At 36.1% G+C, this 131,711-nt stretch overlaps 3 protein-coding genes across 3 annotated transcripts; all 3 read left to right on the top strand.

Annotated features, from left to right (window-relative positions):
• The first annotated feature begins 297 nt into the window (after positions 1 to 297).
• LOC122751961 (UPF0688 protein C1orf174-like) lies at positions 298 to 2,149 on the top strand. The gene has a single exon (XM_043999214.1). The coding sequence runs from the start codon at positions 333 to 335 to the stop codon at positions 1,074 to 1,076; it is 744 nt and encodes a 247-aa protein (XP_043855149.1). The 5' UTR covers positions 298 to 332; the 3' UTR covers positions 1,077 to 2,149.
• Positions 2,150 to 3,634: 1,485 nt separating this feature from the next.
• FOLH1B (folate hydrolase 1B) lies at positions 3,635 to 100,782 on the top strand. The gene is given in 23 exon segments (XM_043997862.1): positions 3,635 to 4,056; positions 25,235 to 25,343; positions 34,508 to 34,694; positions 41,881 to 41,982; positions 46,736 to 46,861; positions 48,188 to 48,374; positions 51,379 to 51,472; positions 55,726 to 55,824; positions 61,865 to 61,950; positions 64,898 to 65,017; positions 73,057 to 73,139; positions 82,160 to 82,223; positions 83,511 to 83,578; positions 85,668 to 85,759; positions 90,882 to 90,918; positions 90,920 to 90,952; positions 90,954 to 90,974; positions 93,218 to 93,361; positions 93,363 to 93,461; positions 93,463 to 93,484; positions 94,072 to 94,156; positions 95,411 to 95,503; positions 97,417 to 100,782. Coding segments are annotated over 23 exon segments (2,256 nt in total). The 5' UTR covers positions 3,635 to 3,941; the 3' UTR covers positions 97,607 to 100,782.
• Positions 100,783 to 121,279: 20,497 nt separating this feature from the next.
• Positions 121,280 to 128,929, top strand: LOC122746294 (E3 ubiquitin-protein ligase TRIM11-like). Its single transcript, XM_043991788.1, has 5 exons — positions 121,280 to 121,699; positions 123,483 to 123,578; positions 125,853 to 125,875; positions 126,010 to 126,107; positions 128,371 to 128,929. The coding sequence occupies exons 1-5, from the start codon at positions 121,280 to 121,282 to the stop codon at positions 128,901 to 128,903; spliced, it is 1,170 nt and encodes a 389-aa protein (XP_043847723.1). The 3' UTR covers positions 128,904 to 128,929.
• Positions 128,930 to 131,711: the final 2,782 nt, after the last annotated feature.

Consider the following 131,711-nt stretch of genomic DNA (forward strand, 5'->3'; position numbering starts at 1 on the left):
TGGACAAACCACAAGGAAATAGTTAGGAGACCAATGTTTGATTCCCAGATCTGACAATAAGTAGCTATATGACCCTGGGCAAGTGTCTTCACTTCTTAGAGACTCAGTTTACTTATCTGCAAAATAGAGATGACATTTACTAAACAGAGTTATTGTGGAATTGTAAAAAAAAGTGCTTCACAATCCTTAAAGCAGTATGTAAATTCAGGTACTTTCCGGGGAATTTAATCATCTTATTAACAGGCCTGCAGATTATTAATAATAAGATGGTAGCAAGGGAGCGTTAGCCCTGGGAGCTGAGGACGCCGCGGTGGCGGCGGCGCCTCAGACTCATGAGGAGCCGGAAGCTTGCAGACGGGGTGCGCTCTTCAGCACGCCTAAGGAGCAAAAACTACCCAGCCACCAGAGCTGCCTCGGCCCAGGAAGTTGATGTTTCCAAATCTACAAAAACAGTGTGTTTGGCTTCATCACACAAAGCAACTGAGAGACGTACTTCCAAGACACTCAAGTATGAAAAAGATGGTTTCATCAAGTCAGAATTACAAGAACTAACAACCAAAAAGGAAAAAACTTCTTTGCCAAAAACATCTGAAACCTCCCATGAGAATGAGCCTTTGGAGTGTGCTGAGCACAAAGCATTGCCTCCAAGTAATGAAGCTAATACTTCCAGAATTTGTGAGCAGCAAATAGAGAGGAATGAGAATGGTCTTTCTCATCACAGTCACTCCAGAGACGTGGCTAACAGTTGCTTAACAAAGACTGAAAATGACTTGGCCCTCCCCAAATATAAAGAAAATCTGATAGAGGAAGATGTATGTAAGCGTAGTGCCGTGCTGCTCGGGGAGGCCGGCTCAGAGGCAGCAGATCCTGAGAGGACACCATCCCACATAGACAGTAGCATCTTTTTAGACGAAGATAGCAATCAGCCAATGCCAGTGAATCGATTCTTTGGAAATGTCGAGCTCATGCAAGACCTTCCGCCAGTTTCTCCACCTTGTCCTTCGATGAGCAGACGGGAATTCAGAAAAATGCACTTCAGAGCCAAAGATGATGATGACGATGATGCAGAGATGTAGATATTTAATAAAACATTATAAAATTAGATCTCTATTTTTTATACATTAAAGACAGTTACCAGTGTCATGCTATTATTACAAATGATTCTAGTTGCCACATGTCAGTATCGATAGAAAATCTATCCCCATGGGAACTTTCTAGCTTGAAAAGTAAGCTAGGGTAATTTTGCTACTCCTGGTTGATAAGTTTCTAAAGCCAATGTGGAAACTCATTGAGCCGAACTTGCAGATTGTAAAGCTCCTGATTTTTCTTTTGCGGGATGATTGGAAAGGAAAATTTGCATTGCTTTGTTCTTAACTATGGCAGCTCCAACTCCCTAAGACGACTATACCTTCTAGCAAAGTGGGTATGTTATTTTTTATAATAAATTATGCTTTGAGTAAGCCCAGGTGGGGCTAAGAAAGGCTGGCACATTTATAAATATAAAAATGGCATTTAAAATTTGTTTTTACAACAGATAAACAAGTTTCTGTTCTGCCAGTCTGGGTTATTCAGTGATTCCTACAGGTGATCTGATAAATTCACCTGAGTGAATTTTGTACTCGTTTCCATATGCATGTGAAACTAGTGGTTGCTATAGACGTTTTAAGTTTGCAAAGGAAGTCTTTGACGCTAGATTTTTTTTTTTACAATTACATTTTAAGAAGCTTTAATTTTGTCCCTAAGTGGACAGTATTATTTCTTCCAGAATTATTTGACCCACTAATGGAGAGAGAGAGAGAGCAATTACTTGAGTAAAGATCAAGTGCTTAATTCTCAACTCCTAAGGGTTTGACTAGTGTTAAGGCTCCCACACCCATGAAACAACCTGAAACAAGGTGATTGGAATAAAAGTAGATCTCCACTTAAAAAGAAACAGCCCCATTTACTTTTCAACAGGGAGGGGACTTTTTTTTATCCAATTATCTTTGTGTAAGTTGTTACAAGTAAAAACAAAAAGTAAATAATGTTGAATATACTTTAATTACTTCCCAAACTTCATATGTAGAGTAGTTAGGTAGCAAATTAAAATGAAGAGAAATTTTTCAACTTCATCTCATACACAGTTCAAATTATTTGCCCTAGTTGACTTATTTTTCCCCCAGCAGCCAGTTTCATTTCAATATGATCATTTTCCCATTAGGAGAAGTGACCTTCACTTACTCCAAATAATTCTATGATTTATTGGTCAGTGAACTACAATACATTTAATAACTCGCACATGTTGCTTATAATCCATTCATGTTATGATAGCTTGGGAGAATAATTTACAGTTTGAGATTACTGCATGAACTTGACTATTAATCATAACACATCTCACTGGTGGTAATTGAGTTGCCGCAAAATTTTAGAATTTTGTGTTTGCTGTTAGTTTGTGTACTTTTTTAAAAAATTAAATCAGAATGTTACCTACCAGTACTGCTCATTGTTATTGCTGTGTTCCAATAAAAAAGTTATATTGAAAAAAATAATAATAAGATGGTAAATGGTTATCTCCTTCAGACCAAAGACCTCCTAATGGCTTATATACCTTCTAATTGTAGGAGGTCCATCACATAGCAATCAAATCTAATTATTAGGTTGATATGATTAGAGGTGGGTTATATTTAAATGAAGTCTGGATATGCTGATTTAGGTCACTCCAATCTTGGTAAAAAAGACACAAGAGAAAAAATGGAGACCAAACCCAATCTGATGGGAGAACATTTTTTTTCCATCTAGGTGTGGTTTGGTGCAGGCTAAATCTCCTCTATAAAGCCCTTCAGTTATCTAGATAAATGATATGTCTTCAGCCAAGATTCTTTTTAGATTTGGGCTGGGCTTGACCCAGATGAAGAATCTTACTTTCAAGAAGAACAACAAAGCAGTAGGGGATGAAAAGACTAAGAAAGAAGGGGAGAACCCCCCAAGATACCAATAAAACTTTTTTTTTTCTCACAGTAGTTTCCTAGGCCATCCTCTACTTCAATGAAGATATATATCAACAACGATCAATCAGCCATCCTTTATTAAGGATCTACATTCTGTGCTATGCTCTGAAGGAAAAAAAAACCAATAATGAAACATTCCCTGCTCTCAAATAGCTAAATTTCCAGTGAGTAGAGATGCTGTATTTGCATCCATAAGCACGTATAAAATAAATTCAAGGTACTTTACGGAAGAATGGCCCTAGAAGCTACAAGGAAAATCAGGAAAGCTTCAATTGGAGCGATGCTTGACCTGAGTTTCGAAGACTAGGTATTCCAAGAGGTGCTGCTGTTGAGTGAGAGCATTCCAGGCACTGGAGATAGCCAGTGCAAAGGCCTGGAGATGGGAGCCAGAGGGTTGGGTGAAAAAAACAAGAAGCAAACAAGTGCAAAGGCTCCCACCCTGATAAGAGAGTGGAAATCAAGATGATTTTCAACTACATCAGTTTTTAAAAGCGAGTTCTGTGCATCGTCACGGATTGGTTGCTTTACCACTTGTTAGAATGCTTGGATTCCTCCTTAAGAAGAAACAGTCGGATCACTCCGCCTTTTTAAGAGGCGGGTTGCATCCAGTCCTCTAGTCGGTCTGTGATGGGCTAAAGGATGGAAAGACCAGGAAAGGTTGTGTCTTTTTTTAAGCACTGAGACTCCGCCCAGACTGACCCCCGTTAGCACCAGGAGAGGCGCGCGCACAGCGCACAGGCCAGCTGGCTTGGGAGCCCAGGCGCTTCTCCAAGGAATTTGGCCCTTCTAAGAAGAGGGGGCAGGGTAGGCGAGGGGACGATCAAAGTGCAGGAGAGCGGGAGAAACGCGCGGGCAGGCCCTTGGCATCAGCAGCGGCTGCGGCTGCCCCACCCCCCAGAGAACCTGGAGGAAGATTGGAGGAGAAGGAGAAGGAGAAGGAGGAGAAGGAGGACAATGTGGACCCCGCTCCAGAATTCCGTGGAGGTGGCGTTGCGCAGGACCCCTCACCGCCTGTGTGCGGGCACTCTGGGGGTGGCGGCCAGCCTATTCCTGCTTGGCTTTCTTTTCGGTAGGCTCCCGCAGGCACAACGCCCCCCGGGCTGGGCTGCAGGTCCCGTTTCCCCCATCATCCCCTGGGACTGCCCTCTTAGCCCACCCTCTTTTTCAATTCCTAGGAAGCGAAGTAGGGGAGAGGGCTAAGGATGTGAAAGGGAGAGTCAGCCCGAAGCGTACATTGGGGCAGGCTTGCATCTTCCCTCCCCTCTTTGCCCCCCCCCCAAAGGGAATTCTTGCATCCTTAAACTCTTCCGAGCTACTAGTGTCAAAGAATTAGTAATTACACACGAGTGTACAGCGCTTCTTCTGGGAGGCAGGATCATGTAGTGGGAGAGAGTCAGTGTCTCGATTTCAATCCTGGCTCCGATAACCACCTGTGTGATTTGGGGCATGCCACTCAGCATTCTGGGTCTTGGCTACGCATCGCTGGGGCCGACCCCTTCTTTCACTGAGTCCGCGATGCCCTCACCCCTGCAATCCGCGGGGAGATCCCTCGGTTCGAGCACCTTGCATGCGAGGCCCAGCCTGCTTTTCAGTAATACCCAGGGCAGATGCCATACCGGGGAGCACAAGCACCGAGGGGCCCTTTTTGCATTCACTGATGACACTTGTTAGCAGCAATACTCTGTCGTTAGGAAAACGGGTATTTGGCAGCTTGCTTACAGGTACCATGTACTCCTTCAGGTCCTTGATGACTTCTGTCATAATCTCTTTCAACCAATGTTTTTTTTTCTTATTGGGAGTAAAGGGAGCTCATATGGAACTGCAGGAATTTTTTTCTGAACTTAAGGAGACTTTAATGCTTCTATTCTTCTTTTTTGAAGGTGCTTACCATTAATTAAAAAATACCCAAATTCCAAAGTACCTCTTTTTATTCTGGAATATTTTACAGACTGTGACTCAAAATTACAGACTTTCAGAGCCATAGAATGTTAGCTCTGGAAGGGCCCTTGCCCTTTAGTCACAGAAAGATCTAAGTTCATATTCCACCACCTACAGTTACTAGCTTTGTGGCCACAGTCAAGTTGCTTGTCTTCTCTAAGCCTTAGCTTCTTTATCTGTAAAATAAGATTAATACTACGCTTAATACCCATTCCACAGGACTGTATGAAGCTTAGGTAAGAAAGTATTTGCAAAGAGAAGTATCATATAAATATCACATTATCATTAACTAGTATAGTACCCTCATATACATCTTAAATCTGGGATTGGCCGGTGTGATGGTTTGATTTACAGTGTCTTGCATACAGCAGGTGCCATATTAATGGTTGTTGAACAGAATTGGACAGAATTGGACAGAATTGACTTAAATTTAGAGTGAACCAGGCTAAACTTAAGGGAAAACAATTTCTGAAGCATGAGCTCCATTCCTTCAGCCCTCCACCTACCCTAGTGCAACAGTGAGGTTTACAGTTAATTTCTAATGTCATAATCTCTTGGTTCCCCAATTACAGATAAATTTTGTTTTGTTTTGTTTTTGGGGGGCAATGAAGGTTAAGTGACTTGCCCAGAGTCACACAGCTAGTGTCAAGTGTCTGAGTTCAAACTCAGATTCTCCTGAATCCAGGCCCAGTGTTTTATCCACTGCACCACCTATCTGCCCCCAGGTAAGGTTTTGTTCATTTTTTCGGGGCATTGAGGGGTAAGTGACTTGCCCAGGGTCACATAGGTAGTGTCAAGTGTCTGAAGCTGGATTTGAACTCAGGTCCTCCTGAATCCAGGGCCAATGCTTTATCCATTGCCTAGCTGCCCCTCGGGTAAGGTTTTAAATACAAATTTTTGCCAGGAAAACAAATGCAAATTCTTGGCAGGATGTGAGAGATACCTCCCCTGCCCTCACTCCAGTGATCATTATTTGAAAGAAAGTTGAAAGTTTAGCTAAATTGGTTTAGGATAGAGAAACAGTTCAGAAAATGACAGGCTGCTCATCTCTTTAGTGGAAATCAATCACAATCAATAAGCATTGATTTATGTGCCTACAATGTGCTTCAAGCACTGTGCTAAGCATTGGTGATACAAACACAACACATGGAATAGAACATTGGATCTCCAATTTATACCTTATTTTGTGTCCTGATTCTTCTAATAAATATCTGTAATCAGTCATTGGTGACTATAAAGTCATCCATTTCTGCCTTTTGGAGATACTCAGTTTCCCTATCCATAAAATGAGAATGTTAGACAACATGATCTTTAAATTCCAAATTCTTTTAGCCCTAAATCCTAAGATTTAATGTCAGCTCAGTTCATGATGAATAATATCCCTATATAAACTAGAAGAAATTTAGTTTAAGATTGAACTCTACTTCTATTCCCCTTTCTATAATTCTTGTGTGCTAAAATTAGGCACTTATCAGAATTCTTGTAGCTGTGTGGTTTGATTAGAGACTAACTGGTGCTGTACAAATGCATTACATAGCTCCAGGCTGAAGGAACAGCATACTCATCATATCTATCTAAGTGCTGATTGACATTGAATAGAACTTTGAATAGCAGATCAGTTGTACAATCTTAGCTATATTTCATAGCCAGTTGTTTACAGAATGCAAAGTTCTTTCTTTGAGGGGAATTATTAAAAGTTTCAGTAAAGCAATTGAAATTCCCTAGATAATCTAGTGATGAACTAAGGTGATTTATTTTCATATATTTTAATTAAAAGTAAAAAATAGATGCATTGTAAATATCATACAATGTTTGGGGAAAATTAGAGAATGGAATTATGAAGAAAAATTAATTAATTTTATTGAGTAAGTTAGCCAAGGGCAAAATTGTGAAAAAAAAAGAACTTCTCTCTCTTCTTTCCTTACCCTTTTCCCCCTTTCCTTTTTGTGCTTCTCTGTTTCTCTCCCGACTTTGGCATCCAGTACTCTTATGCTGCCCTGGGCCTAAAACATGGGTACCCCAAACAGACTTCCCAGTTCTTGGGAATTTTACTGCCTAAGAGCCACATGCCTCCAATCCCCTGCCAGAGCCTATCTCCCTTTATCGTATCAATTCAAGGGTTTAATCCTTTGGAATTGGCTAATCTGATAACTTAATCTGTGCAGATGGGTTAATATATTAATTTACCTTTTTTGAACCTCACTTGAAAAATGGGGATGATAATACTGATATGTCTTACCTCATAGTATCATGAAGAAATGACTTGCTAAACCATAGAACAATATCAAAGTATATATTTATTATAGCTATTCTCTTTTTAGGTCCTGTATGGGAAAAACTGCCATTGAGCTAGGCTTTTCTCAAGAAATAAATAATGTCTCCTTAAGAGTTACTATTAGAACCCTTACGTCATTAACATCAATAGAATTCAGTAACTACTTAGGGATGAGATGACATATAAATTGCTGCCCCAACCTTATCCCACAGGAGATGGCTGGCAAATGGTGTGATAGTCAACACACTATTATTTTGTTTCACCAACATTATAAATGGAACTTTGAGAGTATACTGAAAAAGCCTATTGCTTTAGCTTTAATTTGCCTGAGAGGCATGGTGGCCTAGTGAATAAATAGCTGCCTACAGAGCTAGAAAGACTTATGATCAGGTCCAGCCTCTGAATCATATTGGATATAAGTGATCCTAACCTCATCAGGGCATTTCCATGTCTAGGAATTCCCTGCATTAACAGAACCATGGGTACAGTCCCTATCCCCTACTTTGCCTATTCAGCAAAAAAGGGTTAATAGAAAAACCTAAGATCCAAGCTCTAATTCAGATATTAGCTCCAAAAGGGAGTTAGATCCCAGTTAATGGATAACTTACAAGTCAAAATGCTAGGTTCTCATACCTACAGTGATCAGCCTTCATAACAGACCAAAATGGTTCATGCCAAAATAACAATAAAGGAAAAGAAAAGGCTATAGAAATTCTAAAGAAAAATGATTATATTTTGAAACTAGCCATGGGAATTGGAAAGAGACATGCACAGCAAAGGCCAAATTTGTCCTCAGATTCATCTTATGACATGTAAACCCCCAAAACACACCTCCACTGAAAAAGGTACCCGCCTCTGGGGTTGACTTAGGACATCAGGAACTCCAAATTAGGATAAGCCCTCCCTTGTAACACCCCTAGGTGGAGAATATTATAATTAGAAGGACAGGCCCTCCCCTGTACCTCCCCAAGGTGGAGATTATTATAATGAGACTGATAATTAATTTATCTATACTATAAATATAACTGTCTTTCTTTTCCTTATTAGAGAGATACCTTTCCCCTTTTCTGGTTCTCTCCCTGTGATCACTCACAGTATTGCAATAAAATTTGGGAAACTGAGTCTTGTAATTCTTTTGGGACCACTCACGATCAATTTGACCCCAAATTTCCTGCCCACATCATTATTTGGCTTTTTCCATCCCACATCAGGGGGAGAGAAGGTAAGAAATTACATTTTGGATATGCTATGCCCACAGTACATAAAGTTGGAGCTGTCCATAGCTAGCAGTGTGGGACTGGAAACTAGGGCTGTATATATAGATCTGAGAATAATTTACATAGAGAAAATAATTAAACTCATGGAAGAGATGAGATGACCAAGAAAGAGAAAAGACCATCATTCCATTCTCCTATTTTCCTTCCATTATCCCTATCCCTCAGCTCCCTCCCTTCTCTTCCTCCCCTCCCCTAAGGTAAATCAGGTCTCCCACCCAAGCTGTATGACCCCAGGCAAGTCATTTAAATTTTATTTTCCTCTGTTTCCTCTATTGTAAAATGGCTGTTTGAATAGCACCTGTCTCCCAGGGTTGTGAAGATCAAAAGAGATTATATTTGTAACATGCTTAGCACTGTGCATAAAGCATAGTAAGTGCTTAATAAAGGCATGTTTCCTCCCTTCATGCTTTTTTGTATCACTGTTCATTGTTTCTTATGCCACATTAATATTCTATTTTATATGAATATAATATAATTTGTTTTGCTATTTCCAAATTATTATCTACTTTGTTTCCAGTTCTTTACTACTACTAAAAGTGCTGTTGTAAATATTTTTGTGTATTTTAGTATATATTGAAGACTTTTTGTGAATAACTTCTTTAAGGAATATGCATTGAAGTAGTATCTCTGCTGCAGTGTATAGACATTTTAATCACTTTCTTTTTATAATTCCAAATTGCTTTCCAGAATGATTGGATAAACTCTTAGCTTGAAAATCAATGCATTTGTCTTTCTACAATTCCTCCAAAATTGACCATTGTTGGATGTGAGGTAAAACCTCAGAGGTGATTTGATTTATATTTCTTTTTTTTTTTGTGACTTGGAACATTCTTTCATATAGTTGTTAATAGTTTGTGATTCTTTTAAGAACAATTTGTTTGTATCTTTTGACACATTTTTGAGTTAGTCTCTTCATATTTTATAGTCCCATTAATTGTGTCTGCATATGACATGGATATTAGATAGATAGATAGATAAATGGATAGATAGCTTCATGCATATATACACATATTTATGTATGATGTATATGCTCATAGGAGATATATACACACATAGGAGTTATACATATATAGGATATAGATATCCTATGGAAAAACATACACATATCATATGCAGACACAATTAACAGGACTATAAGAAACTATAAACATGCATAGACATACATATACATAGATACACATATGTGGGTATACATTTGTGTATAGATATATCTACATTCACAACATTTATAATAAAACTCTTGGAGGTATTTGATATGTTTTTTCAGTGAACTACTTACTCTTTTCTTTAATCCCAAGTATTAATTTTGTTTCTGCAAGAGCTTTTCCATTTTATGAAATTGTAACCTTATATTCTTTTCATTTTAAATTCTATCTATCCCTTGTTTGATGAAGAGTTGATACCCTACCCATAGCTTTATGTCTGTATCATCTGTTTCTCTTTGAATTTTTTTCAGTGGTATAGTATTTAATATTCATGGGAGCTAGGTGACACAGAGGATAGAGTGCTGAGCCAGGAGTTAAGAAGACCACTTACTTGCTTGAGTGACCCTGGAAAAAAATCATTTAATCCTTTTTGCCTCAGTTCCTCATCTGTAGCATGAGCTGGAGAAGGAAATGGCAAACCACTTCAGTATCTTAGCCAAGAAGCCCCAAAAGGGGTTAAAAAGAGTTGGATACAACTGAAAACTAAATAACAACAACTTTAATATTCAAGTCAATATTCATTTTTAATTTATTGTGGAATATGGTAGAAGATGTCAGTCTATGTTTAGTCTTTTCTATTTATCTACTTTTCTCTATTTTTAACCAATACCAAATGGTTTTGATGATTATTGCTTTTATATATAGCTTGAGGTCTAGAAGTTCTATTTCCCCTTTATTTTTATCTTTTCCCCTATTATTTCTGTTGATATCTTAGATCTGTTCCTGCAAATAAATTTTGCTATTATTTTATCTAGCTCTGTAAAGTACCTTCTTAATAGTTTAATTGGCATAGAATTAAATCTGTAAATTATCTTGGTAACATAATTTTTATTATATTATCAGGGTACAGCCATAAGCACTGACTATTCTTCCAGATTATTTAATTTTCTCTATTTTGTATTTATTCTATACTAGTACTGTGTGTGCTTTGATAGATTAGCTGCCAAATACTTTATGCTCTTTATAATTATTTGGAATAGGATTTTCCTTTTTATTATTGTGTCCTGGATTTTGTTGTTATTGTGTAAAAATACCATTGGATAGTGTGTTTATTTTGTAGTCTTAGCCCAGTGCCTGGTGCATAACAGGTGCTTAATAAATATTGATTAAGTGTTTGATTCAGCTTTGCTGAAGTTATTCTTTGCTGATTCTCTAGGGTTTTCTATGTCATCATATCATCCACAAATAAACAGTTTTGTCATATCTTTCCTATCTTTATTAACCAATAAACCTTTATTAAGCACTTACTATGTGGTAGACACTATGCTAAGTGTTGAAGGTACAAAAAGAGGCAAAAGAGAGTTTCTACCTTCAAAGAACTTACCTTTTAAAGAATTATGTTAATTCATTAATTTTTTTAAATTACCCTTGATTTTTTTATTATTTATTTTGAAAATTAATATTTTTATTTAAAGCTTTGAGTTCCAAATTCTATCCCTCCTTCCCTTCTCTCCTCCTAACTGAGGAAGTAAGCAATCAGATATAGGTTATATATGTTCAATTGTGTAAAACATTTCCATATTAGTCATTTTGTAGAAGACTGGAATAAAAAGGAAAAAATGAAATAAAGAAAATGAAATAAAAATGAAACAAAGAAATGAAATAAAGAAAAAATGAGATAAAAATAGCATGCTTTAGTCTCTGTTCAATCAATATCAGTTCTTTCTCTGATGTTGAATAGTATGCTTTATCATCAGTCCTTTGGGATTGTCTTGGATCATTATATTGCTGAGAATAGCCAAGTCATTCGCAATTCTTCATGGCACAATGTTGCTGTTACTGTGTACAATATTCTCCTGTTTCTGTTCACTTCACTATACATCAGCTAGTGTAAGTCTTTCTGTGTTTTTCTGAAATAATCCTGCTTGTCATTTCTCATAGGACAATAATATTCCACTACAATCATATACCACAGCTTGTTTAGCTTCCCAATTGATGGCCATTGCCTTGATTTCCAGTTCTTAGCCTCCACAAAAAGAGCTCCTATAAAACATTTTTGTACAAATAGGTCCTTTTATCTTTTTTTTTTGGATGTCTTTGGGATATAAATCTAGCAGTGGTATTGCTGGGTCAAAGGGAATGCACAGTTTTTATAACCCTTTGGGCATAGTTCCAAATTGGTTTCCAGAATGGTTGAGTTAGTTCACAACTCCACCAACAGTAGATGTGTCCCAGTTTTCCCATATCCCTTCCAATATCCATTGTAACATTAGCCAATCTGATAGGTGTGAGGAGGTACCTCAAAATTGTTTTAATTTGTGTTTCCCTGATCAATAATGATTTAGAACAGTTTTTCATATGACTAGATATCTTTAATTTCATTGTCTGAAAATTGGCCATATCCTTTGAGTATCAACTGGGGAATGATTTATATGTTTATAAATTTGACTCAGTTCTCTATATATTTGAGAAACAAGGCATTAATCAGAGATACTTGTTCCAAAAACTCCCAATTTTCTGCTTTCCTTACAATTTTTGTTGTACTGGTTTTGTTTGTGGGAAAGTGTTTTAATTTTATATTATCAAAATTATCTATTTTACATTTTGTAATTCTCGATATATCTATTTTGGCCCTAATTCCGTCCCCTGTCCATAAATCTGACAGATAAACTATTACATGTTCTCTTGACTTGTTTATGTTATCATCCCTTATGTATAAATCATGTATTCATTTTGATCTCATTTTGGTATACAATGTGAGAAGTTGGTCTACATTTAGTTTCTGCATTAGTTTTCCAGTTTTCCCAGAAGTTTTTGTCAAATAATGAGTTTTATTCCAAAAGCTCAGGTCTTTGGCTTTATCACATACTAGATTAAAATAGCCATTTACTGTAGTCTAATTTGAGTCTATTCTATTTCACTAATTCGCCACTCTATTTCTTAGCCAGTACCAGAATTTTTTTCCAGATGGTTTTGATTATTCTCACTTTATAATACAGTTTGAGATCTGGTACAGCTAGACCACCCGCTTTTGCAATTTTTCTTCCATTGATTCCTTTGATATCCTTGACCTTTTATTCTTCCAGATGGATTTTGTTATTATTTTGCTAGATCTATAAAGGAATTTTTGATGGTTTGATTGGTATAGCACTAAATAAATATTTTGGTAGGATTGCCATTTTTATTATTTTGGCTTGGTCTACCCATGAGCAGTTAATATTTTAACAATTGTTTGATCTGACTTTCTTTGTGTGAGAAGTGTTTTATATTTCTCTTCATATAGTTCCTGGGTTTGTCTTGGAAGGTACATTCCCAAGTATTTTATATTGTCTACAGGTATTTTAAATGGAATTTAACTTTCTAACTGTTCCTGATAGGTTTTGTTGGTAATATATAGAAATGCTGATGAGTTATGTGGGTTTGTTTTGGACCCTGCAACTTGGCTAAAGTTTTTTTTTTTTCAGTTGATTCTCTAGGATTTTCTAAGTATAACATTATATCATTTGCAAAGTGTTGTAGTTTTTTATCCTCTTTGCTTGTTCTACTTCCTTTAATTTCTTTTCTTTTATTGCTATAGCTTAGATTTCTAGCACAATATCATAATAGAGGTGATAATGGGCATCCTTGCTTCACCTCTGATCTTATTGGGAAGGCTTCAAGCTATATCCCTATTACAGATAATGCTTGCTGATGGTTTTATATAAATATTGCTCATCATTTGAAGGTAAGCTCCATTTATTCCTATGTGCTCTAGTTTTTTTTATATTCATGTTTGCTGTATTTTTAAAGCCTTTTTGTGTATCCATTGAGATCATCATATGATTTCTGTTGTTTTTGTAATGGATATGGCCAATTATGCTACTGGTTTTCCTAATATTAAACCAGACTTGTATTCCTTGTATAAATGCCACCTGCATGATCCTTGTGATATATTCCTGTAATCTTTTTGTTAGTATATTCTTTAAAATTTTGTGTCAATATTCATTAGGGAAATTGTTCTATAATTTCATTTCTCTGTTTTGGCTCTTCCTGGTTTGGGTATCAGCACTACATTTGTGTCATTAAAGGAATTTGGTTGGACTCCTTCGTCACCTATTTTCCCAAACATTTTACATAGTATTGGAAAGAATTGTTCTTCAAATGTTTAGTATACTTCACTGGAGATTTATTTTTTAGGAAGTTCATTGATAGCTTGTTCAATTTCCCTTTCTAAAATTGGGTTATCTAAGTATTTTATTTCTTCTGTGGGTGTGTGTGTGTGTGTGTGTGTGTGTAATTGTAAGTATTCATCCATTACATTTAGATTGTCAAATTTATTGGCATATAATTGGGCAAAATAGTTCCTAACAATTGTCATAATTCCCTCTTTATTCTTGGTAAGTTCAACCTCTTTCATTTTTAAAAAAAAATTTTTTTTGGTGAGACAATTGGGGTTAAGTGACTTGCCCAGGGTCACATAGCTAGTAAGTGTCAAGTGTCTGAGGCCAGACCTGAACTCAGGTCCTCCTGAATTCAGGGACTGTGCTCTATCCATTGCTCCACCTAGCTGCCTCAACCTCTTTCATTTTTAATATTAGTAATTTGGTTTTCTTATTTCCTTTTTTAAAAATCAAATTAATTGATGGTTTAATACATTTTATTGTTGTATTTTTTTTATAAAACCAGCTTCTAGTTTTATTTATTAATTCAGTGGTTTTCTTACTTTCAATTTTATTAATCTTTCTTTTGATTTTCAGGATTTCCAATTTGTTGTTTAATTATGAATTTTTAGTTTATTCATTTTCCAGGTTTTTTTAGCTGTCTCCCAAATTCATTGATATGCTTTTTCTTTATTTTATTGATGTCAGCAGTTAGTGATATATATTTACCTTTAAGTACCAATTTGGCCACATCCCATTAATGTTGATATGTTTTCTCATTGTCATTTTCTTTAATGAAATTATCAGTTGTTACTCTGATTTGATCTTTGACCCACTTTTTTAAGGATCATATTAATTAGCTATTTAGTTATTTTGATTTATTTAATTTCAATTAATTTTAATATCTCTTTTCATTGTCCATTATTGAATATAATTTTATTGCTGTATGGTCTGAAAAGGATGTGTTTACTATTTCTGATTTTCTGCATTTTGTTATGAGATTTTTATTTCCTAATACATGGTCAGTTTTTCCTTAAGTGCCTTGTACTACTAAGAAAAATGTACATTCCTTTTTTATTCCCATTCAGATTCCTATTCTAGATTTTCCATAATTTTTATTCACTTCCTTTTCTTTCTTGTTTACTTTTTTGCTTAGATCTATCCATTTTTGAGAGGGGAATCAAGGTCCCCCACTATAATAGTTTTATTATCTATTTCTTCCTATAAATCATTCAACTTCTTCAAAACTTTGTTATGCCATTTGGTACATATATGTTAAATATTGAATTGACTTCATTTTCTATGGTACCTTTCAACAAGATAAAGTTTCCTTTTCTTTAATCTCTTTTAATTAGGTCTACTTTTGATTTTGCTTTATCTGAAAGCATGATTGCTACTCCAGCTTTCTTTGCTTCAGCTGAAGCGTAATAGATTCTGTTCCAGTCCCTTACCTTTACCCTTTGTGTATTTTTCTGCTTCAGATGTGAATCTTGGAAACTACATATTGTAGGATTTAATCCATTTTACTATCTGCTTCCATTTTATGGGTGTGTTCATCCAATTCACATCTGTAGTTATGATAACTATGTATTTCCCTCCATCCTATATTTTTTTGCTTGTTTATCCCCCCCATCACCCACCCTTTCTCGCCTCAGAAATATTTTACTTCTGATCACTGCTTTCCCCAATATATCCTCCCTTTTATCAGTCCTCCTTGTATTATTCCTGTCCCTTTTTTTTACTTCCTTATAGGGTAATATAGATTTCTCTATCTAACTGAGTATATATGTTATTCCCTGTTTGAGTAAATTTTGATGTAAGGTTTAAGCTTTTCCCACCCCACCCCATCTTCACCTATATTATAAGAGCTCTTTTATGCCTCTTTTATGTAGCATAATTTACCCCATTCATTTCCTCCATCCTTCTTAACATTCATTTTTTGGGGTGTGGGGCAATGAGGGTTAAGTGACTTGCCCCGGGTAACACAGCTAGTAAGTGTCAAGTGTCTGAGCCCAGATTTTAACTCAGGTCCTCCTGAATCCAGAGCCAGTGCTTTATCCACTGCACCACCTAGCTGCCCCACATTCATTTTTTTATTTGTTTGTTTGTTTTCTTTTGCTTTGTTGTTGTTGTTTTCAGGGCAATGGGGGTCAAGTGACTTGCCCATGGTCACACAGCTAGTAAGTATCAAGTGTCTGAGGCCGGATTTGAACTCAGGTACTCCTGAATCCAGGTCTGGTGCTTTATCCACTGTGCCACCTAGCTGCCCATACTCATTTTTTTTTAATTTTGATTTATAAAGGCTTTCCTTTCCTTTGACTGCTCCCCACCCATTGAGAAGGCAAGCATTATGATATCAGTTATACAAGTGAAGTCATGAAAAACATATTAAGGAGCTTACCTTTAATTTCATTGAGAGAAGAATTATTTTGTCTTTTTATGACTTGGTGGCTCCATGGTGTAATGAAAAGGCAGCAGATTAACTCAGAAAAAACTGCATTTTAGTTCTAACTCACCTTTAACTGTTTTATCTTGGGTAAGCTCCTTAACTTTGTGTGTGTGTGTGTGTGTGTGTTTGTGTGTGTGTGTGTGTGTGTGTGTGTGTGTGAGAGAGAGAGAGAGAGAGAGAGAGAGAGAGAGAGAGAAAGAGAGAGAGAGAGAGAGGATTTCTTCATTCCTAAAAGGCATGTGTGCTATGTTATTTCATTTGTTCATTCAATAAATATTTAATATACACCTCCTCTGTGCCAGGTAACATTTTACCATTGGCTTGTAGTAAAAGAATGTATTTGAAAATGTTTGTAAGTGCAAAGTTCCTTAAAAATGTGAGTTATAATGGTTGCACATGTTGTCTTTTCCTATGTGAGTACTGGGCCCTTTTAATAAATGACAGTTAAAATATCTCTGCATCATCATCACTATCAGAAATGCCACCACCACCATCAGTTTGCTAAACTATTAAAAAAAAACTCCATCTGAAAGGGCTGTGGTTGACATCTTGCTCAATTTCTACCCTAAACTTTGCCTGAAACACAGAGATCTTGTCTTTGTGGCCTTCTTATTCAGCTCTACCCTCAAAATAACTTTGTTTCCTCAGATTTTAAATAATTGTGTCTATAGATAATTAATATAGGCTTTGAAATGAGCTCAGAATGCTTAATGGAGAGTTGTTGTATTGATCATACAATGTACCTCCCTGGGAACTAGGTACTCAAAACATACTTCTTCTGAGCCTTCCTTTTCAAATATCTAAATAACTACATTTCTACACCAAATAAAAAAGAAGTGTAAGGGAAGAGAGGCAAAATGCTTTCAGTATAAGCTTCTGTGGCTCTCTTTAATAATAACATATGTTTCTTTTCTCTATTTTTAAGAAAAGGAAGGATATGATTCCTTATATTTAATGAGCAAATATTTATGTCATATGAACAACTTTGAGAAAGTGACATTTTGAGAAATAGTTGAAATTTTCTTTTCTAAATTTTACCTACATTAACTGTCACTTCTTATGGTACCATTACACACACACACACACACACACACATATATATATATATATATATATGTATGTATATATGTATATATACATATATATATACACACAGACACATATACATAGAAACACACACATATATATAAATATATGTATGTATGTATTTTAAAATTCTGAACTTAAGAAATAAAACATGCTTTTCCATAATGTAATATAATAGAAAAAAAGATGATTGTACTCGAAACTGAAAATCTATTATGTATAACTTGCTATTCCTTTTAAATATATTATAAAGTTATCATGTATCTTTCTTCCCCTGCCCCTTTTTTCTTCCTCCCCATCCCGTCCTAGAGATGGCTATCATTAGACAGAAATGTATGTGCAAATGCACACACATAAATTATACCATTCTATACAAACCTCTATCAGTTCTTTCTGTGGATGAAGATAGTGTCTTCCTTCTTATGTCTTTTGTAGTTAATTTACATATTTACAATAGTCAAAATGCCTTTCAGAGTTGTTACTTTTTATTTTCTAATCTTAAAAGTATTTTTCCTGTTACATGTAAAAGATAGCTTTCAACATTCATTTTAATAAGATTTTGTGTTCCAATTTTTTCTCCCTTCTTTCTTTCCTTCTCTCCCCCATCCATAAGAAAGCAAACAATTAGATATAGATTATATATGTACAATCATGTTAAAACATATTTGTACTCAAAGTTGTTGTTAAAACAATATTAAAATAATACCCCTTATCTGAGAAATACCACCACTAGGTCTGTTTCCCAAGATGATTAGGAAAAAAGCAAAAAAAAAAAAAAAGCCACATATTCTAAAACATTTCTAGCACCTCATTTTATGTTAGCAAAGAACTGGAAATTGCAGGAATTCCAGTCCATTGAGGAATGGCTGAACAAGTTGTGGTATATGATTTTGATGGAATATTAGTATGCTATAAGAAATGATTAGCTTGATGCTTTTAGAAAAATACATGAAATAGTGAAGTGTGAAATAAGCAGAACCAAGAGAACAGTATATATGGTAACAGCACTATTGTTTTATGCTACCACTTTTTACTTACTTTGTCTAACATTGGATTTGGAGCCTGAAGACAAGGGTGCTAGTCCCCCTTTATTCTTTAATTGTTGCACTGATGTTTGGCAAGTCACTCAAAACTCTAAGTCTGTTTTTTCATCTGTAAATTATTAATGGTCTTTGAAATTTTTTTTTAATCTTTCTTCTTAGTTCCTTCTACTGAACTTTGAGGATTATCTTTTTTTTTTTTCAGATTGTGCTTGACACTTTTTAGAAATACATTTTTCATGGTGGTGGGGGGTTATGGAGAACGTAAATCATGATCATATTTAGTTTTATGAATATTAAGTAACATCCTCTGTAAGGAATTAATTGTGATTTGGGGTTTTCATAACCCTATCTTTGCTTTATTATGGTCAGACTGAAAAAATGTAAGCTTAAAAGCCTGAGAAGATGGGTGTGTACTTTGAAAGATAATTGAACAAAGAAGAGAAACTCTGACCACAGGAAACATTGAAAATAAGTAACTAGCCTTCCTCTAATAGCTTTCCTGTGCCCACATGGGTCTGGCTAGATTATAATGGGGAAGCCCATGTGGGTTTGCTTAGCCAATCAGAGACTCAGCATGGCTAGGAACTGCCCCTCCCCTTCCTGTGGAAAAGTCAGTTAGATACAGTTGAGATTCGTTTAGGGGGAGTTAGAAGAAGTTGAAAAGGCAGTTAGAGAGGGTTCTGAGGAAAATGGGGAAGGAAGGCAGACATTTAGAGGAGGTGCTGGTGTTTGACTTTCTGACAAAAAAAAAGAAGAGACTGCACAGCTGATTTTCCTTAAGGCTACAGATTTCTGGTGTGGTGAGTTTGTTTTGTTTTTGAGGCAAAGCTGGGCTGGAGGCAGGTTCAGGTGCCTGGGACCTTTTGACCCCCAGAGATTTATACATTGTTTCTAGTTCTATTAATCTCACTCTGTGATTCAGATAGTGTTTTAAACTTGTTCCCATTAATAAACCTGGTTTTTTGTTTTGTTTTGTTTTGTTTTGTTTTTTGGTGAGGCAATTGGGGTTAAGTGACTTGCCCAGGCTCACACAGCTAGTAAGTGTCAAGGGTCTGAGGCCAGATTTGAACTTAGGTCCTCCTGAATCCAAGACCAGTGCTCTATTCACTGGACCACCTAGCAGCCCTGCACTGTGCCACCTAGCTACCCCAACCTGTTTTGTTTTTGAAAGAGGCTATTTCTTTTCTTACCCAATATTAAGGTGAGCCACCCAATTAACTCTCCCATACTACATTTGGCCCTTACACCTCAAAACAATTAATTGAATTGTATCATTATTTGCTATATTAGTCAGAGGGCAGTTGATGCTATGGCAATTACCTAAGTCCAAGTAATAAATCATACCAAGGAGGAATGAGAATCTGGTATTCAAAATAGGAGAGAGCCTACTTGATTTTGAGTTGGATGTATTTAATTCCAGCTTTTAAGTGAGACTTTAGAACCAAGTAACTAATTCTGCTGACTATAAAAGCAGAACTAGACTATTACCTTTTGTCCAAAAGTGCTACAAAAGGAGCTCATAGCTTGATGATGTATGGCAGTTTTTTATTCAGTGAATGTTTTGAAGCTTAGCTATTGTTATATAATTTTCTTTTGAGATGTAGGAGTATTTTTACAAACAACTTTCTAAAATAGCATAGGGAAATTGAAATGTACTTTGTTTTTAGCTATCTTAATCAATTTGTTATACAGGCTTTGTTCTCCATCCCCTTCCTCTTAAAAATTCAATTCTGCTTGTCAGAATCCTCAAGCCCATTTCTTCATCCCTTTATATTCTGAACATAGGTGATAAGAGACTGCACCTATAATTTCATTAGTATAAGGCTGTTTGAGGAAACTCCCTTTCCCAGTGCAGGACAACACCTTCTATACAACTCAGATTAGACAGTTGCCAGTAGGACAAATATCTAGATTCATCCTCATTTAATAATGAAGCATATACTTATGAAGCTTATTGGCCTAGGAGTTTTAGATTTAGAAAGCAGAAACAGACAATTCCGTTTTCTTTCTTTACTATGACTAGTGTCCCTTCCAAAAGCAATACCATCCCTTCTCTGGCTCTTTGTCAAGATTCTGAGGCCCCATAGGAACTCACATATCCTTTCACTGTTGCATGAGATGCTTCCCATAGATGCACAACATTCTCCCAAGAGAAGGCTTCCTTTCACTTAACAAACTTTTCCTAAACTAAACCAACCACAAATGTCCCATTGCCCACTGAACAAGACATACTTGCTTCTCCATGTAAATTAATTTCAGGAACATCCATTCTTCCAACCTAGAGGTGTACTACCCCAAATTCTAGTGCTACAGTCCTAGACCCTCTCCTCCACTGCCTATATCTCATTCTCTTTCTCCTTCCACTCCCAATAGCCAGTCAATAAAAATACCTACTATGTAGCAAGCACTCTGCTTAAGCAATGAATTAGATTATAGGAATCATCAAACATTTACCATTCATTTGTGATTTTAGTAAAGGGTATATTATTAAATTCTGTCTCCCTTCTCCTCTCCCCTCCCTCAGTCTACTTCCTACTCACTTATTTTTTATAAAAGGCATTGATGCACCTTCATGATTTATTTCCCCGCTCATAATTGAAAAATGCCCCTTTATTCTTCTCTCATTTTAGTGGCCATTCCTTTTATCTCCCAGACTGTGGGGTCCAAAGATAGAAATTAGTTCAAAGGGCCTAGTGTTCAATTCCAAGCAAAGGCAAATTGAAATAAAAATGCCTAGGCTTATGTCATAGTCTATCCCTTCATATATTACATTTCCCACCAAACTAGAGTCCTAGCTAATCTTTGAACCCCAACATCCTTCCCTCCATGCATTCCCTTCACAAAAGCTGTACCTTATGGTTATAATATACTCCCTCTTCATCTCTATCTCTCAGAATCTTTGTCTTTATCAAAGGCGCCACTCAGTGACCACCTTCTCTGTAAAGTCTTTTTTGAAACCTCCATTTATTATTGTTTTCCCCCACTTATTTTTTTTTGTGGGGCAGTAAGGGTTAGGTGACTTACCCAGGGTCTTATAGCTAGTAAGTTTCCCATCTACTCATTTTTCTTGTTCTGGACTTATTTGGGTACATGTTGTATTTCTCTTGACCATGTAAACTCTTTGCAGGTTGAAATTGTTTTGTTTTTGTCTAATTCCATGGTTTAGAACATATACATTAGTCAGTTACTTGTTTATTGAATTTAGATGAAATTTATCAGAGAAGGTTATATGTTATAATGAAAAAGTGTCAAAAAATACTATAATTGAGATGCACCTTGAAGAAGTCATGCAATCAGTTTGTTCCTGCAATGTCATCTGCACATGCTGTTGGGATGACCTGACTATGTTGGGCCTCATGTCAAGTTATTCATGGGCTCATTTTTTCTTTCACTTCTATACTCTAACTTGTGAGGCAATACTCCTTATGTCCTTCTGTCATTCTCTCTAAAGTTTTTCAAATTAGATTGTATTTTATCTTTGCCATACTTTAAGACAACTGTGACAGTAGTTATAATATGGACTACACTAAGACAGTCTGTTATATTTAGTAGGCTTATTATAACATTGAATCAATTATTGCCTGTAAGAGATATGGTCTCCATTAAAAATATTATAAGCAAATACCCTATAAAATTGTGCAATGACATATGAATAAAGTTATATTGTGAATATGTTATAAATTATTATATAATGAGGTTTAGCAATAAGATAGTGGGGAATTCTAAAATTTTTCATTTATCACAGCTTTGCAACACCGAAAGAATGATTTAATGAGAATTTCTGAAAATTTTGACTAGAGAGCAGTCTGGCACTGCCACCTTGGAGATCTGATTTGATGTTGAACCCTGGTCATCACATTTTCATCTATAAAACTATCTAACAAACCAGTTGTGGCTGAAATTCAGAAATCCCCTAAGTCTTAATTGAATACCAACACAAGAGAAAAATTCGCTGTCTTAAAAAAAAAAACAATTGGACACAAGAAATTCATCCTGATAATATGCACAGATGCTGCTTTTTAAAAATTTTATTCTTTTTAGTGGTTTCACATTGTAAGATGCAAATAAGATGGATTAAAATTAAATGACTGTCGATCAATTGCCCAATTGATAGATGATATAAAGATAATGATGTTTTCAAATGAAATAATCAAAGCTACCTATAGCCATGTTAAAAAATAATGCTCTAACTCACAATTGATTGGAGAGATGCAGGTCAAAACAATTCTGGGGTACTACCTCATACCTATTGGATTGGATAAAAGGACAGCAGAGGGAAATGACAAATGTTGTAGGGGATATAGGGAAAATGAGACATTAAAGCACTGTTGGTAAAGTTGTAAACTGATTCACACATTTTGTAGAGCAATTTGGAACTATGCTCAAAGGGCTATAAAACCATTTATACTCTTTGACCTAGTAATTACTACTAGGTAAGTATCCAAAAAGACATTAGAAACAAAAAGTTGAATTTGAAATTGAGGAGATGCCCATCAATTGAGAAAGGGCTGAACAAATCATGGGATGAGATTATGATGGAACACTATTGTGCTTTAAGAAATGATGATCAGGATTCTATCAGAAAAACCTGGGAAGACTTACATGAGCTGATGAAAAGTGAAATGTATTGAATGCAAAGTAAGATGATCAGCTGTGAATGATTTAGCTATTTTCAGCAATACAATGATCCAAGACAACTCTGAAGGACTTTAAAAATCAGTCCTTCTCCAGAGAAAGAAATGATAGTTTCTGACTACAGAATGAAGCATATATTTTTAGTTCCTTTTTCTTAAGCTTTGTTTTGTCTGTTTTCTTTTACAACCTAATGTGGAAATGTTTTGCATGACTACACATGTATAACTTATATTTAATTGCTTGCATTCTTTTTTTTTTTTTAAGTGAGGCAATTGGGGTTAAGTGACTTGCCCAGGGTCACACAACTAGTAAGTGTTAAGTGTCTGAGGCCAGATTTGAACTCAGGTACTCCTGACTCCAGGGCCAGTGCTCTTATCCACTGCGCCACCTAGCTGCCCCAATTGCTTGCATTCTTAAGGCGGGGTAGGAAAGGAAGGAGGAAGAGAATTTGGAGCACATGTACTTTGCGAAAAATAAAATTCTAAATTCTTTTAATTTAATTTGATTAAAAATAAATGACTGTGCTTCCCCTTTCAAAGTCAAAAGAAAACCAAAGAACTGAAAAGGAATGAAAGTCCCTGCTATGCTGCCTCCCCATCTTCTTTTCTGGCTAGTATTGGTCCGGGGACATCAAAAGAACTTGCAAGTTAGGGAAAGAAGAACCTGAATAGAATTACAGTTAAGCTGTTTAGGAAAGTAAAAGACAAAACTACCAAGTTTCTGCCAAGCTATAAATGCAATTAATCATAGTAACTATTTTTTGTTCAAATAATATTACTTATTGCAGCAATGAACATTTTAAAATCTGCAAAGTAAAAGGTTTGAAATCTATGTTTAAAAAAAAGAAAAGGGGCAGCTAGGTTGCGCAGTGGTTAGAGCACCAGCCCTGGATTCAGGAGGACCTGAGTTCAAATCCAGCCTTAGACACTTAACACGTACTAGCTGTGTGACCCTGGGCAAGTCACTTAACCCCAATTGCCTCACCAAAACAAACAAAGAAAAAACAAAAAAGAAAAAAAGAAATTTGAAAAGAAACTCAGAGGAGATCTCTCTTGATAGAAGGATCATTTGGAAATTCAAATAATGTAGATTCAATCCTTTTTGGCAGCATCTGAAAAAATATTTATTAATGACTCAATGATCATCAAGGATGTCCATCTTGTCTCTGGGCCCTAAGGATCTTTGCTTAGCTCTGTACTATTTTAAAATTTTTCTCAGTGACTTGGATAAAGGCATAAATGGTATGCTTACAAAATTTGCAAATGACATGAAGTTAGCAAAAATGTCTAATATGTTGGATGATAGTTAATTAAAAAAATATGTCTCAGAAGGTTATTTTATTGGAGAGAACCTAATAGAAAGAAAGAATTAACTAAAAATGAAATTTTCCATTTGGGTTCAGAAAATTAATTTCATAAATACAAGTTAGGTGAACTTTAGCATGCACAATATTCCTTAGAGTTTTGATAGATTACTTTTAATATAGGTCAATTTTAGTATATCACAGCAAACAAGCATAATGGGGCTGGGACCTTAGACTGTATTAAGAAAGACATAGTGATGGGACTGGAAACTCTTGCACCCTATCATGAGTGTAAAAATACTGGTAAGCTAGAGAACAGTTGGAGAAAGGCAAGTATAGTGGAGAAGAGTCTGAAGATCATGCTATAGGAATAATGCTTTTATTTATTTATTTAGGAATAATGTTTTTAGAAATGTGATATTTGACTCATAGAAATGAAGTTTTAGAGGACCATGGTAGCTATCATCAAGTGTTTGAAAAACTAACTTGTGCAAAAAAAGATTCTGATTTGTTATACTTGGCCATAGAATACAAAGCAGGAAACAACAGGTCTACATTGCATTAAAACAGGTTTAGGCTTGATGTAGCAAGAAGCTTACTGTTACTGTTACTCTTACTTAGAACTGTGTAGTATAACAGGTTACTTTGGGAGAGAGTGGGTTCCATCTCACCAATGTTCTTTGAGGAAAACCTGAGTGAACAGTTATCAGATACTGAAATCTCTTATAACTCAGAGATTTTGTGATCTTTTGGTGATTATAAGCAATTTTTGCAAATGTGGACAATACAATATAATGAAGATTTTTCTTTCAAAGGCAAAATTATGTCAAACCACAGTAATGATGAATCTTAAAAAAAATCATGAAATTATTTGTTAAGTTTTAAAGTGCTAATAATGTAAAGATGGATTTACATGTGTCCCAACAACTCATTCTCAAATGTGGGTATGTGTTATAGGATGGATTGGAAAACCCACCAGTGAATTTAGTAGCATAATTCCCCAACGAAATATGAAGAAGGCATTTCTGGATGAACTGAAGGCTGAAAACATCAAAACATTTTTATAGTAAGTATTTTGCTAAATTAATATTCAGCATGTTAGAAATGGCTCTATCTTGAAATACCTATTTAGAGGGGCAGCTAGGTGGCACAGTGGATAAAGCACCGGCCCTGGATTCAGGAGTACCTGAGTTCAAATCCGGCCTCAGACACTTGACACTTACTAGCTGTGTGACCCTGGGCAAGTCACTTAACCCCCATTGCCCCACAAAAAAAAAAAAAAGAAATACCTATTTCGGAAGTAACTTGGCATTTAAATGCTTATTTACATGTTGAATTATCTTGTAATGGTGTCATTTTTCACCTGGGAAGAAAAAAAAAACTATTAGGTGTACTTCATGATTTTTACCTTTCTGTGCTTCTCACTGATAACTTGACAGAGCAAAGTGTGATAATGGAATAAAACAAAAGAGCAGTAAGAGTGGGGAAAAATCAAGTATGTGAGGAGACAGAGACTAATACCCCAAAATAGAGACTTGTTCAATGCAATAAGGTGGAAAGAATGCTGGATTTGGAGTTGGAGGACCTAGGTTTGAATCCCTGTTCTTTCATTTACTATGTATTTTGGACAATTTGTTTAAACTTTCTGGTTGTCAGATTTGTTCTCTGTGACATACTAGTTACCCTCTAAATTCTGCTCTGATTTGAAATCTCTGGTGTCTTGGGTATTTTGAAAAATTAATACATACAACATTCTTATAATAAATAAATAGCATTACCTTTGTTTTATAGATTAACAAGTTAAAAGGTTGTTGGGATTTTTTAATTAAATACCAAAATGCTTAAAACCACTTATGGACTAGATATAATCTGAAAGATTATTGATTCTGTAGAGGTAATCAGTTTATAACTCTCAAGTTTAATAGTAATAATCTTAAAACTAAAACTAAAGTATTAAATATAATAAATAATACATTTAAAAATGAATAATAAAAATAGCTTACATTTATATACTATTTATGGTTTACAAAACTCTTTAGAGTGTAAAACAGAGCCAGGAAAACAATATGCAGGACTACAACCATGCAAATGAAATTAAAAAGAACAACAAAACAATCCAAACTGTAAAATAATGAAAAATAACCTTGGTCCAAAAGAAGAAACACAAAAGGAAACCTTCACTTCTTTTAGAAGTTGGGATTAACAGGTGTGGCCTATTGACTTCAACATTAGATTTTGTTGATGTTTAGTTTTACTCAATGTTTTTCTCTTTTAATAAAAATTCTTTGTTTTGAGAAATGAATCTCTAGAAGGGGAGAGGGACCAACACAGGAAGGAATCTAGGTGATATAACGGCATATACATATTCAAGAAAGGAAAGGAAACTGGAATTTTTTTCAAATTTGTAATTCTGGGATTAGCAGCCACCAGGCACCTTCTGAATATGTCCCTCGTGATTAAAGTAGGTAAAGATGCATACAATTGTTAGGAATTTTCCTTTATCATCAGAGGTTGTACTGACAGACTTACTAGTCTGTTTGAGCTACTCACTTTGGATTAAAAGGCCAACGCTGGTCAGATGCTATCATTTGTGTTTGACCTTTTATGTACAAAATGAAAAAGAAAATGAAACAAAAATCTGTGTCAAATAGCTATAAAATATTATAGTATCATAGGTGGATATGAGATATAAAGCACTAGACAATTCCCCAAAGGAGAGAGGTATTACTTCTGGCAGAGATGCCAGAAAAGCATATTTATTTTCCTGGGCCTTAAAGGAGTGAGTGTTTCCCTAGACATGTAGAAGTAGTATAAATCAAGACACCAAAGAGAAAGTTTGATGAATGGTGAGAAGGCCAATCTGTCTGGAGCTTAAAATAGAGATTTTTTTTGTTCATGAAAAGGAGATATATGAGATGAGTAGGAAGATAAGTGAGCACAAGTTGGTAGATGACTGTAGGTTTCTATTTTATTGAGTACGTGATAAGGGTCATTGGAAGTTTTTTTTGAACAGTAAAAGGACATGATTAGCTTGAACATTAAAATTAATATGAGAGGGAGGTGGAGCCAAGATCGCAGAGAGAAGCCAGGAAGTTGCCTGCGCTCTTCCAAGTTTTCCTCAAAAAAAAGCCCCCCAAAACCAACAAGATTAAATGAAGCCTCTAAATGGATTCTGAAACTACAGAACCTACAAAAAGACAGAGAGACACAATCTTCCAACATGAGATAATTTAGAAAACTTCAGAAAAGGTCAGTCTCACTCCAGCAAAAAGGGAGTGCAGCACAGCACGGAGGGGGTCTGGGCAAGTCAGCAGGAAATTCTTGGCCACAGCTGAGCATCTGAGGTCCCCTGATCCTGGCTCAGCAAGCTGGTGGTGCAGGAGATGCACCAGTACAAGCAGAGAGAGAAGGCTCCCAGCTGTAGGGGCACCCAAAGGACAGGCACAACCAGGCCTAGCCATCCCAGCACCTGGAGTAAGTGCAGGGAGCAGCCTCAGAGTAGAAAGCCAGTGAGACAGCCCCTACCCCCCAGCACAAGAAGCTTGAAACAGTGAATCTTGTGCCCCAGGAAGAGACCCCAACTTAAAAAAAACAAGCTGCAATATGAGTAAGAAACAGAAGAAGGCTCATACCATTGAGAGTTTCTGTGTGGACAGGGAAGAGCAAAACAGAAACTCAGATGATGACAATACTCTCAAATTGCCTATCTGGGAATCATCAAAAGGGAAAAAAGAAGTGGTATTAAGACCGAAAAGCCTTCTTGGAAGAGCTCAAAAAGGATTTTATAAAACAATTGAGAGAGGTAGAAGAAAAAATGGTGAGAGAAATGAAACCAACATAAGAAAATTATGAAAAAAGAATAAGCAGCTTGGAAAAGGAAGCACATTCCTTAAAAAAATTCATTTGGTCAAATGGAAAAGGAGGTGCAAAAATTTACTGAAGAAAACAATGCCTAAAAAATTGGAATTGGACAGATGGAAGCTAATGACTCCATGAGAAACCAGGAATCAGTCAAACAGAATCAAAAGAATGAAAAAAATAGAAGAAAACGTGAAATACCTCATTAGAAAGACAACTGATCTGGAAAATAGATCCAGGAGAGACAATTTAAATTTAAAATCACTTGACTGCTTGAAAGCCATTATCAGAAAAAGAATTGAGACACTATATTCCAGGAAATTATCAAGAAGAAATGCCCTAATATTATAGAATCATAGGATAAAATCATCATTGAAAGAATCCACCAATCAGCTCCTGAAAGAGACCCCAAAAGTAAAACTCCAAGGAATATTGTAGACAAATTCCAGAATTATTAGATGAAGGAGAAAATACTCCATGCAGCCAAAAAGAAGCAATTTAAATATCATGAAGCCACAGTCAGGATTGCACAGGACCTGGCAGCTTCAACATTAAAGGCTTAGAATATATTCTGGAAGGCAAAGGAGGTTGGATTGCAGCCAAGTATTTATTACCCAGCAAAACTGATCATTCTCTTTCAGGGGAAAAGATGGACCATCACTCAAATAGGGGACTTTCAAAGTTTCCTGATGAAAAGATGAGAGCTAATAGAAAATTTGATCTTAACATACAAGACTCAAGAGAAGTTTAAAAAGGTAAACAGGTGGGAAAAAGTTATTCAATATGGTTAAACAGTTTACATCTCTACATGGAAAGATACTACTTATAATTTGTGAGAACTGTATTTCTATTTGGACAGACAGGAGTATACATAGAGCATATAAATATAAATTGTTTTGATATGATTATATAAAGAAAATTAAGGGGTGAAAAAAGGAGTTTATGGGAAGAAGAGGAAAACAGAGGTGGTATGGGGTTAATTACATCATATGAAGAGGTGCTAAAACCCTACTAAAATAGACGGAAAGAAGGGAGGGGTGAGCATTGTTTCAACCTTACTCTCATCAGACTTGGTTCAAAGAAGGAATAACATATGCATTCATTTGGATAAAGAAATTTAGCTTATTCTTTAGGAAAGTAAAAGGATAAGGAGAAAGGGGGTACTGATAGAAGTGAGGGCAGAAGCAGGGGAGAAAAGGTTAAAGGAAAGGGAGGGGGGATGATAAAAGGAAGGGCAGATTGGGGGAGGCAGGGGTAAGAAGCAAAACATTGGTGAGGAGGAATAGGGTGAAAGAAGGAGGGGGAGTACAAAGCAGGTAAATAGAATGGAGGGAAATAGTAATAATAACTGTGAATGTGAATGGGATGAACTCTGCCATAAAATGGAAGTGAATAGCAGAGTGGATTAAAAACCAAAATCGTACAATATGGTGTTTACAAGAAACACATCTGAAGCAGAGAGATACACACAGAGTAAAGGTAAAAGGTTAGAGCAGAATATATTATGCTTCAGCTGAAGTAAAAAAAGCAGGGGTAGCAATCCTTATTTCAGACAAAGCAAAGGTAAAAATAGATCTAATTAAAAGATATAATGAAGGAAACTACATCTTGCTAAAAGGTACTATAGATAATGAAGTAATATCAATACTAAACATGTGTGCACCAAGTGGTATAGTATCCAAATTCTTAGAGCAGTAGTTAAATAAGTTACAAGAGGAAATAGACACCAAAACTATACTAGTAGGGATCTGAATCTTTCCCTCTCAGAATTAGAAAAATATAGCTACAAAATAAATAAGAAGTTAAAGAGGTGAATAGAATGTTAGAAAAGTTACATATGATAGATGTCTGGAGAAAATTGAATGGGGATAGAAAGGAATATCCCATTTTCACAGTGGTACATGGCACATATTAAAAAATTGACCAGGTATTAGGGCACAAAAACGCATAGTCCAATGTAGAAAGGTAGAAATAGTAAATGCATCCTTCCCAGATCATGATGCAATAAAAATTACATGTAATAAAGAGCCATGGAAAGTTAGACTTAAAATTAATTGGAAACTAAATAATCTCATCCTAAAGAATGAATGGGTCAAACAACAAATCATAAAAAAAATCAATAACTTCATTCAAGAGAATGAAAATAAGACAATATACCAAAATCTATGGGCTACAGCCAAAGCAGTGCTTATGGGAAATTTTATATCTCTAAATGCTTACGTGAATAAAACAGAGAAAGAGGAGATAAATGAATTGGACAAGAAACTTAAAAAGCTAGAAAAAAACAAATTAAAAATCCCTGATTAAACACTAAATTAGAAATCCTGAAAATTAAAGGACAAACTAATAAAATTGATAGGAAGAAAACTATAGAATTAATCAATAAAACCAAGAGCTGGTTTTATGAGAAACACCAATAAAATAGATAAACCATTGGTTAATCTGATTAAAAAAAGAAAGAAGAAAACCAAATTACCAGTATCAAAAATGAAAGGGATAATGTTACCACCAATGAAGTGGAAATTAAAGCAATAATTAGGAATTATTTTGCCCAACTGTATGACAATAAATTTGACAATCTAAATGAAATGGATAAATATTTACAAAAATACAAACTGCCCAGGTTAACTGAAGAGGAAATAAAATCCTTAAATAAGCACATATCAGAAAAAGAAATTGAGGGGCAGCTATATGGCACAGTGGATAGAGCACCACCCCAGGAGTCAGGAGTACCTGAGTTCAAATCTGGCCTCAGACACTTAACACTTACTGGCTGTGTGACCCTGGGCAAGTCACTTAACCCAAATTGCCTCACCAAAAAAAAAGAAAAAGAAGTTGAAAAAATGAACTCTACCAAACATTGAAAAAACAATTAATTCCAATATTATACATATTATTTGGAAAAATAGGTGAAGAAGGAGCTCTACCAAATTCCTTTTATGACACAAATACGGTATTGATAGCAAAAACAGGCAGATCAAAAACAGAGAAAGAAAATTATAGACCAATTTCCCCAATGAATATTGATGCCAAAATCTTAATTAAGATATTAGCAAGGAGATTACAGCAAGTGATCACAAGGATAATGCACTATGACCAGGTGGGGTTTATACCAGGAATGCAGGCCTGGTTCAACATTAGGAAAACTATTAACATAATCAACCATATCAATAAGAAAACTAACCAAAATTACATGGTTATCTCAATAGATGCAGAGAAAGCTTTTGAAAAAATACAGTACCCATTCCTAATAAAAACACTAGAGAACTTAGGAATAGGTGGAGCTTTCCTGAAAATAATAAGCAGTATCTACCTAAAACCATCAGCAAGCATTATAGGTAATGGAGATAAGTTAGAGGCTTTCCCAATAAGATCAGGGGTGAAACAGGGATGTTCGTTATCATTTCTATGATTTAATATTATACTAGAAATGTTAGCCTTAGCAATCAGAGAAGATAAAGTAATTAAAGGAATTAGAATAGGCAAGGAGGAAATCACTCTTTGCAGATATTATGAGAGTATACTTAGAGAATCCTAAAGAATCAACTGAAAAATTACTTGAAACAATTAAAAAACTTAGCAAAGTAGCAGGATATAAAATAAATCCACACAAATGATCAGCATTTCTATACATGAGCAACAAAGCTCAGCAGCAGGAGATAGAAGGAGAAATTCCATTTAAAGTAATGGCAGACAATATAAAATACTTGGGAATCTACTTGCCAAGAAAACACAGGAACACTATGAACACAATTACAAAACACTTTTCACACAAATCCAATATAAATAATTGGAAAAATATCAATTACTTATTCAGTGCCATACCAATCAGACTACCTAAATATTATTTTATATAGCTAGAAAAAACAATAATAAAGTTCAGCTGGAAAAACAATAGGTCAAGAATATCCAGGGAACTAATGAAAAAAAAATGCACAGGAATAAGGGCTAGCTGTGCCAAATCTGAAGCTTTACTATAAAGTGGCAGTCATCCAAACTATTTGGTACTGTCTAAGAAATAGCATGGAGGATCAATGGAATAGGTTAGGCACAGGAGACATAGTAGTAAATGACTTTATTAATGTGTACTGTTTGACAAACCCAAAGACTCCAGCTTCTGGGATAGGAACTCAGTAATTGACACTTGGAAAAACTGGAAGATAGTATGGCATAAAGCAGGCATAGACCAACATCTTACACCTTATACTAAAATAAAGTCAAAATGGGTACATGATTTAGACATAAAAGGTGATGCCGTAGGTAAATTAGGAGAGGAAGGAATAGTTTACCTCTCAGATTTATGGAAAGGAGAAGAGTTTATGACCAAACAAGAGATAGAGAATATTATGAAATGCAAAATAGATTATTTTGTTTACATTAAATTACATTAAATTAAAAAGGTTTGTACAGACAGAAGCAATGCACCCCAAATTAGAAGGGAGATGGAAGGCTGGGAAACAATTTTTATAGCCAGTATTTCTGATAAAGGCCCCATTTCTAAAATATATTGGAAACTAAATCAAATTTATAAGAAACCAATACATTCCCCTGTTGAGAAATGGTCAAAGGATATGAACAGGCAGTTTTATGATGAAGAAACCAAAGCTCTCTATTCCCATATGAAAAAATGCTCTAAATCTCTAATGATTAGAGAGATGTAAATTACAACAACTCTGAGGTACCACCTGACACCTATCAGATTGGCTATAAGACAAGGAAAATAATAAATGTCGAAGAAGCTGTGGAAAAATTGGAACACTAATGCATTGTTGGGGGAGCTGTGAAGTGATCTAACCATTCTGTAGAACAATCTGGAATTATGCCCAAAGGGCTATGAATCTGGACATACCCTTTGACTCAGCAATACCACTATTAGGTCTTTTTCCCAAAGAGATCATAAAAAAGGATAAAGGACCCACATGTACAAAAATATTTATAGCTGCTCTTTTTGTGGTGGCAAGGAATTGGAAATTGAGGGGTTGCCCATAAACAAGTTGTGGTATATGAATGTAATGGAATATTATTGTTCTTTAAGAAACTATAACGGGGGGCAGCTAGATGGCACAGTGGATAGAGCACCGGCCCTGGAGTCAGGAGTACCTGAGTTCAAATCCGGCCTCAAACACTTAACACTTACTAGCTCTGTGACCCTGGGCATGTCACTTAACCACAATTGCCTTACTAAAAAAAAAAAAAGAAAAGAAAAGAAAAAAAAAAGAAACTATAACAGGCGAATTTCAGAGAAATCTGGAAGGACTTATATGAACTGATGCTGAGTGAGATGAGCAGAACCAGGAGAACATTGTACACAGTATCAACAATATTATATGTTGATCAATTGTGATAGACTTGAGTCTTCTCAGCAATACAGTGGTCCAAGATAGTTCCAAAAGACTCATGATGGAAAATGCTCTCCAAATCCAGAGGGAAAAAAAAAAAGACCTGTGGAATGTAGAAGCACATCGAACCATACTATTTCTATTTTTGTGTTGTTGCTTGTTTTCTTTTTTGAGGTTTTTCCTTTTTGCTTTGATTCTTCTTTCACAGCTTGATTAATGCAGAAATATGTTTAAGGCGATTGTACATGTATAACATATATCAGATCACTTGCTGTCTTGGGGAAGGGTAAAGGAGGGGAGGGAGGAAGAAAAATTTTAAGCTAGAAATCTTATAAAAACGTTGAAAACTATCTCTACGTGTAACTGGAAAATAATAAAATCCTTTTATGAAAAAAAGAAAAAAACGAAATAAAAAATAATGTTTTGAGGGAAAAAATTAATCTGAGGGAAGGAAAAAAGATTTACATGATAAGTTTATTATGTATTTTACAAAGAATGGCAAGTTGTACATAACAGATTTGTAGTTCCATATGTTATCATCTTTTTTATACTATATTGTGGAAATGCTTGTTTAATTCCATGAATTAAAATTTTTAAAAAATTAAAAATAAAGATTAATCTGGGATCAATTTATAAGATGGATTGGTGCAAGAAAACAGTGAAGGCAAGAAGTGTGTATATACATACATATATCACTTCCACATTACCACTCTGTAAGTTATTGCACAAATGAGGAAAGTGATTTCCAGAGAATTCATGTGATTCACACAGTAAAATTAGAACTAGAAAACCTAAGTCTCCTCACTCCTTACTCCAGTTCAGATTCTCTCTTCCTCACTTTTTCCCCAGTTGCTATAGAAGTAAAGAAATATTTTTAGAAGATTAGGAATTTTTTGGTAAAAACTCACATCTCTACATGGTGAAGATTGCATTTGATAATACTTTTGCATTTCTTTGTATTCTGCTGGATTGAAAATAAAGATGATTTAAAATCAAACATTGTTTTTAACAATTATCCATTTTCCTCAACTAGTAATTTTACCCGGATCCCACATCTGGCAGGAACAGAACAAAACTTGGACCTTGCAAAGCAAATCCAATCACAGTGGAAAGAATTTGGCCTAGATTCGGTTGAACTTACTCACTATGATGTCCTCTTATCCTACCCCAATGAGACTGATCCCAATTATATCTCTATCATTGATGAAGATGGACATGAGGTAAGGGAAATTGGGTATTTTGGAATACTGCAGAAGAAATCCTTAATAGACAAAGCCTATCCATACTGACCCTTATAATTGACAACTTTAGTAAGCTTATTATGTATCAACCTTAGCTTTACCTCGGTTTTGCCATTACCCAGAAATGTACTATTTCTATGTTTAAGAACTCTGAAATTCCTTTATTTATCACAATCCATTGGTCTTCTGCCTCTTCCTCTGCCTTCCCATATCAAATCCCAGTTTTTATCCAAACCATTGTTTCCCAGGTCATCACACCTGCACTAACCACTTGATCCCTTTTGTCTTCCTCTTGACCACTATGTGAACCAGTTTAACTCTATAGTGTCTTTTTCTTTTCTGTCCATGGCATCCTGTTCTTAGCACTGATTGTTCTCTGCCAAGTCTCAGCCATGGATAACTTCCATGATCTCTGTTACCTTTACTCCTACACATGTATGGCCCAAATGAAGGTAGAAAAATCCATGCAACTCTTTTGACTGGGTCCCCTACAGATTTATGTAACATATTGATAACTGGACCTTCACTGCTCTTGGACAGTTTTTACACCTCTCTAATTAACTTACTATCCCCATCTCCATGATTGCTCTTCCAGACCTTTTCATCCCTCTCCAAACTTCACATACCTTTTCCTCTCCCCACCCTCTCAGCTGGTAACTTTGTTTCATATTTTACTGAAAAAAAAATGAGATCATTCACTGAGAGGTCCCTCCTCTCCCTCCTCTTCATCTTATATCACTTGAATGTCTTTTGCCAGTGTCTCCTCCTTCAACCCTTTTTTACCATGAAGAAGGTGCCTTACTTATTGCCTAGGCAAATTCCTTTACCTGCACAAATGATCCTATTTCATCCCATCTCCTCCAGAAGATTAATTCCTTCCTCATCCACACACTCTCATTTCTCTTTAATTCTCTCTCTTTTTTTTTACTGGATCTTTACTTAATACCCATAAACCTGCCAATTTTCTTCCATCCTCCTAAAACCTTCACTTGATCCTTCCATCCCTGCTATTATCTCATATCCCCATCATCCCTGCTAACTATCATCCCTTTTGTAGCTAAACCTCTTAAAAAGACAACCTAAAATTGGTGCTTCTATTGCCTTTCTTCTCCTTAATTCTTTTTAGTCTGGCTTCTGAGATAGTCAGTGACAATGAACGATAGATTGTCTTGTGGGAGGAAGGTTGAGGAGTTCAGTGTCAATGGATTGAAAAGTTTGGAATGTGGAAGTAGAGTAAGATGTGAGAAAACAGGAAAGGTAGGAGAAAGGCCAGGTTATCAAGGGCTTTAAAATGCCAAATAGAGGACTTTATATTTGGTCTTGGAAGTAACAGAGAAACACTGGATTTTATTGAATGGAAGGGGGTGGCATGGTTAGACTTATGCCTTAGAAAAATCACATTGGAAAATGAATAGAGGATGGGTTGCAGGGAAAAGACCAGTTAAAAATTATTGCAAAAGTGGAGATAAGAGGTGATGAGGGTATGAAAGGGATTGTGGTATTAAAGTGGAAAGAAAAAGATCAATATAAGAGATGTGGTAAAGGTGAGCTCAACAGGATTTGGCAATAGATTGAACATGTGGAGTAGTGAGTGAGAGTAAAGAATCAAATATGATGAGTTGTGAACTTAGATAACTAGGAGGTTGTTGGTATTATTGACAATAATAGAGATACTTGCAATTATAGAGGATGTTGGGAAAAAGATAATGAATTTTGCTTTTAATATGTTGACTTTTAGATACCTGAAGGTTATTCTAATCAAAATATCCAAAAAGTAATAAATGAAGTATAACTAGAAAAGGATAAAGAATAGGACTGGATGTATAGATCTGGGAATCCTCTACATAGAGATGATAATTAACCTCATCAAGAATGTAATGTCATCACCAAGTGAGATAATATAGGGCAAAAGGAGATCTGGGATAAAGCATCAAGAGAAATTGCTGGTTAGTGAGTATAACATGGGCAATTTGTGACTGAATAGGAATGGCTAGAAGGATGAGACAAACCAAGAGAGAGCAGGGTTATGAAAAAATAGGAAGGGGAGAATATCTAGAAGAAGGTTATTGGCAATATTAAATTCAAAGAAGGAAAAGGATTGAAAAAAGGCTATTTTATTAAGCAGTTAAGGTAAGAACCTTCTGGAAGTCAGTTTCAGTTTAATAATTTCTTTTGAAACCTATCAGAGAAAATGTTTCCCAAGAGAACTGGGGGCCCACACACATACATAGGCAGACATAAACATTACTAGACACACATACATGTACACACAGAGAGATGAAAGAGATAACAGTTGTTTAAGTAATATCCTTTATAGACTTATAGAATGTTAGGAGTAGAAGGTAAAATAAGAGCGTGGTACTAGGTGTGAAAACCAGGGTCAAGAGAAGGGAATGACTTGGATAAAGCCACAGGAAGTCAGATTCCAGTGTTTAAAAATGAGTGAGAGAAGAACAAATGAAGATGTTGGGTATAGATGATTTTCTTTGGCCAAGAAGAGGAGAGAGATCATAATATAGCCCATGGGGATAGCTAGATCAAGATAAGGCTTTTTTAAGGATGAGGAAGAAAAAAGTGTGTTTGGGGAAGCATCCAGTAGATATGAAGAAATTGAAGATTAAAAATTGAAAGATAGAAGAGAGATGATAGAGGAGTTTATCTGCTAGAAAAGGTGGGAGAGGATGGGATCAAGATTACACATTTTGGGCATTTGGATTGTCATGGAAAAGGGGCACCTCTTCATCTGACACTGGAGAAAAGTGGTAGTGGAAGCCAGTTGTCTAAGTTCTGTGAGATAAGGAGGAGGAGAGAAGAGGGAGTTTTTAGCAAATGGTTTCAATTTTTCGTTAAGTACAATATGAGGTCTTAGACTGAGATAGTGGGGGAAGAATGATTTGTGTGGTTTAAGGAGAAATGAGAAAGTTTGGAATACCTGCCATAGAATGTAGGATACTAATCAATTAGAAGTCAAACATTACAGCCATAACAATGTTTGCCTTGCTTCAGTGAGAGCTCAGTTAAGATTCGACTAAATAAATTTGTAATGGAGTCATCCAATATGGTTCATTATTTTCTTCATATCTGTTTAACATTATATAAATATGAAGGAAAGAAGTCAATGTTGGGAACAATCTAAGATGGGGGTTGTCAAGGACTAATAAGAAACTATAGGACAAGGAGTCAAAGGGATTAGAGAGAATAAGGTACTGTAGAATGGGTTTACCAAAGGGTTTAGATAGGAAAAGGAGGAAGCTGAAGCTAATACAGGGAAGGGTGTTGGCCCTGTACTATTTGTGTGGGCTCACAAAAGACAGAGGGATAGCAGAAATAGTGGTTATGGTAAGGTTGAAAATTAGGGTTAGATTTTGTAAGGCATAGGGAAATTGAATGAAAAAAGATTATGACCAGATAAAGGAAATTCAGAATTCATTCATGCCGAACACTTGTGGGTGATGGCACGATTAGGGATATGACCATATCTATGTGTAGTTTATGTAGATGGAAGAATAGGTCATGGGAACTGACTAGGATGAGCAAGTGACATATTAAGGCACTTAAGGGAACATCAGTTTGTATATTGAAGTTCATTAACATTAGGGTAGGAGAAAGAGTGAGCCAGGTACTGAACTCATTACAGAAGGAAGAAGAATGTTTGGGGAGTTGGTAGATATTAGCCACCAGTATCTGGATTATTCTTTATGGCAAAGTACTCTTCCATTACAGTTATATACTATTCAGCTTTTTTCTCCAATCATTGGGCACATTTCATTATCACAGGTAATGATACTAGGAATATTTTTGTATATCTGATCCTTTCCTGTCATTTACTTCTCAGGGATGTAATTCTAGTAGTGAGTTCTCTGGATCAAAGTATGACTAATTTCATAGCTTCTCTTGCATAATTCCAAATTGTTTTCTAGCATGATTTGATCGTTTCCCAAATCTACCAGCAATTACTAGGCCCCATCCACAATTGACTTACCTTACCTTTACTATGTCTACTAATTTGAAGATTATGAGGTGATAGGTAAAAGTTGTTTTAATTTGCCTTTCTCTGATTTATAGTAACTTTGAATATTTTAGATGGATATTTATTTTTGGTATCACTTTTATTGAAAAGTTTGTACATATCATTTTAGCTTCTTTTTTCTTGGGGGATTGTCTTGTATCAATTCCCTGTACATTTTGGATGTCAGACTTTTAACAGCTGTAAAATGTAACATTTATTTTCACTTATATCTATTCTCATTCTAACTTCAATGATTTTAATTATTCAAAAGTTTAAAAAATTGGATGTAAATGAGATTGTCTTTTGACTTTTATAATCTTTTTTTCTAGTTAAGTATTTTTCCTCTCTCAATAGCTGCAAAAACTATAACTTCCCATTCTTCTCTATGTCATGCTATAAAATTTTTTTTATATTTGGATCATTTTTCCATTTGAAATGTATAATGTGGTGAAGGTAACTTAATAAAATTAAGGTTTATTTTGATATTTATGAATAATCTACAAATAAAGTGCAACATTCAGAATGAAGACCAAACAATTATAAAATTAATTCATTTAAATGTTATTCATTGTTAAAGCATGAAGGTATAATAATATGTATTAAGCTAATAATAGCTAACATTTATATAGTATTTTGAGGATATATCTCATTTGCACCTTGCAACAACCCTGAAATAGAGGTGCTATCATTATCCCTTTCTTAAAATGGGGAAAGGAAAGAAAGGGAATAAACACTGATATAATACCTACTATGTGCGAGGCATTGTGCTAAGTGTATTATATAAATATTAGCTCATTTGGATCCTCACAAAAGCCTGTAAGGTAGATGCTCTTATTATCCTCATTTTACATCTGAGGAAACTTAAACAAACATAGGTTTACAGAGTTGTCCAGGGTCACACAGCTAATAAATGCCCAGAGTCAAATTTAAATTCTTCCTGAGTCCAGGCCCAGCACTCTTATCTTTTGGACCACTTAGGTACCTCAGGCTGAATAAATAAACTCAATGTTTAACATAGTAGCCAAGGTGAGAATTCTGGCCTTTATTCTTGACTAGAGCTTAATCCACTATACCAAGCTGCCTCTCTGTTTGAACTTAATTTCTTCCAAATTGCTTTCCAATTTCCTGCATGTTCTTGCCAAATAAGATTAGCTGTGGGTTTATGAAATGTTGGGTTATTGATTTCAAGTGGTTATGATGCTTCTAATGTTCCATTATCTGTTCCCATTTTACAGATGAGGAACTGAGGCAAATAGGGGTTAAGTGACTTTTCCAAGGTCACACAACTAGTAATTGTCTGAAGCCAGATTTGAACTCAGTAAGATGAGTTTTCCTGATGCCAGGCCCAGCACGCTATCCACTAAACCACCAACTACTCAACTGTGCCACCTACTGTTAGAGAAAATGGGGAAATATATTGTACATTTAAGGTATATTTCCATTAAAATAGTCTTCTGGCAATTATAAATCTTGACGAAAACTTAAGCTATCCTAAATATGTACAAAGTCATGTGTAGTTTTGACTTTACTATACCTAAAAAGCTGAAAGGAATTGAAAATCATCTTATCATTTTGCCCTGTACAATGCAAGCGAATTTCTGCCCTAGTCCTATTCTTTATCCTAGTTAACTTCTCTCCTCCTCCCCTTCTGATCATCCCTGTCTTCCTCTTCTCAGCCACCTCAATGAATTGAAAAGATCCTTGGTTTAGGAGTCTGAAATCCTAATTTCCTGACTTGTTCTGCCACTTACTAATTGGCTGACCTTGGGCTAGGGATAATAATACTTTCCACTGTCTATTTCATGGTGTTCTTAATAATGAGATAATGAAAAAAGTTTTGAAAATAGGAAGCACCTTGTAAATATAAGATATTATGTTCATTTAGAGCTCAACCACAGCCCTACCTCCTTCATAAAGATTTCCATGACTTGGACTGCAGAGATAGTGAAAAAATTAGTTATTCCTATTGGAAACAGTGCTTGTTTTAGTACTTAAGAAGATCAGTATTCCAAAAGTCATCAATATAGAGCATAATAATCAGGAAATTCTGCCTCAGATACTTACTATCTGTGTGACCATGATTGTCACAACCTTTCTGAACCTCAGTTTTCTCTGTAAAATGGACCTACCTCATGGGGTTATTTTGAGGATCAAATGAGATTATGTATTTAAAAAGCTTTGCAGAGCTTAAAGTACAAAACAGATGTCAGCTATCATTACTTTTTATTGCTGTTGTCATTATTATCCCTTGTCTAGTTCATTCTATTGATGTTCTTTTCTAAGTTGGTGTGATCATTACTGTTTTATAATTTCGTACAAATTTTAAATGTTATTCCCCCTTCATTCCTACTTGTTTTCATTGTTTCCCTTGATAGCACTGTATTTTTTGGTGAAGGAGTCTAAAATTGGAGGCAACATAAAGGGAAATGTGTGTCTCAAAAAGTACTGGCAAAATTTCTCCTTTCCCTGACATCATTACAAAATACCTCCCCCAGTATTAATAACTTTTGTCAGTAAGTGAAAATCAGTACTAAGTTCAATTTGAGTGGTGTGATGGTACATATTAGTTCATTTCAAATTTGGTTCAGTTTTGCATTTTACCTAGTATTGTACAGTGAGTTATTGTGTACTGTGAAATAACACATCACTCCTCTTCCTAAACACCTAAGGTAATTTAAGGCACATATTTCAAATTTTTCTAAATTTCCTGTCAATATTTAAAAAAACTTTTATTTCAATCTTTTCATTGGAATATTAATTCAAATATGTTTAGCAAAAAACCCTTACAGTTATCATTATCTCTTCTATTTTTCTCAACCTTCTCTGAATTTTTGTGAAACATAATTTTTTTTCTAGTTGCCATCACTGTCTGCTTGACAACATCTGAAATCATCTAGAGGGTAGAGATAATGCCTTAGGCTTTTTTTGTACTCTCCCATGGTGTACAGCACACTGCTGACACATAGTAAATAGGTAAGTAGGTGCTTAAAAGACATTTGTTGCTCGACTCCTCCTTCCTCTGTGGAAGTACCACCAAGCATTTGTGTTCCCTCTTTAATGAAAGAGTGGTTAGATTGAACCAAACTAAGAGTGCTACACAAAAAAAAAAGTATCAGATTTTGAATCTGGGTTTTAATAGCTCTGATTTCTCTTTAGATTTTCAACACATCATTATTTGAACCCCCTCCTCCAGGATATGAACATGTTCCAGATGTGGTGCCACCTTTTAGTGCTTTTTCACCGCAGGGGATGCCGGAGGTAAATAATACAAGAAATATTAAATAATACAGGACCACTATCATAGATTCATGGAGCCTTGAAGATTCATGTACTTTTTTTCAGCATTAAAACCATCCCCAACTGTTTAAATAAACAACTGTTTATTGTTTTTGAAAAGAATGGAATATAAAGAGAAATACCAAAAATTGAGAACTATCTTTGGTAACATAGTTTTCCCTAATTTTTGTTGTCGTATCTCCTTAAAAATATATCACATAGGTGAAAAGTTGAATCCTAACAAGAAAAAACCTCTTGGTGAATTTCTAAGAATGGCATTTAAGAAAATGTTGGATTGTAATGGCAGTGTCAAAGGATGCTGGATAGAGGAATGATTATCACCCTTGTAGTCACTAAGTAATGTTGCTAAGGAACCTAAAGTTGTGTCCTACATCTTACAGCTTTTCTCATGTCATTGAAGAGATAATAAGGTTAAAGTCACATTTCATCTACTAGAATTTGATAGATCTGAGTATGGTCATTTGAATAACAACCACAGAATAACTCAGTAAAATCATTAATAAACTTCTATTTTATTAACACAGAAATGGAAAAGAATGGTAGAAATTTACTTTTTAAAAACTAGAGTAGTGTGTATCTGGGAGGCTGTGTGGCATGATAGAAAGAGCACTGTACCTGAAGTTGAGAGAACGGAACTCTGGTTCTGATTTGCCACAAAGTAGATAGGTGACATTAGACGAGTCAATTAATATCTCTGGGCTTCAATTTCTCATATTTCTCTGACTTTCTCTTATCTGTCATTTCTTTTTGCACAATAATATTCCATTATACTCATATACCACAGTCGAAGATGTTCACCAAGAAGTAGGTAGCCACTTTATTTCTTACTATTTATCCAGGCCAAAGGATATTAATAGTTTGGTCTTCTTTATAAATATTTCTTATTGTTTCCAGAATAATTATACCAATTCACTGCTCATTATTCCAACAACCTCTAATATCAGTTATTTCTATTTTCCATTATTTTTTCAAAATTTTAGGGAGTGAGGTAAATTGCCAACCTCAGAATTTCTTTTGCATTTTCTTATAATTAACAACTTGTGGATTTATTTTTTTCTGTGTTCATTAATTATTTGCAGTTCTTTTGGAAATTGCTTATTCAAATCCCTTGACCACAAAGTTAACATTAGGTTCAGTAAAGAAGCAATTAAATCATTTTTTTGTTTGTTGTTGTTGGGTATTTTGGGTTTTTTTTTGTTTGTTTGCTTGGATTTTTGTTTTGTTTTGTTTTTTTGCAGGGCAATGAGGGCTGTGACTGGCCCAGGGTCACACAGCTAGTAAGTGTCAAATGTCTGAGGCTGGATTTGAACTCAGGTCCTCCTGAATCCAGGGCCAGTGCTTTATCCACTGTGCCACCTAGCTGCCCCCAATTAAATCATTTTTGAAAGATACAAAACTATATGGTATTTAGTTTACAGCATGAAGACTACTGAGTTTGTAAGTTATCTTTTTTTTACCTATACAGTCCCAAAATTACTATATGTAATACTTGCTTGCTTATTTTTAGGGAATATCATACTGATGGAGGGAAAAAGTAGATGGAGGGTAACCAGCTTGTACTTACTATGTGCCAGGCATTATGCTAATGTTTATGGGTCTTGACAGAATTAAAAAATTTTAGATAGAGGAGTATCTGTTATTCTTTCTCTTTTTTAAAATGTTTGACTCTTCTCTATAACCCTGTAGGATGTGAGATTTACCATTATAGCTTTTTTTTGAGACCACTCCTTCAGGATAATGTCAAAATGATTGATTTTTGGATCAGAAAGTAGGGAAACAATATTTTACCCATCATTTTGGTATCTTAACATGAACATTAGATGCTCTTAATTTAACTCAGTTTTTAATCTAATGACTTTTCCCACCTATATTAATATCCTGTAATTGAATTCTTCATAGTGGAAAAAAAGAAGGGGGCACAGGACAATAGAGGTTTGACAGGAAAAGAACAAATTCCCCCACAAGCCACAATAAGAGTGTGTTTATTCCTAGGAAGAGAACAATAGTTCATTGTAAATCATACAAAATGGTCATTGTCTGTAGACAGAGAACTAAAGTACTGTGAGAGGATGCTCATTATAGTTTTTCATCTTTAGTTTGTTTCAGCTAATTCTTTCTTATAGCCCCACTTTACCACTGATTTGAGCAAAGTTGTTAACATCTCAGAAGAAGGGAATAGAATTTTAAATGACCTTACTATATTAAAGAATTGGTGCAGCCAAGAGAAAAATAATATATAAGAAGACTAAAAAAGGTAAAGAGTCCAGGTTGTGAAGAGATTTCAGTATCAAATATGTATGACATTAAGCATTTCAAAGGATTTAGAATCCTCCAATATTCCTAAGGAATTCCAGAAATAAATGGCCTTCAGGGTATTTTATTTAACCTGTCAGGGTCTTTCACCATGAAAAGCAAATCAGCTATTTGGAGATCACGTAACTGTTTGTTCTTTATGGGGAATTATAAGTAAAAATTGGATTTTGTTTAAAAAATGTCTATTGGATGTCATTTATTCAAGTCAGTTTAAATCAATAGGCATTAAAAAAAATAAACAATAGGCATTTATTAAACACCTATTATGTACCAGGCTCTATGCTAGGTGCTGGAGAATAAAAAAAAAGTGGGGGGGAGATAACTTTTCTTGCTTTTAAGGTACTAATATTCTTCTGGGCTAGACAAGACATACCTGATATCTTGTTGGAGACAGTCCAGCACCCTATACCCTAAAGCTTCTGAAGGCCCAGTTTCCTCCAACTCCAGACTACCTGCCCTATTTCCAGTCCAGGCCACGACCATCAGTTATGGCAGTGGTGTCAAACTTAAATAGAATTTGATCCCTTTGGCCAGCATACTTATTAGAAAACCACAAAATAACATTATCCATGATGTATTTTCATTTTGTTAAATATTTTCCACTTGCATCTTAATCTGTCTTGGTCTGGGACTTCCGAAGGTAACAAATTTAACACCTCTGATTTAGGGGAACAGTGCCTGTGGAGAAGAGGCCTTGTCATCTCAGCTATCCCAAATACTAACTGTTGACCATTTGTGGCCTATGGGCAGATAAGCGCAAGAATCCAGATAATAGAAATATCCCCAAGAACATAGAGCCTAGCTCTAGCCTGTTCTCTACAGCCTTTTTCCCTGGGACAAGGTTTCAAGAGACACAAACTGGCAACAATCTCTTCTAAAACTACTGAAGATCAAGATAACAAAAGTTCTCACTACCAACATTCTTATCATCAAATGTTTCAAAGGATGTAGTCTTCTCAAAGGAATTCACCCTAAAGCAGGTGCATTACTATCTACCTTGCTTCTGCACTTTTAGGATTATTGGCCCCTTCCATCTGACTGACAGTTGAAACCTTCTATATAAATATACTGCTTCCACATATTTGAATGTGAGCTCCTCAAAAGTAGAGTGTGTCTTATTTTTGTTTGTATGCTCAGTACTTAACACAGTGCTTTGTATATTGAAATACTTAATAAATGTTTTTTATTAATTTTTTCTTGAATAAGAGCTAATATTTATATAGTGCTTTAAGCTGTTAAGAGTAAAATTCTTTGGGCTTTAAATGTGATTAGTGAGACAAAACTCAGGAAAAGGAGACTTAAAAGCATTTACTAAAATATAACAAGGATTGATATTAATTAATATCAACAATTGAGATTGACAGCCCACATTGATGGGTTAATTATTGGAGATCAGCAAGGGTTTCAAGATGGAGCCAGCTTTTATTGATTACTTTTGTAATTAGATAAGGATAATTCAGACAGGTCCATATCAAAAAAGGGGATGGGATGTTGCTTCTCAGCACATCCCCAATTTCTGGTATATGAGGACTAACTGGTATGTGACATATAACAAGTAATGTAACACCTCAGGCCCCAGTATGGGAGGGAGGGTAGCTGGGGATCAATAGGATACCCACCATGGGTAGGGGAGGGCAAGGCCCTGGCAAAGCAGAGAAAAACTTCACCCCAGAAGAGCAGAGCTTAGAGTCCAGCTTTGGTGAATGAGGTTTGAGGTTTATAGGCCTCAAACATGACAAACACAGAGAAACTCTGTTCAACTAGTGGATGCTTTATTTTCCATGAATATCATTTCCCTAATCTGAATGTCCTTCCGTTGATAGAGCTATGCAAACTTTTTCTTACCTGTTAGATGGACTAATTATGTCTTATTTTGTTTTAATTTTGAACCTGAGCTACCGAGCTGGCCTGGTCAACACTAGCCTTCTACAAAAAGAAAAATCTCCAAATTGTCAGATGTTAGTTTTAAACCTAACTTCATAGTTAACTACTAATGTATGTGACCTTGGTCAGTCAGGTTCCTTACTTTTTCTAGACCTTAGTTATTCTTTTTTTTTTTCAGGGCAATGAGGGTTAAGTGACTTGCTCAGGGTCACACAGCTAGTAAGTATCAAGTGTCTGAGGTCGAATTTGAACTCAGGTCCTCCTAAATCCAAGGAGGATGCTTTATCCACTGCGCTACCTAGCTGCCGCTAGACCTTAGTTATTTAATTAGTCAAGTGGGTTGACCTTTTCTTCTTTGTCTACCTCTTCTGCTAATAGTAACAATGAAATTAGATAATGGATATGAAAGACCTTTGAAAAGGCCTGCTTTAAAATGGTAAAGCCTTGAATGTAATTTCTCTGGAGAAGCTTCAGAAAGTAAATTCTAGTTTTAAATGATCTCTTTTTTCCCCAATAGGGTGAACTAGTGTATGTGAATTATGCAAGAATTCAAGATTTCTTTAAATTGGAGCAGGATATAGGAATCAATTGTTCTGGAAAAATTGCCATTGCTAGATATGGGAAAATTTTCAGAGGAAATAAGGTAAGCTCACCTCCCTTTCCCCCAACTCTTACTCTCCTTCTACTCTTCTACACTCCATTTTATTAAAATTACAGCATCTCCTAATTTCTGGCACCATTTTGCATTATTACTCCATAGTAAGTCCCTCCTAGGGTCAAAGATGTAGCTCCTAGATTTTTACTTAAGGAAGGTAGAGTATTTGGGACTAGACTGTTGTGGAAAGTGAAGATAGACTATGCCTCATTCTACAAATCATTTCTGTAATTTCAAGATGGCTCATGGCTAGTTTGCATCAATGGTAATTATTTATTTCCTTCTTGTAAACATTTTATTATTCTGAAACATATAAGCTGACTTAATATTTAATAGCAGAGAAACAACATGATATAGTGTGAGAAAAAAAAAAACACATTGAACTAGGAATTGGAAGACTTGGGTGTAGTCCTGGCTGTGACGGTTATTGGCTGTATGACTTTGGACAAATCACCTAAATTCTTTGAGCTTCAGTTTTAATATCTTCAAAATAGAGAAAATATCTATCCTGTCTTCCTCATAGGGCCATTAAAAGGGTAAAATGGAAGTAATGTATATAAAATGCTTTGTAAAATATAAAGTACTATTTAAATGTAAAATACTAGTATATTGCTTTATTGTTATTATAGGATATAATTGAAAATTTGGTAACATTTTGTAAAGGAAAGAGGATATAAGCAAAATGTATGTTTAGCAGCCTATTAAGTCCTGTTCTATCACCTTACTCATTTACTCATGACTTTTTTGTTTGTTTGTTGGTTTGGGGTTTTTGGGGTTTTTTTGTTTGTTTCTTTGGTGGGGCAATGGGGGTTAAGTGACTTGCCCAGGGTCAAACAGCTAGTAAGTGTCAAGTGTCAGTCTGGATTTGAACTCGGCTACTCCTGAATCCAAGGCCGGTGCTTTATCCTCTGCGCCACCTAGCTGCCCCTACTCATGACTTTTTAAAGGAATCACATTTCCAAGTTGCTCCCCTACCATGATTAGAAAAGCCTAGGAAAAGTTGGGAAGTTGGAATGTGGGGTAGCTAGATCTTATGGTCTTTTTATGGTAATAGACATGGAGTGTTATTACCTGAGGAACCAGCACAGTAAGGATTTACCTCACCTTTGAGTGTGAGAGAGTGTGTCTGTGTATTTTAGCCAAATTGAACTCTTGATTCCTCTTTTAAAATGTATATTGTTGGTAGAAAGTGTTGACAGATCAATATATTCTCATTGGAGTAAGGGCCAAAATAAATTTGATAATGATGAGGAACTAAGTTGGAATATGTGTGTGTGTGTGTTTATTTTTTTAAAAAGGCAACTCATTTTACAGGTTAAAAATGCTCAACGGGCAGGAGTTAAAGGAATTATCCTCTATTCTGATCCTGCTGATTATTCTTCCCCTGGGGTAGAACCTTATCCTAAAGGTTGGAACCTGCCAGGAGGTGGGGCCCAACGTGGAAATGTACTAAATCTCAATGGTGCAGGTGACCCTCTCACTCCAGGTTATCCAGCTAATGGTGAGTCATCAGTCCTCATTCAGCATTGGAGACAGAATGGAAAAAACTCAAAAACAAAACAAGTACTTTCCTGTGTACAGGAATAGATTATAGTCCCTGGTTGTCATTGGGCAGGCAAGCTCAGGGAACTGCAATGGAAACTCACCAGCAGTGTGGTCTTTCTTCTCCTGAAAAGTGAAACTGAGACCTCAGAATGCTAAAGTATGTGATCAGTTTGTAATCAGATTCTCTACTATTTTAAGTGCTGTGATGCCAGATTTAATACCAAGAATACACGGAATGCTCATGGGAAATAAATGAATATGGATTTAGAAAGAAAAAACCTGCTGCTAAACTCCATTCCTTATAACCAGGCTATTCATAAAAATGAAATACTTTTACACAAGTAGCTTATGCTAAGGGTATCATATACTTTGCTTAGAATATTTTAAAACATCTGTGAAAAAAGAGAATGCTATTCAATTTAGTTGAGTTGGACTAGTTGCCCACTGAGGTACTTTCCAGGTAATATTTTTTTAATCAATTCAACAAATATTTATAAAATTCCTTTTATGTCCAGTGTGGTGGTTGAGTAAAAGGCCAGCCAGGGAATCAGGAGATATGAACTTAGCTCCTGCTACTGATATATGCTCACTGTATGACCCTTAGTTTCCCAATGAATGGGATTTCCCTTAAATGTGGTGCCTTCCCTCTATTTTCTCCAGTATATCTTGTATAGTATATAACTTATTTGTATGTTGTTGTTTGCATATTATCTTCCCCATTAGACTTTGAGCTTCTTGAGATCAGGGATTGTCTTTTACCATTCTTTGCATCCCTGTGATGTAGCAGTGTCTTGCACTTAGTTGTCACTCAATAAATATTTATTGATGGATCATGTTGATAATCTGAATATAGGGAGTTTCCATACTGGGAGTTACTCCTTGTATCAATGAACAGATCCATCTCCATTTGGCCCAGCCAAATATGTGTATGCATATGAGCATGTATATGTATCCACACTGAAGACATTGTACTAGTTCCTGGACATACAAAGACAAGAATGAAAGAGTTCAAGCCTTCAAGTTTAGAGCACTACAATTTAAATGAGTAGAAGAGATGTATGAAGTACAAAGATAATACTACATAGAGACAATGAATGGGGTTGGGAGGCAAAGGAGTGATCAGTTCCCTAGTTATTTTTGAGAAGGGAAGAGAAAACTTTTAGTGGAGATGGGCAAGGAGAAAGGAAGTAGAGAAAATAGTTGTTGACACCTCAGCTGAGTCTCAAAGGACTCAATCAATAAGTATGTATTAAGTTTCTACTGTGTTCCAGGCTCTGAGCGAGGTCCTAGAGATACAAATATAAAGAGTGAGTCAATCCCTACTTACATTGAGCTTGTATTTTAAAGGAGAAGACAAGTCTATATAAAAATCTGAATAGTATAAATATAAAGTTAATAAATATAAATATAGTCAAAGTAGTTAAATACATTGTAGATTGAGAATGAGGGCACTAGTGGTTGAGGGAATAAGGCAAGGTTTCATGGAGAAAATGATACCTGAGAAATGTCCAAAATGAAGAGAGGGAATTTGTGAATAAGGAGATACTGAATTCTAGGAATGGGGGTCAGTCAGTACAAGATAGTAGATGGATTGTCCTATGTAAAGAATAAAGAGTGTCATTATGGAGGGATTGTGAAAATCAAGAATTTGGAAAGTGGAAAGAAGGAAGTGTATTCTAGGCCTGAGTGTCTATAAAGAGATGGGAACTAGTATGTCAAGTTCAGAAAGAAAGGATGTAGACCAATTTAGTTGGAACATAGAGTCCATAAATGAATATGAAAGCAGATTGGTACCACTTTGTGAAATGCTTTAAATGCCAAGCCAAGGAGTTTTTGTGTTATCCAAGGCTTGAGAAACCCAGGATCTCCTCACATCTTGAACTCACAAGGCAGCCACCAAGTCTAGGAGTATTGAGCTCCTGATAACTCATCTATGTTCAGGGTAAGAAACACAAAGCAAAAGAGGTAAACAGAGACTCCTCATTCAACTTATATAGAAATAGACAGAAACATACATCATTTTCTCTCTCTATTGTCTGAATGATACAATTTTAATACTATAGTTCAGATCACAGATGTGGTATCATTTCAGTTTTAAAAAATGCTGTGCCTGTCCTAGGCTCTAGCACAGTGACACAGAGTATGCTTGTAGTTAGTGTTCACTGACTGCCTGTGTCACTTATGTATTTTTATTTCCAGTGCCTGGAACTTAGTAGGAACCTGATAAATTGTCATCTATTGTTGAGGGGAATCACAATTCTGAAGGGAGTCCAATCCATGCCACTGAAGATTTATTGAAGGAACGGAGGCCATTTACCTTGTAGGAAAGACATCCAGGGTACAGGATAGCCATCTTTGAGTAACCAAAGGACTAATACATGGAAAAGAGAGTAGGCTTATTCTGGTGGGTCACAGAAGACAGAACTAAGAACAATGGGTGGAAATTTCAAAATAACAACTTAAGTTTGATGTAAAGAAAATCTTCCTGATCATTAGAACAATCCCTAAGTGGAATGGGCTCTATCAGTAGATAGTGAGTTCACCCTCCTTTTAGATCTTCAATAAAAGACTGGATGATTGCCTGTCAGGTATACTGTAATTACTTCACAAGTATAGGGTGAACTAGATGGCTGCAAAGGTCTTTTCTATCTCTGAGATCTATGATAGCTCAAAAGTAGAGAAAACTTTAAATCATGGTTATATACTTTTTTGTGTTTGAAATACACTGACTTTGATTACTTCCAAAATCAATCCAAAAATTATCTTTCCAAGAAAAAACAAACAAATATCAACTATAGAAAAAGTTCTGCATTAAGTTTTCTTACTCACAATTCTGGGGTTTTTTTTAGAAAAGAAAAAGAAGGCAATTTCTCTTTTATCCAAAGATATGGCTATATATAACCAAATAATTTGAAAAGGCTTGATTGAACTGATCAAGGTTAATTATCTTTTTGTTCCAGAATATGCCTATAGATATGATATAACTGAAGCTATTGGTCTTCCAAAGATTCCCGTTCATCCAATTGGATACAATGATGCCCAGATCTTACTTGAGTAAGTATGTCTTAAAAGGAATAAAATTTAAAAGCAAAAGGTTAATTTTGGACACCTTGCCACTAACAAAAGAAAAAAAGCAGCATGGAGCAGGATAATAAACAGAGTCAGAAAATCCAGGTTCATGTTTTGATTCAACTTGGAGAAGTCATTTAACTTCCCTCATTCTCAATATTTCTCATATGTAAAATTAGAGCATTGTACTAGATGCTTTCTAAGGTCTTATCCATCTCTTAATCTATAATCCTATATCTCAAAAGGGCAAAATGTAAATATCTATTTATTCTTCAGTATCAAATTTCTAAATATAGTAAAATATTTGGCATAATAAAAGCTGGTAAAACATTGCACTGTGGAAATCAAGACATTGTAAACCTAATAAAAGTACAGTAGCAATCCATTTATAAATCTCTGTCATAATTAATGCTTTTAAGAAGATCTCAAAGGAAACAAAGAATGATTGTTATAAACTGATGCAGAATGAAATAAGCAGAACATGGATGGATGGATGGATGGATGGATGGATGGATGGATGGATGGATGGATGGATGGATGGATGGATGGATGGACGGATGAAAAAACATTTATTACATAGTCATAACGTGCAGGGCCCTATGCTAAAAGCTAAGAATACAAAGAGTAATTTATGATAGTCCCTGTCCTCAAAAAGGTTATATTCCAAAAGGGAGAAAAGACATAATAGGGGGTTCATCTGAACAGTTAATGGTCTGAATGACAAATATACAGTTCATTTGGAATGTAGAGGGAATATACACATCTCTTTTAGGGTTATTTCAGAAAATAAAACTATATACATTTCTGATGTTGAACCATTTGGGAGCACAAAAGACTTGGGTAGTTAGCATTAGTTCTCCACATAGGTTTTTCCTTTGAAAATGGCAGCAGAAACTGGGCTTCAGGAAAGAGTGGCGAATTGAGGGGTGCTGGTATTCTCAGAGCTCTTAGATATGGGATCCTGAACACCTAGGAAAAAATATGCAGAATAAGTTCAGTAAAGTAAATGAAAAGATTCCTAAAAGGAAACTGAACTCTGCATTATTAAAACACACACACACACACACACACACAGCCCTTTTTGTCAGAGGAATGAGACTGAAAGCAGAATGTTGCATACATTGCCAGACATATTCATTGTATCGGCTTTTTTTTTTTTGCTTACCTGTTTTTTTCCTTCTTTATAAGGAAAGAATTTAATTCTTTTAATTGGGTATTTATCAGAAATGGCAGTGATGTATAAGGAAAAGGTATTAATAAAAGTTATTGTTTTAAAAGGATCTGTTGAATATTGATATAAACCTATTAACACTGTAGTAAAAAGTCAATATAACTATATATGTATGTATGTGTATGTGGCTATACATATATGTATGTATCTATGTATGAAATCCACTATAATTCAGTTGTATTTGTGTCAAAAATGTAAGAATGGTTTATAATAGGAAAATATAATTAACATAACTAATCATACTAAAAGAAAAAACACTTGCGACAATATTTTAGCAATAAATACAGAAAAAAGCCTTTGACAAAAAACAGCACTCAATTATTCTAAAAACAATTACAAATCATTGACACTGAAGGTTTATGTTAATAATATTAAAGAGTGTAGATCTAATACCAAAAGCTAGCATTAATTATAGTGGGGAAATGCCAGAACCACTCCTAAAAAATGTAAGAATAAAGTAGGATATTCTTTGACATTGTTTAAAACAAATGATAAATAAAACAAATAAAAATTGAAGGCATAAACTTTGGCTTAAAAATAGGAGGAAACATTCCTGTTTGCTGATGGCATTATGGTTTACTTTGAAAACTCTAGGAAATCATCAAAAAAATCAGTCTATACTATCACTAGCTTCAATAAAGAAGCAGGATAAAAAATAGATCTGAAAAAGCAGCAGCATTTCTATATACCAAAAGTATATACAGAAGAGAAATTTCATTAAAATGCATAAAATATCAGTGATATTTTAAAATAATTTTTATTTTATTAATGACATCTTTATACGTTTAATAGTAATGCAGATGTGAAACATTATTAATTCAATCTACAGAAAATGTGTTTGATTATTTATTATGCTTAGTCTTCCCACATACTTTTTTGGAGTTATATAGCAATACTTGATGTAAATATGAATTTGTATGCACTTTTAATAATAACTCATCAGCCGCAGGGAGGCTGAGAACAGCTATTACAGAACATGTAGAACTATTAAAATTTTTTCTCAGTCAATAAGTAATAAAATCAGAGTTGGGTTTTCAAAAGTTTTTTTGAAGTAGACTGGGTGTAAGTACAGTAGAGGTATATTAAGTCATGAGATGAAACTCCTCAGGTCTGCATGCTCGAGGCTACTTGAGTGAATCTAGAATCAGTGTTTTTGGTTTTTTTTAATATTACTGTTTTTAATGTATTGATCAGTTCTCAATTATAACACAGTTCCCATCTACTCTCCCTTTTTAGTGAAGAATTATAATATAAGCAAACACACTGGCCTTATATTTGTCTAATTCTGACCCAATAGTCTGCTACCACTCTGGCAAGTAGAGAAAGCTTCAGTCCCCTGAAGTGAAATAACTGTCAGCTACATTGATCTAACTCAACATGTCCACAAACATTATCTTTCCCCCTAAACCTATCTCTCATCCTAAATTCACTTTTGTTGTAAAAATTTCTAAGTTGCAAAGGTTAGACAAAGAAAAACCAAAGTCTCCAAGCCAAAGAAAATAGTTTTATTGAGAGAGGGATCCTGTCTCACAATAAAGCCAATCTCAGGTCTAGGACCCAAAGACCCTGAGCCTCAGGATCCACAGATATTTATATATAACAACTCCTCCCACAATTTAAACACACTCAGAGTGGTACATGTATAATAAGTTTTGAAGTAAAGAAAATGATACCATCCGTCTTTCATCATCCAAGTGGACAACCCATTGGATTTCATTTTTCCACCTTGTTTGCTGGCCACCTAGGTGGAAACCACTAGTCTGGAACCAAGCCAAATAGGTGAATATCAGTCAGTTGATTTCTAGACCCAGTTGGCCATGTAGCATTTGAGTTTGCTCTAATGGTATCTGTCTTACTTCCTTCATTTTTATTTGCTCAAACTACTAAAAATGAATAAACAATGTTAAATTACAGTTCGTAGTCTATAAACTGATTATGACAAGAATTAAATCACTTATATCTAAAGGGTGGGGAAAATCTCATTCACACTTTTTAGGACATCATCATTCTTCTCATTACCCAGAGTTACAGACTAGTAGTCAATTCAGTACTCTAATTTAGCCCCTTATCCAGTCATTGGACAAATCATTTCATCTATGCCTCCAGATCTCTTAAAATCCTTTTCTTTCTCAAACTCACTTGGTTACTATTCAGGCCCTCATCACTCTTCAGCCCCCTAATTGATCTCCTGACCTCCAGTCACATGCCCTTTACAATCCATCCTCCTCCTCACTACTGCCTAATTGATATTTTCTAAAGCATAGGTCTAACCATTGCACTTCTTTCCTTAAGAAGCTTCAGCAGATTGCTCTTTTGACTTTAAAATAAAATATAAACTCCTGTTTAGCATTTAAAATCTTTTATAATCTGACCCTAGTCTTTATTTGCAGACTAATTACACATCATTCACATACACACACACACACACACACACACACACACACACACACACACACCTCCAGTCAAATCAGATGGATTATTTTTCCTCATGTAAGGCATTCTATTCCTTGCGGAATCCCCTCCATTCTTATTTCAGATGCTTTGAATCTCTAGTTTCCTTCAAGACTCAGCTCAAGGGCCACATGCTTCAGGAAAGCTACCTGATTTCCCCAATTTTCATTCAGTTTCCCCCAACCCTCATTTTCTTTGTGTTTATTTTGTATTTATAGTATATGGAAAGGTCCTTTCTCTTCCATCAGATTTTAAGTTCCTTGAAGGCAGGGACTGGATTTTACAATGCTCGTCATATAAAAGGTGCTTTATAAATGTTTATTAATTAAGGGCAGAGATTTCTTTCTTTCTTTCTTTCTTTCTTTCTTTCTTTCTTTCTTTCTTTCTTTCTTTCTTTCTTTCTTTCTTTTTTGGTCTCTATATCCCTATTATATAGCACAGTGCCTGCACAGGGTAGGCATGAATAAATGTTTATTGAGTGAGTGTCATTTTTTGATCAAATGTTTTCTTCATCTAATACTAGCTTAATACTAATACTAATTTTTGTGTATTACAGAAATATGGGAGGACCAGCACCACCAGACCACAGTTGGAAAGGGAGGCTTAATGTGCCTTACAACATTGGGCCTGGCTTTACTGGAAACTATTCTACACGGTTATCTTGCTATATTTTCCTTATTTTCCCCATCTTCAGTAAATTTTCATAGAATAAATCAAATAGTCAAACTTTCATTTATATTTAACATGTAATTTATATGTAAGATCTTCAAAGTAAGGAATCTTTTGTTTTTGTTTGTTTTGTTTCTGTACCTCTAGTGCCTTGTATATAGTATTGTGCAATATTGCAATATTTTTTATTCAACCAAATAGAATATAGTTCATATGTTACTGGATGTTGTATTTTCAATTTCAGATGATTTTACTTATGACCCTCCTGTATCACTCTCGTTTCTCTTTCCATTTTTTTCTCTACCTCTCTTACTTTATCTTCAAAGTTCTTTTTGAGAATTTCTATGTCCTGAGACCAATTCATATTTTTCTTGGAAGCTTTGGATGTAGGAGTCCTAATATTACTATCCTCTTCTGAGGGTGCACTTCAATCTTTCTTGTCACTAAAGAAATTTTCTATGGTCTACATCTTTCTCTGTATGGTCATCTTGCTTGTCTTTTACTTGACTTTTAACTCCTTCTTAAAGTAGGGCACTGTTTCCAGTCTGTACTGTCCCAAGCTCCAGGGGGTCCCAGGTTGTATGATTTAAGGAAGGGAAGGTCCTTCACTAGCCTGGCCTGTTCTCTTGTCCATAGATAACCCCAGGCTAACTTGCTAATTAAGCAGACAGCAAAACTTTGTGTGCTGTGGTTGTTAGCTCCAATGAGCCTGTACCCCTCCCCAACCTGGGCCACTGCCACTCAAGCCTACTTCCTGGTTCCCTGTAGGGGTGAAACACTTAAGTTCTGCCTCAGCATGAGCAGAGACCCATGTAATCTCCCCCTGGCCAACCTCTCAGCCCTCTCCCTAGGCTGCGAATTTAGTTCAAGATGACACTGGTGCTGCAGCTGATTCAGAGGCTCCCAAGCTGATTTTAGTTAAATTAAAATGCTATAGTGTTGCTTATTTTGGGTTAATTTAGAATGTTTATTCCTTGAGCTCAATGATAATGTTTTTACTTTCTTTGTATCTCTGCCACCTAGCACAGTGCTTGGCACATATAGTAAGCACTTTATAAATTATTATAGACTTATCAAGAAAGAGACTTTCCTGGACCAAACTATTTTTATATCAAAACAGAAGGGGAAGAGATTTTTCAGATTCTGAAATAGTTCTTCATCAATGAGTAAACTTATTATTTCTTCCGCCAAGGTTTAACTTTAAAAAAAGATAAATCTGGACTCTCTAAGGTTATACATTACTGCAAAATTTTGTCAGGTCATACCAGCCCGTAAGGGCTTTGAATTCATCTTTGTAACAGCTTATATACTGTCTAGGGGCTAGCATGCCTGGCTCAGCAGAGTAGCGATATGAGTACTTGAAAGCTACTAAGTCACAAAAAGATAGTGAATTTGCCTTTTTATGTGGAATACATTCACCACTGAAATCACAGGGGCCTGAAGTATGATATGTAATAAATATATACAGGTTATAAAACAAAAATTACATATTGTGACAAATTATAAACTATAAAAAAGTAATAATTGAAGTTTTAAGTAAAGTCAAAATGCACCCATTAATCTGTGAAGTTTAAAATCTAAATGTGTTGTCTAAAAAATCTAATGTGTGGTCATCTTAAATTAGAAGCTTTAGGGGCAGCTAGATGGTGCAGTGGATAGAGCACCAGCCCTGGAGTCAGGAGGACCTGATTTCAAATCGGGCCTCAGACACTTAACACTTACTAGCTGTGTGACCCTGGGCAAGTCACGTGACCCTGGGCAAGTCACTTAACCCCAATTGCCTCACTAAAAAAAAAAAAAAAAAAAAAAAAATTAGAAGCTTTAACACCAGTCTTTGGGTATTAAGCATTTATTAAAGCACACTAGGTATTAGAAAAAAAAGAACACATGGAGTTAAGAAAAGGCCTATTTAGCCTAGAGTTCCAGCCTGGTCTGGTTCTTCCTCAAGTCCTCCACAATGAGCCTGCTTCAACGAACTGCTCTCAAACTGAGTGTGGATGCTTTTTATGGGTCTGTAGCAGAGGCAGTCCTTACACACTACTTCAAGCTGATTGGTATGTGTCATCCAAATCCATTGGTTCACTGGACTTGAAGGTGGTCTCTAGTTGAGTTCAAAGCCCTTAGCTTCTGAGAATAATACCTTTTTAAGGGCCGGTCAGGTGTGGTTACAATCTAGTTAACTTGAAGTAGGCTAATCAGCAGTCAATCACTCTCACTTAATTCAATCAGTTTAGATTAATCTCCAGGTGAGTCTTTGAGTATCTGCCAAATCCCATTATTTTCTCACAAATCATATCTCTGCTTAATAGGTGCCAGGTACTATACTAAGTGCTAGGGATACAAATAATTGCAAAAAGCAAAAATAAAACAAAAAGACAATCCCTGCTTTCAAGGAGCTCACATACAAACACACACACACATACACACAGTACAAATTAGAGATGATAACAGAAGTAAGACTACTAGAATTAAGGGGGATTGGGAAAGGCTTTTTGTAGTGAGTGGGATTTTAGCTGGGACTTGAAAGAAGCCAAAGGATGGAGAGGAGTAGGAGAATTCTAGACATAGGAGACAAGCAGTGAAATTACTTGGAGTCAAGAAATGTAGTATCTTTCATGAGAAACAGCAAGGAATTCAGTTTCACAGCATTGTGCTCTGTAAAAATTCTGACAAGTCTTTTTGTAGTCTTCAGAAATCCAATCCAATCTAACAAGCATTTATTAAGGTCCTACTATTTGCAAAGAAAGATCCATCATGGTTTCAAGAATATGGGGCTAGGGGGGCAGCTAGGTGGCATGGTGGATAAAGCACCAGCCCTGGATTCAGGAAGACCTGAGTTCAAATCTAGCCTCAGACACTTGACACTTACCAGCTGTGTGATGCTGAGCAAGTCACTTAACCCTCATTGACCCACAAAAAAAGGAAAGAAAGAAAAAAGAAGTATATGGGGCTAGCTTTGGAAGAAAGAAAAATTAGATTCAAGTTCTGGTGTAAGATGTACATTTGCTGTGACTATAGGTGGGTTACTTATTTTCTCATTGGCACATGTAACTCTAATACTATATAATTTACAGATGAGTTGCCAACCTTATGAATGGATAGAGTATCCACACAAGGAGTTCCCTACACAGATAAAATCACAAGTTTAGAAGACACAACCCCCCCCCCTCCCCAACCGTGAAATGTGAAAGGCACTGTGTTAGCTTTGGGGAGGAAAAGATAAAGTATAAGACATTACTTACCCTCAAGAAGTTTATATTCTACTGGTGAGAGAATACAAGATGTAAACAAATGATTATATCAATACTTCTTGATAAGAAAAACAATGTAATTAGTTATGAAGTTGGAGAAAGGCTTCTTGAAGGAGCTGATTCATTAGCTGAGCCTTGAGGGAAACCAGTGATGCTAGGAGAGGAAGGTGAATAAGGAACATTCTTATTAATGGGAGAAAGTCTCTGAGTTTTCACAGTGATGTGAGAGAAATCTGCCTTGAACCTAGAAAATGTAAAGGGAAATAATGTGAAATAAGCTTTTAAAGGTAGACTGGAGCCAGACTGTGAGAGACTTTAAATGCTAAGCTGAAGAGTTTGTAATTTATCCTAGAGTCAACAGAGTTGGTAAAGATTCTTAAACATTAGTGTCCTGTTATCAGTGTCACTTTTTTAAAAAAAGTTTGCTTTTGTGAGCTGAGTAAAGGAAGAATTAGAGAAAGGAGAGACTTGAAACTAAGATACTAATTAGGTAGGAAGCAATAGGTGATGAGTTACCAACTGTCCCTAGGAGAGTAGTCAGATGATTAGAGAACAGGGTTGTATATAAGACATTTTATTATGAAGATCAACTTGATCATTCTTGAAAGCAGGTTACATATTTGGAATGAGTTGGAGAGAAGAGTCAAGCTTATGAATCTGGGTGCATGGGAGTAGAATAGAGAATTGGAAGGTTGGAGGTTAAATAGTGGAACAGTCCAGAAAACCTGATTTTTATTGCCTAGTTTTTCCTTGATCATAATGCTATCTCTTCATTAGTTATATATTTTCCTTCTACATGGTGCTTTCTCCTATCTATCCTTCCCCTTTCTCTGGAATCTTTTTTCTTCTGTGTCAGAAACTTCTGTCCTTAGAACATTCTATTCTAGTAATTTCTAGTTTCCTTGATAACTGGCACCTCCAGGGGGAGGAAATGAATCAGACTCACCTGAACAAATTCCTTTCTCTTCCTGTAAAAACACATGATGCAGGGGGCAGCTAGGTGGCACAGTGGATAAAGCACCAGCCCTGGAGTCAGGAGTACCTGAGTTCAAAGCCGGCCTCAGACACTTGACACTTACTAGCTGTGTGACCCTGGGCAAGTTACTTAACCCCCATTGCCCCACAAATACAAAAACAAAACAAAACAAAACCCCCCAAACACATGATGCATTCTAATCCTGAAGTGTCCATAAATCTTAAGTGCATATTTGGCTACTCTGGGAGCTACTCTGACTTCTGAAACTACCGTGACCCCAGCACTGCCTGATCTGCCCCGAAGTGTGGACCCAGGAACCCTAGGCCATTTTGGAGGGCCTTTCTCTTCCTAAGATCATAGTGCCTGATGATCCCTACTGATGTCTCTGCTTCCATGTCTTCCATGGCCCTTCGTCGGGTCTTAAACAGGCAATTCTGTGGTGATGCATGACTGGAATCATTCTAGAAATTAGGTTTCAATATGTAGATATGGAAATTGATAGGATCACTAAGAGAGAGTACAGATAGAAAAGAGAAGAAGGAAAAGGACAGAGCCCCAAGGGGTAAACCATGAGGAAAGTGACAAGGATAATGGTGCAGCATAGGTATCTAAGAAGAAATGAAGTCTGGTAGGAGAATGAAAAACCCAACAACTCAAGGATGAGGGAGTCACCAGGAGGGGAAGAGGGTGAACAATGTCAAATACTGTAGATAGGTCAAGAAGAATGAGAAATGAGAACAGGTCATAAAATGGAGAGATTAAGTGATCATTTTATAAGCCAATTCCATCCTACGTTGGTAAGGCATACCTCAAAGGATTCAGGAGCAAGTAGGGGAAGTTCTAATCTAGGCAATGTGTTTAGAGACTTCTAGACATTTCTAATTTGTGAAAGAGAAGACAGGTATAGGATTATAACTTGACATTCTTTAGTTGATTAGTCATGCCTGACTTTTTGAGTCCTCATTTGTAAATGAGCTGGACACTTGACTTTAGATTATTACAATAGCTTCCTAACTGGCCTCCCTAATTCCAATGTTTTTCCTCTTAAATCTATAATCTAATCAACTGCCAAATTGATATTTTTGAAATGTAGGGCTTAACATAACTCTCTCCCCTACTTCTTCAGTGGCTCCCTACTGCCTTTAGAATAAAATTTAATTTTTTCTTTTTGGAATTAAAAAACCCTTCACATTTTGGTGATTATCTGTTGTTCTAGAATGATTTTTCAATCCTGGTCCTGACATACTAGGTTTCACACAAACTATTTGCTGTTCCACCTACCCAGCATCCTCTCTCCTCACCTCATGGCTTTTGCACATTGGCTATCTTCTATGTCTAAAATGTTCTTCCTCATCACCTATGTCTCTGAGAATTCCTTGCTCCATTTAATATTCAGTTCCAGAGCCACCTCCTCAGTAGTAAACATTTTCCTCACCTCTAAATTACTGCATATATATTTGGTATTTTGCTTCTTGAGGGGCAGAATTTGAACTCACATCTTCCTTAAATCAAGACTAGCCAAATGTCTATTGTCTTTCTGCCTTCATTTATACATGTGGTGATATACATATCTATATACATATACCTTTATATACACATACATGTGGATTAATATGCATACACATATACAAACATACATGTGCAGTACACACATATACATATATGGGAAATAAGGAGAGAAAGGGGATGAAAGAGGGAAGGATGAGGTAGAAAAACTACACAAACCAATCAGTATATTTTGGTGCCAGTATACTCACAATGCTAAAGTTTATTTGTTTGTTTGTTTTAAATTGCATTAGAAAAGTCAAAATGAATATTCACAGCAATAACAAAGTAACAAGGATTTACAATGTGATTGGCACTCTCAGAGGAGCAGTGGAACCAGGTAAAGCATTTATTTTCTAAATTACTAATGTGAGCAGGGACTAGCTTGACTATAGAAAGAAGTTTAAGGAGTTACACATGTATATCTTTCTGCATAATGGGATCTTAAGATTTTATATGTGAAAGGGACCTTGCATACATCTAGTTCAACTCCTTCCTTTATTTTACAAATGTGGAAACTGAGGTTGGGGAGGTTAAATAAATTTGATTAAGGACATATAAGTTTCTAGTGTGAGAACTAGAATTAATATCCAGATTTTTTTTTTAATCGGTGCTTCTTTACATTACTTCTAAGTCCTTTCCTCATACTTCTGTATCTGAATCCTACTTTGTAATAGACGAACCCATTTCCTGACTCCAAAACTATTGCATTTAGAATCATAAAATTTAGAGCTGAAAAGAGACATTGGAAATCATTTAGTCCAGCATCTTCATTTATAGATTTGGAAACTGAGTCCTGAGAGATGATGAGATTTACCCAAGATCTCGTCACTATCAAGTTACATGGCTAGAATCTGGGTCCTCTGACTCCAATGCCCTTTCCACTGCACCAAGCCAGAGAATTTTTAAGTTCCCCATTTCTCAGATTATTCTAAGACCTCCCTGACAAGAGAAATTTATTTTTTAGAGGATATCTTCACTATTTCATAGATTTTCTAGTTAGGCATAGGATTTAGATAATGACAGGACTTTAGAGGATGTCTTGTCCAACCTCCTCATTTGAAAGATGATAAAATTGACATCACAGAGGTAAAGAGGCTTCCTCCATGAAGTAAGGAGCAAAGCAAGGCTTTAAACTTGTTGTTCAGACTGTCAAGGTTGTGTTCTCAACTCAGCTGCCTCCATTGAAGCTGGAGTGAGAATGTCCCCATCTCAGTTATATTAAATTATGCCTCATTTTCCAGTTTCCAGGTTTAAAAGGTTGCTCCATGGAGAAATGTGTGGTTTTGCTATTGTAACCATTGACTCACATAAACTATATGATTAAATTATATTCCTCTCCTAATAGCAGGCATTCTCTGGATATGGAGTTTTTCACATTTTAAATGGAATTTAAATTTGGCCCACCAAATACCTAATATAGCTTCCTCTGAGGACTAATAATTTTCATTATCATTAGTCAACAGTGATTGACTGCTATATATGGCAGTATTTCCTTTAGGAAATAGTAGTAGGGCTACAACCATAATGGTACTTTATGAAGCAAGCCATACCACCCTTTTGACAGAATGAACCCTCAAACTCTGATCAGATATAGGGAATTACCAAGACACAAGAAATAAATGTAAAAGGATTCTTTCTTGCTCATGCCCAGGAAGCAAATCACCAGTATATAGCAGAGATATGAATAGCATGCTATTCTTTCTCACTCCAAGACCAGCTTTCTGTCAAGGTGCCTCTCATAAACTCAAGGAGAGTTTAGGGTAGCGAAAATAGCACTGTATTTAGAGAAAAAAACTTTGGTTTTCAATCTTAGAAAACTACTTATAAACTCTTTGACCTGAGCAAGCAACTTCTCTCAATCTCAGTTGCTTCATTTATAAAATGAGAAACTGAAGAGCAGTTCTAAATCCTAAGAAACCCTTTTTTCCTCAGTTCAGAATACCTGAGGAGTGATTGACCTGGAGTTATCTCTTTAGATAAATATAGGGAGGTGATGTCTCTACTGTGGAGGCCAACAAAAAGTAGCCAATACCCAGCAATACTACTCTCCCTTACACAGTCCCACCCAAATATTTTGGTTTCTTGGTGATTTGGAATTCAGAATGAATTCTCCTGCAATTCAATTAGCATTTATTAAGTGCTTGCTTTGCTAGTTTTTGGTGACTGAAAAAAAAATCTCAAAGAAGACAAAACACTTGTCTCTAGACTTAAGGAACTTAAATTCCACAGAAACAATGTTATAAATAATTAAAAGGAAGATATGGAATTTACTTTAGAGGCACCATTCTCTTTGATAGGCTTTTATACATCGATCTGGCAATACTATTTGTAATATTGTCTGGGTGGGGAAGAGTATTCTGATTTCCAAACAGCCAACAAAAAAAAATCTCATAAATTGGAAACTATTTTGCATTATGATTAAATTCAATTCAACATTTATAAAGTCCATATTCCCTCTCTCTCTCTCTCTCTCTCTCTCTCTCTCTCTGTTTTAATAGAACACTAGGCTTTGTGCTAAGGTGTTTGGATACATATTTTCCTTGCTCTCATGTAGCTTACAGTTTAAGGGGATGGGATGACTCAGTACTCTGTCTTTAAATGTAATTGTATATCTTAAGTTTTGCATAAATACTATTGAAATGATGTAGCCCTTTCATCTCCTCTTCTCAGAATAGGTTCCCCATGGGATAGCTACCACAGGTTTAAGGTACTTTTCAGGTCTATAATCATAAAATTATAGCTCAAGAATCCCCACCAGTGTGCTTATTTTTAACAGGCATTCCATAGGCACAATTTGCTCAAAGCTAATTTGTTTATTGTAATGGCATAGTAAAGATAGTGACTATAAAATGTTTCATCCATAAACTGGGGCACATTCTCTCTCTAACAACTGCATAACTCATCAAAGAGAAAAGTGAGCATACATATAGAGTTCACTAATAGATGGGCACACATGAAGAGAATAGGCATGTGACTAAGACACTTCATGCCTACAATGTCAGAATGAGGGCTGTTTTTAGAAGGTTTCAGTATCTAGACTCATATTAATTTTATCCAGTTTGACTGATGGACTTCATATCTTATAAAGGACTACCAGTATGAAGACTTTTATTTTGATTAAGACTTTATTACTTCATAATTTCTATTACCTTACCCTTAGAGTTTATGATTATTGTAGAATAATTTTGTTAGTGCTGCATTTTAACAGTGTTGGGGAGAAAGCAGCTGTTTGGGGTATCCTCATTATCTCTCAAACCTCATAATTATTGTAATGATTTTTGTAGACAGGTATGTAATTCTGGGAGGTCATCGTGACTCATGGGTGTTTGGTGGCATTGATCCTCAGAGTGGAGCTGCTGTAGTACATGAGATTGTGAGGAGTTATGGAAAACTGAAAAGGGAAGGTAATGTAACTCAAGAACTAAAGAGGTAAAGATTCAATTAAATTCAAATCAATCAACTAGCACACTTATGAACTTTAACTATATGTAAGATACTTTTAAAGTTGCTATAGGGGTTACCATAGATGCTTTTAAATGTTTAAGGTTTCATATTCTTGACCTTTTAGTCAAAGAAGCTTAGAATTGAAAGAGGCCAGAAATGTCATCTACTGAAATACATACTTGACTCATTGTATAATATTCCCAAAAAGTGAATAGTTGTACCAGGGATACCAGTGATGGAGCACACACTTCCTGTCCTCTTTAGGATGGCTTCAATGGTTAGACAGTTTTTCCTTATATTGACCTGAACTATCCCTGAATGCAACTTCTACCTATTGTTCATAGTCCCACATTTTAATGCTTCAGATTCTTGAAAACAACTTTCACATGTTGCCCAAAGTCTTCTCTCCTCTAGGCTAAATATCACCCTTTCTTTCCATCTATCTTCACATGGCATATTTCTCAGTTGCTTTTGTTTCAAAATCCTGCTCTCCACTCATGTTTATAATCAACTTTGTCAGTGTCCTTCCCAAATAAGACACCTGCAACTGCACAATGGGACTATTGCCCCGCTCCCCTTTCTGGACACTGTATTAATGTAGTCTTGGATCACATTAATATCTGCCATTTCACAATATTGATTTATTAAGCATGTAGTCTACTAAAAGTCCTAAATCTTTTTCATGTGTATTATTGTCTAGTCGGTGACTCTTTTATCACACTAGAATAAAGTAGAACTCTTTGCTAGCCAGGATCATAAAGGCTGCCTTTACAAATAATATGAAAAGTTGTGTGGAATTTCAAAACTATTCATAAATTAGCATAGATTTAATGTAAAACTTTTTTCAGACTATAAAAAAGATGTGAGGCGCAGCTAGGTGGCACAGTGGATAAAGCACCAGCCCTGGATTCTGGAGGGCTAGAGTTCAAATCCAGCCTCGGACACTTGACACTTACTAGCTGTGTGACCCTGGGCAAGTCATTTAACTATCATTGCCCCCCGAAAAAACAAACAAACAAACAAAAAACAAAAACAACAAAAAAGATGTGAGCCTGTCTTTACTGTTACTATATTATATAATATTATGGGTTTATTATTTTTTTTAATGTATAAGGTATTTTATTTTTTCCGTTACATGTAAAGATAGTTCTCAAATTTTGTTTATACAAGCTTTACAATTTCAGATTTTTCTCCCTCCCCTCCCTCCCCCCTCCCCTAGACAGCAGGTAATCTGATATAGGTTATATCTATATATCTCTATACATATACATATAGATATAGATATATACACACACATATATATATATACACATAATAACATTAATCCTATTTCTGCATTAATCCTGTTACAAGAGAAAAAATCAGAGCAGTGATGCAAAACCTCAAAATAGAAAAAAAAAAAAACAACAGGCACCCAAAACAAAAGAAATAATATGGTTCAATCAGCATCTATACTCCACAGTTCTTTCTTTCTTTTTTTTTTCTTGGATTTGGAGATCCTCTTCTATCATGAGTTCCCTGGAACTCTTCTGTACCATTGCATTGGTGAGAAGAATATAGTCCATCACAGTAGGTCAACACTCAATGTTGATGATACGGTACAATGTTCTTCTGGTTCTGCATCTCACTCATCATCAGCTCACGTAAGACCCTCCAGGTTTCTCTGAACTCTTCCTGCTCATCATTTCTTACAGCACAATAGTATTCCATTGTATTCATATACCACAACTTGTGCAGCCATTCCCCAATTGATGGGCACCCCCTCAACTTCCAATTCCTTGCTACCATGTAAAGAACAGCTATAAATATTTTTGTACATGTGGGTCCCTTTCCCCCTTCCATGATTTCTTTGGGCAAAAGACCCAAAAGTGGAATTGCTGGGTCAAAGGGTATGCACAGCTTTATCGTCCTTTGGGCATAATTCCAAATTGCTCTCCAGAATGGTTAGATCAGCTCACAGCTCCACCAACAATGCATTAGTGTTCCAATTTTCCCACAGCCTCTCCAACATTGATTATCTTCCTTTTTTGTCATTATAGCCAATCTGATAGGTGTCAGGTGGTACCTCAGAGTTGTTTTAATTTGCATCTCTCTAATCATTAGAGATTTAGAGCATTTTTTCATATGGGAATAGATAGCTTTGGTTTCTTCATCAGAAAACTGCCTGTTTATATCCTTTGACCATTTCTCAATTGGGGAATGACTTGGATTCTTATAAATTTGATTTAATTCCATATATATTTTAGAGATGAGGCCTTTCTCAGAAGCAATGCCCATAAAAATTGTTTCCCAGCTTTCTGCCTCCCTTCTAATTTTGAATGCATTGCTTCTGTTTGTACAAATTTTTTAAAAATTTAATGTAATCAAAATCATCCATTTTGCATTTTATAATATACTCTATCTCTTGTTTGGTCATAAACTGTTTTCCTTTCCAAAGATCTGATAGGTACACTATTCCTTTCTCTCCTAATTTACCTATGGTATCACCTCTTATGTCTAAATCATGTATCCATTTTGACCTTATTTTAGTAAAAGGTATAAGATGTTGGTCTATGCTTAATTTCTGCCATACTATCTTCCAGTTTTCCCAGCAGTTTTTGTCAAATACTGAGTTCCTATCCCAGAAGCTGAAGTCTTTGGGTTTATCAAACACCACATTACTAGTGTCATTTACTACTGTGTTTCCTGTGCTTAGCCTATTCCATTGATCCTCCACTCTATTTTTTAGCCAGTACCAGATAGTTTTGATGACTGCCGCTTTATAGTAAAGCTCCAGGTTTGATACTGCTAACCCACCTTCCTGTGAATTTTTTTTTCATTATTTCCCTGGATATTCTTGAATTTTTGTTTTTCCAGATGAATTTTGTTATTATTTTTTCTAGCTCTATAAAATAATTTTTAGGTAGTCTGATTGGTATGGCAATGAATAAGTAAATTAATTTAAGTAGTATTGTCATTTTTACTATATTAGCTCTGCCTACCCATGACCAATTGATATCTTTCCAATTATTTAGATCTGATTTGATTTGTGTGAAGAGTGTTTGGTAGTTGTGTTCATAGAGTTCCTGGGTTTGTCTTGGCAAGTAGACTCCCAAGTATTTTATATTATCTACTGTTACTTTGAATGGAATTTCTCTTTCTATCTCTTGCTGCTGGACTTTGTTGGTCATGTATAGAAATGCTGATGATTTATGTGGATTTATTTTATATCCTGCTACTTTGCTAAAGTTGTTAATTGTTTCAAGTACTTTTTGAGTTGATTCTCTAGGATTCTCTAAGTATACCACCATATCATCTGCAAAGAGTGATAGTTTTGTTTCCTCCTTGCCTATTCTAATTCCTTTAATTCCTTTTTCTTCTCTGATTGCCAAAGCTAACATTTCTAGTACAATATTAAATAATAGAGATGATAATGGACATCCCTGTTTCACCCCTGATCTTATTGGGAAGGCCTCTAATTTATCTCCATTGCATATAATACTTGCTGATGATTTTAGGTAGATACTGTTTATTATTTTAAGGAAAGCTCCACCTATTCCTAAACTCTCCAGTGTTTTTATTAGGAATGGGTGCTGTATTTTGTCAAAAGCTTTCTCTGCATGTATTGAGATAATCATATGATTTTGGTTGGTTTTCTTATTGATGTGGTTGATTATGTTAATAGTTTTCCTAAGGTTGAACCAGCCCTGCATTCCTGGTATAAATCCCACCTGGTCATAGTGTATTATCCTGGTGATTACTTGCTGTAATCTCCTTGCTAATATCTTATTTAAGATTTTAGCATCAATATTCATTAGGGAAATTGGTCTATAATTTTCTTTCTCTGTTTTTGCTTTGCCTGGTTTTGGTATCACCACCATATTTGTGTCATAAAACGAATTTGGTAGAACTCCTTCTTCACCTATTTTTCCAAATAATTTGTATAATATTGGAATTAATTGTTCTTTAAATGTTTGGTAAAATTCACCCGTAAACCCATCTGGCCCTGGGGATTTTTTCTTAGGGACTTCATTAATGGCTTGTTCAATTTCTTTTTCTAATATGGGTTTATTTAAGGATTTTATTCCCTCTTCAGTTAACCTGGGCAGTTTGTATTTTTGTAAATATTCATCCATTTAATTTAGATTGTCAAATTTATTGGCATACAGTTGGGCAATATAATTCCTAATTATTGCTTTAATTTCCACTTCATTGGTGGTAACCTCACCCTTTTCATTTTTGATACTGGTAATTTGGTTTTCTTCTTTCTTTTTTTTAATCTAATTAACCAATATTTTATCTATTTTATTGGTTTTTTCATAAAACCAGCTCTTAGTTTTATTGATTAATTCTATAGTTTTTTTTTTTACTTTCAATCTTATTAATTTCTCCTTTAATTTTCAGGAGCTCTAGTTTAGTATATAATTGGGGATTTCTAATTTATTCTTTTTCTAGCTTTTTAAGATGCATGCCCAGTTCATTAATCTCCTCTTTCACTTTTTTATCCATGTAAGCATTTAGAGCTATAAATTTTCCCCTAAGCACTGCTTTGGCTGCATCCCATAGATTTTGGTATGTTTTCTCATTATTGTCATTCTCTTGGATATAGTTATTGATTGTTTCTATGATTTGTTGTTTGGCCCCTTCATTCTTTTGAATGAAATTATTTAGTTTCCAAATGATTTTCATTCTACTTTTCCCTGGCTCTTTCTTACGTGTAATTTTTACTGCATCATGATCTGAGAAGGATGCATTTACTATTTCTTCCTTTCTACATTTGACTATGATGTTTTTGTGCCCTAATACATGGTCAGGTTTTGAAAATGTGCCATGTACGGCTGAGAAAAAAAGGTATATTCCTTTCTATCCCCATTCAGTTTTCTCCAGACATGTATCATGTCTAACTTTTCTAGTAATATATTCACCTCTTTCACTTCTTTCTTATTTATTTTTTGGCTAGATTTATCTAATTCTGAGAGGGGGAGATTCAGATCCCCCACTAGTATAGTATTACTGTCTAATTCCTCTTGTAACTCATTTAACTTCTCCACTAAGAATGTGGATGCTATACCACTTGGCACATACATATTCAATATTGATATTACTTCACTATGTATAGTACCTTTAAGCAAGACATAATTTCCTTCTTTATCTATTTTAATAAAATCTATTTTTGCCTGTGCTTTGTCTGAGATAAGGATTGCTACCCCTGCTTTTTGTTAACTGAAGCATAATATATTCTGCTCCAGCCTTTTACCTTTCCTCTGTGTGTATCTCTCTGCTTCAAATGTGATTCTTGTAAACAGCATATTGTAGGATTCTGGTTATTAATCCACTCTGCAATTCGCTTCTGTTTTACAGCAGAGTTCATCCCATTCACATTCACATACACAGTTATTATTCCTCCTCACTGACGTTTTACTTCTTACCCTAATCTGCCCTCCCTTTTTATCACCCCCCCTCTCTTTTCTTTACCCTTTTCTCCCTTGCTGTTGTCCTCCCTTCTATCAGTCCCCCCTTTCCCTTCCCCTTTTGCTTCCCTAAAGAATGAGCTAAGTTTCTTTATCCCAATGAACGTATATGTTATTCCCTGTTTGAATCAAATCTAATGAGAGTAGGGTTGAAACAATGTTCACCCCTCCTTTCTTTCCCTCTATTGTAATAGGTTTATTTCACCTCTTCATATGATATAATTCATCCCATTCCACCTCCCCTTTCCTCTCCTCCCCATAGACTCCCTTTTTAACCCCTTAATTTTTTTTGTATCATCACATTAAAGACAATTTATATTTATACCCTGTGTCTTTCTCTCTGCCCAAATACATTTACAGTTCTTAAGAGTTATGAGTATTATCTTCCCATGTAGGGATATAAATAGTTTAACCTAATTGAGTAACCATTTTTTTTTCCCTCTGTTTACCTTTTTAAACTTCTCTTGAGTCTTGTATATTAAGATTGAATTTTCTATTCAGTTCTGGTCTTTTCATCAGGAAAGATTGAAAGTCCCCAATGTCATTAAATGTACATCTTTTCCCCTGAAAGAGAATGCACATTTTTCCTGGGTAATAGATTCTTGGCTGCAATCCAAGCTCCTTTGCCTTCCAGAATATCATATTCCAAGCCTTGCAGTCCTTTAATGTTGAAGCTGCCAGGTCCTGAGCAATCCTGACTGTGGCTCCATGATATTTAAATTGCTTCTTTCTGGCTGCTTGGAGTATTTTCTCCTTCACCTGATAATTCTGTAATTTGGCTACAATATTCCTTGGAGTTTTCCTTTTGGGGTCTCTTTCAGGAGGTGATCGGTGGATTCTTTCAATGATGATTCTATCCTCTGATTCTATGATATCAGTGCAGGTCTCCTTAATAATTTCCTGGAATATGCTGTCTAGATTCTTTTTCTGGTCATGGCTTTCAGGCAGTCCAATCATTCTCAAATTGTCTCTCCTGGATCTGTTTTCCAGATCAGTTGTCTTTCCAATGAGATATTTCACATATTCTTCTATTTTTTCATTCTTTTGATTCTGTTCGACTGATTCCTGGTGTCTCATGCATTCTTAATCTTCCAACTGTCCAATTTTAATTTTTAAGTCATTGTTTTCTTCACTGAAATTATGCACTTTTTTTTCCATTTGGCCAGTCAAAGTTTGTGCTTCCTTTTCCAAGCTTCTGATTCTTTTTTCATAGTTTTCTTGTTTTGCTTTCATTTCTCTCCCCATTTTTTCTTCTACCTCTCTTAATTGATTTTTAAAATCCTTTTTGAGCTCTTCCAGAAAGGCTTTTTGTTCTTGAGACCAATTCACCTTCCCTCGGGAGGCTTCACATGTAGGCAATTTGAGGGTATTGTCCTCATCTCAGTTTGTGTTGGCTTCTTCCCTATTGATACAGAAGCTCTGAATGGAGAGGGCTCTTTTTTGATTCTTACTCATTATTGCAGCTTATTTATTTATTTTTTAAGTTGAAGTCTGCTCTGGGGGCACCAGGGTCTCTGTTTTGGGCTTCTTGTGCAGGGGTATAGGTGCTGTGTGACTGGCTTTTTACTCTGAGGCCTTTATAATGTGTGCAGTTTGCCTCCCTGCACTTCATGTCTGACCGTGCTCAGTCAGGCGCCTGATCCCACCTGTCCTGTTTGTGGCCCTACAGCTGGCAACTTGCCCTCTCAGCTGGTGCAGGTAGGTTTTTCCACTGTCCTTCTTGACCACCAGATTTTTGAGCCAGGTTCCAGGGGCCTCATTTGCTTGGCTGTGGCCCACATCTCCTGCTGACTTGCCCTGACCCCCTTGGCGCTGGGTTGCTGCCCTGTGCTGGACCTCCCTTTTGCCCGAGTCAGACCGACCTTTTCCTGAACTCTTCTAAATTATCTCTGGTTGGAAGACTGTGTCTCTCTGTCTCTTTGCAGGTTCTGTAATTTCAGAATCCGTCCAGAGGGTTGATTTAATAATGTTCTATTTGAAGGAAGAGAGGGAGAGCTCAGGCAGCTTGCTGCTTCCTCTCTGCCATCTTGGCTCCACCAATCAGATATGTTTCTTAAAACCATGAATCAAATTGCATTCAAATTTTCCTGTCTCTGCTGTGCTGACCTTTACCTGGAAAGAAGTATTTCATAGCCCTGTAGTTAGGTATGAATCCTAAGGCTAGAAATCTCAAGATAATCTTCAGGACTCATAATAATGCCTTGTCCATAGTAGGTGCTTAATAAATGTCTGTTGGTTAAATTTGTGCACATGCAGTGGGATAAATTGTAATCTCTTTAAGTTCAGGGACTAGGTTGCCATTTGTCTTCATATCCTCAGTTCTATGCATAGTGTCACAAATATATTAGGTGCTTAATAAATACTTGTTTAATATAATTGTGTGGAAAATTTGAATTAATAAAAAACAAGAAGGACAATATATTATTATTAATGTCAAATTGGCTTATGTTTATGATCACTATTAATAAACATATAAGTTATTCTGATCCCTACTCTCCCTTATTATGGAGTATTTTCTAAGGCTCTATATATTTTGCTTTTGCTTTCAGGATGGAGGCCAAGAAGAACAATGATATTTGCAAGCTGGGATGCTGAAGAATTTGGTCTATTAGGCTCTACTGAGTGGGCTGAGGTTAGTGAATACTGAGTTGTAATGAAATCTCATAATTTTTACTTTTACTTTCTTTTTGAAAACTTTTAATTTTTCCTTTTTTACTATAGTTTTTTTTTACTTTTACTTTCTTATAGTCATCTGGAACTTAATATATGTCATATTGGCTATGTGCCAAGTATACAAAGGCAAAAAAGCTTAGATTAAGGACCTTATAATTTACTGTGAGTAAAGGAGAACAACATATACGTAGAAGATTAAAATAAATTTTGGGTGAAAGCAAACTTTGAATATTAAGAGCTGTGGTAACAGTTGAACAGGGTCCTTTCTTTCTTTCTTTCTTTCTTTCTTTCTTTCTTTCTTTCTTTCTTCCTTCCTTCCTTCCTTCCTTCCTTCCTTCCTTCCTTCCTTCCTTCCTTCCTTCCTTCCTTTCTTTTTTCAGTACAGCAAACATTTATTTTATTTTTTTCCTGTTACATATAAGGGTAGTTTTGAAAATTCATTTTCATAAGATTTAGAGTTCCAAAATTTTCTCCCTCCATCCCTTCCCCCCCTCCACAAGACATCAACCAATCTGATATAGGTTATATATGTACCATACACAAGTAATCTTTTTTTCAGTTCTTTCTATGGGAATGGATAGCATGCTTCAACATTAGTCCCTTGGGATTGTCTTGGATCATTATATTGCTGAGAGTAGTTAAGTCATTCAGAATTGATCATCAAATAATACTGCTATCACTATGCACAATGTCCTCCCAGTTCTGCTCACTTCACTATACATCAGTTCACATGAGTCTTTCCAGGTTTTTCTGGGATCATTCTGTTTGTCATTTCCTATAACACAATACCATTCCTCTACAATCATTTACCACAGCTTCTTCAGTCATTCCTCAATTGAGGGACATTCCTTTCATTTCCAATTTTTAGCCACCACAAAGAGTTGCTGTAAATATTTTTTGTTTAATTTTTCCTTTTCTATTTTTCATGATTACTATGGTTAACTGTTTCCCTCCATCGTATTCCATGATATTTGCTCTATTATCTATCTTCTTTCACCCTATCCCTCTTCAAAAGGGATTTGCTTCTTTATGGCCCTCCCCCAATATACCCTTCCTTCTTTTGCCCCTCTCTGTTTATCCCCTTCCCCTCCTATTTTCTTGCAAGGTTAGATAGATTACTCCACCCAATTGAGTATGTATGTTATTCCCTCCTTGAGCCAATTCTGAGGAGATTGAGGGCTTTCAGCCAATTCTTATGGGTGTTGGGCTCATTTACTGTCCAGATTGAATAGATTACTCCACCTAATTGGGTATGTGTGTGTGTTAATTACTCCTAACAGGGTTCTTTCTAGAAGGTAGAGGAAACAGGTAGGATAGAGTGGAATAAAGAACCCTAAGGATGGGAACCACACAGATTCATATGAGAAACCAAGGAATATTAACTAGAGAAGGGTATTGTGGCCTAGGTAATTTAGGATTCAGAAAGATATCGATTTCAGTGGAAATCATAGGGTAATAGATTTTTTTCACACTTCACAGTAGCAGTGGTAATGTTGATTTGATCATTGAGGAAAGCTTTTAAGGTGGTTGTGTATAGGCATATATGGCAGAAGGGATGATTAGAAGTTTCTGGTGTTGGGGGGCAGAGCCAAGATGGCAGAGAGTAGCCAGCAAATCGCCTGAGCTCTCCTTCTATTCCCTCAAAAAGAACATTAAATCAAGCCTCTAGACAGATTATGAAACTACAGGACCTGCAAAGAGACAGAGATACAGTTTTCCAACCAGAGACAATTTGGAAGACTTCAGGAAAGTTTGGGCTCACTGGGGCAAAAGGGAGGCTCAGCGCAAAGGGGCAGCACAGCACCCAGGGGGTCGGGGCAAGTCAGGAGGAAGCTGTGGGCCACAGCCAAGCAACTGAGGCCCCTGGATCCTGACTCAACAAGCTGGTGGCACAGCAGGACAGTGGTGAAACCCACCTGCACCAGCTGTGAGGGCAGGTTGTCACCTGGACAGCCACCCATAGGACAAGAGCGACCAGGCCTACCAATGCCAGTGAACAGCCAGCAAGGCCATGGTGGTGAGAAATCCACAAGCCATAGAGGCCTCAGTGTAGAAAGCCAGTGACACAGCCCCTATACCCCAGCACAAGAAGCTTGAAACAGGGACCCTGGGGCCCCCAGAGCAGACCTCAACTTTAAAAAAAAAAAACTGCAGTAAGAAACAAAAAAGAACTCTCACCATTGAGAGCTTCTGTGTATATAGGGAAGAGGCAAACACAAACTCAGATGAGGACAATACTCCCAAATTGCCTACATGTGAAGCCTCAAGAGGGAAGATGAATTGGTCTCAAGAACAAAAAGCCTTCTTAGAAGAGCTCAAAAAGGATTTTAAAAATCAATTGAGAGAAATGAGGAGAGAAATGAAAGCAACACAAGAAAATTATGAAAAAAGAATCAACAACTTGGAAAAGGAAGCACAAAGATTGACTGAAGAAAACAATTCCTCCAAAAATTCATCTGGCCAAATTGAAAAAAAGGGTGCATAATCTCACTGAAGAAAACAAGGCATTAAAAAATTCATTTGGCAAAATGGAAAAAAAAAAAAAGGTGCAAAATCCAATGAAGAAAACAATGCCTTAAAATATTCATTTGGCCAGATGGAAAAAAAAAAAGATGCATAATCTCATTGAAGCAAACAATGACTTAAAAATTAAAATTGGACAGTTGGAAGATTAGGAATCTATGAGAAACTAGGAATCAGTCAAGCAGAATCAAAAGAATGAAAAAATAGAAGAAAATGTGAAATACCTCAGTGGAAAGACAACTGATCTGGAAAACAGATCCAGGAGAGACAATTTGAGAATGATTGGACTGCCTGAAAGCCATAATCAGAAAAGAGTCTAGACACCATATTCCAGGAAATTATTAAGGAGACCTGCCCTGATATTATAGAATCAGAGGATAAAATCATCATTGAAAGAATCCACCAATCACCTCATGAAAGAGACCCCAAAAGGAAAACTCCAAGGAGTATTGTAGTCAAATTCCAGAATTATTAGTTGAAGGAGAATATACTCCAAGAAACCAGAAAGAAATAATTTAAGTATCATGGAGCCACAGTCAGGATTGCTCAGGTCCTGGCAGCTTCAAAATTAAAGGATCATAAGGCTTGCAATAAGATATTCCAGAAAGCAAAGGAGCTTGGATTGCAGCCAAGAATCTATTACCCAGCAAAATTGAGCATTCTCTTTCAGGGAAAAGATGGACATTCAATAAAATTGGGGACTTTCAAGGTTTCTTGATAAAAAGACAAGATCTGAATAGAAAATTTGATCTTAACATACAAGACTCGAGAGAAGTTTAAAAAGGTAAAGCGGGTTAGGGGAGTTACTCAATAAGGTTAAACTGTTTTTTATATCCCTACATGGGAATATTATACTCATAACTCTTGAGAACTGTATATGTATTTGGGCAGACAGAAGGATTATAAACAGAGGATATAAATATAAACTGTCTTTGATGTGATGATATCAAGAAAATTAAGGGGTTAAAAAGGGAATTTATGGGGAGAAGAGGAAAAGGGAGGTGGAATGGGGTGAATTACATCATACAAAGAGGTGATAAAACCTATTACAATAGAGGGAAAGAAGGGAGGGGTGAACATTGTTTCAACCCTACTCTCATTAGATTTGATTCAAAGAGGGAATAACATATGTTCATTTGGATAAAGAAACTTAGCTTATACTTTAGGGAAGTAAAAGGGTAAAGAGAAAGGGGGAGACTGACAGAAGGGAGGGCAAAAGCAAGGAAGAAAAGGGAAAAGAAAAGGGAGGGTGTGATAAAAAGGGAGGGCAGATTTGGGGATGCAGGGGTAAGAAGCAAGTGGTTGCTGAGGAGGGATAGGGTGAAAGAAGGGGGGAAAGTAGAAATGGAGTAAATAGAATGGAGGGGAATAGACATCTAGTAATAATAACTGTGAATGTGATGAACTCTCCCATAAAACGGAAGTGAATTGCAGAGGGGATTAAAAACCAGATGCCTACATATGCTGATTACAAGAAACACATCTGAAACGAGAGGATACACACAGAGTAAAGTAAAAAGGCTGTGGCAGAATATCTTATGCTTCAGCTAAAGTCAAAAAAGACAGGGGTAGGAGCAATCCTTTCTCAGATAAAGCAAAGGCAAAAATAGATCTAATTAAAAGAGATAAGGAAGGAAACTACATCTTACTAAAGGTATGATAAATAATGAAGTAATATCAATACTAAAACATGTATGCACCAAGTGATAGAGCATCCAAATTCTTAAAGGAGAAGTTTAAATGAGTTACAAGAGGAAATATACAGTAATACTATACTAATGGGGGATCTGAATCTTCCCCTCTCAGAATTAGATAAATCTAGCCACAAAATAAATAAGAAAGAAGTGAAAGAGGTGAATAGAATACTAGAAAAGTTAGACATGATAGATGCCTGGAGAAAATTGAATGGGGATAGAAAGGAATATACTATTTCTCAGAAGTATATGGCACATTTTCAAAAACTGACCATGTATTAGGGGCACAGTCAAATGTAGAAAGGCAGAAATAGTAAATGCATCCTTCTCAGATCATGATGCAGTAAAAAATTACATATAATAAAGAGCCATGGAAAGGTATACTGAAAAATCAATTGGAAACTTAATAATTTCATTCTAAAGAATGAGTGGGTCAAACAACAAATCATAGAAACAATAACTTTATCCAAGAGAATGACAATATGAGAACAACATACCAAAAATCCATGGATATAGCCAAAGCAGAGCTTAGGGGAAATTTTATAGCTCTACCTGCTTACATGAATAAAAAAGAGAAAGAGGAGATCAATGAATTGGGTATCCAACTTAAAAAGCTAGAAAAAGAACAAATTAGAAATCCTAAGTAAATACTAATAGAAATCCTGGTAATTAAAGGAGAAATTAATAAAATTGGAAGCAAGAAAACTATAGAATTAATCAATAAACTAAGAGCTGGTTTTATGATAAATCCAATAAAATAGATAAATGAACGCTTGATTTGATTTTTAAAAAGAAAGAAGAAAAAAAACAAATTACCGGTATCAAAAATGAAAGGGGTGATTCTACCATCAATGAAGTAGAAATTAAAGCAATAATTAGGAAATTTTTTCCCCAACTGTATGAAAAATAAATTCAAACAATCTAAATGAAATGGATAAATATTTACAAAAAATACAAACTGCCCCAGGTTAACTGAAGAGGAATAAACCCATATTAGAAAAAGACATTGAACAAGCCATTAATGAACTTCATAAGAAAAAATCCCCAGGACCAGATGGATTTACAGGTGAATTCTACCAAACATTTAAAGAACAATTCATTCCAATATTATACAAATTATTTGGAAAATAGGGTGAAAAAGGTTGAAATTTTGGAAATAGGTGAAAAAGGAGTTCTACCAAATTCCTTTATGACACAAATATGTTGGTGATACCCAAACCAGGCAGAGCAAAAAGAGAGAAAGAAAATTATAGACCAATTTCCCTAATGAATATTGATGCTAAATCTTAAATAAGATATTAGTAAGGAGTGACAGCAAGTGATCACCGGGATAATCCACTATGACAAGGAGGGGAATCATACCAGGAATGAAGAGCTGGTTCAACCTTAGGAAAACTATTAACATAATCAACCACATCAATAAGAAAACCAACCAAAATCATATGATTATCTCAATAGATGCAGAAAAAGCTTTTGACAAAATACAGCACCCATTCCCAATAAAAACACTAGAGAGCATAGGAATAGGGGGAGCTTTCCATAAAATAGTAACCAGTATCTACCTAAAGCCATCAGCAAGCATCTTATGTAATGGAGATAAGTTAGAGGCCTTCACAATAAGATCCGGGGTGGAACAGGGATGTCCATTATCACTTCTATTATTTAATATTGTGCTAGAAATGTTAGCTTTAGCAATAAGAGAAGAAAAAGGAATTTGTAACAATTGGAATGACACCACCTGCTGGAGAATTACTTTATCAAAGATCTGCCATGAGGAGAAGGCATCTGAGGGCAAGAAATCATGCACTTTGGTGTCAGGAAGTGACATTTCCTTGTGGGATGAAGAGGGGGCGAGGCTGGTGCTCTCATGCTCTTCCTCAGGACTTGGGTGGAGAAGGGAGTTAGAAATGCACTCTCCCTTTAATAGATAGATGAATCTAGGCCTTTCTCTCTCTCTTTACCAAATTCTTATTCTCCTTAATACATGCTTAAAAGTCTAACTCATGCTAAAGCTTATAATTTATTGGCCACCACTCATTAGATATTTTAGACAGACTAGCTAGAATTTTAGCCCCTTACAAATTAAAGGAATTAAAATAGGCAATGAGGAAACAAAACTATCACTCTTTGCAGATGATATGATGGTATACTTAGAGAATCCTAGAAAATCAACTCAAAAATTACTTGAAACAATTAACAACTTTAGCAAAGTAGCAGGATATAAAATAAATCCACATAAATCATCAGCATTTCTATACATGACCAACAAAGTCCAGCAGCAAGAGGTAGAAAGAGAAATTCCATTTAAAGTAATGGTAGATAATATAAAATACCTGGGAGTCTACTTGCCAAGACAAACCCAGCAACTCTATAAACACAATTAGAAAATACTTTTCACACAAATCAAATCAGATCTAAATATTTAGAAAGATATCTATTGCTCATGGATAGGCTAAGCTAACATAGTAAAAATAACAATTCTACCTAAATAATTTACTTATTCAGTGCCATAGCAATCAGACTGACTGAAAATTATTTTATAGAGCTAGAAAAAATAATAACAAAATTCATCTTGAAAAACAAAAAGTCAAGAATATTAAGGGAAATAATGAAAAAAATGCACAGGAAGGGGTGTTAGCTGTAACAAATCTGGAGCTTTACTATAAAGCAGCAGTCATCAAAACTATATGGTACTGGCTAAGAAATAGAGTGGAGGATCAATGGAATAGACTAGGCACAGGAGACACAGTAGTAAATGTCATTAGTAACGTACTGTTTGATAAACCCAAAGACTCCAGCTTCAGGGATAGCTATTCAGTATTTGACAAAAACTGCTGGGAAAACTGGAAGATAGTATGGCAGAAACTAGGCATAGACCAACATCTGATACCTTCTACTAAAATAAGGTCTAAATGGGTACGTGATTTAGACATAAGATACCATAGGCAAATTAGGAGAAGAAAGAATAGTCTACCTTTCAGATCTTTGGAAAGGAGAACCATTTATGACCAAACAAGAGATAGAGAATATTACAAAATGCAAAATGGATGATTTTGATTACATTAAATTAAGAAGTTTTTAATTTATAAGAATCCAAGTCATTCTCCAGTTGAGATATGGTCAAAGGATATGAACAGGCAGTTTTCTGATAAAGAAATCAAAGCTTTCTATTGCCATATAAAAAGATGGTTTAAATCACTATTGATTAGAAAGATGCATATTAAAACAACTCTGAGGTATTACCTGACACCTATCATATTGGCTAATATGAGGAAAAAAAGGAAAATAATAAATATTGGAGAAGCTGTGGAAAAATTGGAACACTAATGCATTGTTGGTGGAGCTGTGAACTGATCCAACCATTCTGGAGAGCAATTTGGAATAATGCCCAAAGGGCTATAAAGTTGTGCATACCCTTTGGAACCCAGCAATACCCACTTTTGGGTCTTTTCCCAAATGGATCATAAAAAAGGGGAAAAGACCCACACATACAAAATATTTATAGCTACTCTTTTTGTGGTGGCAAGAAATTGGAAATTGAAGGGATGCACATCAATTGGGGAATGGCTGAGCAAGTTGTGGTATATGAATGTAATGGAATTCTATTGTGCTGTAAGAAACGATGACCAGGAGGAGTTCAGAGAAACCTGGAAGGACTTGCATGAACTGATGATGAGTGAGATGAGCAGAACCAGAAGAACATTATATACTGTATCATCAACATTATGTGTTGATCAACTGTGATAGACTAGATTCTTCTCACCAATCTAATAGTACAAGAAAGTTCCAAAGGACTCATGATGGAAAAGGCTCTCCAAATCCAGAAAAAAAAGGAACTGTGGAATATGGATGCTGAGTGGACCATACTATTTCTTTTGTTTTTGGTGCTTTTTTTGAGGTTTTTCCTTTTTGCCCTGATCCTTTTCTTATAACATGACTAATGCAGAAATATGTTTGATGTTATTATATATCTATATCTATATAACTTATATCAGATTACCTGCTGTCTAGGGGAGGGGGCAGGGAGGGGAGGGAGGGAGAAAAATTTGAAATTGGAAATCTTATCTAAACAAATGTTGAAAACTAAAAAAATTAATAAATTTTTAAAAAGAAGTTTCTGGTCTTTTTTGTCATTTAAGGAAGGGATGGGAAGAGTCCTGGGTTTTGACTGGTTATTGAGGGATTAGACATGTGTAGGACTGCCAACCATCCAATCCTCAGCCAAGTTAACTCTATTCCAGGACTTACTGAAATGGTAACTCCATAATTGGATATTTTGTTTTTGCATTAGATATTGGGGCTAAAGAGGATCATCAGGAAGTAAATGGGGTAGAAGGTGATATGAGAAGAAGAAAGGCAGAAGGCAGGAACCTTGTTTAAGATGGAAACTATGGATCAACAATTATGGAGGTTTGGGATTCCAAGAGGAATCCCAAAACTGTCAAACAATATTCCAAGAAAGTGGATATACACGATAAGGCTGATTTTCTTTAAAACATATATGCTCCACATCTATTCATTTGATTCAAAATGAACCATTACTCCCTTAAAACCAAGTCTTCAAGGTTAGATTCAATATCTTTGATTTCTTTATAGCACTCCATGTTTTTTATTGCTTTCTAGAAATAGAAATGATTGCATTCTTAAGCAAGAGAGAGTACAGTTAGTCATTTTTAACCTCAAATCCTATTACTTTTTTTGAGGGGATGAAGATAAAGAAAGAAGAGAGATAATATCTTTGTATATTTCTTCTTTTTTCTAGGAAAATTCCAGAATACTGCTAGAACGTGGAGTGGCTTATATTAATGCAGATTCTTCTGTAGAAGGTGAATACTGTTTGATATTAAGAAAGGGATTTAATTATTTATAATTTTTTAGGTTTTCTTAAACAATTCTATTCAACAGTATTTCAGAAAATTATGTGCAGAGGCAAATCAAAAGAGACAGAATGCTATGCCCTAAAAATACATTTCTTTTTCTTCAGTACTGAAGTTAATAGCCCTCCATTTAGGACATTTTTACCTGATATTTATGTTATAGTCTAGAAAGGTAATGAAGGTATCAATCTTGAGGTTAAATCTAAATAGAGAAGACTCTGTAGCCCATATACCTAAGATTATAGACTTTTTTCTCCAAATTAACAACTATATTTGGAACCCTGATATCCTGATTTCTAGTTCTGTGCTCACAGGTTGCTACCTTTGAGTACTCTTTCTTTCAATCCTTTTCTTTTACTCAGTTTCTTTGTATGTTTTCTCTTGTTTTGACATAAGAGCTGAAAGATCCATTCAAAGCTAATTCTATTCCAATTTGAACTCTTAGTAGCTTCCTATAATGACAGGCAGCTCACCTCATCTCTCTGAATCTGCTCTGTTAACTATAAATTGGGAGTTGTCATGCATGGACTCCCTCCCTGATGATAATGTTGTGAAGAAAGCACTTAGTAAACATAAAGACAAAGACTGATAGATATCTTGATGGATCTTCACTTCAATAAACGGGTTGATAGATGGAGAGATAAGACATTAAGGTAGAGAAGTGGATTGATAGACACTCAAAAAGACAGAGATACTCTATCAGATAGACATATAAATAGACATATAGAAGAAGTAGGAAGGAAACAAGTATATAGCAGCTACTATGTGCCACGCACTGTGCTAACTGCTTTAAAAATCTTAATTCATGTTAAGTTCATAATACCTCTGTGAAGTAGGTACTGTTATCCTCATTTTACAACTGAGGAAACTGAAGCAAACAAAGGTTAAATGACTTGCCCAGGATCATATTGCTAGTAAGCACCTGAAGCCAGACTTGACCTCATTTTCCTGACTACAGACCCATTGCTTTATTCACTGCTCCACCTAGTTATCAGACATTGAGATAAACTCTCATAGAAGAGTAGATGCATAAATAGATATAGACACTTGTAGATGGATAGATGAAGAGATAAATAGATATATAGATACTCCCAGAAAGAATTATTTCAAAATATATTGATCTTGATCTTAATCTCTACTCTTAGAGTCTCTGGTGCTTAGATACTGGAAAAGGAAAGGCAACGTTTCTTATTATTTGTGTTTTGTTTTGAGATGTCTTCTATTCTCATGTTTCAGGAAACTACACTTTGAGGATCGATTGTTCACCACTAATGCATAGATTGATATACAGCCTAACAAAAGAGGTAATTTTTTTAAAGTTTCCTATTTTTATCTAAATATTTTGAAATGAATTTTTAGTTACACAGTTGAGATACACACACACACACACACACACACATATATCCAGTTTTGTCCATTATTCCAAACACATCATTTATCATATTAAGATACCAAGTTTATCCTGAGGAATACAGACTAGTATAAGCCTAGGAAGACATGAAACAAGTAAGAAAAACAATTTCAGTTAAAAAAAAGTCTGGTTATCCCAGGTATCCATAAAGGAAACACAAGGATAGCATATATTGTATAGTTAGCATCTCTACTACCAGATTCTTTCATGAAATGGTTTGACCTTGAAATGGATCCCTTTCTTTTCCAATTTTCCCCTTGAACAGGAACAACTTTTTATGAATGTATGTTGTCTCCTGAATCTGAGGGTTCAGGGAAAATAAAATTTCAAGTGACGCTCAGGACTCACAAGTCAAGCATTTTTCCACTCCCTTCATTTTGGGCTGGACTGAACTGTACCAGTTTCATATAGCACTTTTTAAGGTCGGCAAAGTACTTTATATACATTATATCATATAACACCATAAAGTTTTATAGGAGTAAGTACTACAAATATTATCATACCCAGTTTACAAATCAAGAAATTGATGATCAGAGAAGTGAACTGTGGTTGGTTTTTGGGTTTTTTTGATAGTCAGTAGAGTTAGTAATCGTCAGGCATAACTTGAACTCGTGTCTCCTGAAATTGGAATCTAGCTGGTCCTTCCATTATAGTTATATACCCCATTGTACAAATTACCAAGAAGTATCTCATATGACACTCTGACCTCATTGATTGCTAGAGTTAGTCAGTAAAAATTAATTGCCTATGATATGCCAAGCCCTATAACAAGTGTTGGAGATGGAAACAAAAGTATAAGACAGTCCCTGCCTTTAAGGAGCTCATAATCTATTAGAGAAAGACAACACATAAAAACAAGCTGAAAAATGGGGGAGAGGAAGAGAACCAGAATAGCACCATAATGCAGTCCTGTAACTGGGGAGGGAGGGATCATCAGAGCAGGTGTGATTTCCAGAATTGAATTAATTTAGCAGAATAGTAAATTACTGGATCTTATGAAATACAGTACTTCAGCTGGGTAGGGAATGATAAGGCGAATTCCCTGGGTACCCTCCCCAAATAGAAGTCTGGGAGAAACTCTGAACTTAAGTCTGAAAAAAGGCACATATACAGGCATATGTAGGTGTTTTTTTCTTGAAAAGGAAAAAAAAATAAAGTCCAGTGACCTAGATGTAAATATCAACTCTGCTATTTACTTCCTTTGTAAAACTGTTAGCAAATTACCATGCAGTGCCTGGCACATAAGTGCTTAATAACTGTTTATTCACTGACTTCTTGACCTTCCAGGATTTTAGTTTTCTTATCTGTAAAATCAAAGCATTGGATAAATCTCTCTCTTCTCCATTCAGATCTAACTAATATGATCCTCAGTTGGCATAGATGATTCCTAAAATCCCTTTCATGTAAGAAAGTGTGTTATCTAAGCAGGACCTGAAGTTCCTATAACTACTATCCTTTATGAGTAACCTAATGTCTAAAATGTTAAGTGGCCTACTGAAGACTCAGTTTCCCATTCTCACCAGTTAGCCATTCCCAAAGCTGCCAGTTATCAACAAAAGGAAGGTTAGCCTTAAAAGTGGATAGAGTGAATGACCATCATTCAGTATGGGTTGACAGTATCACCAAAAAAGATGGTATTGTTTCAGAAGCTTGAGTCAGGCTTCCTCTGCCCAAAACTATACCATTAGAGATTTGTTTCTTTGGCCCCAGAAGGATTATCATTCTTTGTGAGTTCCCCATTAATTTGCAAATAAATTCTGATGAGTTAACCATTCAAGTCTTTGGTTCAAGTCTTGACTCTGCCATTTTGTAAATTTCTGAGCCTCTCCTCATCTATTAAATAATGGCACCTTGATCTCAAATTTGGTGTGAAGACATAAAGATTATCTTCATTAAAATGTTCTGGAAACTCCAAAGCACTATATAAGTTTAAGCATGTATTTTAATTTGGGCATGTTTCTAATGCTTTTTTTTTCGTACAGCTTCGAAGTCCTGATGAGGGTTTTGAAGACAAATCTCTGTATGAGAGCTGGAAGGAGAAAGATCCTTCAACAGAATTCAATGGCTTACCCAGGTAAATCAAGGAATAATTCAATTTAATTCAACAAACATTTACAAGGGTCTATTATAAGGCACTGTGGTAGGTAGTAAGGATATAAAGGAAAAAACACACACACACACACACACATACACACATGCAAAACTCAGAGAACTCCAACAAGTTATATTCAATTGAAGTATTTAACAGGCAACAGAGAAAATACAAAGTGCATATAAGTTTAAACCTCGTGTAATAAGCTCATAGGCTGATTAGGAAGTGAGATGGCACAGGGCATTAGGGCACTGGGAGTAGAGTGAAAAAGACTTCATTTGAAATTTGACCTCAGATATTTAATAACTAGGTAAACTTGAGCAAGTCACAGAAACTGCCTCAGTTTCCTCATCTGCAAAATGGATGTAGGGTGATAATAATAGTACCTTATCCTCCTAAAGTTGTAAAAATCAAATAAGATCTTGATTTATAAAGCTCTTAGCACCTGACACCATAATAGGGGACTATATATAGGCTAACTATCATCAGCATCATCAGCTGTACCCTCAAAGAGTTTTTTTTCTTTCTGTGGCTAACATTATTCAAAATGTTTTCTCTTGTATCTTAATTTCTGAGGAAAAAATAGAAAGGGGGCTTAGCAGATCATAGTCCTGCTATCTGGATATTTTAAATGCAGTATAATGAATATCAAGCATTCAAGCTAATTCAAAAGTATATCTTTGATATTAGTGACTTCAATTTCCATCAGTGAGCATAAAAGAGAAGAGCAAAAACCTAGGTTGAAAAAATGTGAAGAGCAAGAATGAAAGAAACCAAATGTCATGAGGCCATATTCAGCTGGCATGCCAAGTAAACACTTGGAACCTTAATGTGGCTGCTGGGCATTCATGATGGAAAGAATTTTCTCCCATCCCCTACATCGGGACATGCATAGGTATATTTTGACTTCTTCCTGTTGGCCATGATGGCTCAGGGATTCCAACTGGATGGTTTTGAAAAGTCTGGTTTTTGAAAACTTGGCTGCTGAGCTGAAACTCTGAGATTTACAAAAGAGTAGTCCTTAACCCCTCAAGTCTCCTTGCCACCTTTGAAACATAAAGACTTTGTATCTTGGTAAAATCAGGTAGAGGAGAGAGAGCCTCTCGTGTCTTCTTTTTCTTTGCAGAGGACTTTGTGAAATTTTGAAGGGCAACTAGTGTCTTCCCTGTATCATGTACCCAAGTAGCAGCATAGCAGGACCAAAGCAATTGTGTTAGCAACAGCAACAGAAGAAAAGAGTCAAGAAGACCATAAAGAGAGATGGCAATGGAAATAGAGTGTGTTTGGTATTGTTTTTGACGATGCTGAGGGAAAGAGAAATGCCTTACAAAAGAAACTGTATCTCAGTGTTACTTAAATATTAGCCAATGATCTGTATTAGTTAGTTAGTGAACTTCTTTTCTAATCATTCTGTGATTCTTTATTGATCCTGTATACTTTTTGCATTTGTCTACCTTGGGAATTAGGTTACATTTCTGATTCATGCTTGTACTGTGGAAATAATTTTTTCCCTCTCCCTTTTCTGATATAACCCTTAGACTTCAAATATATAACTTTTTCTATTAATTATGAAGCAAATTAAATAAAATCGTTCTGTGTTGTACCATGGTTGGGGATATGTGAGAAGTAGAGAACCTACTCCTCCTATTGAGGAGTCAGGCAACTTCAACAACAGTGAATCCAGGGCATTCCTAAAGGACAGATTAAAGATATGGGAACTGGGATTGAAGCATGCTATTTTCACTTATGTTGTTAGGTTGGGTTTTTTAGTTGTTTTTTCTTTTTTCTTGTTTTTTTTTCCTTTTGTTCTGATTCTTCTCTCACAACATGACTAATGTGGAAATATGTTTAACATGAATGTAACGTATAATGTATATCAAAATGTTTGCTGACTTTGAGAGTAGGAAGGAACAGGAGGGTGGGAGAAAAATCTGTAACTCAAAGTCTTACAAAAATGACTGTTGGAAAGTATCTTTACATGTAATTGGAAGAAAATAAAATAAAATACTAAGAAAAAAGTCTGGGAGCTGGAACAGGTTGTAAGCCCCTGGAACTCCAGTTTAGTGTTAGTTATCTAACTAATCACCATGGTAGTCTCAGAAGCCCTATATCTCTACATGATGTGCACTTTATTTTTTTTCAATGAAACAAACATTTATTTTATTTTTTCCAGTTACCTGTAAGGGTAGTTTTCAACATTCATTTTCATAAGACTTAGAGTTCCAAATTTTTCTCCCTCCCTCCCTTTCCTCCCCCCTCCACAAGACAGCAACCACTCCGATATAGGTTATATATGTACAGTCCACAAGATAAAGACTTTATTTATGAAGAGAATTGAAAACCTGGATTTAGTAGCTACTAAGTAATATCATAAAAATTTGAATTGACTAAACCTTAACAGATTATAGACTGAATATTTATTGGCATAGAAGATAGTTCAGAATCAGGTCTCTTTGTAGTAGAGCAAAGGTCAAAATAAATACCAAACCAAAAGTAAAAGTAAAGAGAAGTCACTGTTTATAATGTGAGCAGCTTTTTAACTGACTTGTTTTTTAAATGAATTCATAACTCTGAAAAATCAGAAATGAGCAAAAACAGATATTAGCTCTCACCATTTCTTAGAGGACTATGAATGGAGCAAAGTAGCATGCCAAGAAACATAAAACCGCGTAAGTTCAATTTTGGATAGCAAACAATCCTCTTGCTAAAATGAAGGGCTATAGCAGCAGGTATAACACAGGTTTAAAGTGCAAGCTCTTCTTTTTACAGAGGAAGATGACAGAAAGATTATGTGCCCTATCATCTCCCAAAGCTTGGATGCCTTTTAAATCACATAAAATCCTGTGTCAAAGAGGAAGCTTTTCCCAATCCTTCTTAATTCTAGTAACTTCCTTCTGATTATTAGTTCTATTTACCCTGCATATTGTTTGTTTGTGCACATTTGTTTACATGTAGTCTCCTCCATTATAATGTGAACTCCTTTATAGCAGGGACTTTCTTTTGTCTCTTTTTGTATCCCTAGTGCTTAGCACAATGCTTAGCAAAAAGTAGGTGCTTAAATGTTTTTTGACTGACTCACTAATGACATTCATGTTGATCAGCAGCCCATCAGTTAGCATGCCAGTGTTACTTTTCATGTCCATAGATAGTAATAATAAACTGAACCCAAATATTAATAAGAGGAAGAAATTGGACAATGGGAATTAGGTAGTGCTTTCAATGATTCTAAGCTAATTAGTTCTGTAAAAGGTACCATTTTAACACCAACATTCATTTCAATTAATCAAGTTATTTTTTAGGTATTTACTATCTCTGACAGATAGTAAATGGAATGGTTGCTTCCAATTAGGAGCTTATCTTTCCCTGAAAAGAAACATGAACAAAGTTGAGTAAATACAAAAAGATGTATAAAAGAAAAGTAAAATGTATTAGAGAGGTAAAGAATATGAACACTGGGAAAATCAGGGAAAGGTCTTTTTTTTTACATTGAATCTCAAAGAGAGATGGCCTCCAGGATCCCTTCCAGCTCTCATTTTAGACACTGTGTTAAGTTGAGTATTCTCATCCACTTCACAGTACTACCACAAAATTTTATTTTTGAAATCTTTGAATTCTTAAACTCACTTACTTTTAACATTATTTGAACATAGGATTTTTTTATGGCATTCTGAAATCTCTTCTTAGTGACCTCAGTTTTCTCATTTGTAATTTAATAATTATTAATAATAAATTTTGCTAAGAAATATGAATGGTAAAGTAGATTTATGCCAAACAACAATGAGATAATTTAAGACAATTATAGAAAGAACTTTTAGTTCAATATTATGTGGAAAATTGGTCTCTTCTCTTTATCAGATAGGACATTGCCAAGGTTATTTGTTACAAATAGAAGTGAAGGAAGTGTTAATTAGGAAACAGAAATGCATTCCAAGTGTCATAGATCAAGGTGGAAGAGGACATCTAGGTCACCTCTTCTAATCCCTTATTTCCATTTTTGGGGGTGAGGTGGCATCATTTAACAAAAAGCTAAAATTACTAAACCAAGATCACAAATGTAGTAAGTGAGTGTTTATTCAAACCTCCCTTCTTTGAGACCATGTTTCACACCCTTTCCACTCCCCTATACTTCCTCTCTAATCAGCAGTCTATATGAGGAATCTTGTCTTGGTCACACCAAACATTTTGCAGCATCTGGTTAAGAACAGATAGCCTCCTTCTTATTCCCACTCAGGATTTTTAAAAATTGTGCTTCTAAGACTTTAAAATATTTAAAGAAAAGTAATTTTTAATCAGAAAGGAAATCATTATAACTTAGAGGGCTAAAATTTTCCCATATAGAGATATTGTTCTACAGCACATTCATTGTTCTTGAAACTCTTTTTTTTGTTGTTGTTCTTCAAAATACATCTTTATCAATGCTATAGCATGGCAAACATCTAAAGATGTTAGTAACTGTATTGTCTATCACTATTGACAAATCTTGAGATTAGATTTAGAGCCAGAAAGGACCTTTAAGGATCCTTTGTCAACTGTTTTTTCAGATCTGGAATCTGAAACCCAGGAGAAATTGTGACGTTATCACAAAAGTAGTATGTAGCAGTCAGGATTCAAAACCAGGTTCTCTGACCACAAATCTAATACTCTTTATGATATACCACACTAATTCTCCCCATCATTTACATACATCATCCTTTACCTTCATGAGTTCTCAGGATCTTGCTTGCTCACGTGTTCCCTTTCATATATTCAGTCTCTCTAATATTTCCACTACATTTAAAGAAAAATATAAGTCTCCCCTGACCTGAAAACCTATTCACTTGATCTGTTGTGTGTGTTTTATTTAAAGTTTTGAGTTCCAAATTCTAATCCCTCTCTCATTCCCTCCCTCCCTACCCTAACCCTCTCCCTGAGGTGATGAGCAATCAGTTATAGGTTATACATGTGCGATTATGTAAAACATTACCATATTAGTCATTTTACATAAAATTACTCAAGGAAACAAAGAAGAAAATGCAAAGTATCCATGCTTCAGTCTATGTTCATTCAATATTCTTGAAACTCTTAAAGAAATCTTTTTAATGTTTTATTTCTTACCTTTTTCAAGGATCAACAAACTGGGATCTGGCAATGATTTTGAAGTCTTTTTTTCATAGACTTGGCATTCCTTCAGGCAGGAGCTCGTTATACTAAAAACTGGGTAAGTTGGAATCCACCAATGACTTGAGTGCCTATCTGCCAATTCCACCACTTCACTTGGTAGACACTGCAGTCTACCAAGAAAGATAATTCCAAAAAACAATGTCCATAGGTGGGTTAAAAGAGCTTGGGAATATCTAGCCAGTTGTTGGTTGATATAAAAGTGTGATGACTGCCATAATAATTAAACAGTAAATGCTAAATCTTTTCCAAAGATTGCTTCTCCTGGTCCCTGCTCCAGGTTGGCCTACCTAAACTGTGTTATGTTGGTATCAGTGAACTAACTAAAGTATGCTATGTTTATCCAACACTTCACAAAATATTCATTTAGAATGCTTTTATTTTAGAGTAAAACCCCTTTACACCCACTTGATGATTTTATTTTGTACTTATGATGATAATCCATATGAAGAATGGTAGGATATAAGCTTTTTGAGGGGATAAACTATTTTGATTTTCTCTTTATATCCCCTTAGCCTAGGAAATACCTCCCACAGAGTAGATTTTTAGTATTTGTTGAATTGAATATCTAGTTGGCCTGAGCTTTAAGGGGCACAACCACTGTTATACTGAATGATTACTCAGAGAGGAAGCCACTAGAGAACAAAGTTAAAATAGGAAGATATTTTAGTTCTGTGATGTGATATTGGTGTTTCAGTGGAATCATAAACACCATGCAGAGGCTTTGTTTCATAATTTTAACTATATTGCCTATAACTATCACATGTGAAAGAAATCAAAGAATACTACCTTGCAGAAGAACGGTAGGTGACCAATAATTGGAAATATCAAAAAGGATATCTGCTCTTAGTGGGTTAGTAAATGATCTTGAAGGCTATTTATAATCCTGATAATTCATGATTCTATTGAAAAAACCATGTGGTAGGTAGTGACAGCACAGCACTATTACAGAGATAACATAGTACCATGGGAAAAGTACTGGATATGGAGACATGAGTTTTGCTGTTGAGTCATTTTCAGTCTTAGCTAACTCTTTGTGACCCCATTTGGTGTTTTCTTTAAAAGGTACTAGAATGGCTTGCCATTTCCTCCTCTAGCTTGTTTTACAAATGAAGAAACTGAAACAGACAAGGTTAAGTGACTTGCCCAGGGTCACACTGCTAGTAATGGTAATAGTTTAAATCTGAAACCAGATGAACTCAGGAAGAGTCTTCCCAACTCCATGCCCAGAACTCTATCCACTATAGACCTAGATGCCCTGGATTCACAAAAGTCCCTTCCTCTGACACTGGTAACCTGTATGATACCAGTCAACCTCTCTTACTCTGTTTCCTCATCTTTAACATAGAGATAATGCTTGTAATACAAACTTTACTGGGATGTTATGAGGCTCAGATAAATTAAGTGCATTCTAAAGTGCTACATAAATATCTGTGTCTATTATAGATGTCACCAACAGTTATTTCAAATGTGACTTATTAGCAGTAATGTAATCATCTTCCTAGCCACATAAATCTTAGAGGAGGGGATCTGGACAATTTAATTTAAACTGAGGAAATCAAGGCCAAAAGAGATTGTCATTTTTCCAACATTACACAGCTAGTTAAAGGAAGAATCACTTCTAAAACTGATTCTGCCAACCGCTTTGCTCAGTGTTTTCCATTAATAAGAAGTTATAAAATTTCAAGGATGAATGTTTTTGGGGGTTTTGTACTACATAACTTTAGAACTATTTGCTGCTCTTTACAAAAACAAAGCCCAATTATTCATTGTAGTTTCCTTTTAGTTTGTAGTCCAGTATTACACCAGCGAAAAATGTATTTGATGGTGGATTTGTGTTTTGGTTTGAGATCGATTATCATATTTTTTCAGTACTGTTGTCATAATCAATTCAATTTTAATTCAACAAAAATTTATTAAGCACCTAATGTAGGTGCAGAAAGCATTGTAGATACAAGGGCAAAAGTAAAACACTTCCCGGCTGCAAAGAGCCTACATTCAACTGGTAATTTTAACTAGGTTGTGGAGGAGCACTGAGGAGAGGTGTGGGTGGGGAAAGGAAAGGGATAATTGAAGATAACACTTTGAGAGAGGATATCAGATAAAACATTAGAAAACGAAGGTTTGAAAGAGGAGAGGCAAGGGAGGTTTTTTTCAGCAAATGGCCAAGAAATTTCATTAGAAATTAGTGGTACATTTCTTTTGCTTTTCAGCTCCAGATTAATTTATTATGTATTGTATTTCAAAGCAATGAGAATTGTATTTTTGTTTTTACATTTGTAGAAAACAGACAGATACAGCAGCTATCCAGTATATCACAGTGTCTATGAAACTTTTGAAATAGTGGAAAAATTTTATGACCCCACTTTTAAGAATCACCTCACAGTGGCTCAGGTCCGAGGAGGCATCCTTTTTGAACTGGCTGACTTCCATCGTTCTCCCTTTGGACTGTCAAGACTATGCAAAAGTTTTACAAAAATATGTTAACAGTATTAATGAACTGGCTCAGAAACACCCAGAAAAGCTGGCAAGCATACAATGTATCCTTTGGTATGTGATATGACAAAAACACTTTCTTTTGAATTTATGCTTGGTGTATTCTCCTTCATCATAGGATGTTAGAGCTAAAGCTCCAGAGGGACCATCAGCAACAATATCCATCGTACAAAGTCTGAGTAGGAAGTACTAAGCTTAGAGAATATAATTGTAACATTTCTTATGTAGCAGTCCTTTTTGTTCATTCTTCTTCTTCTTCTTCTTCTTCTTCTTCTTCTTCTTCTTCTTCTTCTTCTTCTTCTTCTTCTTCTTCTTTTAGTGAGGCAATTGGGGTTAAGCAACTTGTCCAGGGTCACACAGCTAGTAAGTGTTAAGTGTCTGAGGCCAGATTTGAACTCAGGTACTCCTGAATCCAGGGCCGGTGCTCTATCCACTGCGCCATCTAGCTGCCCCCTCATTATACTTCTTAACAGAAATATATCCTCCTTTTCAGTCATGGCTTTTTACTCAGGCCTATATTTTTATTCAGTCCCATAAACTCATGGAAGATGGAGACTGTATTTTTGTGATTCTCTCTATACAGCAGTTGCCAGAGTGTCATGAATATTAGACTTTAAATAATTCCATGGTCTTTATTCCAGACCCACTCTTCTCAGCAGTGAAGAATTTTACAGAAACAACTGATAACTTCAGCAAGAGACTGCAAGACTTAGACACAACAAGTGAGTATGGATGTGAACATATTCAAAGCATAGGTAATTGTGTGGAGTAGGATGTGAAGGTATTCTAAGCAGAGTTAAATAGGAGAGATCCAGTCTGGCACAGTGGGTATACACTGGCCTTAGTAAAGTCAGGGAGACTTCTGGGTGCAAATCACTTACCCTCTCAGTATTGCAAGCAACTAAAAATATAGGTCAATGAAATCAGTGGGACTTTGTACACAAGGCAAATAAGCAGGAATAGCCACCTATATTATTCAGATACCCAAATGGATCTGTGATCTCATAAATTCAAGATGTTCGTCCAATAATGTAAGGGTAATGCCGGCAAATGCTTAAAATTTACAGGAAAATAAATGTCCACACAGCTTACTTAAATCTTAATCTAAATTATTATCATTTTCCCACATCACTTTCTTAAAGTCTAGACAATCAACCAAATAATAATTCAAGCCCCACCTTTTTTTTAGCAATTGTCAATTTCCAAAATATAAATGCTCACACCAAGCTGGTTCTAGCATGCCACAGCATCTTTGCCTGTCCTATCCCTTCTGATTCTTGTCCTAGTTCTTCCAAAAGTTTGCAATAGGGGTTTCCCCACAACGTGCTAAAGACCTTCTTCTCTTTCTCCCAAACTTTAAGAGTATACCTGCAGTTTGACTGGCCCACACTTTCTCACTGCTGCCATTCTAACTCCCTTTCCCATTTTCTTCCCATTAATATTCTGTATCCTTTGGAAAAATTTCAGGCCACTTTTTGAGTGGATAAAGACTTCCTCATCCTGTGACTCTAACCTTGCCCACATCATTTAAACCTGTCTCTGCTCATTTCTTTCTCTGTAAATGAAGGGATTTGATTTGATGATCTCCAGAATTTCTTGCTGTCTAAACCCTATGATCCTGTTCTTTAAATTCAGGAAATATGTGGTTTTCAGTTTTTGGTGCTGGATATAAAAATCATCTATGGTTTGCTGGCCTAATTGATTAATCTTTTCAGACCTCTACAGCATCAGATGACAGACAAAATGTCTATTTCTGTGTCCTCAGAGTTCTTCTGGTTTTGAAATTTTTGCTAGAACCTAAATTCTGCTTACATTGACCTTTAAGAACTGAGAGTTACTTGTTTACCATGATAAGACATGGGAGGAAGAAGAGCTATATTTTAGAAGCTATTTTTTTTGTTTCTATTGTGAACGTGCAGACACCTGGTTCAAAATGTCCATTTTCAAATATGTTGACTTATGTTTCCTTACCTTTTTTAGCCCAGTTTCAGTGAGAATTATCAATGACCAGCTAATGCTTCTAGAAAGAGCTTTTATTGATCCTCTTGGACTGCCTGGAAGCCCATTCTATAGGTAAGGAGAAAAATAAATCTACTACAACTTATATGTTATTTTTTTTTCATGTCAGCCTTTGGAAAAAGTTTCAGAAGGTAATGTCTGTGAATGAAATTAAATCACAATTCTTTCTAATGATTCCTAACACATTTTTTTCTGGTGATTATCAGGCATCAGGGTGATGCCATTACTTGCAGTGAATTGGATTTAAGTGAGGGAGGCCTATTCAATGTCACCAACCTCACTCTCTCCTTCAGAGGCATCTGTATCCAGTGGCAAGATATATTGTAGGATGACTGTAGATAACCCTGGATGTTGAACACAGTTGGGTTTAAGTGACTTGCCCAGGGTCTCACAGCTAGTAACTGTCTGACTTGAGATTGGAACTCAGATTCTCCTGACCCCAGGGATAGCTAGCTGTCCCTGGAACATTGTATGCTAGACTTCAGGGAAACATAGACTTTATCTGATAAGGAAAAATTACAGAAACACAAATACATAAAGGAATTAGAGAAGTGGCAAACATAGTCCCATATAAGGTCTGAGAGGGAAGATTGTTATGAACTGGGAGAAATCAGGGAAGGCTTCTTGGAGGATTTGATATGATGCTGGCTTCAAATATTTTAAGATCTGCTGAGTAAGAAAGAGATGAGACTTCTTTTTTGACTGGAAGGGGCAGAACTGTGAACTCTGCATTGAGGTATTCAAAAGAGTAATGGACTATTTAAGAAAAAGTGAGTTTCCTGTCCACTGTAGGCCTTTAAGCAGTGGCTGAGTAGTCATTTATGGGGATGTTGGTAGAACTGAAGGAAAGAATTGGACTAGATAGCCTCTGAGGTCTCTTCTCATTTCTGAGATTGAAAGGTTCTATAATGTGTCATTTGCTTCAAGTGATTAGGGAATCAATAAAACTCAGTTGTTTAGCATTTACTAAGTAGCTACTATGTGTCCCCATTGTGCTAAGTGTGAGAGATACAAAAGAAAGGAAAAACAAAATAAAACTAAGACATCCTGTCCTCAAGAAGCTTAGAATCTAATATGGTGACAAAATGCAAACAGCTATGTTCAAATAAGAAACATATGGAGGGAAAGAGAAGAGGGGAGATGAGGAGAGATAGGGAGGGACAGAGAGGGACAGAGAGACTATATATCTATAAAATTATGAACCAGATAAATTGATGTAAGAGAAAAATTGTCTCTATTCCCCAAACTGCAATCCTTAGCCTGTACAACTCTCTCATCTATACAAGCTGTTGGTCACAAACAGGAGTTACTGAGGACCAGTGAAGAGGTGGTTTATCCAAATCACTCTCCACTACTTCATCATAGGATTTAAGGCTGTAGTGGACATTAGGGATCAATTTAATCTAATTTCTTCAGATGATAGAACACACTCAGAGAGATAAGGCAAGTCACTTAGAGTAACACAAGGAGCAGAAATTCTAACTATAATTCAGACCCGTGTTCTGTAAGATGCAGCAATGAATAGAGAGCTAGAGTTACAATCAGCAAGAAGTGAGTTCAAATCCTGATTCAGACATGTGGGCAAGTCATTTTGTACTTATCAGCCTCAGTTTCCTCATCTGTACAATGAAAAGATTGGACTCAATCACCTCTGAGATCCATTCTAGTTCTAACTCTACCCCATGCTGTGTCCACTTTAACACACTACTTAAAAATCACTTCATAGAAGTGATCCCTTGGAAAGGGATGTTGTAAGTAGCCTAAAGTTCAACACATTCAAATATATAGCTCAAAGCCCACAGTCTCCTAGCATGATAATACAACACAATCATCTTCTAAGGGAACTGGAATTCCCCTCTCACCCCAACCAAAGAATAATGAGCACTGTTGCCAGAATGTTCATTTCCAAATGAGAGTTTGTAAATGTTTCTTGAACAGATATTCATAAAATTGTATTGTACCAACAGGCACATCATCTTTGCTCCAAGCAGTCATAACAAGTATGCTGGAGAGGCATTCCCAGGAATTTATGATGCTCTCTTTGATATTGAAAACAGAGAAGATCCTTCAAAGGCCTGGGCGGAAGTCAAGAAGCAGATTTCTATTGCAGCCTTCACAGTGCAAGCTGCAGCAGGCTCTCTGAAGGAAGTCGCATGATAGCCAGAGCAAGGGATAGCATGTGAAAGCTGAGCATCTTTCAGAAATTTCCCAATAGCAAAATGGATGCTCCCACATTGGGGAGTACCTCAGCAAACTGATACTGGCATGTAAATGAATATTATTGTGCCATAAGAAGTGATGGAATGAAGAATTCAGTGAACCAAGGGAAGATCTATATGAACTGATGCAGAGTAGAGCAAGAAATACAAGAAGAACAGTAACCTACAATGATTGTAATAATTTAAATGATAAGAATACTAAATGACAACCAAACTCTGAGTCATTAAAATGAGCATTCTTGGTTCCAAAGAATAGGTAATGAAACATACCTTTCTCCTGGCAGGTAGGAAAACAGGAGGAAAGTATAGGAGTAGAACACTGAATACACTCCAAATGCAATTACTAAACTGGTTGTTTTTACTTAATTATTTTCTTTAAGAGGAAGGTTGAATAATGGATGACAAAGGAGAAGCAGGGGAGCTTATAACAAGAATGATGGTCATGTAAAAGTACAAAAGGTATCCATAACTTTTCTCAAAGAGGAGGGTTCAATAAAGGGTGGCAGAAGAAAGGCAAGGGAGCTTATATCTGAAAAAGATAGTCATGCAAAAAAACAAACAAACAAAAGGTATCAATAAAACTAACTTTTTTTAATAGGTGCTATAGTTTATTGTAGAGTGAATTCATTTCTGTGAGGAACTCAGTTGAACCATTATCAATAGTCTCCCATTCCAAGGATCTCAAAACATATATGTAATATATGTTTATCCCATTATTGTTTAAGAGCATTTGAAAATCTCAATTTTAAGATACAATTTGGAGGAACATTCAGAAAACAGACAACTTTTAGTTGGCACAGAATGTTGTAAATCACATTCTCTGATCAATAAAAAATAATTAGAAAATAATAATTAGAATACAAAGATACATGTAAAGAGTTTGGCATAATAGAGGAAGGTCCAGCTTTGGAATTAGAAGACCTTCTGATGCATAACCTCTTAATTCCCTGGGCAACTTTCTCACCTAAAAATTACAGAAAGTTGCTCATATGCATCTGGGGAAGAAATAGTCCACACATACCAGGAGTTCCTTCCAATGATAATATCACAACTCCTGACTCTTTTTCTCTTCCTTCCTCTTCTCGCTTCCCAAGATACACATAATACTAATACTATGCTGTTGTGGTAGAGAGTGTGCTGAATTGAGAGCAAGGAAACCTAGACTTTAGTCTTAAGGTCTGCCAGGAACTAACTCTGTGGCCTTGGGTAACTGATTTATCTTCCTTAGGCCTCAGTTTCCTCCTTTGGAAAATGATCTGTAAGGTCCCTGTGAGCTTATCATCCACTAAAGCCTCCCATTATTTTAGAGGAAGTGTTGTCTGGCTATGTTTCCTCCAACTTGTAATTGTGATCTTTCTTCATTTCTCTAGCTAGGCTGGTCCTCTTAGGGACACACCTACAGCTCACCAGTCAACCTGTCCATAACTCTTTTCCTTGCATGATAAGACTTGCAAAAGTATGTGTTTCAGCTACTATAACTTTCAAGAAACCCTTCTACCTGTATCAAAAGATGACTTTAGTGAGAGGTAGTTCAATGCTTCAAAAGAATTCTGGATTTGAAGTCATGAAAGGCTCTTTGGCCCCTGCCATTTCCTAGCTATGTGACCATTGGCAAGTTCACGTGAACTCTCTAAACCTCAGTTTCCTCATCTCTAAATGGACATAATACCTGCAGTGCCTACCTCACAGGGTTGTCTGGAGGCTAAAATATGATAATGTATATAAAGTGCTTATACCCTTTAAGTGCTAATATAAATATCGATTATTATCATCATTTTTCTTCATATATATATATTTTTAGTGAGGCAATTGGGGTTAAGTGACTTGCCCATGGTCACACAGCTAGTTAAGTGTCAAGTGTCTGAGGCCGGATTTGAACTCAGGTACTCCTGACTCCAGGGCCGGTGCTCTATCCACTGCACCATCTAGCTGCCCCATTTTTCTTCTTATATTACTCAGAAGATAATTTCTTTTCTATCAGCATCTCAAGTGTAGGAAGTATCCTTCCTGAATCCACAACTCTTGTGGCTATCCTAACTCAACATACTTCCTTACTTCCCCTGCAGTCCAAATTCATTCATCTTAATTCAAATTCATACTACATGCCTGATGACAATTATTCTTCTATGACACCACTCTCATCCTTGAATTCTGGAACAACAGAATAATATATTTTTTATTAGGTATCAAATCCAAACTGTCATCATTGGGCCTGAGCAGCATCTGCTCAAGACTTCTTTGGGTAGATTGTGAAACTACTGGCTGAACTGCAACTGAGCCTTATAAATGACTACTGAAACACAGTAATAGGTCCTTGCTCGGGGTAGTCCTTTGGTGCTATTGTCAGAATGTTGTGCTAAAAGGACCTTGGGTTAGACCTCTTGCTGCAGTTCTTATGGCCTTTAAGTCCCATTACCAAACAGCACCACTCTCTAGGTTAGTATAGTGAACACAATGCTAGACTTGAAATTAGGAAGACCTAAGGTCAAATCCTGACACATTTCTTAGTGGTGTGGTACTAGTCAAATCACTTTACCCTGTTAGTGTTTCAGTCTACTCATCCGTACAATAGAAAAAATAGTAGCACCTTCCTGGAGTTGTTGTGAGATGTAGCAAGATGATATATGTATAGTGTTTAAAGTGCTATGTAAATCGTGAGCTATTGTCACTACCTTTTTTTTGTCATGCCGTGTAATAAAATCGGATTAAAATTGGGTTCAAAACTTATTGGGAAAAGTGCTGTCTATAAAAGAGATAAGACATTTCTAGAAAACAACCCCAGAAAATTTGGTATCCGAGGCAATTTTCTAACTGAAGACTGGTGCCAATAACACCAGATGAAGGGGGTGGAAGGATATCAGAACAGTCATTCTTAGTTTAACCTTGGGGCTCCCTGTTTCTTCTAGGCTCACTTCAGGGAGTTGTGGCCAAGTTTGCTGGATTGTACACTTGGTTACAGACAGGAAGGTGTGTGTGAGAGTGTGGGTATGTTCGTGTGTTGGGGAAGAAATCACAGGTTCAGCACAAGGTGATTTGAATAATCTCATTGAAGTGTTTAAAGAAAGAGAGAATTAGGGAACAGTTAGAATGAATACCTTAGTCCTTAGACCACTGGCAAGTGATGTTTTGGGAAGGACCATCCTACTGATGTTAGAAGATAGAAGACCAATAGGGAGCATCCCAATCCTTAACATCAATTATAGGACAGCAGTTCTAAAAAGAATCAGACAGACCAGCAATGCTTCTTTACTTATAACTCACATAAGGGAAGGCCCAAAACCTAAAGTGAAATGCTGAGGAGCAGGAACATTGGAGAGGAAAAGCAAAGAGGGAAGGATACAAGATTTATTGCTAGAACTTGGAGGAGGATGATGTTCAGGTAACTCGTAAGAGGAGGAAAAGACTTCCCAACAGCTCCAAGTTCCCTTTCATTCCTACTACTAAACTGCCAAAGTCCTGACTTTCAACCACTTTCAAGAGGATAGCTCAGAAGAGGCAGCACTAGATCCTACTTTCTACTGGGCACGAGCAAATTCTTCCTCAGATAAGTCTGGTTGGTCTCTCATCTCTGATAATAAAGGATGGAAGATTGACTAGGTACTGGCTGATTCAAGAAGCCCTGGTTGTACCAAATAGTCAAGACAAGAATAGAACAGGAAAGTTTTTTAGATATATTATGAAGATGGAGCCCCATATCCAGAGAACAAGGAATGAGCCATATTAGGTTTAGAAAGGACTGTTGTCTTTCATTTTGTCATATTTTGTTCTATTTTGACCTCACACAGGGGTTTGGTTGGCCTAAAGATGGGTTGTCATGAAATTAGAGCAGAGGCTTTGTTACTCTGTAGAAAACAACAAAGAGATCCTGTTTCAAACTGTGTGCTATAGTCTAGGCTATAGAAATGAGAAGTACATCAAGGAGTTGTTACACTAGAACTCTGAAGGCTCATGACCCTACACTTTTCCAGCAGAGGGCAAAAGTCAAAAGAGAAGAATTAGCATGCCAGGGATTCTTAATCATTTTTGTATCACTAATACCTTGGACTGTCTAGTGAAATGTATAGACCCTTCTCAGAATTGTTTTTAAGTGTAAAAAATACATAGGATTATGAATGAAACACCTTATAATGAAATGTAGTTACCTCTCTCTCTCTCTCTCTCTCTCTCTCTATATATATATATATATATAGTATATGTATATATATATATATATATATACATACATACACATTAAGACCCCATACTACTACTGAGAACTGCTGACACATAGGGAACTGGAACAGAAAGAAAGCAATAAGGAATCACCATCTAAGTTTACTTCCTGCAAAAAGCAGTAAGGATGAGAGATGCAAATTAAAACAACTCTGAGGTATGACCTGACACCTATTAGATTGGCTAATATGACAAAAAAGGAAAATAATAAATGTTGGAGAAGCTGTGGGAAAATTGGAACACTAATGCATTGTTGGTGGAGCTGTGAACTGATCCAGCCATTCTGGAGAGCAATCTGGAATACCACTTTTGGGTCTTTTCCCCAAAGAGATAATAAAAAAGGGAAAAGGACCCACATGTACAAAAATATTTATAGCTGCTCTTTTTGTGGTGGCAAGAAATTGGAAATTGAGGGGTTGCCCATCAATTGGGGAATGGCTGAACAAGTTGTGGTATATGAATGTAATGGAATTCTATTGTGCTGTAAGAAACGATGAGCAGGAGGAGTTCAGAGAAACCTGGAAGGACTTGCATGAACTGATGATGAGTGAGATGAGCAGAACCAGAAGAACATTTTACAAAGTATCATTAACATTGTGTGTTGATCAACTGTGATGGACTAGATTCTTCTCACCAATGCAATGGTACAGGAGAGTTCCAGGGGACTCATGATGGGAAGGGATATCCAAATCCAGGAAAAAAAAAAGAACTGTGGATTATGGATGCTGATTGAACAATACAATTTCTTTTGTTTTGGGGGCTGTTGTTTTTCTATTTTGAGGTTTTTCCTTATTGCTCTGATTCTTCTCTTATAACATGACTAATACAGAAATATGTTTAATGTTTATATATATATATATTTTTATATATATATATATATATATATAAAACCTATATCTGATTACCTGCTGGCTAGGGAGGGGGGAGGGAGGGAAGGGAGGGAGAAAAATTTGAAATTGGAAATCTTATGTAAACAAATGTTGAAAGCTATCTTTACATGTAACTGGAAAAAAATAAAGTACTTTTATCAGAAAAAAGAGCAGTAAGGATATCACAGTGAAAAGAGTAGCACAGAAGAGAGCCAACAACTGAGATGACTATGAGAATTCCAGTTATGGAAAGTCCAGTCAGCCAATCAACAAGTGTTTATTAAACATTTACTATGTGCCAAGTAGATAGTGTTGAATATTAAATATAGTTTTTATACCTATCCTCCTACAACATCAGAAACAGGTCAGAGACATCAATAATATCACCTGCAATTTGTTCACCCAGATCAGAGAAGTCTATTTCTGCCTCTCTTACCAGAAGTAGGTACCTCATAGAAACCAGATCAGAGAATGGATAGGAAAAACATAATGTCAAATTAATATTTTGTCCTTAAAAGAAATATATAGTGGCAGCTAGATGGTGCAGTGAATAGAGCACTGGCCCTGGATTCAGGAGGACTTGAGTTCAAATCCGGCCTCAGACACTTAACACTTACTGGCTGTGTGGCCCTGGGCAAGTCATTTAACCCCAATTGCCCTGAAAAAAAAAAGAAATATATAACACATGATCATGTGGAGACTCCCCTCCTAAGAAGAGAGCTGAGACTCCCCATTTCTGAGGGTATATATGGTTGTTGTTTTTTGTCCACTGATTACAAGGCATTGTCAGTTTCAATGCTAAGATACAGAAGGAAAGGCAGTTTAACAATTTCAGTTATAACAATTATGGAGGAAATACTGAAACATCATGATAAGATTACAGGATTCAAAAAAGTGGGGGTTGGCTAGGATGAGGACCCCCAGATATTACTATAAGATAGGGACTTACTATCCTGAGTGAAAAGAAGTCACTAGGTAGGGTCTTTTATCTGCTAGCTATCTGAACTCAGTTTGGAGTTCAGTTGAAGGGCATTTTGCTCCTATTAATCCTATTAATCCAGGGTTTCATAAAAATACTTTTGGATAATAAGGTACCTCCATCAAATCCAGGTGATCCATATATTCATATTAACAATAGTAAATACTTAAAAATACTTATTAAGCTTTAGAGATACAAAGAAAGAAAAAAAAACAATCCCTGTCCCCCAAGAAGCTCAGAATCTAAGGGGAGAGAAAAGACTGACAACATACATATGGGATAAATTGGAGGTAATTTCAGAGAGAGGGTACTAGGAGTGAAAGTGAGAGGGGAATAGGAAAGGCTTCTTGCATAAAGTAAGATTAGCACTGAATCTTCAAAGAGGCCAAAAGATTAAGGTCAGGAGGTGAGAACTACCCTGATGCAGGGGCCAGCCACTGAAAATGTAAACAAGTCTGGAAGTGTATTGAGTATGTTCAAGAATAGCTAGAAGCTAGAAAAGTAGGAAGAGGTCAAGTGTTGTTCAAGGACTTTCATAGGAAAATAGAGTATATTGTGATTGTTCCTTGTGATAATATCACATGTGATGGCAAAATCATCATTCTTTTCCCTAGGAAACTGCTAGACTATGAAGATAGGAGTTTCTACTTATCTGCAAAGGACCCCAGCTATACAAGCATAATTCCAGCCTGGCACAGACTGACTGGCACCTGTCTTCCCTCTCCCAAGGACACACAAGGAGTTCAGTTTGGGGGGGGGGTGGCACGCAAAAACAAATTATGTCAGTTCAGAGGGAAGTTCTTCCTTGACACATTCAGGCCCTCCTGCATGCTCTGGGTCCAGTGTTTCTGGAAAATATGATAACTCAAAAGGACAAGTTCAGGGCACCCCTTAAAGGCTCCTGCCCTTAACTTACAGCCTTTATCCATTCCCTTTCAAGCATTTTTGCTGCTTAGGTAATCTACTGCTCTTATTTTCTTTCTTATTTGGGAGGGGGGCATTTTTTTCTTTCTAAAATTTGTGTAATATGGTCCTTTCACTTCAGTTAGAAATCTTTTAAAAAAACATTTTTGCAACAAATATTTAGTTTTTCCAGTTACGTGTAAGGATAGTTTTCAACATTCATTTTCATAAGATTTAGAGTTCCAAATTTTTCTCCCTCCCTCCCCCCTCCACAAGACAGCAACCAATCTGATATAGGTTTTTATATGTACAATCCACAAGTGCTTTTGTTATCTGTTATTTTTCTGGAGGCAGATAGTATGTTTCAACATTAGTCCCTTGGAATTGTCTTGGATCATTGTATTGCTGAGAGTAGGTAAGTCATTTAGAATTGTTCATCAAACAATACTCCTGTCACTATGCACAATGTGCTCCCAGTTCTGCTCACTTCACTATACATCAGTTTATATGAGTCTTTCGAGGTTTTTCTGGGATCATCCTATTTGTCATTTCCTATAGCACAATACCATCCCACTACAATCATATACCACAGCTTCTTCAGTCATTGCTCAATTGATGGACATTACCTTGATTACCAATTCTTAGCCACCACCACAAAGAGTTGCTGTAAATATTTTTGTACAATTTTCCCCCTTTTCTCGTTTTAATGGTTACTATTGTTAACTCCTTCTATCCGATTCCCTTCCCCATGATATTTACTCTATTATCTATCTTCTTTGACCTTATCCCTCTTCAAAAGGGATTTGTTTCTGTCTGTCCCCTCACACAATCTGCCCTCCTTTCTTTTGCCCCTCTCTCTTTATCCCCTTCCTCTCCTATTTTCCTGCAGGGTTAGATAGATTACTCCACCCATTTGAGTGTGTATGTTATTCCCTCCTTGAGCCAATTCTGATGAGACTGAGGTCTTTGAGCCAGTTCTGATGAGTGTTAGGATCATTTACTGCAAAGATTAAATAGAATACTCCATCCACTTGTGTGTGTGTGTGTGTGTGTGTGTGTGTGTGTTAATCCCTCCTTGAGGCAGCTATGATGAGATTAAGGTCTTTAAGCCTATTCTGATGAGTGTAAAATTGATTTACTGCCCTGCTCCTCCCAAATCTCTTCCCCCACTCCATAAGCCCTTTCCTGTTTCTTTCATATGCCATATCCCACACTACTCCTGCACTTCCCCCTCCCCCAGTGCATTCCCCTCACCCCTCAATTTAACCCTAAAGATGTCCTCATGGGGCAGCTAGGTGACAGAGTGGACAAAGCATCCCCTCTGGACCCAGGGGGATCCCAGCCAAAACTCAACCTCAGACACAAGACAGCCACCCACTGCACAACCCCAGGTATGTACTCCAACTTCAATTTTTTTATGATTCTCTAGGGTCTTGTATTTGAAATTCAAATTTGCCATATTGTTCAGGTCTTTTCATCACAAATACCTAAAAATCCTCTTTTTCATGGAATTCCCATTTTTCTTCCTCTGAAAGATTATGACCAGTTTTGCTGGATACATGATTCTTGGTTATAATCCCAATTCCTTTGCCCTCTGGAATATCCTATTCCAGTCATTTAACATAGAAGCTGTTAGATCTTGTGCTATCCTGACTGAGGCTCCACAGTACTTGAATTCTTTTTGATGCTTGCAATATTTTCTCCTTGACCTGAGAGCTTTGGAATTTGGCTATAATATTCCTGGGAGTTTTCCTTTTGGGATCACTTTCTGGAGGTGATTGGTAGAATCTTCCAATTTCTATTTTTACCTTCTGCTTCTAGAATATCAGGGCAGTTTTCCCTGACAATTTCTTGGAAGGTGATGTCTAAGCTCTTTTTTTTCATCGTGGTTTTCAGGTAGACTAATACTTTTCAAACTATCTCTCCTGGACTTCTTTTCCAGGTCAGCAGTTTTTCCAAGGAGATATTTCACTTTCCCCTCTGTTTTTTTATTTATTTGGATTTGCTTTGTTGTGTCTTGTTTTCTCATAAAGTAACTAGCTTCCATTTGTTCAATCCTAATTCTTAGGCAATTATTTTCATCAGAAAGCTTTTGTACCTCCTTTTCCGTTTAGCCAATTTGGCTTTTCAAGCTGTTGAATTTTTTCTTATGTCATTCCTGCATCACCATCAATTCTCTTTCCACTTTTTCCTCTACCTCTCTAACTTTATCTTCAAAGTCCTTTTTGAGTGCCTCTATGGCCTGAGACCAATTTATATTTTTATTAGAAGCTTTAGATATAGGGTCCCTGATGTCGACATCTTACTCTGTGGGTGCACCTCTAATCTTCCATGTCACTAAAGAAACTTTCTATGGTCCTCACCTTTCTCTGTCTGCTCATCTTGCCTTTCTTTTACTTGACTTTCAGCTCCTTAAAGTAGGGAACTGTTTCCAGGCTGCACTGTCCCATGCTTCAGGGGGTCCCAGGTGGTATGATTAAAGGAAGGGCAGGTTCTTCACTAACCTGGCCTGTTCCCTGGTCGATAGATGACCCCAGGACAGCCTTTTAATCAACCAGCTTTGTATGTTGTAGTTGTCAGCCCTAACAAGCCTGTGCCCCTCCCACACCTGGGTCACTGCTACTCAAGCCTACCTCCTGGTTTGCAGCAGGGGTGAAAAACCCAAGTTCTGCCTCAGCACCAGCATAGACCCCTGTAATCTCCCCCCTGCCAAGGGCTCAGCACAGTCTGGCAAGACTGTGAGCTTAGTTCCAGATGACACTGGTACTGCAGCAGATTCAGAGGCTCTGGGGGTCTCTTTCTTTGCCAAGGCCTTCCTGGGACTGGATCTATGTCAGCGTGACTGTGGGGTTGGGCTCTACTCCTGTCTCAGTAGAGCAGCTCCCTCCTTCTGACCTTTCAAGCTGTCCTTGGTTGGAAGATGATTTAAACACATTCTTCTGTGGGTTTGTCTGCTCCAGGAATTGTCCTATGGCATTATTTGGATGTTTTTCTGGAGTGATTGTGTTATGAATTTGAGAGCTCACTCTAGAAATCTTTAGATGGCCTAATAATCTTTTTAAATTTCTGGTTTCCCCAATTCAGATAGTTGTTCTAAGGGAATCTCTTTTTCTATTCTGTTTTTGCTATCAGTGCCCATTACATTGAAAACAAAATTTCTTAAGTGTGATCTAAGTCTAAATCTTTCAGTTTAATTTCCAACTAAGTCTTTTGAATGGTCAATAATCTCTCTTGGTTTAGTGCATGTTGGAGACTGTTAACTAATCCTGCTTAAGACTTGGGTGGTATGCCCTTTGGGATGTTTAAAATCTAATGTGTGGGGGGGGGGCAGCTAGGTGGCACAGTGGATAGAGCACCAGCCCTGGAGTCCAGAGGACCTGAGTTCAAATCTGGCCTCAGCAACTTAACATTAACTAGCTGTGTGACAACGGACAAGTCACTTAACCCGAATTGCCTCGCCAAAAAAAAACAATCTAATGTGTGTGTCCTTATCTGCCCCCCTCCTCGCCCAGTGTGGGGGGAGAATTAGCTAAGGTTTACTCTTAAATTCAGCAACAGTTGAGACTTTTAAGCATTTATTAAAGCATATTAGGTGTTAGCAAAGAGAGAGAGAGAAAACAGCCTTCACCTAGCTATCCAAGAGAGTGAATTGGAGCAAGTTAGGTAACCTGGCTACCTTCCTCTTTTTTCTGCCACCACCATCTCCTTTCCAAACCAAAAAGACAGTTTCCCCATTTGTCAGAGTGGAAGCTTCCTTCAAGACCAGAAGAGGGGTAGTCCCCACACACAGCTCCTAGCTAATTGGCTTTTAGCATTGATTGACATGACTCACAGGTGGTTCTATGAATAGAGGCAACTTCCAGAAGCCAGGCAACTTCCAGGATGCTAGTCACATGGTTCTATTCAGGGGGCAGTGCCCTGGTTCTCACAATATCTTTATCAGCAGGGGGTGGCACCCTAGTCCTCACATTGCCCCCTGTGCTTCATGAAGAAACATCACTTCCTTGCATGAAGTAATAACATTACAGATAATTATGACTAACAAAGTAAAGGGGATGAAAATAGAGAAAAGAAATTGAGTGATGCATTAACAGAAGCTGAAGGGGGCATTCCCCTTTACCTGGTGGGCATTACAAACAGAGAAAAACTAAAGGGGCATTCCCCATTAGTTAGTGGACATTATAAACAGTGTATACAATGGGGAAAGGAAAACAGGAAAATGTCCATTTAAGTCTTTGGAAGTGTTTTCTCAGATGATTTTTGGATGTCCTCGGGTGTGGTTGTGGAATGAAAGTCTTTCAGGTGTGGATTCTGATGATCAATTAACAAGTCTCAGCTGTAGAATTTCTGGTGTGATTATAAAGTCTCTCAGGTGTTTCAGATACTGGTAGTCAGCTGGAAAGTTTCCTATAAAATTGATCTCTTTTTTGCTTGTTTGTTTGTTTCAAATGGCAGTCTCTCAGTCTTTATTTCCTCTAGAGTGCTGGGGCTAAAATGGTTTATGTTCACATAATTTGCTCACATTCTTTCCATAGTTTTGAGTAAGGTTCCCTCTGTTAGCCTGGATTATTGAATAAACATTAAGTCACAAAAATAAACCCAGAAATTAAATCAATATCAAAATTCATTTTTGTTATGTCTTCTCCCCCCCCTTACTAAGATTATTATGCAATGCTTCCTTATTATAATTTTGGATTGATTTAGAACATGGGGAGAATTTCCCCTTATATTTAGCTGTAATATAGCAAAAGGCATGGGGCAGCTAGGTGACACAGTGAATGAAGCACTGATCCTGAAGTTGGGAGCAACTGAGTTCAAATATCATCTCAGACACTTACTAGCTGTGTGATCCTGGGCAAGTCACTTAATTCCAAATACCTTAAATATCTGGGACAATCTCCACTTGTCCTGATGTATATTTTGCTACTGGATCCAGATGGTTCTGGAGAAGAGAATGAGGTTGGTGACCTTGCACAACCCTCCCTTACTTAAATCCAATTCACTGCAAGTCATGGCATCACCTCCTGATGTCATGGTCCTATTCAAGAATGAAGGACAAACATACATATACATACATATGTGTATATGCATATATTCACACTTATACCCATACCCATAACCATAGCCATACCTATACATATTCAGCAAAAGTCAAAGTGTTATAGGTAGAATGTTAGCCTCAGAGCCTAGAATTCTTGAGTTCCAGTCTGTTCTCTGATACACTGATTTGGTTATCCTGGGTAACTTACCTAAACTTCCAGATACTCATAGTAAATCTTTTTCTTTTTTTTTTCTTTGAATAGAATTTTATTTTCCAAAATATATGTAAAAACAAATTTTAACATCAATTTTTTAAAACTTTGTGTTCCAACTTCTCTTCCTCGCTCCATTCCCACCCTCCACCCACAAGAACTCGAGCAATTCAAAATAACTTATACATGAGTAGTCATGGGAAAATTCCCATATTAGGTGAGAGAAAACAGTAAAAAAACAAAACAAAACAAAACTTCAGATTAAGGGATTGTCAAAAAGGAAAAGAAAAAAATTTAAATGTGTTTCTATCTGTTCCAAGTGGGCTCATGGAGGGAATAACATCCATACCCAATTGGGAGGAGTAATCTATTTAACCCTGAAGGAAAGGAGAAGGGGAGGAGGATAGGATGAAAAAAGGGAGTGCAGATCAGGGGAGAGGATAGTCAGAAGTAAAACACCTTTGAGGAGGAATAGGTAAAAAGAAGATAGAGTAAATGTCATGGGAAGGGAGTGGGATGGAGGGAAATAGTTATGATGATAGATTATAATGGCAAAACATATGGTACATACTTTGCTGGGCTTTTGTGAAGAAAATTCTCTGTCAAGCTTAAGGTATTATATACAGTTATGATGAATAGGATACTATCAGAAAAACCTGGAAAGACTTACATGAACTGAAGCAGAGTGAAATGTTCTGTAAGCAAAATAACAGAAATAGTGGGGGATGACCTGCTGGGAAGCATGTGGTTATTTTCAGCAAGGCAATGATCCAATATAACCCTGAAGGACTTATGAAGATTGCAGCCCATCTGCAGAGAAAGAACTGATAGTATCTGAATACAAAATTGATCTTAACACAACTTTAAATAGCTTTGCCAATAATCAAATCGAACAATGAGACTTCTCTAAAACATGTCTAAGGAAATTCAGAATCTCTTAGAAATTTTTAAATTATTGTCCAGTTGTTATACATGAAACACATAATAAAAATAATAATTGAAACATTCTCTAAAATTTAATATTACTACACTCCCCCATGTGGAGGATAAATTGAGAAGACAATTGTGACGTTAATTTAGAAAATAATTTTTATCTTTGTTTCATCACTTTTTGCATCATCTGCTTAATTATCCCCAGGCCATCATGAAAAATTAAAGGATCTAATATAACTGGCAGTAGATGGCAAGGGCAAATCCAACATTGTATTTATCATGACACCTGAGATATTTATAGGGGTTACCCTAAAAGAACAAAAAGTAAGAGAAATGAACATTGACAAATTTCATGGCTCTACAGATAGCCAATGCAGTATGCTGTGGGGAAACTGAGTCAGGCTTAATCAGGTGCAAAGGATTGAAATGTCGATGACATCAGGCATATAGAAAGGAGAATCAAAGTCAGGCATAGAATGAGATGGCATAACCCAGCTGAGGTGCCATGTGGGGGGAAAATTAAACCAAAAGAATCCAACCTTGACTCTTGCCAGTGGCTGCTCTCTCAGTTTTGGGAAAGGCACTGCACTACCTGAACTTCATGTGTGTCTCTCCTTTTGTGACAGTTCAATGTCTGCTCTTGTATGTATTCCTCCTGTGATTGGCTGTCATCTTGGCTAACTGGCATCTGGTAACTCAGAATGAAGGCAATTAATGTCTTAAATGGTAAATTTCCATAATCCAAGTTTCATATGGACTTAATTGAGAATAATGATGACTGCAAAAAATGTGAATTTACTTTGACTCAGAATATGATACAATATGCAATAATTCCAAATAATACCTTTTTTTTAAGTTTAGTAAAAATAGTAGGTCTAGAATTAATTTACACTTGTCATGGCAATTAATCAGTTTACCAAGGAAATGCCTTATATAATTTGATCAAATAATCAATTGGAAAAACAAACAATTGAGAATATGGGAGAATAATACTTCCAGACTTGATATTGTAGTATATATTTCAATGGTCCCAATAAGTTAAATCTTTGGGGGAATTAAAGTGCAGGATCAATTGTAAATTGTTCAATATTAAGGGATCGAAAGATCCATTCTCTAACCATTGGTTCTCTGGTAATCTAAAATATTTTTATGCCACAAAAAATAGTTTGATAAGCCTTGTTTTTTTTCATGCCTGGCTGAATTGATAGCTTATGAGAATGACATGCTGTGATTATTCTTTCTAGGGGAGACCCCTTTATTATATGGTAGGATTTGGTATTTTTAGTCTTCCTGGTATTTTTATTCTCTCTGGTATTATTAGTCCATTTTTTGTAATTCAAAAATTTCCTCAATATAACAGAAAGAAAAGTAAAAATAAGAATAGGAATAGAATATTCAAATTCATAGGGAACAAGGGTAAACACAATTTCAATTCTGGGCTGGGTGAGTAGCTGGACCAAAGTATTCAAGAGACTAAGAAGATCCATTTGAAAATGTAAAGGGACAGGCCCGTGAAAATAGGAGGCTAAAATTAGAAGCAGAGTACTTTGGAGATACTTAAGTACTCAGCAGGTAATTGAAGATTTAAAGGGACAGGCACATACAGAAGAGAGAGTTTCTTACCCAATTTGAAGATTGAGGGGTTCAGCACTCCAATTTGTGGCTCACCAAATATGATGTTTAAAATCTAATGTATATGTCCTTATCTGCCCTGCCCCCACCCAGTGTGGGGGGAGAATTAGCTAAGGTTTACTCTTAAATTCAGCAACAGTTGAGACTTTTAAGCATTTATTAAAGTATATTAAGGGTTAGCAAAGAGATAGAGAGAAAACAGCCTTCACCTAGCTATCCAAGGTGCAAGTTAGGTAACATGGCTACCTTCCTCTTTTTTCTGCCACCACCATCTCCTTTCCAAACCAAAAAGACAGTTTCCCCATTTGTCAGAGTGGAAGCTTCCTTCAAGACCAGAAGAGGGGTAGTCCCCACACACAGCTCCTAGCTAATTGGCTTTTAGCATTGATTGACATGACTCACAGGTGGTTCTATGAATAGAGGCAACTTCCAGAAGCCAGGCAACTTCCAGGATGCTAGTCACATGGTTCTATTCAGGGGGCAGTGCCCTGGTTCTCACAATTTCTTTCTCAGCAGGGGGTGGCACCCTAGTTCTCACACCTTTAAAAATTAAAGGTTTAGAATAGGTATTGAGGAAATAAAACTATCACTCTTTGCAGATGATATGATGTTATACTTAAAATATCCTAGAGAATCAACTAAAAAGCTATTTGAAATTATTAACAACTTTAGCACAAATTGCAGGATACAAACCAAACCCACATAAATCATCAGCATTTCTCTATATTACCAATAAAGTCCAGCAACAATGGATAGAAAGAGAAATTCTATTTAAAATAACTGACCAATATAAAATATTTGGGAGTCTTTCTCCCAAGACAAACACAGGAACTATATGACCAGAACTACAACACACTTTCCACAGAAATAGTCAGATATGAACAACTGGAAAAATATTAATTGCTCATGGGTAGACAGAGCCAATATAATAAAACTGACAATCCTAATTTATTTATTTAGTGCTATACCAATAACATTATCAAAAATATTTTATAGAGCTAGAAAAAATAATAATTTATCTGGAAAAGCAAACGTTCAAGGATATCATGGGAATCAATGAAAAAATATAAAAGAAGGTGATCCAACAGTACCAGATGTCAAATTGTATTATAATGATCAAAACAATCTGGTACTGGCTAAGAAATAGAGAGGTAGATCATTGGAACAGAATAGATAGAAATTACACTATAGGAAATGAATATTGTAATCTAGTATATGATAAACACAAGGATCCAGGCTTTTGGAACAAAAACTCATTATTTGCAAAAAATGCTGGAAAACTGGAAAAAATATGGCAGAAACAATGTATAGACCAAAATCTCACACTATATACTAAAATAAGATCAAAATATGTACATGATTTACACATAAAGGATGATACCATAAGCAAATTAAGGAAGTATGGAATCATTTATCTGTCAGATTTATGGACAGAGAAAGAATTTAGGACCAAAGAAGATAGAACAAAATAAAATGTAAAATAGAACATTTTGATTATATAAAATTAAAAAGCTTTTGTACAAACAAAACTAATATAAGCAAGATTACAAGGGAAGCAGAAAACTGGGAAAGAATTTTTTTTTTGGTAAGGCAATTGGGGTTAAATGACTCGCCCAGGCCGGATTTGAACTCAGGTCCTCCAGAATCCAGGGCTGGTGCTTTATTCACTGTGCTACCTAGCTGCCTTGGGAAATAATTTTTTAAACAAATCTCTCTGATAAGGGCCTCATTTCACAAATATATAGAGAACTGAGTCAAATTTATAAAAATACAAGTAATTCCCCAATTGATAAATGGCCAAAGGATATGAACAGGCAGTTTTTCAGATAACAAATCAAAGCTATCTATAATCACGTTAAAAAATTCTCTAGATCACTACTGATCAGAGAAATGCAAATTAAAACAATTCTGAGGTATCACTTTATACCTATCTGAGTGGCAAATATAACAAAAACAGAAAATATTGGATGTTGGAGGGGATGTGGATAATCTGGGATGCTAATCCACTGTTATGTTTAAAATCTAATTGTTATGACTAAAAATCTAATGTGTGGTCACCTTAAATTACAAACTTATAGCACCAGTCTTTGGACATTAAGCATTTATTAAAGTATATTACAAGTTAGCAAAAGAGAGAGGAAGAACACGTGGAGTTCAGAAAGAAAAAGCCTAGCTATTCTGGCCTTGCAACCACCACTGAGACCTCCAATGGAAAGGAGGATCCTCTGTTCTCCTAAAGCAGAAGCCCCTGCAGGACCACAAGAGAGGTGGTCCCCAAATACAGCTCCAAGCTAATTGGCTGGTAGCATTGACAGACATGACTTACAGGAGGTTCTATGAATAGATGTAACTTCTGGACACTAATCACATGCATTCTCCTTAGGGGGGTGTTGCCCTGGTTCTCACAATGTCTTTCTCAGTGGGGGCTTGGGGGATTAGGGGGTATACATGGGGTGGCACCCTGATTTTCACACCACTATTGGTGGAGTTGTGAACTGATCCAACCATTCTGGAAAGCAATTTGGAACTATGTCCAAAGGGCTATAGAACTGTGCAAACCCTTTGATTAAGCAATACCAGTGATATGTTTATATCCCAAAGACATCCCTAAAAAGAGAAAAAGACATATTTGTACAAAAATATTTATAGTAGCTCTTTTTGTGGTGTCTAAGAATTGGAAATCAAAGGTATGCCCCAAAATTAGAGAATGACTGAACAAACTGTGGTAAATGAGGGTGATGGAATATTATTTTGGTATAAGAAATGACAAGCAGCATGACTTCAGAAAGGCCTAGAAAGACATGTATGAAGTGATGTATTGTGAAGTGAGCAGAACCAATAGAACATTGTACACAGATACAGCAATATTGTTTGATGAAGAACTGTAAATGACTTGACTATTCTCAACAATACAATGATCCAAGACAATCCCAAAGGACTATTGATGAAACATACTATCCACCTCCAAAGAAAGAGCTGATATTGATGGAGCAGACTGAAGCATGCTATTTTTCACTTTCTTTCATGTTTTTCTTTTAATCAAGTTTTCTTATACAAAATGGCAAATATGGCAATGTTTTACATAATCATACATGTGTAACCTATATCTGATTGTTTGCCACTTCAGGGAGGGGGAAGGGGAGGAAGGGAAAGAGGGATAAAAAGTGGAACCCAAAACTATAAATAAAAATCTTTATTACAAAAAAATAAAGGTACAGGACACATAATAAACCTTTAGGGGGAACAGAATTTCCCTCATTGGACCTTGCTTTTTATATCTGTGGGAACATTGCCATGCTCAGCCAATACAGGTGCACCTTCCATTGAATTCCATTCTCAGTGTGGGGAACCTACTAATGGGAGGATAAACCTGGAGGCAGTTTCTCTTTCCCTAAACAAATTAAAGGCATTGAAACTTTCCAGAACCAGTGCAGCTAGAAACAAAGGCAAGTTTACTATTCTCATATCATCCTTCTCTTCCCCCAAGCTTAGACCACAAAAAAAGGAAAAGAAAAAAAGTGGCTTGCTTTTGTGCTCATGGATACATACACATAAAAGGGAAAGAAAAAAAAATCCCTCGAAACTGCACTGATACTACTTTCACACCTGTTTTTTTCTCTATATTAGTTGTTAATAAATCTGTTTAGAACATTAAATATGTCATTTACTTTCTTAAAATCAGTTCCAAAGAATTAATTCAATAATCACTGGAATAATTTCTGCATTTATAAAAATACAGAAGCCACAATTTAGAGTAGCCTCCCTAGTTTCTAAGTAGTTTACAATGTAACTGCACAATTTCTATCTATCTACAAATATTATTAAGAACGCACATTCCCAAAACAAAACAAAACAAAAACCCTCAATCAAACCAAAATATCCTTACTCTCTCACTTACCTTCAAACTCTCCCTTTCTATGGCACACTTCCCTACAGATTACAAACATACCCATAGCTCAGAATATTTAACAGCATGATAAATGCAAATTAAGACAACTAGGTTATGGTTGATTGCTTTATTGAGCTTTTAATTTACACACGGTATATTGGCAAGATTAAAGAAATGAAAATGATCCATGGAAGAATTGTTGACAGGAGATAGGAATTTTGAAACCATGGTGCTATACCTACAATTGATTCAACCATTCTGTAGAGCAATTTAGAAAAATGAACTTAAAAGGCTGCTAAAATGTCCATCATATATCCTAGTGCTTCAAGGCCCACACACAACAGGTCAAAAACAAAGAAAAATAGTTCACATATGATGAAATATTTATAATCATACATTTTTGTTGTGGCAAATAACTTAAAAAGTCAATGACATGACTATTATTTCAGGAATAGTTAAAGAAATGTCATAAATGACTGTAATGGAACATTACCACTGTGTTTTCTTCTTTGTCCTTCATTCTCAAAGAGGGCCATGGAATCAAGAGGTGAAGTCATGATTTGCAGTGAGGGAAGGCTGTGAAAAGTCACCAACCTTACTATATCCTCCAGAGACATCTGGATACAGTGGCAAGATACATATCAGAATGACTGGAGATGACCCCAGATGTTTTAAGGCAATCAGGGTTAAGTGACTCGAGCAGAGTCACATAGATAGTAAGTGTCTGAAGTGAGATTTGAACTCAGATCCTCCCAACATCAGGGCCAGTGCTCTATAAAATGCACCACAAGCTACCCTTTTTATTACTGTAATAATATAATAAAAGCTATCAATTTTACAGACCTTAGGGTTTTGCAAAGGCTTTAGAAATATTATTTCACTTTATCCTCACAAAAACTCTTGGAGGTAGATGTTATTCTTATTGTAATTTAAAGGATTAGGGATGTTAAATATATTGCCTAGGGTTAGAAAAAATAAGTGCCTGAGGCTGAAGAATAAATGCATTTATTAAATTCCTAATATGTTACAGAAACTGTACTAATCACATTAAAAACATCTTATTTGATCATCATAACAACCCTGAATAGTAAGTACTGTGAGCCCCATTTTATAGTTGAGGAATCTGATAGAGTCAGACTTTAAGTAACCTGTCCAGGTTCACACAAGTAGTTAAGTGTCTGACACTGGATTTGAACTCAGGTTTTCTTGACTCCAGACACAGTAATTTATCCACTATGCTATCTACCAGTCTCTGGGTATAAGTAATCCAAAGAAGCAAAAGAAAACCTAAATAAACAGATGTCAAATGAGTAAGTAAAACTAGGAAAGCCATCTATAAATTAAAAACAAACTGAAAAATTAGATCCTCAGAAGATAAATGGAAGCCATAAGAATTTCATGATCCTCTTTAATTCCAAAAGGAGATGAGAGCAGGAAACCTATCTACCCTTCTTTACAGAGGTCAGAAACAATGGGCATGACATATTGGCTATATTGTTGGGGGTTTTGTTAGTTTTCCAGAACTACATTTTTCCTTCTCTTCATTTTCTTTATTCTCTGCTACCCCAAAATAGCTTGCTATTTAGAGAAAATAAGAAATATATTCAGAAATGAAGGTGATGTGAAAAATAAAAATGCCAATAAACAATATTCTTTTTTTTTTTACAAAGTAAAACTTTTATTTAAAAATTTTAAACACACACACATGATTCTCAAGCCAAGGTGAATAAATGGATGCTCTGACAGCTGTAAGGAACCAAGAGAATAAACTGATTACTTTTTTTTTTTTTGCGGGGCAATGGGGGTTAAGTGACTTGCCCAGGGTCACACAGCTAGTAAGTGTCAAGTGTCTGAGACCGGATTTGAACTCAGGTACTCCTGAATCCAGGGCCGGTGCTTTATCCACTGCACCACCTAGCTGCCCCTACTTTTTTAATTAAAAAAATAATTTTATTATTTTCCAGTTACACATTACATATAAGGATATTTTTCAACATTTGTTTTCACTGGATTTTTAGTTCCAAAATTTTTCTCCACCCTGCTCGTTGTCTCCCAGATGAAAAGCAGTCTGATATAGGTTGTATATCTACAATCACATTAAACATATTTCTACATTAGTCATCTTGTGAAAGAATAATCAGAGCACAAAGGAAAACCATTAAAGAAGGAAAAAAAACAGTCCAAAAGTAGAAACAGTATGGTTCAATCTGCATTCATAATCCACATAATCTTTTTACTGGATGTTGAGAACATTTTCTATCATGAGTTCTTTGAAACCATTTTGGATTGTTGCACTGCTGAGAAGAGCCAAGTCTATCCCCATTGTTCATCACACAATGTTGCTGTTACTGTGTACAATGTTCTCCGAGTTCTGCTCCTCTCAGTCAGCACCAGTTCATATAAGTCCTTCCAGGTTTCTCTTGACCTATTCCTCTTGACCAGTGTTTTGATTCTGACCACTCCCTCCCTCAATCTACCCTCCATTTTATCATTTATCTTTTTCTTGCCTCTTTTCCCCCTACTTCTGCCCTCCCTTCTATCAATAACACCATTTTCCCCCTTCCCTTTTTGTTTCCTCAAAGAGTAAGCTAAGTTCCTTTATACAAATGGGAGTGTATTTTGTTCCCTCCATGAATCCAATCTGATGAGAGTAAGGTTGCAACAATGCTCACCCCTCCCTTCTTTCCATCCAAATGGATGACTTTGATTACATTAAATTAAAAAGTTTTTGTACAAGCAGAAGCAATGCAGCCAAAATTAGAAGGGAAGCAGAAAACCTCAGTTTTCCTGATAAGAAAGATTTCAAAGAGAAGTGAAAATATGACTTTAAATTTTCTGAGAACAAGGGAAGTGAAGGGGTCAGGTGAGCAGTGTGAACTCTTTTGCCTAGGTCCTTTGTCTCTAAGATTTTGGTTCACAACCCTACTAGGGAGCAGTTACAAAGCTGTGAACAAGCCTCAAATCAAGTCAACAATTAGAAATTCACAACTTGAAGAAAGGAGGGTCTTCAGGGTTGCAGGGATAGATAAAAGGACTGGCTTAAGGAAGACTCAGTTTTCCTGTGTGTGCTCTAAACAGAGAAGAAGGCAGAACTCTGAGGTGGCAGAGAATATCTCAGAAGAAAAAAAGGTAAGTTTCTCGATAAAATATTTGATTGTCAGAGGTGTAGGTGCTGGGCCTTGAACTATGGAGTGAATAGAGGTGAAGGGGCATGCCCCCCTGTGATAATTTTTTTTACATTGTAGGAATTAGTTATCTGAAGCCATCAAAGGCAGAAGAGAGATAACATGTTGATGAGTTAGGCAGTAACAACATAGGCCAAGTAGAGAAATGAATTTGGCTAAGCCAAAAACTGGGGTAGGAGACAGGGAGGATTAATGACTTCCCTCATCCATCTAGTTATCCCAAATTCCTCCTTTATGAATTTTTAAATGGTTCTAAAGACACCAACCCCTTTATGATAGAATACTACAAGGCACTAATGGTAAGAAAAACTCAAACCTCACACCCCCAAAATGGCAATGATAAAGAAAGAAATAGTCAATGTTGAAGGGGCTGGAAGAAGAAAAGTACCCTAAGGCACTGCTGGTAGAGCTGTGAGTTGGGCCACTCATGTTGGATAGCAATTGCAATTATCCACAAAAAACGGGGCTTAAGTGTACAGATTCCATATATTTTGACTCTGCCATCTGACTCCTAAGGATATTAAAGAGAAAAAAACATAGTGCCACTTTTGCCCCAAAATTCTTCACAGCTTTTTTTTTCTGGGTAGGAAAGAATTTCAAAGCAGGTACCTGTAGATTGGAGATTGCCTAGTATACTGTGGTAATTGAATAGTATGGAACAGTATTGTCACATCAAAGAAAAAAACTGAAGTCATCAGTTCTAATGCAGACAAAACAAGGGAACCAGAAAACAATGATAAACAGACTACAACTGTGCACATGCAAAAAAAAAGGAAACAAAACTGTAATTGTAATGATTAATTTTTGCTCCAAAAAAAAGTTAAGGAAATGGATCTCCTTCATTTCTTGTTAAGATATGTTTCATGTGTTGTTTGGCTTCAGAGAACTGTTGTTTGGTTGTTCACTAATTATTATAAGTGAATTTTTGATGAGCAGAAGTAAATAATTTCTCCAAATGACTGAGGAATTAAAGTGAAAAGCATCGAAAAAAGTTTGAAGATATTGAAAGAAAAAAGGGGGAGGAAAGGTAGAGTGAAGAAAGAGATGGTGGGACAGAAGAAAAGACCATTTTTAAAGTAAGATATCATAATAAGAAAGAGATGGTGAGACAGAAGAAAAGGCCATTTTTTAAGTTAGATATTGTCATTGAGATTATCAACAAGTGTTGGGGTAAGAAAACAGAAAAGTTTACCTGAATCAAATTTTGAATCTAATTGAGAATATGTTTCACCTGAGTTATGTTGGCTTGCCAAGAGAGGTTTAGTTGATTAGAGAGGAATCAAAATGCTTACCTATTCTCTTTTGTTTTCCAAACTTTGTAATGTAAAAATTTCTGTCTTCACCTCACACTCACTGTACTACCAAAAAACAAAACACAACAAAACAAAACAAAAACAAAAAAACAAACAACCCCCCCAAACCCACAAACCTACATGAAATGATAAAGTTGGGACAGCTAGGTGGTACAGTGGATAAAGCACCAGTCCTAGATTCAGGAGGTCCTGAGTTCAAATCCAGCCACAGACACTTGACAATTACTAGCTGTGTGAATGTGGGCAAGTCATGTAACCCCCTTTGCTCTGCAAAAGAAAGAGAGAGAGAGAGAGAGAGAAAGAAAGAAAGAAAAAAGAGAATGAAAGGAAGGAAGAAAGAAACAAAAGAAATGATAAAGTTGGTGGGTCAGAGTATACAGCAAAAAGGGTGCTTCTGTCTCAAGAACTAGTCACTGAATTTTCCCATTTTCATTCCTCAGAGACATGGCCTCTTTGTCAAAGCTGATTCAAGACCTCCAAGAAGAGCTCATCTGCTCCATCTGCAGGGAGTATTTCACAGACCCAATTACTATTGAGTGTGGCCACAGTTATTGCCAGAGTTGCCTCATCATCAGCTGCCAGGAAGCCTCAACCCCTTTCTCCTGTCCAGAGTGCAAGAGTGTCTCCCAACTGAGGGATTTCCAAATTAATGTTCATCTTGGGCAACTGGCAACCATTGCTCAAAAACTAAGGCCCCATTGTGTTCAGTACCCTGAAGGAAATGACAAGTGTGAGATACATCAGAAAGTGAAGAATCTGTTCTGTGAGGATGACCATAGCCCAATCTGTGTGCTCTGTTCTCAATCCCAGGAGCATGAGGCTCACAGATTCTATAGCATAAGTGAGGCTGCTGCGAACTTGAGGGTGAGTAAAGGAGCCATTACTCCATCCACATTTTCATTTAGAATTTTTACTATAGGGATTACAACTGTGAGATTTAAAATTGGATATTAGATCATAAATCTCCCCTATTTAACCTTTCCCTTAATTTATCTCCCAGACTAGTAAATGGAAGAAGCTTTTATTGTATGGTAGTCACAAGGTGATGTTGATTAGAAGGATAGGAAAGTAGAAATACAATACAAATCATCTTAAGTCTAAGCTTAGTCTATATTCCGTATAAAACTCACCAAAAGCTGAAGGCCACCTTTGGGGAGAGAGAGAGAGAGACACCTTGTCAAGTTCATGTTGCTGCTAACCTTGAGCCCGGCCCAGTCGAACTCTTGTCAGCATCAGCCTGTGCAGCGCAGTCAGGAGACCAGCAGAGCAGGAAAAAGAGTCCCCACTTCCATTCTCTCCTTGCCTTTTAAACTGGCACCCCAGAAGTGGAGTGCTAGCAGGCAGTCTGACGTGCGCAGCAGGTGGACTGGTGTGTGTAGCTCATGCCATTAGCCTCCTCCCCGAAAGGGTGGTCCTTAAAAAAAACTGGCGTCTTTCAGTTATCCTAACTGACTGTTAAAAAACTTTCATTTTTTTTTACCACACAACCAAGAATCACATATGTAGCAAAACTGTGTATAATCTTTTTGAGGAAAAAATGGGACTTCAATGCAAAAGAGAACTTTCCAGTATTTGTGATGAATTTTTACTATAGCCTACAAAGATAATCCTAGAAGGAGATGTGGTGTTTTCACTGGTCAATTACTATACTCTCAGTGCTCAAAATGCTCTTTGTAAATTGAAATGGGAAGCATTCTTTGGCCTCAGTCTGAGCCTTTCCTTATGGACTGAGAATAGGAATTTTCCCTTAATGTTCAAGAACTTATTGTAGTTTTGTTTGAAATGTCTTATGGTTTTATGTTCTGGAAGAACCTCTCTTCTTTTTAGAAAATTTATTCTTATTTAATAATTAGTATCACACTCATTTCTTCATCTATTACAGAGAGGGCCAAGAAACTTCAGCAATACTTGTTTTCTGTTAGACACTGGAAAATTATCTCCTCCTGGAGGACAGGAAAAAAAAGAAACCAATGTTCTATCTTAGATTTATGCTTTCATAAAGACTGAGAGATTGAATAGGCTCACAGTTTTAACTTGTACTGTGTGATGTTTAAAAACTAAATTGTGTGATTACGTTAAATTAGGAGCTTTAGAGCCAGTCTTTGGGCATTAATCATTTATTAACACATACCAGATATTAGAAAAAAGGAAAACACATGGAGTTAAGAATAGGTCTATCTAGCCTAGAGTTCTAGCCTTGTCTGGTTCTTCCTCAAGTTTTCTGCTATGAGCCTGCTTCAATCTTGAACTCCCCAGAAAATTCAAACTAAGTGTAGAAGCTTTTTATAGATCCCAGAGTCCATTGGACTTGAAGGTGGTCTCCAGTTAAGTTCAAAGTCCTTAGCTTCTGAGAACAATACCTTGTTAAGGGTTATCCAGGTATGCTTACAATCTAGTTAACTTGAAGTAGGCTAATCAGCAGTCAATCACTTTCAATTAATTCAATCAGTTTAGATTAATCTCCTGGTGGGCCTTTGAGTATCTGCTAAATCCCATTATTTTATCACAAGGTTCTGATTATTAATTAATCTAAGCCATTCACATGTTAAAAGGATTTGGATATTTAGAACTGAAATCTCTCAGGGATACAAGAAATCATGTTTGTTTGTTTGTTTGTTTGTTTGTTTGTTTTCATTTATTATTACAGGAGAAGCTCCAAGGAAGTGTGATTCATTTGCAGAAGAAAAATAAGAAGGTCATGAGACAGATGACTTATGAGAGGTTGAAATTTAAACAGATGAAGGTATCTATTTTTTGATCCTTCAGGATTTGAAATCCACTGCCTGTTATCATCCTCCAAATCTTTCCTTTGAAAGAGGTGTAATGGACTTATTGCCCTCCACAAATGAGGACGCTGTGGGTCAGAGTGTTTAGCTTTTTTTTCTCCAAAAGCACATAATTTATAAAGGGGCATAAGGGGCAAAGGGGGCATTCATATCCAGATTGTCAGGTTTCCAATCAATTGAGCTTTGCATTATAGCAAGCAGAAAACGCCAAGAATGTGATTGGACCACTAAGCATAATACAGTGGAGACAGTCCACAGAAATGAATAAAATTTAAAAAAAAAGATTATCACTAGCCTATTGGCATTTAGTGTGGTATCATTTACTGTATTTCATCAGCTTCATGTCTTTTTTATAGGAAGAAAGAGAAATTAAAAAGAAATGTATTTCATCTAAATTCAGGAAAATAAAACAATTCCTAATTGAGAAAAAGAATCTCTATTTGTCATCCGTGGAAACACAGGGAAGGGCCAATTTGGATGGACTACAGGAGAGAATAAATGAACTCTCCCACCACAGACAAGAATTAATGAAGAGAATCAGAGAATTAGAGGAAGAGTATAAGAAACCAGATCTGGATTTGCTCCAGGTAAGGCCACAGAAAATAAGATCAAGAAACATAAAAGAGAAAATCAAGAGATGACAAGATGAACAATCCATGTCTTAAACAAAAAGTGAAGTTGTATATTCCATTACTCCTCTGGACTTTTGCCAGTCCATCACCATAAACAGGCTAGTCTCTTCTCTTTCCCTTCCATAAACCCTTAGGGTAAGAAGTTCATCTGTAATCTATGTTCTATGCTCAAGTCAGGGAACAGAGAGACTAATTAGGGTGGAATACATAATGAAAGAAACAGAGTAATATAAAATGAGGCTGGAACATTGTTAGAAAGAAGGATATTAATGTCAAAAGAGCCTGCAAAGATATGTTGTCGCCATGTTTTGAAGAATTTTTATGAATAAAGAGGTGACTTAGTGCCAATGTTTTATTATTAAGATAATACAGAGCCACTGTAAGTGTCAAGTGTCTGAGATTTAAACTCAAGTCCTCCTGAATCCAAGGCTGGTGATTTAACCTAACCACTGTACCACCTAGCTGCCCCTACATTCAGAATATTGAGACAAACCAGGCCCTCTTACATTTTTTTTTTTACATTTGTGACCCTGTTTCACCCAAGAAATTAAAAGAAATCTTTATGTGACCCCTGGTATATAAGTACATGAGATAGGTATACAAATCAAACATTTAGTGCCAAATTTTTCGTGACTGACACAATCAGTTATGTGACTTTGTATGGTGTCTCAACCCACACTTTAAGAAGCTTTGGTTGAGTGAAGTGAGCAGATCCAGGAGAACATTGCACACAGTAACAGTAACACTGTATGATGAACAGCTCTGAAGGACTTAGCTTTTCTCAGTAATACAATGATACATGGCAATGACAAAAGTCTTACTAAGGAAAATACTCTCCATATTCAGAAAAAGACATATGGAGTCTGAGTGCACATCAGAGTATACTATTTTCATTTTGTTATTTTTTTCTTTCTTGTGGTTTTTTCCCTTTTGCTCTGATTCTTCTTTTACAAGACTCATATGGAAATATGTACATACAAATATACACATATACACACATACACACGTACATTGATGGTATATTTTTATATACACAATACAATATATATGGTATATATACAGACTTGTGGTATATATACATATTGCATATATATACATATTTTGTGTACATATATAATGTATATATATATATATACATATATATAGTATGTGTGTGTGTGTGTACGAGACATGTATCTGATTGCTTGCTGTCTTAGGGAGGAGGGAGTGAAGAGAGGGAGACAATAATTTGGAACTCAATATCTTACAAAACTGAATGTTGAAAAAAGTCTTTACATGAAAGACTACAAAAAGAAAAAAATAGATTATTTTAATATTTAGGAGACATAGTTATAATAAAAAGTTAATACTAAACAATAAAGAATAAGAGGAAGTTTTGATCTTAGTAAGTGGTGAGGAGACCCTAAACTAAGATGGTGTTTGGGAGAGAGGAGATAAGAGCTATTCGTGTGACATGTTGCAGAGCTAGAAACTGCAAAATTATTTTCTACTTTCTGGATCTTTTCAAGGCAATGAATAGGTGATCAGTTCAAAAGTCTCATTTTTTCCTAAATCAAATGCATCATTGGCCTAACTATATATCATTTTTTCTTTCCTCAGGATATGAAAAGAGTGTTAACCAGGTAAGTTTACTTCTTACTTCATTAAGAAATAGCAAAAAACATTGATATAAGGGACCTTGACTGATGAACAATGAGTCTTGTGTTATTGATCCTCTGACAACTCGTGACCTAAAGTTGATATTTGTTTTCTCTAGGAATGATTCTCTACTACAGAAGGAAATAGAATTCTTCCATGTAAATATGAAGATCTATCCTATCCCTGGAATTATAAAAAGGATTTTCTGTTTCAAAGGTGAGTGAGGAAAAAAGGGGTGAAATATCTCCAAGTCTTGTCCAATTTTCCTTTGGGTCAGAAAACATTTTGCCTTCACAAAATCCCAAAATGTCAGGGTTGGAAAGAACCTCAGTGATCATCAGATAGTCCACTTTAAGTGAGCAATAATTTTCTGCAAAATATGTAACAGGTATTGAATCAGCCCTCCTTGCTTACAATGAAGAAGAACATGATAATTTCAAACAAAGACCTTTCTTTTTGTATAATTGTCTCATTACCAAGATAGTTTTCCTCACATCAGGGTTAAATTTGCCTCTTTCCTAACCATTTCTCCTTGGTCTGGCATCAGAGGCAAAGCAGAGACAATTTAATCTTCCTTTAAAATAAAAACCATTTGCATACTTGAGTATAACTACCATGTGGTCCCTAAGCCTTCTCCAAAATAAATATTCCCTATCCTCACAACATAAAGGGCTCATCTTGAGGATCTCTAGGATAGAGGTAAAGATGATGAAACCTGTTTTAGGCATATTGAGGTTCATATGCCAGTGGGATTCTGGGGCAGGGTTTTCCTGCAAGAAGCTAAATATGCATTTCTGAAGCTCAGAACAGAGACTGTGTTAGATAAATTTTGGGGTGAACCATCTGCACGAAAGTCAAGTCCTTGAGAATGAATAGGCTTGCTAAGGAAGACAGTGTAGAAAATCACAAAAACATCCTTATTCTCCAGACTCTTCTAGTTTTCCCATTTGAACTAATCTAAATATTGCAACCATGTTTTGCTTCCATTGCCCGCTGGGAATGATACAGAGGTTAGTCAAATAAATGGGCAAAACCTCCTTCCATTATGAAGTGTCAAGGACACTGACATTTAGGGCAGGTCATCAATATTTTTAGAAGTGATAGATACAACCCACATGTACAAAACTGGAAAGATTTATGTGAATTGATGTTGAGTGAGATGAGCAGGACTAAGAGAACATTGTGCACAGTATCACCAGCATTGTATGATGGTCAACTATGATAGATTTAACTCTTCTTAGCAATATAATGATCTGAGACAATGACAAAAGACTCATAATGGAAAATGCTCTCCACATCCAGATAAAGAATTATGGAGTCTGAATGCAGATTGATGCCTACTATTTTCACTTTTGCTGGTTGTTTTTTCTCTCATGTTTTTTTTCCCTTTCATTCTGATTCTTCTCTCACAACATTACTAATGTGGAGATGTGTTTAACATGATTGTAATGCATACCTATATCAGATTGATTACTGACTTTGGGAGGGGGAGGAAAAAAAGGTAGGGAAAAATTTTGGAATTTAAAATTTTTCAAAAATGAATGTTGAAAACTATTGCTACATGTAATTGTAAAAAAAATAAACTACTGGGGCAGCTAGGTGTCACAGTGGATAAAGCACTGGCCTTGGATTCAGGAGGACCTGAGTTCAAATCCAGCCTCAGACACTTGCCACTAGCTGTGTGATCCTGGGCAAGTCACTTAACCCTCATTGCCCTGAAAAAAGCTACTATTGAAAATTTTTAAAACAAAACAAAAAAGAAGGGACAGACACTGGGAGACTTAAAGAATACAAAGGATATTGTATTTGGAGAAGAGAAAAGGTATGGGGACTTACTGGAGCATACCATCCTAACCAAGAAAAAAAATGAACCAAAGGAAAAGTTTTTTTTCTGGGAGAGAGAGATTCAAAGGGAGAAAGGAAGGACATGCAAACATGCACACACATACACACACTACAGGTGTGTGTGGGGGGGTGGAGTAACAGTGAGAAATGAGGGAGAGAAGATGAACAAAAAGAGAAAGATAAAGGGAAGAAAAAAGAAAGAGGTAGGGAATGTCCTCATCAATTTTTTTAAAGTCCTCCTCAAAGGAAGCAATCATTACCTAACTTTTCTGCAGCCTTAAACAATACACAAATGAGCCAACATTTTATAACTCCATTCTTACATTTAAAATCACCAATATGAGCTAAGATAACTTGGCATTGGTTATATGTTTGTTTTGTGATTCTCAGTAAAAGGTGAGCAAAAAGAATCAGATTTTGCAAATAAGCAACAGATATAATCTCTCAGGTATTAGACCAACCAAAGAACTTTCTGGTACTCATACTATGGAGCTGTACTGACCCTTCCAAGTTACTTCTTTGAATAGCACTGTGACACAGAGATGGTTACTCCCTGGGGTAAACATCTGCCCCCTATTTCCAGAAAAATGCAAATTTGATGTTACTACTGATGGAAAAAATCCTTTCTCCACAGAGTACGTCACTCTGGATTGCAACACGGCTGATCCAGGTCTCATCATATCTCAGGATTTGAAGAGTGTTCGATATGGAGGTGCCCAAGAGGAAGTGCCTAACAACAGTGGGAGATTTCTAGATTTTGCCCAAGTTCTTGCTACTCAATCCTTCATTTCAAGGAGATGCTACTGGGAGGTGGAGGTGCCAAACAACACTGCCTGGTGTGTTGGCATCTGTAAAAATTCAAAAGATCTTCAAGACTTCTTTATGCTCATGACTGAACAAAAGAATGATTGCTACTATATTTATGCCATAGCCCAGCACAATCTTTATCCTCAAATCCATGTAAGATACCGCCAGATGACTGTGCCCAACTTAAAGGTTGGCATTTTCCTTGACTACGAATGTGGAGAGATATCATTTTATCATGTAGAAAAAAGGTATCTAATTTATACTTTCCCTCCTATTTCCTTCTCAGGATTGCTCACACCCTTCTTCTGTCTTTCCAAGAAAGTCCTGGAAAGTGATGGCTCTCTTACAATCTGTTCCTAATTGAAAGAGGTTAAGGAATAGATTTAACATCCAAATGGGCTTCAGCCTTTATACTCCCCAATTCCCATGTGCTCTTTAATTGTGTCTACTTGCTCTGCTACAGATAATAATATTTCTATCTCATTTTTGTATGTGTTTTCCCTTGATTCCAGTAAATGTAAGTTATGTTTCAGCAGTACTTGTTTCATTTTGTTTTCAACATTTCCAATGCTTAGTATATTGTTGGGGCTCAAAAAAAGTTTGTTGAATTGGAATGTATATTGTGAATTAGTTATGAGGTTATAAGATGACAGGCAATGAGTTGGGAAGGAATATGAAGCTGGGAGTATTTAATGTGTCCTATTTGGACCTAGACAAGTTTAACAGAATGATAAACAGTTAAAAATTAAGGATTTGAAAAGAATTTTCTGGGGAAAATATACGTAGGTGTAATTAACATCTACTGATTCACTAGTGGTATTCATAACAAGTATACATGTTTTTCAACTCTAAATGCCTTTTTAAAAAAACCACACAAGCTAAGGCTTAAAGATCACCTAATTAAATTTTTAAAACCCATTAATTTAAAATTAAATCTTTATTGACTACAAAGCAGTAATTATTATAAATCCACAAGGGGATTATGCAGTCAAGGTTCAGCCTCAATTTTTTTTCAGGAGTGGACCCAAGATAGCAGAGGAAAGGCAGTAACTTCTCAGAGCTTCTCACACAATCATGGAAAAAACTTCCAAATTTTGCCATAAGACAATTCCTGGAGCAGCAGAACTCAGAAAAAAGATGGCATTAGATAATTTTCCAGTCAATGATAGTTTAGAAAGTCTGCAGGAAATTTCTGTTGTAATGGGGTGGGAGTGGAGCCCAGCCCCAGACAAGCGACACCAGAGAAATAGACCCCTGGAGCCTCTGAATCAGCTGCAGTGGCAGCTTCTTCTGGAACTAAACTCAAGGTCTGGTGAGAGCGCTGAGCTGCTGGCTTGGGGGAGATTACAGGGTTATCTTCTGGTGTTGTGGTGAAATACAGTTGTTTTGCTCACCCTGGGAATCAGGAAGAAGTCTTGAGTGGCAGCCCGGGTGTGGGAGGAGCACAGGTTCACCAGAGCTAGCAACCACAGCAAAACCGATTTATTTTGTTTCAGGTTAAATAGCAAATAGGCCTGGGGTTATTTACAGAGCAGAGCACAGGCCACATGAGTGCAGAACATGCCTCTCCTTAAATTGCACCACCTGGGAACCCCTGAAGCTTGGGACAGTGTGTCCTTGAAGCAGTGCCCCACTTTAAGAAGTTAAAAAACCAAGATAGAAGCTAGCAAAATGAACAGACAGTTAAGGATGTTTGGTGATGAAGAAGATCAAAATACACCCTCAGAGGGAATAACATATACACTCAAGTCATTATAGTAATATATCTTGCCCTTTGGGGAAGTGGGAGGGGAAGGGAGGGCAGATTGGGGGAGGGCCAGTCAGAAGCAAAACATTTTTACCCCAGGGAGTAACCATCTCTGTGTCACAGTGCTATTCAAAGAAGTAACTTGGAAGGGTCAGTACAGCTCCTTAGTATGAGTACCAGAAAGTTCTTTGGTTGGTCTAATACCTGAGAGATTATATCTGTTGCTTATTTGCAAAATCTGATTCTTTTTGCTCACCTTTTACTGAGAATCACAAAACAAACATATAACCAATGCCAAGTTATCTTAGCTCATATTGGTGATTTTAAATGTGAGAATGGAGTTATAAAATGTTGGCTCATTTGTGTATTGTTTAAGGCTGCAGAAAAGTTAGGTAATGATTGCTTCCTTTGAGGAGGACTTTAAAAAAATTGATGAGGACATTCCCTACCTCTTTCTTTTTTCTTCCCTTTATCTTTCTCTTTTTGTTCATCTTCTCTCCCTCATTTCTCACTGTTACTCCACCCCCACACACACACCTGTAGTGTGTGTATGTGTGTGCATGTGTGTGCATGTTTGCATGTCCTGATAGAGGAAGATGTATATTTCTGGGAATGTTGAGGGGACAACATTGTAAATATGATGTATATCAGAAATATATCAGTTTCCCCATTGTGCTATTTCCATTCCTATTCCATTCTGAACAAGAAATTTTCCCACCTAGTTAATTTAGAATCTGGCTATGATACAATTTGAATAATGGGGAACTTTGAAGTCCTTCCTTTCTCCCTTTGAATCTCTCTCTCCCAGAAAAAAAACTTTTCCTTTGGTTCATTTTTTTTCTTGGTTAGGATGGTATGCTCCAGTAAGTCCCCATACCTTTTCTCTTCTCCAAATACAATATCCTTTGTATTCTTTAAGTCTCCCAGTGTCTGTCCCTTCAAAGATGAATAGGACAATTAGGATATATATGTTATGTGATAATTGTCCTATTCATCTTTGAGAATATAATATCCTCCCATCATCCAGAAAGAATGAGATACTTTAAGGACCTAATCTTTTACATAAATGTATAGCCATAAATAGCTACAAATTCAGAATAGAAAAATTAAAAACTAAGATCTTTCAAACTTTCATCCCATTACAGTAACTCAGAGATGTTTTGTATTGCAATAAGATCGATCATACTTATAAACTTTTACAATTTCCCTGTCCTTGTTATAAATATTTGCTGTAATAGCAGGAAGGAGGGATATGGTCATAACAATATAAAGACTGTGCCTTCAGAATGAACTGACTTAAGCATAAAGTTTGCTTAGCTTTATTTGTTTCCAAGTAAGAGACTTTATCTTGGAACACCCAACTATACTTCAAAGTTCCCCATTATTCAAATTGTATCATAGCCAGATTCTAAATTAACTAG

Source organism: Dromiciops gliroides, chromosome 3, assembly GCF_019393635.1.
Source record: "Dromiciops gliroides isolate mDroGli1 chromosome 3, mDroGli1.pri, whole genome shotgun sequence".
NCBI classification, from domain to species: Eukaryota; Metazoa; Chordata; class Mammalia; order Microbiotheria; family Microbiotheriidae; genus Dromiciops; species Dromiciops gliroides.

What these genes read in the sequence shown, in the direction of transcription:
- LOC122751961 (XM_043999214.1), top strand. Translation starts at nt 333, where the DNA reads ATGAGGAGCCGGAAGCTTGCAGACGGGGTGCGCTCTTCAGCACGCCTA.
- LOC122746294 (XM_043991788.1), top strand. Translation starts at nt 121,280, where the DNA reads ATGGCCTCTTTGTCAAAGCTGATTCAAGACCTCCAAGAAGAGCTCATC. An exon ending in TGAAATTTAAACAGATGAAG is followed by an intron (nt 123,579 to 125,852) that starts GTATCTATTTTT and finishes TTCTTTCCTCAG; the next exon opens with GATATGAAAAGAGTGTTAAC. An exon ending in AAGGATTTTCTGTTTCAAAG is followed by an intron (nt 126,108 to 128,370) that starts GTGAGTGAGGAA and finishes CTTTCTCCACAG; the next exon opens with AGTACGTCACTCTGGATTGC.